We start from the raw sequence: 111,083 nt of genomic DNA, 5'->3' as shown, positions 1-111,083 counted from the left end.
AACGTCATGTATCTGCAGCATGGAGCCAACAGTCAGCCAGCCTATCTGTGCATTCATGGACCCCTCTATAGTCGTAAAAATGGGTTTATCCCCACATATATACTTCATGGTTACTTCCATGACTCAGTTACCTTACCCCCTACAGTTGGACAACCCAGTGTGTCTGACAATGAAAACTTAGACTACCTCTCCCGCGAATGATTACAGCGATAATATTGATATGTTATTTGTGTTATCCGGTCTTTCACTATAATCACAATATTGGTATACTGCTCCTAATACATGTAACTTTTATTCACCTTTTAAGCTGGTTAACTCGGACAAAATATGACAGCCTAGGTATACGTTTTTTAACCAATGAAACTGCATAATTACTATTAAAGCCGAATCTTGCAAGTGTCTTTGAACGCAGCAATAGCCTTCAGCTGTCTGGGAACTGAGCAGCTGTCACACTTTGGTGTGTTCGCTCAGCAAACGACACGTACTCTTATTTTAGGAGGTAAGAACTGCTGTCTTTTTAAAGTTTTATAAGCTCTAACACATATCTGCTGCTTGTCCTGGTTAACGTTATCCACAGGCTGAATGACATATTCAGCATAAGGTTAGCCGGCTAGCTAACTAGAGAGCCAGAGTGAGCTGAGGTTAGCATGTAGGCTAACCCACGTTACAGCTGATAGTCACCTGCAGCTCGGCTCCAGCCAAAAGCTGGATTTCAGTGCAGGGGAAAACAAACTCATGTGGCCTCGATGACAGTGAGCCAGATGTGCTGTGGTAACTTGAGCATAACAAGAGGACTTGTCCGAACAGCAAACGAAGAGGTGGAGAGGATTTGAAATCTCAGTTAAACAGTAACGTTAGCTAACTGTTAACTTGCTAATTCGTCTGCATATTCTCATCGTCCCTACATCTGAATAATTATATAAATGAAATTACTCTAATAACCTCATTACATTTTATTCCTCAACCACTTAAGAACCAATAAAACTAGTTTTTAAAGCAGCTAGCCAACATATGGTGTTGACACAAGTTAACATACTGAAGGCTAGCAGGCTAACCAGATTTTTCATTAACAAACCAACGCTAGTTAACACTGAATACATCGCTGACTAACCGCATACTATTTATAGGAGTTGCTAGCAAAGCAAGGCTGGATAAACAACAGGGCAAAGTGGGTAACTGCCCCAATTCCCTACACCTTTAGGGGCCTTGAAAGTCTCACGGTCACCCTCTCAATCGGTGTAGTAAACTGGGAATGTGCACCACTAAAGCTTATAAACTGTTAAGAGCCTTAAGGTGGGTGCTGCGTTATTAGCTAACATTAGGTCCTTGTATAAAATTGTAGGGGCCCATAGCTAATTTTTACCCTGGGGCAAGTAGTATGCATGCATTCTCAGGGGACCTCATTGTAGTTATGGACCTCTACCTGCATCCACCTAAACCTTTTGTCAAGGAAGGATCTTGTTGAAAGGGCCTTTCATGGAGTACGTGCTGGAAAGGAGAAACCAGTTCTTCAGATCATATAGTAAAAATCCAATGGATGAGGGCATGACAGAACTTGTTCCCCTCCCTGATTCCACTCTCTCACAAATGCCAATTGCAAATAAATCTGTAGCACAACCTGCCAAGCCGGTCCTGTTCCAAGAAACTGGTTTGTTATCTTTTCCTAATTAAAACCTGGAACTGTGTTTTTGTTTTGTTTTTTACAGCGGCCCATGTGTCAGATTTAAGGTGGCTGCAGGTTTTACTCAGCATAGTTATCCAGTTAACTCTGTAAACTTGCTTCCTGGAATGAACTTCTGTACAGTCACTAAGCTAAGCATTTCTAATGTTGTTTAGTTTCCCCTGTCCTGAATGTTTTCCATGAAATTAATTACTCAAGGTTTCATGGCCCTATGGCAACTGTATTTCAGTTCAGATTAAATTGGAGCTTTGTCTTGTTTACTTTGCCTGACCCTGGCAGTTGTTGGTTCTTTGCTTGCTTTTTACAGTGTGTTTTTATCCACTAAACTTTTAGCTGCCTATAAAAAAAAAGGCTTTCACAGTAAACATGGTATTATGCAACCCTTCTCTGTGGCCACTAAAATAACTATTAATGGGATGTTACTTAACTGACTTGTTTATGGTTAAGTATGTCCACAACACTGATGTGTATCAGTAAACATTAAGTCCTTGCTTCCTCCCCTTTAGGCTTTGGCAGAATGGCACGCGGGCATCAGAAGATTCAGTCTCAGCAGAAAAACGCCAAGAAACAGGCAGAGATAAAGAAGGCCAAGGGTCATGATCAGAAGACGGCAGCCAAGGCAGCGCTTGTGTTCACCTGCCTTGTGTGCAAGGTGAGTATGAAATCTTAATTCTGACAACCCAGAAGCCAAAACCTCACTCAGAATGAGTTATTTTCCATTTTAACTCGTTTATTCTGCTGCCTTTTGGCCCCTTCTTTAGATTTGCATAAAATCCTTTGATCACTGAGAAGTCAACCAAACAAGGCTTGTGCCATTTCCCTAAATTATAACGTAATGTTTGCTGGATGTATCGTTCCTTCCTGCAGTCCCAGATGCCCGACCCAAAAACCTTCAAGCAGCACTTCGAGAGCAAGCACCCGAAATCCCCTCTGCCCCCTGAGTTAGAAGGAGTGGAGGCATAAACGGTCACCCTGGATACCAAACCAAGTTCTTCAAGGCCCTGCCCCAGTTCTGCACTTGTCTCAGTCTGACAGCAATGGACCATTTATTGTAACCAACATGAAGCAGTTATCTTCATTTAGGCTTTAACAGACCAGGTTGCCTTTGATGCAATGCTTCCTCCCATCCAGTCCTGTTTTCGCTTGTGTTTAAATACACATGGGGCTAAACCCAAATGCCGGTTACGATCCAGGAACAATCCAAGTGGTGAATGAAGATTTCTCCCTTCATTCAACAGACTCCTCAGTGCCCCGAGGTGTTGTGCACATAGGAATATTTCTCGCCGCTAGCTCTTATACCTCTTTATCTGAAGCTTTGGTGGCTTGATTGTCTGATTAAACCTTTATAGTCAACATGCCACATGAGGTAAACACATACAGTGTCCTTAAACAAAGCACAGATTTGGCTTGGGTGGGATGATTCTGATTTTAAGTTTGCTGCAATCAAGGCAATGACAAATGTGACCTCATCTATTTTATTATTGCTTTGAGTATTGAATCAAAAGGAGGCTGTGACATTTTTTCCTCACATCAGCGCTGTCTGCCACGTTCTACTGCAATCTTTAATCTAGCTAATCATAATTTCATGTTCGGTCACAAAAATGTGAAGTTTTGCTAGCCATTTCCAAATCGCTGAACAAAATGACATTTGATAAAATTTTACGGGAGCTTGTCGGTAACATTTGTACGCTTGGAAAATGAATGTATGCTCCAATGATGTATTGTAGCATTTTATTAAATTTAACTTTGTTGTATATCTGCTTTTTTTTTTTTTTTTCAAATGTTTCTTTTCATAAACCAACACATTTACTGGGATAGTGTTTTGTAGGATGCATGACGAAACAGACAAATTATACGTAGATACTGTGTCTTTCAGTAGATATTATTTGAAAGAATCCTCCCTATCTGGCCTGAAGGGAGTTTTCTCAGGCCTGTCAGTTACAGATGCTGTATGTGCACCCTTTGTTTTGTTTTTCTGGCTTGGGGGACTGAAATCTAGATTTCAAGGTTTTGTTGGCCCGTCTACTTTTACTGACAGTTCAATATTTACTGTCCAAATTGACTGCAGCTCTTCTCACATAGTGTCAGTGTTTTTTCACATTATGTAAATGTGAATTCTTCATAGGACATCATCTGTCACTTGTAAATGTGCAGCAATTAATGGATGATGATGATGATGATGACGATGATGATGACGATGAATATCTGTGTGCACAGTCTTGCATTGTGCCACTCGGGATCCTTAATATCTGGCTGAAATTGAGACAGGAAGACTCACAGAAAGTAATTGACAGCTGATTTGGACGTCATCCCAGGAGGCCATGTTAATAATCTGTGACATTTTTATATGAATAAATGATCCTTCACTGGAACACCATATTAATCATACCAACTATCAGTTCATAATGTATATTTGCTGCACTTGGAGGTTTTAACACCCGGTGTCAGCTGGTCTTTTTTTAGGAAAACATTCTCTGATGTACACGAAATGATGCATTATACATTAGCAGCAATTTGACATTCTGGGTGCTTGTTCTTTTAGGTTTTTCTCAGGGTTAATAGCTAAACACAGAAGTTAATATTAGGTTGTAGTTAACTGTTCTGAACAGAACTACTTCATCAACAAGAAAATCTTATACCAAAGATCAATCAAACAAAATCAAAGCATTTTGCAGATAACTATTTCATGGTGTGTATGGAAAATATGCATACAATGTAATGTAATAAATTGAAAGGGTTACACATGGAAAATAGGACTTTGACGTTAATAACCAGAATACCAGGGCCAAATCTGACATGGATATTCAAATTGTAATGAAACAAATATATCACTGGTTCAATGTAGAACCTGAACTGCATCAGCCAAACTGCTGACAACAGGAAATGACTCAAACGGCAGCAATGTGTGTGTCTAATTAACAAAAACTGTGAATCCTGTCTGAACCCATAAGTCACTCAACTAGCTGAAAATTGTGTCTTAGGCTCTTTTTCATCACAAAAAACACCCATTTCCTGTGGTCCCTTTTCTCCAGCTGTGACAGATGCATTAGTTCAGCTCAGACTCAGTGACTGAAAAGATGTGTTGTGTTGCCATACACACAAGAAAAAACCACAGCATTGCATTTCCTGGTGTTAGAAGCTTGCCTTGTATTCACAGAGTCTCTAAAGAAGGTCACAAAATGAATATTTGTCATAACAGGAGCCTGAGGAAAAAAACTCCCTTTATCCTGAGTATTGAGTAGAACAAAAAATAAAGCCAGTGCCATGCTGCCTGTTTTCTTTCAATGGTTTGGGCGGCCCAACAAGATGAGTCATAGCCCACATTGTTCCCCTGTCTCCTCGCACACAGTCCACCTCCTTCCTTCCCATCTGTAAACTTGTGAATGAAAAAACACAACACATGTTCATTCATACAAAAACACACACACACACACACACACACACATCTGCTAGATCTCCTTTGTGTGTTATGGCCTGTCTGGTTTCAAGTGCAGGACTGACAGGAAGAAAAGAGGAGCACTTGCACAAAATGAATTAGTTGTCATAATTAGGTTAAGGAATTAATTAGATTCCCGCCGGCTATAGATCATCTATTTCCGGGTACATATCTCAGTTTAAAGAGATGAACACATCTGCAAACCAGAGACTGCTCTTACTGTACTGGCGATATAGAAACACTGTAGTTTTTGGCTTTATGTGCCAGTGTCTTAAAACATCTAAGGTTAATTTAGACCAGATTATGAACAATTGTTTATATGCATTTTTTCTTTTCAGGAAAACAACTCAGGGTTCTGAACCACACTGGTCAGTGGCCACCATGGCAACAGTACTGCTATATTATTATAATTTCTGTCTGGGCCCAAAACTAGCTTGTGTTTCAAGGTCAGTATAGAAGTCCTGTGCAATCTGCTGACCTGCTTCAGAACAACTCAAAACGCTGTTGAAAACCTGATTATTGAGTACATTTCTACAGCATGTTATTGCTTGAATAGCTAATCATACATCTAGTTATGCTTAAATCTTGTAATTTTATTGATGCTGTTTTTGAGGTAGACACTAGGTGGAGCTTCCAGGGCCTATGTTATTTTATTTCAATAGGAGAACTTTTTTGGGGAACATCACTTTCATTCATGTATATGTCTCCTTCTACCACAACTGTACATTGTAATAAATGTGTCAGAAAGAAGGTTGGATTTGGAAACTTGTTTTTTTTATTATTTCTATTCAGTAATGAGAAACATTTTTTATTTAGCCATCATCACAGTTTATAGTTCACCAGAGAGGGTGTCCGCCTGATGACCCCAGAGACTTGCCTGCACTCTTACACTCACACATACTTCACACTTCATATTATATTATATTCATTTCCCCTTTTTTAGCTTTTGTAAGATAGGTCAAGGGACATGATTCATGTGTGATACAAGAGGGAATAATAAGTGGCTATTTGTGAGACTAGTGGGACTAGATAAACAGGGATGGTGGCTGGACTACTAATGGGGCCATGGCATTCTGATGAAACTGCCTATCAGGCTGGTGGGGCGAGCCATTGTACCTTAGCCTAAACAAATACTATGTAGATTTACTGCAAAGCCTTGTTGAGCAGCCGAGTATCATCTCTTTACCTGGGCACAGGCAGGTAGGATTCAAAGACAGTTTTAAGATATGTAAGTTCAGGGTCATTATCAATCAAATGATATCTCCCTATGTTTAATTTGGATGTCAATAGACATGCATATTACTGTGTGTGGGAGTCACAATGGACATTTTTTAATTTCCTAATTTTTCACTCGTGATGATAGGGAAGCTGAAAGCTGAAAATAATGAAATATCTAAGCCTGGTCCAAAGGCATAACCCTCCTAGAGACACAGTTTCCATAACAACCGACAGCTACTAGCATTTAGGACACATGTACGGTAGATAAAATGGGGGCTTATTTCCGGGTTAGATTCTAGCCTTAATATTTTTTAATAAAGGACTTCTTTCAGGATTCTTTTTGAAACGCTGAAACAGGATACAGTTTTATGCCCCTATTTTAAGATACATCGGTATCTACTACTATATTAAGCAGTAAAATTTGAACTCCTCGTCATAACGAATATAGAATTCATCAACTACGTCTCCCATGAGTCTTGTTGGACAAAAGCTCATGTGATATGTATTTATTTTATTTTTTTTACTTACATACAACTGTAAAACTTTGTAGATTTACAGTTAGAGGATTTCAGAAGCGGAGAATAAAAAGGGGCATTGAACCAAAGTGAGACGGACACAAATTGTTTACTTAATTTAGAATAAAGCAACATTAAGTTTCTTGTAATGTATGCAACGGAAACTCTTGGAAAATTTCACTTACTGAGTTTAAAAATTTTGCCTTTAAATGTGGTTGCCCTAGCAACTCGAGTCTGACGTCATCCGTCCCGGTGAGACCCTGCTAGTGTGTCTTTGATTGGAGGGAAACCCCGTGGACGAGCGGGAGAGATCATCAGCTGTGCGGCCGGGAATCAGGAACAACATCGTCTAACGACACTCACAGGTTAGTTCACATTTATTTACTACTGATGATCGGTGGTATTTTCGACGGAAAATCGTTAGATTTGCTCCGTTTGCTTTGGGGACTGTTTTAATCCTGCACGAATCGTTGCTACTGGGACTGTAAGAGGAAACCAGTGATGCGCCGCTGCTCAGTCATTGTTCGGCGCTTACTGACTGGGAAGCGTTACTGCTCTTTAACCCATCTCTTTCTTTCACTCGCTGCGTTTAGAGAGCAGCTTTCGGCTGGCCCAAATTAGCTATTGTAAATGAAGTGACCTCAAATGAATGTTTAATTATCGCAAAACCAACAGCTCTGGCTTGTTTTCCGGGAAGCGAAAAAGGGCGTTCACTTTGGACTGAACTAAGCTAGACGTTAGGCTCCTTTCATTCCAGTTGAACTGAGTCGGAGACACCATTATTGGGTCTTATCTGTCCACCCGCTGCGTTATTAAGCATTTTTCACATTAAACACTTAAAAAATCCAAATCATATAGGAAGGGTATTTTTTTGCGCCTTTTTTGCTTGCCGTGCACAGTCGGAGCTCGGTGGGCAGGTGTGTGTGAAACTGGGTGGCCGACATTCCTCAGAAGGGTGCAGGTGTCTGCGTGCTGGCAAATCTGACTCACTGATCGTGTGATTTTTGACATGCTGGTCTAAAAGGTTTGTTGCTTCTGCGTTTGTACAAGGCAGCTGGTAAGCAATAATTAGCAAATGAGCTTATTGTTGTTTATGCACTACAACAGTCCTGCAGTTATCCTGAGATGAAGCGAGGAAGTAGCCTACTTCTGGAAAAAATAGCTAGTGAATTGGGTGTAATCAGGGCTCTGATCAGAACAGGACCAATAATGACCATAGGTTACTGTATACACTCGTGCCCTGCATCTAACCTCCATTTGAAGCCAATAGTTACTTTTTAATTATGTATCCTACAGCCGAAATGATTAGTCGATTTAACTGAGTGATCTACTGATAGAAAATGAATGTGAAACTATTTTGATGAGCGATTAATCACTTGTCATTTGTCATCAACAAAAATACTAAACGGTGACTTGTTTCAGCTTCAATAAATGTGAGGATTTGCTGTACTTATGAGACAATTTTCAAACAAAAATGCCAGGCATTTACAGTTTCCATCTGATTTAATTTGAGGATTTCCTGCTATTCTGTGTCATACATAATAGTTAACTGAATATTTTAGATTGTTGGTCGGAAAAAAGCATTTGAAGACTACAGTTTGGGCTCTGGGAAATTGCGATGTCTGTTTTTCAGTATTTCACAGAATGTTATATCACACTTTACATTTCATGGCCCAAACAATTTTTCTAAAAAAAATCTAAAGATTAATGAAATGGATATTGATAAGTGGCTTTTGTAAATAAAGCAACCAGAAATAATAGGATTAATAATGAAAAGGATTATTTGCTGCAACCTAGGGAAAAAAAGAATACTACGATTGAGATGTTTCACGATTAGTGGGAATGATCATTTTTGCATCACAATTTTCACTGAAAAAACTATTAATCATGATGATGTGACACTTCTTGGGGTCTGTACAAAACAAACATGTTTTCTTGCATCTGGAGAACAAGATTTGTAGGCCAGGACATCTCTGCAGCACTGCAGTACTTCATTATAAGGCCGTTTTGTCACACATTTGACCTTTTATCTCAAAATTGCAGCTTCTGCAATTTGGATATTTCGATTTTGATAATATTTCGATTAATTATGCTGTCCTACTGCAACCCTAATGGAACTTTTCAATATCGTGGCCCTACTACAACCACACTTTGTTGCAAGTGTGTAATTTATCATGCTATTTTGCACATTTCTATCTTAAAAAGAATCGATCTGGAGAAAGGCTATCTGAAGTAAAACCTCTGTACACGTGTAACCACTTTCTCTCGTTGTATTTCTAATGACTTGGATGCCAAGTGAATTTAGTCACCAGTATAAATCAAGTCTGTGCCAGATAAGCCAAAGCTGGTTGAAATCTAAAAACCACTTGAAAAAAGCTGGTATGCACACACCCAAGACACACTTAGTAACCTAACCCCAGGCATTGTGAGAGACTAATAGGTTTATAGCAGAACATAATGTGATACTGACCACTGTACCAAATGTTTGTGACATGGACTTTTTGTCCATGTAATATTCTCCAACTATATTAGAGAGTACTCAGTCTTTATGCCCTGTTAACTGCTGTTCAAATGTACATTTACATGCATACCAGAAACCAGGTTTCTCTGAGAAATCAGGTTCTGCAGGAAGGACAACACGTTCACATGCACTGTAGTCCTCCTTCATTCAAGTTAAAACATCAAATCCCCTCCCCCTTCCCCGTCATGTTGCTCCTCTTTTTCTCCCCTTGTTCCTGCCCTCCCCCAACGCTCCTGTCTTCCTAATCCGTCTCCTGTCCCCTTTTGTTTTGTCCTTCCTGACTCCATCTCCACTATCCTTCCTTCCTCAGCCCACACAGGAGCCATGCCAGACAGGGAGGAGCAGGTACAGAAAGCCAAACTGGCCGAGCAGGCTGAGCGCTATGATGACATGGCCTCAGCCATGAAGGCTGTTACAGAGGAGGGCTCGGAGCTCAGCAACGAGGAGCGTAACCTGCTCTCTGTTGCCTACAAGAATGTGGTGGGGGCTAGGAGGTCCTCTTGGAGGGTGGTGTCCAGCATGGAGCAGAAGTCTGATGACAGTGGGAAGACAGAGCAGGCCAAGGAGTACAGAATAAAGATCGAGAAGGAGCTGAATGACATCTGCAATGAAGTACTGGTAAGTAGCAGAGACAGTGGAGAGGGGCAAAAGGGATGGATAGGTGGAAGAGAGTGAAGAGAGTAAATGCTTGAATCAATATTGATGGATGGGAAGACAATGAGAGGTGCAACAAAGTAAAGATTCAGGTGGTATAGAGGGAGATGGCTGTTTTCTAGTGAGCATTAGAACTTCAATAATCTTCAGCTGAGGGAGGGACAGAAGGTGAGAAGCAAGTATTCAAAGGAAGCACTCCACTTAGTTATTAAAATGTCAAAAGTTGCAATGTGGAAATCAACAGTGAAAACTATAGCTACAGGGACAGCTATATATATAGCTATATAGTGGAACTAAGAAGTGATTCCAGTTTGAAACCATATATATATTTTTTTTTTTCTCTACGCCATGTGGCACAGAAGAAAAATACTCAGCCACCAGTGCTTCTGGCCTGACCATGTATCAAGAGAGCTAGAATTGTTGCGGACAATTTAACCCAGCAACCAATCGCTACACTGCAACAAAAATCCTCTGTGGCCCATAAAACATTTTCCCTATAGATTGCCATTATAAAAGTCTGTAAAACACTTAACAGAACACCCCAAACTGCAAATAAGGTCAGTTATTAATAGGGTTGAGAGCTATCCCTTAGTGTCTCTGCTATATATTCGGGGCAGGCTATGTAGCAAATCAGGGCTGGATTCTCTCGTGGTCTTGCGAATACAGCTGCCTCGCAAGGTAACGTGATTTGGACGGCAGGACTGCTTACCACGTTCTCACATGACATGAGAGTGACTATTGGTGGCGGTGATGCACCTTTAAGCTGGTTTGCCAACCGCCGCAGAAGCAGAGAGTGACAAGAAAACATGGAGCGGGGGCATCCCAAACAACCCAAGATGAGGGAGAAGAACTTGTTACTGAAAGGGGTGCGACTTCTGTCATGTGGACATGGTAAAGCCATGTGGCATGCGTTGTAACCATTTCTTAATTGAATTTACACAACAATTACTGTATCGTGATATATACTGTTACTGTGATTATACAATTACATATACCATGATAGAAGAATTTGGCCATATATCGCCCACCCCTAGTTATCACTCCTCGCATCATGAAATTTTCATACCATGAAGGTTTTATATGCTAAACCTTCCCAGAGCTTGTGCCTGACATTATCCCAATGTAAAGTCTTTGGGACGCGCAGGACCAAGAAGGCAGAGGCAGGGAGAATGAAATTAAATGAGCACCATCTTGGAGTCTGGTACCCAGTTGTGGGGTACACACAGAACAGTGTTCTTCAATGGAAAGCCAGTGAGTGTGCTAAGGGAATGATAGGGATCTAAGTGGGGACAGTGTAAACCTTAAGCTAACAGGGATCTAACAGAGACCAGGACTGTAGTGCATGGGTTTCTGGACATCTCAAATTTGGGGAGAAAAATGTGGGAAGAATTCATCTCTGTTCTGAGCATGTAACAGCTTGTCTAGCTTAATATTGCTTTGCTTGAGTCACAGTTCATCTCTGTGTATGTCCAATATATGTGCCATTGTACCCTCAGTAACCAGGAAAATAAGTATCGTGTTTGAAATCATCCTACCATGACTGGTGATGCTTTAAGCCAATGAAGGGGCCCCTGGCCCAAAAGATGTTTGAATATCATACAGATGGATACAGCCTGTATTCGCACATTCACTGCCACTCCAAGACACAAACCTGTAAATGTAAACTCCTAAGTGAGTTTCTGCATTTAAAAAAAAAAACAAAACAAAAAAGATTTCTTATCCCTTTCAAACATGCTCCACTATCAACCTCTCACACCCGTTGGGCTCATTCACTCCCAGAACTTCAGAGACCTCTTACACATTTTGAACAGGAGGCTGTGTATTTTGCAAAGTTGTATCAGAGTATATGGTGATACATATTTTTTTATTTCCAGAGAGGCTTTGTTTAATGTTAAATATAATATTGTACCTGATGGACAAGAGTGGGACTCTTATTTATGATATCTTTTTTTCTGACTTGAAATCACACAAGCATACACTAGGGGTGTCACGATTCTCCAAATCCACGATTCGATTTGACTTTCGATTTTAACGTCACAATTCGATACAATTTTCGATTTGAAATTTGTTTTTTCAGCACTGACGGCTATGCCATTGTTAAACTTTTTCATCTTCAAATTCTTCTTTAAAAAGATAACCTACAGGGCATCAAATGTGAAATAAAAATAAAACTGATATGCGTGTTTATTATTAAATGTAATAACAAACACTAACAAAACAAGAGTCACTAGATGGCAGAAGGGTACTTGACGACAACGGCTTGAGTTTTCTCACCTGCAAAAAGACACCAGGATTAGAATTTCTAATCCCTATTGTCCCCGATTTTAGAATCAAAATTGTGACACCCCTAGGATACACCCTCTGTCAGTCACAAGACAAAACAAAGCAAAATGGTTCTGCTGCTCTGCACGCTATAGTCTGTATGTTGTCATCTTTCTTTCTTTAGTTTTATTTATACAGTGTTATTTCAAAATCTTTACCTCAACAAATCAATAGATATGAGGTGAAAATAGCATGAAGAAAGACCTAGAAAACGACTGACAATGATGTTAAAGGAATGCAGGAAATGAGCAGCCTGCAACAGTGAGAATGGGGCTGTCCTTCAAAGCAGATATGCTGACTATTTGGTCACAAGGTTCAGGTTGCACACTTAAACGTACCTCTCCAAATACTTGTGCCAATGTTTTGTTCTCTCATGAACTGACTTGTAACTGCTAGTGCAGTTGTGTCTTGAGTTCCACACATTTCAACACTGACGTTGCACACTTTGACTTGCAGGACCTGCTTGACAAACATCTGATCCCCAATGCCAAGCCTGCTGACAGCAAAGTCTTCTACCTGAAGATGAAGGGAGACTACTACCGCTACCTGGCTGAGGTGGCCACTGAAGAGAACAAGAATGGTAAGTAAAGCAGACCTCTGTGTGTTCTGTAACAGTTGCAGTCATTTTGAAGGGTTTTTTTTCTTGTCATACATTGCTAATAGCCTCTCCATCCATCTCTCGTGCAATCACTGCTATTAGGAAATCAGACGGCACAAGGAGATTATCATGCTCAGGGTCCCTGAGCAGTATGCAAGACACACCAAACATAAAAAAATAAAATAAAAAAAATTCAAATGCTGCCACCTACTGCTAAAAACACACACTGCTGTGTGATCCAGCCCTTTGTTTCTATGGCAATAGTCACACATCTGTTGGAGGATGGGACGAATGTGTGCTGATTAATGGTCCTTCAAAATCCTCTGATGACCAGGATTACTTCATGTGTTGTTTGTGGCCATAATACTGACACCCTCCCCGTCCTTGACCTACAACTGTCAGCTGAAATGCAGGCGAATGCTTACTGCTGGGTTGTCATGGCAACCAGGGTGTTGGCTGCTACTGGTGGCTGGGAGGCATTTCTAGAGTTTCTTTGATTGCTGTGGAAACCCGAACTGCCTAAGTGATGTTTATTTTCATTTTTTTCCCCTCAATTTCAGATTGTGTTGTCAGTCAAACAATGTCTTTCAGCAGTATATTTGCAATCCTGTTTTTCTTGTAAAAATGACAAACATTAATGGGTTTTTAGCTTCTCAGTTGGGAGGATTCGGTGCTTTTGCTTGTCTCATGTGACAGTAAACTGTTGGTTGGAAAAAAACAAACAATTTAATGACATCACCTTGGGGTTGAGGGAAATTGTGACGGGCATTTTCTTTTCCGACATTTGACCAAATGATTAATTGAGAAAATAATCAGCAGATTAACTGTTAGTCAAAATAATGATTAACTGCAGCCCTACTAGACAGTTTGGCGCACAAGCAGGGCTTGGATGTCATGTTTATAGGAGTTCAACTGTATGCAGGCTGTTAAATTTCTGTTTTTATATCCTCAGTATGTATGAATATTGGCACGGATGGTTGTGATTATCAGAAAGAAGTCTGAGAAGCAGTAACATGCACAGTGGTGTGTACACCAATCCAGGGCAGTTACAAAGTAATGTGAACAAACCTCAAGTCTTGTTTTCCCATTTGAAATATCTGCTTCCTGATTGGTCTGTCTTCCTATGTGTAGCCATCATCACTAGCTCACAGGAAGCCTACCAGAAGGCCTTGGATATCAGTAACCAAGAAATGCAGCCTACACATCCCATCCGCCTAGGCCTCGCTCTTAACTTCTCTGTCTTCTACTACGAGATTGTCAACTCACCTGAGAAAGCCTGCAAACTGGCCAAGGAGGTAAGAACCGCCGTCTTCTCACTGGTGTTGTATTCCTGTTTCTCTTTGATTCCATTTCCATTTGTTTTGTCTCCATTTCTGTTTTCTAAAAGATGAATTGTCTTGAATCTGGTGAAAAGTATAATATGAGGTTAACATGGGTCTGCTGGTCTGCAGAAAAAGAGAGGTTGAAAGTGGAGGTGTTCACTCAGGTTTTTATGACTGAGACTCCTTCTGCTCCAGTCACTGTACCCATCCAGTCAGGGACTGGATACAAGATGAATGCTATAGGCCTTTTTTCACAGCAGACATTTTGACTTGTCATAGTAGGAAAAATACAGGTGTTACTAACAACATTAATAATTGCTCTGTTCTATTCAAGTGCCCAAATAATGTTTGGACTTTGAATTTTATTGGAATTGACCTGGATACCATTGGAAATTGCCTTGGACTTAAAGGAGTAGTTCAACATTCTGTGAAATATGTTTGCTGTCTTGCCCAGAGTTAAATGAGCACATTGATACCACTCTCATTTCTGTACGGTAACTATGCGGCTGTACAGGTACTGGTAGGTGGATTTTGGTACCTTTTGGACAGAGCCAGGCTAGATGTTTCCCCCATACATACATAGAGACAGGCAGACATATGAGCGGTATCAATCATTTGGTTTAATTCTGGGCAAGAAAGCTATTTAGCGTATTTCCCAAAATGTCAGACTATTGCATTAATCGCACAAGGACACAGCATGCTGTAGATTTGTCTTTTTAATTGGAGTTCTTCACACTTTCATGATACTTTTTTTTTTTTTTTAATGAAAACCACTGTGCTCCAACATAGTTTAAATTCTTTTGGCAGTGTCTTTATGATGCTGTTCTTTCTCCTTCTGTTTCAACTTAAGACCCAACTCTTGTATAAGCACCTTTTATTGGCAAGTTCACAGATCCTAACATGACTTTTTAATTAACATTACTGTTTTAATAAAAGCAGGTGTACTAAAAAAAGTAAACCAATTAAGTATACTGTATATTCATACACACACACACACTAAGGGTTGTAGCAGCAGTTGCAAGGTTATCTCCAAAGAATCGAACTATGAGCCTGTGTCATTGTAACCATTAAAAGAACCTCTGTGTTTCAACTGCATATTTCTGTTCTGACAAAAAATACTTGATAAATATAATATGTTTTCTGCCACATTTGACTATTTCTGGTATACTGTTATTGTTATGGTCTTGTAACTTTCACCGTTAAAATTGTACAGACCAGCACAAATGTACCCTTTTTATCTTGAACCCTGTTAATAGCTGCTTGCTGTTGTTTTATTCCAAGCATTTTGCCCTGCTGGTATTTACTTAAAGCCAAGTCTCCTGTTGGTGAATTTACAATAGCTTTTGTAAACCCGGACACTGGTTTTAGAAGCATTGATGGCTGTCTGTCTCCTCCAGGCCTTTGATGAAGCCATTGCCATGCTGGATTCCCTCAACAGTGACTCCTACAAAGACAGCACCTTGATCATGCAGCTGCTCCGTGACAATCTGACTGTGAGTGTCTCGTCCTTATCTCCCTGCATGTCAGCGGTGTCTTACACTGTCACTTTCCGCCGTCCCTTCTCTCTATACTGGTTTTGTTTCACATTACTCGTCAAACTGGACTACATATTTGAGATTCTTAGTGTGCACTAATCCCAATATCCCATGCTTTATTGCAGCTGTGGATGTCAGACTCCCAGGGTGAGGGAGAGGAGACGGAGCAGGCAGCTGAGAAGAACTGAACTGAACTTCAGAAAAAAGAAAAATCAAAAACACACATTTTTTACCTCTCACCAGCCTAAGTTGTGTGTGTGTGGTTGTGTTTGCACATACATGCACAGATATGTATGTTTACACTCCACTCACAATGTGTAAAGTACAGTATGTGTGTGCAGATACATTGAACTGTGTGTGTGTTAATTGTATGAGCACCTCCACAGAGAAAAGAATGGAATAGATCTTTTTTTTTTTTTGAACATTACTCATTGTGTGAACCAGTGGATGTTTATTTTTTTATTTAGTTTTTTCGTCCATGGTTTAGTCCAGATGAAATCCCTCCTTTAGATCCAAATCAGCCCCATTCTCTTTAACCTTATTCACTGTAGCAAACTGCTGCTGTTGCAGGAAAACACAAAGAACCTCTAACTGTAATTTTGATAATTTGTATGTTTTTACTTGAACTCAACATTTACAATCTTTGGAAAACTTGGGTTGACAAAACTCCTTTTGAAGCACATAAACTGTAAAAAATAAAATGGTCACAGCGGTCTGAATTCACTAAATATTAGGACTTATCTGACAATAGCAGTGATCATACAGATGGCAGAATTGACCTTGGTAAAGATCTTTTACCATATTGCCTGTATCCATCCCGCCCTGTCAGTGTCCAGTGTAGCAGGTAGTGTTTTTAATGGATGGTACATGTGTCATGGCTCAGTGAGTTGTACGTGCATTCGGGCGTAGGAAAGGTTTTCTGTATGAACGGCCACTTGCGAAAACTGTAGTTAAACGTTAGTTGATAGTTTTGTTGAGAGGATTACATTCCATTTTACTGACATCTTTTCACTCTCAGTGAAATGTGTAGACAATAATTTCCTGCACTTTTCCATAACACATGACAAGGTATAGACAGCCTAAGATAAAGTCAACAACAAAATGGCTTGATACTGTAACTTTTGATATTTTATCTTTTCAGCAGTGCAGAGGATACTTTTGCCATGTGCTTTTTATGTGGCTTTCTACTCTTTTCTATTCAGGTGTTTTTGTATTTTCTTTTTGTGTATTTTATTTCCTTTGACTCTTGATTTGACTGCTGGAATGTGGTTCTCAGTAGTATGGTGTGAGGGTTAGCCGTGCTTTGAAACTGGCCATTTTTGCTTAGTATTTAGCTTGAACCAGGTGGTTTACAGTAACATTTACCTTCCTTGAAAGAACATTGTGAAAAGACAAAACTAAAACAATGCTAAATATAAACTGATTATTAAAGTAACTTGGTAGAAAGCTACGTTATGACAAATTAGTAGTTACAAAGTAGTGCCAGTTTCTTCTAATTACAGTATCTTGGTTTTAAAAAGATGGGATGCAGGATTCAGAATTTCCAAGTTACACTCTGAGTACATTATTTGGTTATGTGCTTTCATGTAAGTGGAATTAAAACATTAAAATCAAGTGTGCTGTACAAATTGTGTTTGTTTGCTCTCTGTACATGCGCAATGACATTTTTTCCCCCCCCAATATATTGATGCATATGAGAAGCTGTGGGTAGTTCATCAGTTCAGTCTGCCACTATTCACCATGCCAGCTGGGAGTCATGTCAGCTGCTCACACTGAGACTTCCTCACACTGATCTGTGAATGTACCCATGTTAAAGCTAAGAAATGAGGACCGTCATATTTAGGTGAACAGCCTTCAGTGAACACTACAGTGGCTGGTTTACGGCTACAATTTTGTATAATCTGTAATATCTATCTGCAGAGGGCAGTGTTGTCAGTGAAAAGCATGCTTCCATCTAAAACCAAACCAGAGCTCTGCAACCCCTTTCAAGGTGCCATACTTCTAAGTTTAAAGGGACAGTTCACCACTAAATCAAAAATACACATTTTTCCTCTTACCTGTAGCGCTGTTCATCCATCTAGATTATTTTGGTGTGAGCTACTGAGTTTTGGAGATATCAGCTGTAGAGATGTCTGGCCTTTTTGAATATAATGGGACTATATGCAACTCGGCTTGTGGTGTTCAAGCGCCTAACTATTTTCTTAGTCGATAGTTCCTACACAAAACTGCTAACAACAAGGTCTGTGGATTATCTTAAATAACCGGGTCGTGATTTCTGGAAAGAGACATTGCTGTTGAGTTTTTCAAATGTTTTTTTGGCACTTTGAGCACCACGACGAGTGGCATATAGTCCCATTATATTCAAAAAAGGCAGACATTACACCAAAACAATCTAGATGGAAAAATGTGTGTTTTTGATTTTGTGGTGAACTGTCCCTTTAATAAAAAATCTTTATTTTCTTTACCTCCCTTGGTTCTGGTAAATTAAGTCAGTTGAAGATGCAAAATTTAAACTCAGAAGCATGGCACCTTTAAAGATGCTGCAGAGCTCTGGTTTAGTTTTAGATGGAAGCATGCTTTTCAGTGACAACACTGCTCTCTGCAGATGGTGATGGCTGTAGAGCCATGTTGTGATGCATGTAGATGTAGCGGTAATTTGCTCATTTCAAGCTTGACTGACCAAACTCTTTAATCTATCTTTACACAAACCTAGAAATGATTTGGCGAACCCTACTGAGACAAAATCCGATAAAAACCAACTCACATGAGAGATGACATGGTGCCAAGTCTCTTGATTTGATTTTTAAATAAACGTCAAACTCTATTCCTCTTCACAACCACACAGATCATAAGGGCACTGCTGTAAACATATTTAGAAGCAACAGTAAGCCTATCACATTATACAATAGTAAGGGGTCAGACTTCAATCAGTAGGCCCAAAGTGACATTTGTGAGCAATTTAGCTTTGATCAATGGCCTTTAAAGACGAAAACAAATCTTGTGGGGTGACTAATGTGGCTCTGTCTTTCATTCTCACTCTGATAGCAGCTGATAAGGCTCCACACCTCTGTAAAAATGGTAAATTTAAAGTGTAAGGTTTTAGGATGTGATGCAATAAAGCACATTGCATTTGCTGAATGACCAAACACGGCAAAGGCATAACCACTCCGTGACATTCGCAGTACTGTAGGCTATTCAGCAGTCGGGATGGTTGTGTAACTACGGGCATTTCTCCCAGGCCGACTGTAGATCCTAACCACTGCAATCCAGGAGGAATTCAAGCCGTCTCCATACAGCACCACTAAACAACTGAATATTGTGGTCAATACAATAAAGTAAAATTCAGCGTTTAACAATACGTTTTTGCATGATTTCATCATCATGCGTACAGTTGTGGTCAACGCCCCTTTGTTGACTTTTTTTCAACTATACTCGAAGATGATTGGTTCAATTCGATGACGCGCCCACTAGTATATATATGACAACTTCCCAATTATTTCCTCCCCCTCAAACCCGGCTGTTAGTGCTGTGTGAGTGCGTGTGTGCTCTGAGCTCGCTCGGCACACATTCTATAAAAAAATAAAAATACTAAAAAAAATTCAAAACCTAAAAAACCAAAAAATCATTTTTTTTTCTTTTTGTAACAAGTCGGTGAAGCTGGAGTAGACATTCGAGGACTGGACGGTAACGTATTATAAGAAAGGGCTGCCTAACGTTAAATTGAACGATAACGTACATTTTTCAGTCGACGTGTTACTGGTTCAGAAGCGAGGCCAAGTAACGTCAGATTTGCTTTTATTGTTGTGTGTCAATTTGAATGAGTTTTAAATCCAGTCGACATTGTGCCATTTTAATATATTCATCTTAGAAATTTTACTCCAAAACACAGCAACTGACAAGTCAACGGTTGCTAACGTTTACCATCAGCATTCTGCCCCGAACTGACGTGAAGCTAGTGACCGTAACCAAGCATTCGTAACGTTACTGTCGCCGAAAACTTTTTGCGTTAGGAAAATCAAGCTTCGTCCGAGTACTAGCTAGCCTCCACAGCCAACGAAAATGAACCCCAGTGCTCCCAGTTACCCCATGGCCTCCCTGTACGTCGGGGATCTGCATCAAGATGTGACTGAGGCCATGCTGTACGAGAAATTCAGCCCAGCCGGAGCTATCCTGTCGATCCGGGTCTGTAGGGACATGATCACCCGGCGTTCCCTTGGATACGCTTATGTCAACTTCCAACAGCCAGCGGACGGTAGGTAATTTATAAAAAATACCGACTAAAATGTGTAAAAAAATGTCAGTTTTAAAATGACAGTCGCTGACAAGTGAAAGCTTGCCTCTTCCCCACTACACGTGACTGCGGCCGACATATTGTCGGTAGGGTCTCCTCATTTGAACCTACCAGCAGTGGCGTAGCAGAAAAGCACCACGTCGGCCCTGCCCTGCCCACCCCAGTAATGTAACAGTGGACTGCTAGCTACTGCTGAATACTCAATGCCTTTTTTATCTCTGTTCTGTCAGGACAACACCCCAACTGTTCAGCCTAAAGTGCTGACACAACAGTTTCATTCAATCTAGCCAGAATGCCTGCCAACTCGTTTTGTTGTGATATGAACATTCATCTTTATCTGTGAAGAAAATAGTATGTCAGTTCTTAAAAATGTTAGAATATGTCCGCCCTCCATGGATAAGAGCACAGGTCTGCATCTGCCTTGTGGTGTTCTTGGGTGTGTTTCTGTGTTTTAACTGAGATGTATTCTGGTGAGGCTTTTGCACTAGTAGCCTCTTAATCTTCCAAGTATTAGGGGTGGGGCCATATAGATAAAATCCACTATCATGGTGTATGTGTTTTATATGCTGGTAATGTTATCAGTATATAATGCAATATGTTACATTTTCTCAAACTCTATTAAACTGTTAACTAGACAGTGATGTCCTTTTTTTGTTAATCCAGCAAATGAAAATCCTGACAAATATAGGTACGCCATCACATTGATGCAAAAATCTTCTAAATTCATTAATACCATAAAGCAATGGTGGCTTAATAAGAAACGAGTTGTCAATAAATTCATTAGTCGAGTGACAAAAAGTTAATTGATTAACTATTCTCACTTTTTGAGGACTGACAGCTGCTTCCAGTCACCTAATTACCTTCAGTCATATCATCAGGTCAAGCATATTGAAACACTGCAGCTTTGTCAAATTCAGTGCTCCCTCCTTAGTAGGTTGCACTGGCCAAAATGGCTGCAACAGTGACTCTGTAGTTCATGGGCCCCGCATTTCTTCTTCATGGATTATGGGGATAAATATGTACTACAGACAAAAACATTAAATAAACAACAAAGGGACATTTTGCACACCTTTAGGACTAACAGTAATATCACCGTGACAGCATGGACTGCAGACCATCTTTTTATTTAAAAATGGCCTGGGAAGAAACTTGAAGATCCAGTTTTCTGACTTTAATGGGTTTCCCAACAGCCCTTAAGCACTAGAAACTCCACCTTTTAACATATGCTGTCATATCCAGCACTTGAAAATTTAGATATTCTAAATAACCTGACCCCTGTTACTGTGTTCCCTACCCTCAGCTGAGCGTGCACTGGACACCATGAACTTTGATGTGATTAAGGGGCGACCTGTGCGCATCATGTGGTCGCAGCGTGATCCGTCACTGAGAAAAAGTGGCGTGGGAAACATCTTCATCAAGAATCTTGACAAGTCCATCGACAACAAGGCTCTATATGACACCTTCTCTGCTTTTGGCAACATCCTGTCATGCAAGGTAAAAGACTAGTGGCCGACTCCCCTTTGTTTTATCTAACCTGAAATATGTGGATGATCAACCGTCATCGTTGTGGATTAGCGTTGTGAGTGCAGGCATAGTTTGCATGTGTGTGCTTTGTAAATGTCCTAGAGTTGTTTGCACTATAGAGAATTAACAGAGATCAATCACCCAGCAGATATGATACATGAATCGTCACAAGATGAAATAAATAATGGATGGAGATTAGTTCTGTTTCCCTGTGCCCTTAAACCAAAAAGTGAATTTATGTCCATTAATATGAGAAATATCAACCGTACGTTGTTTCCCAGAGCAGCTCTGCAGCAAACTATATTCATGGGCAGCAATGGACAGAAATGGGTGATAGGGTTTTAACAGTCACTGACTTTTAACAGTCAGTTGAAGAAATTCTGAACTTGGATAATGCAAGGAACGTCACAATAGAAAGTCAGTTTAAGAGAGGAGACTAATATTTCAGGCGTGATCCAACAGACAGTTCTGGTTTAATATACTCTTACTGCATGTGTGTGTGTGTGGCTTAAAAGCAGCATGTCTTCTTTCTCTAAGGTGGTTTGTGACGAGAATGGCTCTAAAGGCTACGGCTTTGTGCATTTTGAGACTCAGGAGGCAGCCGAACGAGCCATTGAGAAAATGAATGGCATGCTGCTCAATGACCGAAAAGTGTAAGTGAATGTTTTAACTAGTTTTAAACTGTTTTGGTGCATACTAATGTGTGAAATGGGGAAAAGACTCTTTGTTTAATATTGCACCTGGTCTGATTGCAGTTTGAAGGTTGCACAATGATGCTTGAGCACTTTCAGCAGTTTCAGTCAATGTTTCTTTGCAAAGATGACTGAATAGATTATAGGTAGACTGCCATATTATGTGCATAACTTATTTGTTCGGAGTTCTACAGTGTAATAATACTTAGCGTAAGTGTGATGTTGCTGAGGTCGCTCATACAGTTATATACATGTTTTGTTTTATTATTCCTATAATTAATGCAGTTAATGTGAATTCAAATTGTTAAATTTCGATTTGAACGCAGATTCGTGGGTCGCTTCAAATCTCGCAAAGAGCGCGAGGCTGAACTGGGTGCCCGAGCTAAGGAGTTCACAAATGTCTATGTTAAAAACTTTGGTGAAGACATGGATGATGAGAAGCTGAGGGAACTCTTCAATAAATACGGTCAGTCAGGGTGTCCATATTTCAAATAGCTCTTTTAAATTACTTGGTCTGCTCCTGTACATACATATACAGTGTTTTGATCCCCTGCAGTAAAATATTATGGGGCAAAATATTGTTAAGGTTATCTCTCTGTTGCCTAGGAAACGCCATGAGTATCCGCGTCATGACCGATGACAGCGGAAAGTCTCGAGGCTTCGGGTTTGTCAGCTTTGAGAGGCACGAGGACGCCCAGAAGTTAAGTTTTGTTTGTTTGTTGTTTTGCTTTTTTACCAAAAATTCTGGTGACCATCTGGAAATGTCCGCCATTTTCTTGCCCCTGAGTTGACTCAGTTTTCTTGTTTTCTACAGGCAGTGGATGAGATGAATGGGAAGGAGTTGAACGGCAAGCTCATCTACGTTGGCCGTGCCCAGAAGAAGGTGGAGCGACAAACGGAGCTCAAGCGTAAATTTGAGCAAATGAAACAAGACCGCATGACTCGCTACCAGGTCCATTTCCTCTTGTAGTGCAAATTAAATTTCTTGTGCCATAATGCGTCATAGTTTGACATAGTTCATTACCTTCACAGTCATACCGTCTGGTCAAGCATATTGAAACACTGCAGCTTTGTCAAATTCAGTGCTCCCTCCTTAGTAGCTTGCACTGGCCAAAATGGCTGCAACAGTGACTCTGTAGTTCATGGGCCCCGCATTTCTACATCTTGGATTCTGGGGATAAATATGTACTACAGACAAAAACATTAAATTAACAACAAAAGGACATATTTCGGTCCATTGGCATTGGATTATTCCTGCTTAAATATGTAGTGTTTTTGTAAGAAAACACAAAAGTTAACACTACTTTTGTCTTATTTTAAGGGTGTCAACTTGTACGTGAAGAACCTTGATGATGGAATTGACGATGAACGTCTGCGCAAGGAGTTCTCACCATTCGGCACCATAACCAGTGCCAAGGTAGGACCTCAGTGGTTTTATCTTATCTTCTGTAATTAGTAGATGGCTGTGAAACTGCTTTCATTTACCAGTACTAATAATACTCTATTGGTGTCCAGATTCTTTCATTAGTTTCATTTGATTCTCTTGCTCTCAGGTCATGATGGAGGGTGGGCGTAGCAAAGGCTTCGGCTTTGTTTGCTTCTCATCCCCAGAGGAGGCCACCAAAGCGGTGACAGAAATGAATGGACGCATTGTAGCCACCAAGCCTTTGTATGTGGCCCTGGCCCAGCGGAAAGAGGAGCGTCAAGCCCACCTGACCAACCAGTATATGCAGCGCATGGCCAGTGTACGTGCAGTGCCGAACCCAGTCATCAATCCCTACCAGCCAGCCCCGCCCTCTGGCTACTTCATGGCTGCCATACCTCAGGCCCAGAACCGTGCTGCTTACTACCCAGCTGCTGGGCAGATGGCCCAGCTCCGCCCAAGCCCACGGTGGGCCACCCAAGGTGTTCGGCCACAACGTGAGTATCTCTCCCCTTTTTAAGCTGTCCTTTTAATTATTGTGTATGTTTACTGTCACTTTAAAAACACATTAAGACAGTCAAACAAAAACTGTTGTTTGTACCTATAGTTGAGGCCACTATGTTTTTGTGTGTTCATAGACTTCCAGAACATGCCGGGTGCCATGCGTCCGTCAGCACCGCGTCCTCAGACCTTCGGTGCCATGCGGCCTGCCTCCCAGGTGCCCCGCATGATGTCCACCCAACGTGTCGGTCAGTCACCTATACTCATTCAACAGTCTGTCTAACTGCACAGCAAATACAGTTCAGCTGTATGGCTGCTACTTGTCTTTGTGTTGATGTTTCTGTCCCCCTGTTGGCTTCTCTTACAGCTGCTCAGACCATGGGCCCCCGACCAGCCAACCCCGCTGCTGGAGCAGCCACACCTGTGCGTGGAGTCCCTCAGTACAAGTATGCCACAGGAGTCCGCAATCCCCAGCAACACATGACTGCTCAGCCACAAGTCACAATGCAGCAGGTAGGAATCTACATGTTTTGGGTTTTTTTTTTTAAGACCAGACCTACTGACCTGTTCTGCCCTCTGCATGAGAAAGTTCAAGTTGGATGTGTATTAAAAATGTTCTGTCTGACTTAATTCCCTGCGTCCCTCTCCTCAGCCTGCTGTTCACGTTCAGGGACAGGAGCCTCTGACTGCCTCCATGCTGGCCGCTGCTCCACCGCAGGAACAGAAGCAGATGCTGGGTAAGTGTCAGTAACAACTCTTCATGACCACATACCATGTTAGCTTGACATAACATTTGTCCACTGCCTCTCACTGGATCCAGGAAGTACAATACCATTTCAACTTTGTTTCTGTTAGAAGATTTTTTTTTGTTCCCCCTTCATACAGTCAGAATGTGCCACTTCTGTCCCCAGCTATGAAAACCACACTCCCACTATATCTTGTGTGCTGTATACTGTATATAAGACAGGTATTTACATGGTATTGTCTCAGTAACTGGCTTATGGCAAGTGTTAATAATATCCTATTTTAGAGCCTCTGGATCTGTCTCTCCTCTAGGTGAGCGTCTGTTTCCACTGATCCAGAACATGCACCCAAGCCTGGCAGGAAAGATCACTGGCATGCTGCTGGAGATTGACAACTCAGAGCTGCTCCACATGCTGGAGTCCCCAGAGTCTCTCCGCTCAAAGGTCAGTATATTGACAACTTCCCTTTGGTTGTTTCTCTGAAGAGTTCACCAGGACTTAATATTAAAAGGACAGGGAAGTGCAGAGAACTACTTGAGTTTGGGTGGAAGTATGCACCTTCGCTAGTTAGAAGTCATTCTTTGAGACACAGCAAAGGTGGATCTTGTGGGTGCTTTGAGATGATCCCACCATGATGTCGTGGAGTTGCTAACATTAAACAATTTTCTTTCCAGGTGGATGAGGCGGTGGCTGTGCTTCAGGCCCACCAGGCCAAGGAGGCCGCCCAGAAGACTGTGACAAATACAGCTGGTGTCCCAAGTGTCTGAATCCAAGGTACAGCTAGTTTTCCAGAGCTCCTTTAACAAGGAGAGGACAGTATACTCATTTAAAAGCCTCATTATTCCAACTGTAACTTCATAGCTACAATATAGTCTCAGGTTTACCATAAGGCTGGTGTTTTTTCAAAGCAGAAGTGCTTTTTTTGGTTGATTGTGTGAAATCAAAGTAGAATGTGAATTTGAATATTACTTGCAAATTGTGTGGGAATGGGAGTAAAAAATTCACATCACTGATTGTGTTTTTGTTTCGTGTTTACAGGAGTGCGGGACCTTGGGGCTAGCTTCACCGATGGAGAAAAGAATTAAACAGTGAAAAAGTTGAAAATACACAAAACAAAGTAAAAAGAAGTCAAATAATATATTAAAAATACCAATGGAAACAAGTCTCCAGTCAGGCCTGTAATGAACAGTAACACCAGGCCTTTGCGGAGTTAAAGAAAGAAAATACATAAAAAAAGAGAAAAAGTAAAATAGAAAATGATAATTTTATGAGGGGTTTTAGAGAATTGTGACAAAATGAGATTGAAAGCATTCCGTTCTGCCATTTTATCCCTTTTAAATGTTTGAATGTTTGGGCAGTAGAAGCCTGTTATTGTGAAATTTCCCTTGACCTTTGCTTGCTTGAATAAAACTAATAAAATAATCGGTGTGTCTCTGTTGGCTGTTAGTGGGACAGATAGGTCAGTCAGAATAAGCCTGTTTCCATCACTTGTGGTAAGCGTTCCCAAATGTTTATTCCTGTTGGCCAAATCAATAACTCCAATGGTAAAGTGGTCAAAAATAAGCACCCATCATACACACACAAAATGAAACTGACACTGAAGTTGTGTTTCAAGTTTAATTGTGTTTTGGGACAGAGATGATCATGTCAATGTTAACAATCACTGAAACACATCTTAAGCTGTTCAGCCATCAAATGCAAGTATCTCCGTTAACTCAGGACAGAGAAGATGGTGAGGAGGCACATTTGCATGTTTTGGAAGGACAATTGGTTTAGTTGCCAACGGCCCTGGCCTGCTCCGTCAGCTTCTGGAAGATGGCCTCCACCTGCTTCTGGAAGTTATCCACCATGGGCTGGATCTGAGCCTGCACGTTGGCAGCCAGGGGCTTGATGTGCTCCTCGACGTTGGTGGCAACAGTCTTCAGCTGCTCCTGGATCTGAGCGGCCAGGGGCTCCAGCTGGGTTTTCTTGTCCTCCATGAAGGTCCTGTGAGGGTAGAACATCATGAACCACCATGTAAACAAATCAGAAATACACCTGTTTGACCTGCATATTGCACTGCAGTCTCTATTAGTATCACCTGGGCTTCTGTTGAACTAGTCAAATTTTAATTTCTTAAGCTTAAGTCAGTGATAAGTGGGTACAAGGGGTTCTGTGAGATACATTTCAGTGTTTCCTTTACTAATTCATATTTACTTAACATGTACTTCTTAACTTAACCCTCACTCTCAGAAAAAAACCCAATTCAGTGCTGAATAATGCGATATTTGAATTGTTTTCCGTGTGGTGATTTTTATTTCGATGTGGTAAAGTCAGAAAACCTGCCTTACATTATTGCAAGCATTCAAGTATTTACTATTTTTCAAAGTAAAAGTAGCAATACCATAAAAAATACTGCATTCCAAGTAAAAGCAACAAAATAGACTTAAAGTATCAAAACTAAAAGTATAATGCGAAAAAGGGTCCCTGTGACTATTATACTATTATATATATTAGATTATTATTACTCTTGCATTATTGTGTAAGTTACTGTTGTAACCGGTCCACGTGGAGCAAACTTTAACTACTTCACATACTGCTTAGTAGTTCAATATATAATAATGAATCATTCTTTATAAAGTGATCATATGTTTTGTGTGTAAAATCTTAGGTAAGTGCTTTCCCTCTGACAGCAGAGGTATAAAATAGCATAAAATGGAAATTCTCAAGTAAAGTACCTCAAATTTATACTTAAGTACAATACTTGAGTAAATGTACTTAGTTACATTTCACCACTGCATTTACCTACATTGACTTTAATTAAAAGAGTGTGTACAGGCTTTTCTGTGCCTGCCTGAGAGGTACAGCAGAAGTTATAACTTATAGGTTGACATTTAAACAATGGACAAGGTCCAGTGTGGTCAGCAGCAAGTAGATATTAATCATCCTGAACATGAGTCATGACTAAACCATGACTTTATGTGTGGAGGTTCGAGGTGTCGAGGGTTCTCTGTACTCACTGAGCCTGGTTTGCCAGGTCCTGGTTCTGGATCATCTCAGTCAGGTCCAGAGTCATTTTGTTCTTCATCTCCTCAAAGTACTGACCGAGCCTTTCGAGATCGGCAACATCTTGTGCAAAGCTTCCTGTGGGTTTCCAAAGACAATAAATAAATAAATAAAAAGTTAATAAGTTATTCACAACTATGTGATAAACAAAACACTTAAAGTGAGCGTGTGAAGGTCATACCTTGTGCCAGAGCAAGCACGACGACGGCTGCAATGAGGGAGAATTTCATGGCTGCTGAGTGGAGATGACCTGCAAAACAAACATTATTTAATTATTCTGTATGTTAATATGCTGTATGTTCCTCTCCTCATTTTTGCTCTATTGCAATGTAATCACACCTGTGCTGACTGACAGCACCATCCTTTTTTTTGCCATTATGCTTCAGTTCATCTTTCATTTTTGGGTCAACAGAGCAGTGTATTTAAACTTCCCTGACAATTTTAATGTTTAAAACCAAAAGCCCTGGATCGAGCCATGAAGATGTTTCCTAAAGATGTTTTTCAGAAGTTGAATGATAGGAAGGCCTCCCGTTGCTCAAAGTTGTTCTAGGAATCCCAGCCTGGCTTTTTGTCACAAGGTTATAAAATAAATAATTTTTTAGTCACTGCATGTTTGTCTAAACCCTGCGCATGAACTTGTAAACTTTATCTGGCTTATCAGAGACTTCATGTCAACAGCTCCAGAAAAAGCTAGTAAGTGAACCTTGAGTTTGAAATAATTTGTCACAGATAGTGTTCCCAAGGTCAGGAATGAACCTCTGTGTTCAAACATAGATGATGTTTTTTTTCGTAGCTTTGATTCAAGAGCAGAAAAACTAACATGGGTTTTTTTTTATTATCAATACATCTGTTGTGAATTGTTTGCGTGATATCCTGAGAAAAAGCAAATGTGCCAAAACACATTGTTGTATTTTTTTTATAATGTACTGGCCCATATTTATAGGGCTATATATAATATATATAAGGCTTGTTGTTTTTTTACCCTCCACTTAAGTGCCTGGAATTGGATTTATTTTATACCACACCCCACATGTGGGTGAGGGCATTCCTCCTTAAAAATAAAAACAGATTTTATTTGTATTTTTTTATATTTCAGCTGGTTTTGTGTTAATTATACAGGATATCGCTATGCTGCTTTAAATTCAGTGAACACCTCAGAGCTTATATTTTCTTTGGGTCCTTTATTTGTTCTTTTAAATTTTCCTTAAGATTGAGGGGGATTAAAAAAACTAATTGGAATTGAAAATTGAAAAAATTGGAATTGAAAAGAAATTGGCTTGTCAAAGGTAATCAAATGCAGCGGTATGGCTCACATGTAATCCATTACTAGTGTCACAGTTCACACACCAGTTGTAAGTTTAGAGTGCTACATTACCAAAACATGGAAAAGGCCTTCAGCATGCTTCAGAATATGGTTTGCAGTAATGTAAAGTGGACAAGACTACAGGTCTACTGCAGATGTCTTAAAAGTAACACGTGAACAAAGTTTTACATGATAAATACCCTTGTTTTGAAGTTAAATGTGATTTTTGTGTCCTTGTGCCTTTTCTCTGTCACGCTTTCTACATTTGTTACATTTGTTGCTTTTGAGCTTTGTGTGTTTTCCCTTAAGAACCTCTGTTGGAGATGGTGAAAACAAAACTAAGAAAATTAAACAACTATCCAAAGAACTACAAATAAAGACATTCAATTCTATTAATAAGATAAAAAAAAATAGATTGAAAGGGGGTATGCCATAACTTTATGTGAAAGTATAACACTGAAAACTAAAAAAAGAAATATGATTCACAAACATCAACACCTTTAGCAAATCCCTCACATAGCTGCTTATTTACACGTGTTTTCCTTTATAATGCGTTCAAATTCAACCCTCCCTTTGCCATTATTTAACATCATTTCCCTCATTAAATCTCGATAAAAGGGTACATTTTACATTTTTAAAAAGTTACATTTCAGCTTTAAATTTGGTAACAGTTATATACAAATAACAATAGCTTTACATTCAAGAAGAATTTGTAATTGTCTCAGTGTACAAAAAGCAGAAAATGAGATGAACGGAGTTAGACTCACCTGTACTGCAGGAGAATCTGGACCGGATGGTGCCGTCCTGTCGGAGTCTCGCACTTCTTATAGTCCAGCATGGTGATGCAGCCCTGTCCTGATGTGAATCTGATTGGACAAGATAAAGAAACCAAACATTATTGCCGTGCTGACCCTTGCTGCTCACTCTGCCACCTGGGCAAACTAAACCAAAGTCCAACAGTCCCTCTGCTGACTGTCCAACATGAGAGTGTGCATCTTATCATATTGATTAAATAAAACAATTTTTATTGATAACAGCATCACCATAATGACATGGTATGACACCATCTGTATATAATGTCCATAGTACCACTTGTAAAATATCTTCATAATATTGCTCTATCCTGCATTTATGCACATACTTTATATCCTGCATTTGCTTATTGAACTTCTGCCTAGACCTAAACTGCATTTCGTTGCCTTGTACTTGTACATGTGTAATGACAATAAAGTTGAATCTAATCTAATCTAATGACAGCGAGGCCATGTTCGGGAGAACTTTATATATTGCAACACCAGCGTCAGAACAGAGTGACAGAATGTCTTATTTTATTTTATGTTTCATTGTAAGATTGTATTTGTAAATTACTTTGTTTAAAAAAAATTGTGTAACTTTTGTTTACAAAAGTGCTCTATAAATAAAGTTTGCTATCATTATTATTAGAGAATCAAATTTATGTAGGTGTTGTTGGGCTCGTGTTTTCAGTCATTTACCTTATAAATGAGTCATGTAGTCATGAATGATCAGGTGCTCTGTGATTGATTGATTGATGTGATGTGTGCTGTTTTGATTCCAAGTTGTGTGTATTTGTATAAAGGTCCATTTAGATGTTGCAAACTAGGCTACAAATGCCGTGGTATGTGGCAGAGGTCCATGCTATGTACCTGTCCCAATGAAAATAAATGTAAAATAAAAGAAATAAACGTATGTGTGTAAGTTTTATGTTATAGTAATCTATTACTAATCTGGGGTCATCATAAGACATTAACAGCATTAAAACAAAACAACAAAAAATCAATATATTCTCAGAAAAGCATTCTTTCTTGTTAGCCATGCTAGCGGCGTGGCTCTAGAGATGGCAAAGTCTGTTCGTCTGTCGGCCCACTACTCACAGACTGAAATATCACAACTGTTGAATGGATTGGCACAACATTTCCGTACAAACATTCATGGTTCCTAATTTTTCATCTATCGCTACCAGCAGGTTGACATTTGTAGTTTTTCAACAACTATTGGATGGATTGCAATGAAATTGTGTACACACATTTAAGTCCCCCTCAGGATGAATTGTAATCACTTTGGGCATGACTCCCATGACTTTTCATCCAGCGCCATCAGCAGGACAACATTTCAGTTTGTCCAGGCCTACCTGCAAAACTAATAGCATTCATGTCAGCTTCAGCTGTACTTTGTATTTTGTGTTAATCAGCAAATGTTAGCATGCTAATATGCTAAACTAAGATGGTGAACATGGTAAACATTATACCTGCTGAACATTAGCATATTAGCATTGTCATTGTGAGCATGTTAGCATGCTGACATTAGCGTTTAGCTAAAAGCACTGCTGTGCCTAAGTACAGCCTCACAGAGGTGCTAGCATAGCTGTGGACCCTTAGCCTTGTTTTCTACTTACTTACTTACTCACTATGTATATATTGAACTTTAATTTAATTGTAAAGATTTATGTCTCCCTAAACAGGCAAGTATTGGATAAAAGAGTTCGGCCCCCTGTAGGCCTATAGAGAAAATACAAAAACCTTTTCTTTTGACTTTTAAGATTTGTTGTCTTAATTTAAAAGACAGATAGGTCTACAGAAATTACAGGACTGAAACCAAACAAAATGTATTATTTATATCTATTTTCTAAAGACAAAACAAGAGTTTTTTAAACAATATGGTATTTAGAAATATCTCAGTCAGCTGTCCTTTGGGGAGAAGCCTTGTTTGACACTCATTCATGTGGATGTAAACCTTCTACCTTTGGTTTACATCCAGCAGGGTGTAATTGCTACCAGTCTATCTTTATGGTTGTTGTAAAGTAATTAATTCTCAACCCCACTCCACCCCCAGTCAATAATAAACAATTCAGGACGGGGGGAAATGGTCTTACAGGGAAAATACGTGCGCAGTACACATAAACAGCACAAGTTGTTTAATAAAACTTGAACAGCAATCCTATGAGTCTCTATTCATCAAGTGGGAAAGCACTGGAGTTTTAAAAGTCAGATTTTGACTATAAAGCTTAGATCAAAACCAGATGTGGGAATTTTTTCAACCAGCGATTATTCTCTCTGTCCAGAGTCTGTTCACCACTGGCCTGGACTCTCCTGGTGGAAACAGCTTTGGTTGTTTCTGTCTCTACAATCCATCCTCTTAAAAAAAAAAAAAAAGCTTCAGACATGGAACCATCTTTGCTGTGGTATGTAAGGCATGCAGCGTTGACATAGACCTGAACACAGGAAGAGGTGGTAAGAATAGTTTGGTAGTACAAAATGAGAAAACATAAATACTATCAGCAAAAAGTACTTAGTAGTATCAAAGAAAATAGTACTCATTATACAGAATTGCCCCTTTGAGAGTGTTATAATGTTAAGTAGCATATTAATGTTTTGGCTGGTTGAGGTAGAGCTAATTGAAACTACTTTAAATAGTGTTGGTCATTTAATTTGTATCATATTTCATTAAATGATGAAATGCTTTTAATCTGTAAAGTAACTACAGTTATCATTCACCAACCCTGTCTCCTAGAAATTGCATTTATACACACACACGTAGTGGAATAAAAAGTACAATGAAAATGTAGTGGAGTAGAACAGTGGTGGAAGAAGTACTCGCATCCTTAACTAAAGTAAAAGTACCAATACCTTGATGTAAAAAAGTCCTATATTCAAACTCCTAATTAAGTAAAAGCACAGACGTATTATCAGTAAAATGTACTTAAAGTATCAAAAGTAAAAGTTGTTCTGCAGAAAAATGGCCCTTGTGACTGATATATTATTATATATGACATTATTAGATTGTTACTGATGCAACAATGTGTAAGCAGCATGTTACTGTTGTAGCTGCTCAAGGTGGAGCTCGTTTAACTTACATGGTCACAAGATAAATCTGAGGGGTCATGAGATGATTAATCAGGTAGGAAATCTTTATTCATTTTTGGACTTTTCTCTAATCTTTGCTTATTTGTAAAATATTGGCTAATTTGACTTCTTCTGGCTTCAGTTATCTAACTGAAACCAGGTGAGAAGTTTAGAGGGGAAATGTCTTCTTGGTGAACAACTCACAGACATCTGAAATGTGACGGGAGGCCCCAACAACGTGTTGTATTTTATTAGCCTATCAAGTGTGTTTTTATGTAAAATCTTAATCTGAAAAGTAACTAGTAGCTACAGCTGCCAGGTAAATGTAGTGGAGTAAAAAGTACAATATTCAAATGTAGTGAAGCATAAGTGTAAAGTAGCATAAAATGGAAAATATTCAAGTAAAGAACCTCATAATTGTACTTAAGTAAATGTACTCGGTTACTTTCCACCCCTGGGGTTTGCCAAAGTCAAACATTTGACAGGTCAGCTTGATGTGATGAACAAAACATGTTGAGGATGGCTGTTAGTTATAATAATTCAGAGGATCCCTTTGCTTTGGCTTTCTTCAAAGCCTCCTGCATTAAAGTTGTATCCATCATGGCGCTTGGCCTTGCTACAACCAGACCCTGCTGAGCAGCAAACACACAGCAGCTTATACAAACGAAGCCTTAGAAAACGACTGGAGAACAACACTAATGTCCAAATGTCACTGAGCTGCATAGCTGAGGTTATGAACTGATTGAATGAAATGAGAGCACGCCCTCCAGTGAGCCAAACACTCATTACAGCTGTGATATATGAGTTGGTTGATTTTCCTTTCTGTTGTGTGTACTCTAAAGTAAACAACGCTAACAGGCCACATCTCAAGTGGCATTTTTTTCTTAGCTGCTGTGAGACTTTCACCGTCACTCAGTCTACCCGAATTTGTTAAAAATGTGTTTTTGCAGATTCAGCTTGAAAAAAAAAAAAAGATGTATTCATATGCTCCCTAGTTCCTCCTCCGAAGTCCTGTGGCCTCAGACCAGACCACAGAAAGTATGAAAAGTTACACAAGTTCCAGCAAGTCATTAAAAAAACATTTAGGAAGCACAAGAGGAGGTCCCATTTCCTCTTCAAGTCTTTGTTCTGCACAAAGTTGGTGGTCCACTAACTCAAACTTGCATTACAGAGATCTGTTTCACTGTTTCAAAGAAGCATCATCATTTATTTTCGCCCTCTTATCGAGTAAACTGAGTTACTCCGCTTCCAAGTTTTAATCACATGCTCCAGGCTGCAGAGCTGGAGCTGTAAACCCGCACAGGAGGCTCAGATTTCTTGTCTTGCTATTTCTCTGACTTTCCACTGTTGCCTTCAGGTGCTGAGAAAATATCGGAAATATCACAAAAACATGTTCGAACAAACTCCACACTATAAAGTATCTTTTTTTCTTTTTACATTTAAATGTTTGTTCTTTAAAGGATAATATAATAAGAAAACTACAACAGATTTGAAATGCTTCTGGCACAGTTTGCAATTGACTCAAATATTAAAAGCCTGGTTTTACAACATATTAGCAGTACAAACAAGCATCTATCAGAAATCTCTGGTGAGTAGCTGCAAGATGTGCTATTCTGCTATGTACTGCAATTTGCTTGTTTATCAGTTTTAGTGGCACTACATCTTCCATCACTATCTGGTGACTTTCTAATATTCTGTCATCCTGCATAAAACATTAATGTAATGTAATTCAATTCAACAAAACAACACTAATTATGGCCTCAGCAATTACCATAGAGCAGGCTTTTCTGGCCTAAAGTTAAAAAAACAGAACATTACAAAATTAATTGCAATTGCAAACTGGATTGTATTAGACACTAAAGGTGTACCTAATAAAATAGTAAATCAGTGTCAAGGTCAAAGTCAAAGTTAAGGTCACTATTGTCGCTTGTAAATCAAATTAAGTTTATTTACATATAGTAACTCAAAATCACAAATTTGCCTCAAAGGGCTTTACAGCATATGATATAATCTATCCTTAGACACTCAATTCGGATTAGGAAAAACACACACACACACACACACACACACACACACACACACACACACACACACACAACCTTTAATGGGAAAGAAAAAGGATGAAACCTCAGGAAGAACAACAGAGGAGGGATCGCTCTTCCAGGATGAACAGACATGCAATAGATATCCCATAAACAGACAGAAATAACAATAGTGAAAACAGTAATATGAAGAAACAGAATGAGATTAAGAGAAATCTGTGTTGGAGTAAATGAAAAGCTGCATTAAAAACAGACGTGTCACAATAAAGACCTGAACTATAATAATCGAGCACATTGTTCACAAAAACATAGTCATTGTTACGACAACAAAACATTGTGCATCAAATAAATGACAAAACAAAAAACAAAAAGAACATACAAACACACATCACTTTTCATGCCTACAACAAAGTACACAACTGATAACACATCCACTATGTAGGATGCAGTACATGGTAAATAATGGGCTAAAACCACGGACATCCATGGTTAAACGCGCAAAAATACTGGTGTGATGGTCCTTTAGCTCAGAAGCTGTAGAATACGAGGGGTCATTGAAGGCATCATTTGACTGACAATCCCATAGCCTAATCCAGAGCGTGAGGATGCATAGCAGCAGTGATATGTGTCGGAAGAACATCGGCTAAGTACTTCTTTCTGCTGTGATTGACAAAAGCCCGCAGGCACTTTGTTCATTCACCCCCCAGAGACCATTTTAGAAGCAGAAACCTTCGGGTTGATCGGTTTAAATTTCCTCCAGACCGGGACTTCGCAGACGTTACGTTGGGACAATGGAATCTAATGTTATCCCGGACAGTATCCGCCCTCAGAGGCTACAGCCAGGGATTGGATTCGGTTCAGGACCCACCGGGACCCTCCGCTCCTCTCTCCGGCCCGGGGTTACGGTCCCCATCGCGCCGCTGTTGCCCTCCCCGGCCTCTCTGGCCGCTTCTTGCGGGCCTCCTCCGCCGCCGCCTCCGCTGCAGCTCCACAGCCTTTACGGCGGCATCGGAGCGGGGCTGGGGCCGGGGGCTACCGGCCACTGTAACCCGGGGAACCCGGCGGTGCTGAAGGAGGCGGTGGAGGCTGTGGTCCGCAGTTTCGCCAAACACACACAAGGTTATGGCAGAGGTAACGTCCAGCGGTGATAAAGCTCTGTTTAATGTGGAGATGATGGCGTCAATCTGTGTCATATTGTTCTGGTTATACTTGGGGAGTTGTGAAGAGCAGAAAGCCACTTTTAGCTGCGCCATTTGTTTGGAAGTGGATTAGCAACGGAAAAAACATGAGCTTCATTCCTGTGATATCCATGTTTGGCCACACAGTGTCAAATATACGGACTTTATATTGTTTTACTGTGTACTATGCTCATTTTCACCTGATGCAAAATCACCATAATGTTTCTGTCTGGAATTAAAAGTTTTCCTTTGATATTTACATAGCTATAGTAACCCTGGTTTAAAACACTTCATTATAGGATTAAGCACCACAGCTCTTCGGGGATTATATTTACGAACAATACGATATTATACCTATAAATTAGCCACATTAAATTCATCCTGTTTTACATTGGACACCGGTACAAAACTGTTGAAAAATATAAGAATAAATTAACAAATGAAAGACTGGGGCTTTACACGTTGTCAGTAGCAAAGCTGAAGGTTATCCACTTTTTTATTAAGCAAAATAAAGTTTTAAATTTTGTGTATCATCCAGATTATACGTTTTAGTAAGTACCACCAGATGCATTTTATTTTTCACAACTATGTTATTATTATTAATATAAAACAGCATGAATTACTGATGTTCTAAAAATATGATGTATTTGTGCTCATGTTGATGGTCATAGTTTACTCACTTTTTCATCTTTTTATTTATCGTTGTACAGCACACTATGCTTAAAACTTAGACTAAAAAGCTGCTATAATGTTGGCAGTTGGAGTTAATACAAATGTTCCCGTTTGGTGCTAATAGGATTTATTTCCAAAAGATTGTCCCTCCATGCTCTGACTAACAGCCTTTTCCCTCCTCGATCCCATTTAGGCTACTTAACACTGCTAACATTGGCAGCACCATAAAGACTGTTTTATCAGGGCTACATTTTTGTCTTAATGTTGCTCCAATTTTGTGATTTACTCTTGGAAAGAAAGGGGTGTTAGGTAAATTATCAATTTTCTTTACAGAAAAACGTGTCTATTTTAGCATTTGGCAATAATTATTTCCCCTACATTATATTGTAATTTGGGTTTTCTTAATTTTTCCTGTGGTATAGTTATAATTATGCCATTATTAGGGAATTAAAAGGCTTAAATTTGCAATAAAAATTATTAAGATACAGTCAAGTAATTCTGTCAGTGATAATTTATTTAATAATCTTTCTATTTTTACTTTTCCCTGTGATACATTTGTCAGATATGTGCTGATATATATTTTGTAATATTTTAAACAGAGTACAGATATTATTATGCATTCTTATATATTTGTTGTGAAAGTAATATCAGAGCAACTTTCACATCTGTTGAAAGTACTTAAACTGCTGTTTAGTAGCACATAAGTTATTACATTATAATTGGCTAACACCAAGAGCACAGTTTATAGTGAGCATTTTACACACAGTAAGACGTTTGCAGTTTAGGGGTTTATATATCTGATGTCAGAATATATCTCGGCTTGTTTACATGTTTACAGAGGCCTCAGTAGCCGCAAAGCTGCAGCCCTAAAACGTACTGATCAGGCTCCAGACTCAGTACGAGAGCGAGAAGCAGGCTGCCCGTGTTCGTATCAAACAGTGAGAGCTCAGCAGGAAAGAGCTGAGAGGTAATAGAAGTTAAAGAGCCCTGGATAATGTTGGCTGCATCCAAACCAAAATCATCATTTCTGACTCAGTCGCAAATTTTACTGCTTTTCTATGTTGTTTCCTTTTGGAGGGCAGGAGTGTAACTTTCTCACATGGGCTCATAAAGTGTAGAGTTGCGGGTGTGTTTCTTTAAGCAGCTCCTCTGAGGTGATGCTGTATTTCCTCTAAGGAGCCACCTAAATATGTTCAGGAAAACCCTTTGGCATCCTTGAGATGACCTTCCCCTCCACCCTTTCCATCTGTTTAGAGCGGATGTTGCAGAGCCAGTAACTAATGGCACTAAATGCAAACTAATAGCATTTAGATTTCTAGAAACCAGAAAATATTTATGTGAGTAGGGTTGATAATAATAAGTGTTGATATACCACAATGTAACAGCTCTTCTTTTATCTCTGTGCCCTCCAGTAAACGTGGTGGAAGCTTTACAGGAGTTTTGGCAGATGAAGCTGACCAGAGGGGCCGACCTGCGGAACGGAGCTCTAGTTGTTTATGAAATGGTCCCATCCAACAGCCCTCCGTATGTCTGCTATGTTAGTCTTCCCGGAGGCAGCTGCTTCGGAAGTTTCCAGGTGGAGTTTTTTTATTTAAAAAAAAAAAAGTGTTAATTGGACATCAATGAACGTGCTGTGTTTTGGAGAAACCCTTCATACTGTACGATTAATAGAAGAAAAATGGCATGTTACAAGCTTACAAAATGCCAACATGCCTGCAACCACAACATACCAAATATGGATGCAAACTCAACACAGAAAACTAATATGTGTGCACACTGTTGCTAACTTTACTCCATATGAACGCTGTCTTTAGCTTTTTGACTGTATATCTGTATTCCTGATTGTATCTGACTGCTAATGCATGTTCCTTTCACTGTTTGACAGTTCTGTCCCACCAAGGCAGAGGCAAGACGCAGCGCTGCCAAGATTGCCCTGATGAACTCTGTTTTCAATGAACATCCCTCTCGTCGCATCACAGACGATTTCATTGAGAAGAGCGTCAGTGAGGCCCTGGCCTCCTTCAATGTAGGTTTATGTATAATGAATTACAGAAGGTTGTGTGCCAAAGTCCTTGGGAAGCAAAGTCACAGTATTTCTGCAGTATATCACCACACTGAATATAACTGTAAAAGGACATGTTATGTAGGAGGTTCAGAATGTTATGTAGACTATCATGGGCATCCGATCAGAATGCATAGAATAAAGCCAGGAAACTTCAGTCCTCTGAACAAAGGTTTATTTTCTCCATAAACTCAAATAAATCGCATTCAGGAGCTTAAAGGGAGGACCAACACACATGGGATGTTGAAACATAAAGAGCAAACAAGGTTAAACTAAACTAAACCCAATATAACTCAAATTAGTTGCACATGTCAATCTTAAGGTAATAAGGACAAACAAAAGTCTTAGTTAAACTAACATCCATCCACTCATGCGAAAGTGAAAGAGTGCGTGAAAGGGAGTGCAGTCTTTAAATAGCGAGTGATCAGGTGAACTCAATCAGGTGAATTAGGGGTGAAAACAAGAGCCAATTAGTGATGAGGAAAGGGGAGAAAAGGAAGTGAGGTAGGTGAAGAAAGGAAGACCAAAAAAAAGAATATAGGGATCTTTTCTACAGGACACATGTTAGATACATATGCAAGTACTGTATTTTACTTAAAATGTATGTATATGTAATGCAGTTGGCAACATTAACATTGCAGCGGCGGATGGCCACCCACCATTGAGTCTGGTTCTGTCCGAGGTTTCTGCCTCTTAAAGGAAGTTTTTTCTTGCCACTGTCGCCAAGTACTTGCTCATGGTGGAATTTGTTGGGTCTCTGTAAATATTATTATAAAGAGTACGGTCTAGACCTGCTCTGTAGGAAAAGTGCAATGAGATAACTTTTGCTATGAATTGGCGCTATATAAATATAATTGAATTGAACTGAACATGCACATGGATATTTGCAGTATAGTAGTTGTTTTGCCTCCTAAAATCTCACACTTTTTCTAAGGTGGCTTCTATATAAAATTGATTGTAAACCACTCCACTAAATCTCTGGAGAAACTTTAGGACATTCTTCAAGGAGACATATGTCAGATAACATTATTTCAGCCAACTCTCCCACTACCAAAAAATGTTTCATACTGTGTACAGCACATATTTTATTTACCCAAAAATCTGGTATTTGTCAAACTGTTGTTTGGGCCAACACAGCACACTGACATTAACTAGCTGTCGTTGTTTACAGGGAAACAGAGAAGAGGCTGACAATCCCAACACAGGAATTGGGGCATTTCGCTTCATGCTTGAGTCCAACAAAGGAAAATCCATGCTGGAGTTTCAGGTGCATAAACATCATGTCTGTGTTGTGTTAAATAGCATTTTCTGCTACTCAGACGCACCAGAATAGTGTATAAATAGCAGTGGCAAGGTTTAAGCCCAGTACCCAGTTGCATAAACTACCTTAAGTTTCAAACTTAAGTTTGTTGTTCTCCTCAAAGAATATGGTCAATTTAACCCATAACAAATATGCACAAGCAGAAGATGTGGCAATAAGTAACTGACAAAATCAATGTGAGAAATCTTGCTGTGAAACGAACCGTAGATGAAGAAATCTGAAAATATTACTGTGACGGGAGATAGCCAAACCCCGACAGGAGTCGACAACAGCTGGTGAGTTTCAATAAAACAATATAGCTAACGTTAATACATGAGACAGAGTTATGTTAACGTTTGGCTAGCTAGAAAGTTGCAAGTGCAGATGTTAACGTTACAATGTTGTCAATATTTATAACAGCTGTTAACGCTGCCGTTGCAGGAGGACGGCCACCACCTAAAGACCTGTCTGAATCTTCCAAATTGGCGAAAAAACTGAATGAAAAAAACGGAATGAATGAACTCAAATCTATACTCTCTAACAAGTTGCGCATTGCTCATAGTGTCCAGCGGGTATTTCCTCCTCCTCTTCAATGACCATAAATTCAGCCTTTGTCTTTTAAGAGACTAGTATGGGTCCTTTAAAATTTTCTGAGGAAAATGGTTACTAAGGACCTTCTAGCAATGCGTAAGGACAAACATTTAGAGATCAAAGGATTTTCCCTTATGGCATCCTAAGGAAATCCTTATGGTTTATGCAACAAATTTTTTTCTAAGGCATCCTTAGAAGAAAATTTAAGGGCAACCTTAGCGTTACCTTAAGTGGTTTTATGCGACCGGGCACAGGTGTTTTGCATGTGTTGAGCTTGAACATGTATACATACAATGTAGATAGAAAGATAGAGACTATATAAATGTTTTTAAAGAGAATTCTAGTTGTGCCTCAAGCATACTAGTGTCAGCCCTTGGCAAATATTCCAACATTTCTTGTGGATGCCATCCACCTCCAGCATTCACTAGTTTGAACCCACATGTGACCTGCTTGTCTTTTACTAATAGCATGGAGCTTGAAGCTAGAACATATTAACCCTATATCTAATTGGAAATAAGAAATCTGAAGGAAGGATGCATGCTTTGCAAAACTGAACTGCTCTGAAGTGCGTTTGATCCCTTATTGCTGCTGGCTTGGCTGTGTTTGTGTTTCAGGAGCTGATGACTGTATTCCAGCTGCTGCACTGGAACGGGAGTCTCAAAGCAATGAGAGAACGACAGTGTTCCCGACAGGTACTGCCATTCATCTCACAGAGGGGGTTCAATTATCCAAGCACAGTAGTAGTTTTCATCACTTTTTCCATCAAGTTTCCTAAACAAAGTGTCAAATCCCTTCCCTACATGGCATGACTGGTCCAGACATTTTTTCTTCTCACCAGGAGTGGGAGCATTGCTAGAGAGCAGGAAAATAAGATCCTATGTTCTAACACAGGCTACCTAAATGATGGGTTTTAAAAATAATCTCTAGCTGCATTACAGTTTATCCTCTTGGTTGTACAGCTGACATGTTACTTTCCCGATACCAACTCTGATACCTCAACCCAGGGTATCTGCCGATACTGAATACTGATCCAACCCCAGTGCTCTCTTTTGTTTTTAACCACATAAAAATTCAGTGAGATCAGTGTTATGTCAGGTAACATGAGGCCAACAACTGCTGTGGTGCTAAAAACTTGGCAGCCCACTGCGACTAAATGAATGTAACTGATAGCGGAAACACTGAAATTTTGAATGACACTTGACGAAGAAACTGTATTTAATGTGGATCGATTGTTTCTGGTGGTGTGTCCCTAATTCAAATTGGAAATACGATGCTTTCTATCCTTTACCTGAGAATTTTGCCAGCCATGACCAAAGATTTACTGAAGTCTTACTAGATCTTGAGTTGGCAAGACCACTTAGCTTTCCCTTTTTGATACTACTGAACTTATTTTATTGCAGGAAGTGCTGGCTCACTATTCCCACCGGGCTCTGGATGATGACATGCGCACTCAGATGGCTGCCGACTGGGTGAACCGAGAACAGAGTGTGGCGGCCACTATTGCGCAGGAGGTGGCGTCGACAGAGCGAGAACTGGAGGACGCCAGGCTGGCGGGCAGAGAACTACGTTTTTACAAAGAGAAGAAAGACATCCTGATGTTAGCTGTGGGCCAACTCAGTGCAGCCAACACTGCCACCCTGCCCTCGCACTAAACCTACTTCCCATTGTGGAAACATGCCTTCACGCTCCGTAGGATTCCTGGTAACAGTATTGATCACTTCATAGATATAAAGGTGATATCGTATGAACTTTTAGGTTTTGTATCTTGTGTTTTGTTAAGAGGACCAGGTAATCAGGCCTTTGACTTACAGTATGCACATCCGTCCATAAAACAAACACTTTCCGCTATAGCCGTTACCTCTTTGTGCCTAGTGATTACAGGATAACAGTGCTTTTAAAAAAACTACCTGTAAAGTTGCTTGGCATACCAGCTGACTGAGTTTTACATATTGTTTTCATTTTTTCACATCGTATTTACTCGAAGTAGACCTACAGAAACAAAGCCTGCCTTTCATCAGTGAATGTACGGGACATAAGTTAATATGACCCATCCAACCAAACACATTTGATCAAGGTATGGAAGTTTGTTTCTTTCATGTTTTGGATGTGTTTACTTGCATCTAGTATTTTGGACTTTGGACTATTTTGGTGGTAAAATATATGGGTCTTAAAACCTTGACGGCAAGTACCCTGTGTCCATTAATAATCAGAATATTTCTAAAATATCACCACAAAAACAGCAAGGGGATAAAGATCCCACCTAACCTTTCCATAATGGGTACACAACCTTGTTCTGCCTGTTGTAATGGAAATATAGTGTAAGTATGTGGAAATCCTCAAATATTACCAGAATTTAAATAAGCATTGAAACATACTTATTGGCTCATGTAATAATTTGTGGGTACTTTGCAAAAATGTCAGCAGGTGACTGATTGCTCTGACAGCAGCTCAGGTTTTTGAAAAAATCAGATAGTGAACCATCACTATGTTTTATTTTTTCTTTGTGAAGGCTTTTGACAATTATTTTAGTGTTCATTGTATGCTTGGTGACCATGACACTAGCTGAATGTATATTTTCAGTGTGCTATCAACTAAAGGATCTGCAAAGCGATGCTGTTTAACATTTAGACTATTGAGTTACTCTCGCGATACAGATTGTGTTTGTCATGTGCTTCATCTAGAGGAGTTGTTGCTCGGTTGACTAAAATGTAGGTCGGGATCACAGCAGAAACAACGAATAGCTGCACGGTGGTGATTGGAGGTCAAATGTGAAGGCCAAAAAATGAGTTGAGAGATATTTTGATAAAATGATTCATCATGTTTGAATCATTGTAGTCAATACAAAACAGTACCAGCACTTGTGGTTTATGTTTTTTGACATACTGGAAGCAAAATTTGTTTGTTAGCAGTGCTAGTGTATGTCCATGGGCTAAAAACAATGTATGTAACTCGCACTTATCACCTTTCAAATACTTTTATGTTGAAGGACCTGATTTCATTTATACTGTAAATGTGATATCTTTATTTTTCTCTTTCTATCTAAAATGTATTGAATACATTATAAGGATGAAGGCATTTCAGTGAGTAGCCTTTTAAAGACCCCATGTAATAGAAGTGAGAATTTAATTGATAATGTGTGGCTCTGATTGGAGGGAAATGTGGGCAGTGAGTTATGCGAGTTAAACAGCAGGAGGGCCCGCCTTGCTGCTGAATGCTGGATTGTCAACAGCAGAAACTAATTACACTAAATTTGAGGAGACGGCAAATAGAAAACAAAGAAGCAGAGTATGAATAAAGCCAGAACCAATTTTATTATTTTATTGCTGTATCTCTTCCCTGGGATCATTGTGCCTTTATGAAATTGGTAACATGCATGTAAAAAACTCAAAAGTTTCATTTCATTTAATGAGGTCTTTAAAGGACGTTCTACTCTGCTTTACAACGTTTTTTTGTCATTTCATGTAAAGTTAAAATTATAGATTACATGCTGTTACATTACTGCTACAGTACCTTAGGTAGGAGTAGTTCGACATTTTGGGAAATTCGCTTATTCGCTTTCTGGTGGAGAGTTGGCTGAGAAGATCGATGCCACTCTCATATCTGTGCATTAAATATAAGGCTACAGCCAGCAGCCAGTTAGCTTAGCTTAGCATAAAGACAGGAAAGAGCTATACTAGCTCTGTCCAACAGCAATAAAATCCGCCTACCAGCACCCCTAAAGCTCACTAGTTGACATGCTAATTCTCATTTGTTTAATCTGTACAAGAAACAAAGTCTAAAGACGACGATTCGCCTATTCACAGGGGGTTGTGCGCCGGACTATCTATAACTTGGTTGAGGCCAGTAACTTCCTGGAGTCTCCGCTGGTTGCCTGGCAACTGTTCAGAGCCAACAAAATATTTGCTGCTCGTGGTAGTTTAATATTTACAGTACAGACGTGAAAGAAAGTGGTATCAATCTTTATGTTTGACTCTCCAACAAAGTGAATATAGGTATTTCCCAAAATTTCTAACTATTCCTTAAATATGTTACACGACAATAGATTTTGAAGGATTTATTAAATCTTACTACCTTTGGTATACATTTATAATCATTATATATTGTTTGTTTGGTACTCAGCTTGCAAGATATGTGTGCAGCACAAGTAGGAAAATGTAATAGTAAAAGTAATTTTGTCTTCTTGGAAAACACCCTGCAGCTCTCTTCAGTGAACTGATACAATGAAAACTTTGACCTCACAATTCTGCAGCTTGAATCCAACCCTGTTAATCTCACATTTCCCTTTTTACTTTGGTTTACCCATACTCACAGAATCTCATCTGCAGATATGTTTTCTGAATTTATCAGTGAATGTATCGTCCCATGAAGTCCAACCTAAAAACGTACTGTACTACCAGTGCACTCATGCTAAAGCTGAAATGTAACAAGTATTTAAATGTGCTGGTTACAGGGATGAGGCTAGAGATCTTGAATTGTGTGTTTTTGCATTTGTCTTCTAATTTAGATGCTTATTATGTGTGTGATTTTTGACCACAAGCCATTTATCTCAGCGCTCTCCTCTTGCAAATGCCTTTGACTTTTCTTTGTGATCATTATCAATGAAGGCTTTTTCAAACACTTTTTTTTTGCTATCCATTTTATAAAAAACTTGGGCTTTTTTTGGCTTTGATGCATGATGTGTTGATTATGTTTTGTTTTTATATTTTTCATATTCGATACAGTATTGTTTTATAAAAGTGTTTCTCAAGGCCATTATTGTATGTATTTTCTATGAGCATTTTGTATTCCATGTTTATACTTTTAGTAGATTTATATGATGTAATAAATTGGCTCATACAGATGTTTATTCATTTGTCGTTTCACTTATTTCGCTGCTTAGTACAAGGGTGAACAACTGATCCTACATAACTAGGACCAAGTAAATAGATAAGTTGTAATGGTTGTAATGGTATAAGCGTAATTTACACTAATGAAAAAGTAGCGTTTTGCAAACATTTTAGGATAAAGTTTACACACTGTATGTAGCATACACAAGGATGTGTGCTCCAAATCACATTTGGACTAGAGCTTTGTTTTGATGGAGGTAACTTGAAATAGTTAGAAATGCTACAAAAAAACAATTAATAGGATCTTTGCAGTTGTTTCAGGAAATACACGATAATATTATGACTGCACATGAATTCCTGGTTTCTTTTTAAAGTTTTTTTTTAACAGGGACAATACAGATAAACACTGTTACACAGAAAGAAGTAATGCAACTGATGTAATGAATTCAGTATGGGGCATCCAGCTGAAGCTGATTTGCAGCCCCTGTTCCTGGTTGGGTTTTGAATTCAGGTTCAAACTAATAAATGGATGCAACAGATTCAGGATAAAACAACTGAACAGATAAAACAGGGTCCCTTGTGAACTTGTCTCCATATGCGTAGCAGCCTTTGTTGTGGATATCCAGTTGAAACATAGGTAGATCATTTTTGTTTTCAATTCAAAATAACAAAGAATCTTTGGTTTGATTTAAGATTTAATCTCTCACCTCTGAAGGGCTACCACACGTTACTCACTCCTTTAACCAATAGCCTAATTATTATATTACAACCAAGCCAACCCTTCAAATGTGTTGTCACTTTCTTTATTCTACAAGGTAAATTATGTGGAAACAAAATGAAAACAACTACAGTAAGAATGAGCTAATTTCTCAAATAGCTTACTGATATACAAATACGAAAGTAAAAGATTCTTAAAACTATTACTAAAACATTTGGAGGGATAATTTTATTTTATTTTATTTTACTTTATTACTTCCGCCTTCGGCACACAGGCAGGAAGAGGCGGGGCCTCAGTCAGAGACGCTCGCCCTGCGTTGTTCATTCAACATGGCAGCGGGACCAATTTCAGAAAGAAACCAAGGTAACTGCATCATTATATCATCTGTTTTAGCCTTTTGTTTCAGTCATTTATGAATCTAATGTGGGTTACACTTCAAACTGCTCACTTTGTTTTTGTGAGCGCCGCTGATCGCTGGCTTAGCTAATAGTTTGTGGTAAACAACCGGTCGATCACATGGAAGTGTTCAGTTGTTAGCTTGCCGCTAATTTAGCCATTCAATTAAGTTCCATTTACTCTAATTTATTTTATTTGCTTTCTGCATAGTAACCTCCGTGTAGCGTTGATTGTTTATTTAATTGAAGTGTGGCGCCTGTTGTTAGCATATTAGACCCAGAGGTACACCCTGTTAGCTAAAAAAACAAAACCAAAAAAAAAAAAAACCCCGTCTTGTTAGCTAAAGTTAGCCTAGCAAGCTAACATAGAGTCTGTGGCAGATCATGTTGACTAAACAAATGATCACACTTTGTTTCTGATAGTACTAATATTTCTGGTTTTGCTTCAGGTGCATTTGCACAGTATTTGATAAGCTAGGGATGGGAAATGTGATTTGTACATGTATTACGGTTATAATGGCTGAACAGATAGGTTAGGTGACACATTATTGTTCAGTAAAGTAAGAATTGTCACAAAGTCAAAAAGCTTTATTATTTGGCTCTAATACAGCCTTTTAGAAAAGCCACACCATTTAGGTACATATTACGTACAAAATATTACGGCCACAAATTTTGTATAATTGTTTTGATATTTTATAAAATTGGTGTCATATTCTCTAGCTGTAATCTCAATGGGTTGTTTAACTATCTTTTCCAAAGAACTGTATTGCCACAAGCTTTCATTCAACAGTTGTTCTTACAGTCGCAATCAGTTAGTTTGTAGCAAAGGGATCATATTGCAGAGCTTTTATGTGCAACCTTTAATCTAAGCCACTGGAATGAAGCTTTAATATTATTTTGAGAAAATTGTTGGGAAGTTCAGGTCGTATAACATCTGAACTGGTTATAATAAGGTGGAATAGAAAAAAATGAATGGAAATGCATCTTGAAGCAAGAGAAGAAAATCAACATTGCCAATTGAGATTAGTTTTATTCTGTGTGTGTGTACACAAAGGCTGCAACTAGCTAATCAACTTATTTTCAGTTAATGAATAGCACTTCATGATTTAATCACTAAAATGTAAAAAAAAAAAACAGACTTCAAAGAGAATTTAGAGTATTCCATTATAAATTATGTAAAACAAAGAAAAACAAGCAACTTGTAACATTTGGTATTTTTACATGAGAAATTTTCAGCAGTCAGACATTAAGCAGCTCCATTGCCTTGTATTGTGACTGAACCCAAAACCATGTTAATATTTGGACGTCTAAGATATTTTCCACATCAAGTTTATTTTTAATTCTTATTAATTTTTTCAGACGCCACTGTGTATGTCGGCGGCTTGGATGAGAAAGTGTCAGAGCCATTGCTATGGGAGCTTTTCCTGCAGGCTGGTCCTGTGGTCAACACACACATGCCCAAAGACAGGGTCACTGGCCAACATCAAGGTGAGTAACGGCTAATGTTCTCTCAAACTGTGATTGCCAAGGTAGCAACATGTCAGTCAAGGGAGAAAAAACACCCAAACATTCTTTTGTATCCCTAAAGAATCTCTTTTGCAGATAAATAGCAATCTTGGAGCTAACATTTTCTACTCCTCAGGTTATGGCTTTGTGGAGTTCCTTAGTGAAGAGGATGCTGACTATGCCATCAAAATCATGAATATGATAAAGCTCTATGGAAAACCAATTCGAGTTAATAAGGCCTCTGCGCACAATAAAAACCTGGATGTGGGTGCTAACATCTTCATTGGTAATCTGGACCCAGAGATTGATGAGAAGCTGCTCTACGACACATTTAGTGCCTTTGGCGTGATCTTACAGACGCCAAAGATCATGCGAGACCCAGACACCGGCAACTCCAAGGGTTATGCTTTCATCAATTTTGCAAGCTTCGACGCATCAGATGCCGCCATTGAGGCCATGAACGGCCAGTACCTCTGTAACAGGCCCATCACAGTGTCCTACGCCTTCAAGAAGGATTCCAAAGGAGAACGACATGGCTCGGCTGCAGAGCGACTCCTGGCTGCACAAAATCCTCTCTCCCAGGCAGACAGGCCACATCAGCTGTTTGCGGACGCTCCGCCACCACAGAGTGCTCCGCCACCGGTCCTAACTGCAATGGGAAGTGGAATGCCCATGCCAGGTATGACTGAAATACTATGGTAACACAGGGTAGATGTTAAAACATATAGGATGTTCTGTGGCTCCCCTCTTATCAGTTGTGCATTATTCAACCACTGTTGCAGGGTATTGCAGAACATTTTCAACCACTGTTCTTGAAACAGCGTGGCTAATCCACTCGTTATTTCAGCTTACAAGTCCACTTGCTGTCACAGTGACGGATGACAAACACAACTTGTTTAGAATCAGCTTTGCCGTTTTGTTGCATCTAGTATAATAAAGATAATTTTCGTTACCCTTTTTGAACTATAATAACGATTGCTCGTTCTTTGCTTAGGCTGCTAACGTTAGCATTGATAATTTGCTATCATCTGTGCTCTTTGAGATGAGTCTGACCTCTGCTCTCTGACCTTTATGTGCACAAACACACAACACTTTCATTATGATCACAGTCAATTGACTGTATAAAATGTGGATCTGAACCCATACGGGTCCTGGGTCAGTCTCGGTTCCTAGGGTTCAGGTGGACCTGTGAAAACCTCTGTTACACATCTACAATTTTGTTTTTTATATCTTTTCTTGAGTTTTTGTTTCTTAAAGCTGTAACCAACAGTGTTGGTGTGTTTATCTGGTAATACCCTGTCATATTCCATATACAGCAGCTGCTTCTGATTAATAGTTATAGATTGAGTAGTTGGATGTGGTGAGTGCCATGAAAGTATATAATATAGGTTTCATTACCAGCAACGAGATGTAGTAGAATCCTGTAGGTAGCAAATTCAAGTGTGCTGCTCTGACTGGTGCATCTTTTATCAGTAAGTGATAATGGAATTGATTTGATCTTGGGTGATCTCTGTAACTAAAAGTGAACATGACAGCTGACAAATGCGCCTCTTTTTTATGAGATACTAATGAAATAAAAAAAATTTAACAGGAAGCCTGACTTTGTGTACTAGTAGAATATGAAATGATAACTTGTAAATACAACTTGTTTCTGTGCAGGCATGCCACCTCCTGGTTTCCCTCCTGTTCCTCCTCCTGGATCGATGCCTCCATCAATGCCCCCTTCAATGTCCATGCCTCCAAATGCAGGGGGACCAGGCCCACAGGGGGGCGGTGGCGGGCCTCCACCCGGACCACCACCCTTCCCCCCTGCCAACATGCATCCAGGTAATAGTTTGTTAAACATAAAAATGTTTCTGCAGTGGCTGCAAGTGGGAAGTTATGCAAAACAGGGCTCGACAGTAATTGTTGCCAGGTTGCCACAGGCAGCCATTTTGAGAAAGTGGCAATCAATTCTTGGCCTTTGGTTGCCATGAGTGGCAACTAGGGATGAGAATCGAGAACTGGTTCCTGTTCAGAATCGGTTCTAAATTGTCCAATCCGTCCGAATCGTATGCCTCAGATCTGATCAATTCCCTTTATCTCTGCCGGCATGCTGGCCGCGTTTCTCTCTTCTCCTCTGTCTGCTCACTGTGTTTCACCGAGGGCGGGGCTGAGCACACAGACGGAGCGGAGACAGGTGAAGTAGACATTACTCAAGTTGATGGCAACTCGTTACGTTACTTAACGCTAAAATTCAACTGTGGTGTTCTGTCGGGAGATGCAGTGACTTAAACCAACGGAAAGTAAGAAAAAGTATAAATAATATGTAATTTGTTAAGCTATAAGTAAAGGAAAAGTCTGCTAACCGCTAGGCTAATTTATGCAGTGTAAAATGCCATTGGCCTAAGCTAATAATGCTTTATTTTGTTTATGAACCTTGACAGTAATTCCCCCCCCCCCAAACCAGTCAACCTAGGGGAGGGAAACACTGTACTCTATTTTCAGAATCAGTTGCATTGACGCTGAAAACCAGTGTAGGTCTACTTCTTTTCCACACAGAAAATGAATCAGGAAGCAATAAATCGATAAAGAATTGGACCGATAAGCAGAACTGATAATGACATTGGTATCAATAAAATCTATCAGTTCCCCTCCCTAGTGGCAACAGCTTTTTAACGTATTTTGTATACCAGCATTCGCAACACTTCTTTACTTTACTGATACTTTACAGATTCAAAATCTGTAAAGTATCAGATTAAACTACAAATAATTTTGTTCAGTTACTGTAATAAAGTTTTTAAACATTCTTTTATGTCACATCTATTTTTCGTGTAACTGCATAGTATCTTAATTGCTCAAAATATAAGGTGACTACAAATGGCATGCATATTTTCAGTTTTGGCAACCAAAAGCTGATGCCTGGTTGTCAGCCTGGCAACCACTTTTAAAAGTTAGTGTTAAGCCCTGCAAAAATATACTGACAAAGTTTAATATAATATATGCAGTGTGTCCTCAAATTTCTGTAATGGATGTTAATGGATGTCTTCAAAAACTAAAGGAAAGGAATAATTTCTAAGAGTCTCAGATACCTGGATTCAGACACTTTCCTCATTACTACACAGTTGTTATCAAACAGGCAGAAATGTGCATATTCGTAGTCAGATTTTAAAAAAAGGTCTACACCGTCACCTTCAGTACATTTGAAATCAGAAATAGCCAAGCATTTGTGTTCATGTCAACAACTTCCATAAATGGCTGTTGTGATACAATGTATTCTGTTAAACAGGTATGCCTCAGATGCCCATGCCCCCTCCTGCTCCTCCTGGCATGGTGCCTCCACCTCCTGCTCCCCCAGGATCAAATCAAGCACGGGCACCACCACCTCCTGGCATGCCCCCACCGCCTATGGGCATGCCACCCAGAGCGCCGTATGGACCTCCCATGGGTAAGCACTGTGGCATCTCCTCAAATCTTTATTGTCACATAAGTCTCTTTAGCTTACAAATACTACCGCTGTCATCTGAAGGAAAAGCAATATTGTCTGTAAAAGAACAACTGAAGTGATGATAACCTTACTTTTACATATCTGTGTTATGCAGCAAAATAGATTTAATAATTTGTAGTTTTGGCACAGACCCACGTTGATATGACTACCACGACAAATTAGCTACTTTGGGCAGGCCTGCTATTGGTAAACCAAATTGTGTTGCTGGGTTGTCTGTGTTTTTGTTTTGTTTTTAAATTTTACATTGTAATGCTGAGATTCATCAGACATCCAATGCACCATTTGACATGCCTTAAAATAGATGTCATACAGTCTGACAGATTGTGACCAAGACTTTATTAGAGCCATCTCGCACAGTGTGACATGCAATAAAGATTGTTGTTATCGTTGAGTGTATAGGCGCCTCATCTGTAGTTGGTTCGCTGGAAAGACATACCATATGCATCCAATATTGGTTGAGGGCATGGAGTAAAATTATTGTATACAACATGTGTTTAAAATGTTGTAGTGTAGTTTGGAAAAAAATGTGATTATAGTTCATAATAGTGAGGAGAAACGTTTACGGAAAAAATGAGTGAAAGTGGTTTCCTAGATTGGATGGTAAAAAGCTGGAATATATAATAGATAACTATTGAGACTGATGGTTTTGGACTTGATTAACATTTCATGAATGCATTTTTTTTGTCCCAAGAGGCTTTTTTTGTTGTTGTTGTTGTTGTACAGAGACTCCAAACTGGCCATTATTCACCATAATGCTTAACCCCTGCATGAGTCTTGTTTAGAAGCTGAAATACTGTTTACTGTGGTTACCTTTGGCTGTGGTGAGAACATATAATCAAAGATTTTAACACATTATGACCCTCTTTCTCTCAGGTCCACATGTGCCTCCAGGTATGAGAGGGCCTCCTCCTCCCATGCCTCCACCTGGCTACGGTGCTGGCCTTCCTCCTCGTCCTCCTTTTGGCTTCCAGAGAGGACCTCCAATGCCTCCAAGGCCCCCCGGTGTCCCACCTCGCGTTCCTATGAGAGCACCAATGCCACCGTAATCCATCTCAGACTGCAGAAACGGCCTCTCATGTTGCTTTTTAAAAACCTCTTAAGATCTACTCGAGTTGTTATAGTGAGAATAATTTAACCACCTGTTTGTATTTTTTTTTTTGTGGTCACTGTACAGATGAAGACCTTTGACAAATAAAATTTTTAGTACAAGTTTTGGACTGTTTTTTTTTCTTCTCACCCACAAATATGACTTAATGATCAGTTTTAGTTTAGTTTAGAAAAAGGGTCAAGTTTCCCCACTTGTGGATTGAAGTGTAATGAATTGCTTTACTTTGTGTGCTCAACAACATGATTCAGCTGCAATTTTAGCAGAGACGAGGGCTTGTTAAGGTCAATCCCAAGACAACACATACCAGTGATGTGAAAAATGTGAAAATTCAAAGGTTTCGTTCTCAATGTGCGCGATAAATCTCTCCCTTTTTCAAGGCAGACATTTTTACAGCAAGAAAAGTAAAGGTGTGATTAACATTGATAATAGCTGCATTTTATTTAGGTGCCCTGTTTCCCTGGCTGCTGGCTCACTGGATTATTGGGACACTTTAGTGATATGGAGCCATCAGTAATGTTGTTGGCTCCACCTGTGGTTTAACTGCAGTATTATACTACAAGTCAAAATGTCTGCTGTTGGAAAAAGGCCAGTACATTTAGATATTTGTTGCAGGGAATGTTCAAGGGGTCACCAGAAGTGTTAGTATTCAGTCTGTGAAGACAATGACTATTTATGCAAAATTAAATGGCCATATGGGCAGTAGTTGTTACAATGTGAGTTTTATTTATCGTTACAGTAATAGTAATCACTGAAATAAACTTTTCTGAACCATTCTGCATAATGAGTACTTTTCATATCTTTATAATAATAAACCTACTTAAGTAACATTATTGCAGAACTGTTACTTAAGAATATTTTTACACTGCGTACTACTGTTACTACTATCTCCTTCGCTGGCTATCAGGAGGAGACTGGGACCATGGGCAAAAATGAAATGAAGTGGTACAAAAGATTTTTCTAAACTCAGGATATCCTGATTTCCTCCCTCATGATTCAACAAAACCTGTAGTTTATTAGGACTGGGTATAACCAGCTGTTTGCCCACACAGTCTACAAAAGAGGGTGTTATCATAAGCTGAAATCACTGGGGAAGTTTCAGATACCTTAATTTTATAGCTTCCACCTAATCTCCTTGAGCTGGGGCTTTTAAAGACTGATATTTACACAAAAGTCCTTCTCCTGTACATGGCACTACTACACAGCCCTATGTAAACAGAAACCACTAAAATTATATTTCTGTTGTCCATAGAGACAGTTTATTTGAATAGTCTGCGTTTCTTCATAGCAGGTCTTGATGCAGTCGCAGGGATCAAGAACATGGCAAGTGGTTGGCATGGCAACAGGAGTCAGGTGTGCTCGCACGTGTGCGTTGTCTGATATTCATGTGTACAGACAATCATCTATTTGTAAAAAGGCAAATGGGTGAAAGTAAGGTGTTTGTTAGCATGTGTGCGAGGAAATACATAGGCTATATAGTGTGCCTTTTATGTGAAGTCAGTGTTTTCTTAACATTGTGTGCACAGACCTATCATTAGCTCAATTGCATTTGGATCGGGCGGGGGCACATTGCACGCGCTAAAAGGCGCACGAGCCTGTGCAAAGCTGGAGGAAATGGGCGCAGATTGTGTGCAGATATGCGCCAAACCCCTCCAGATATGAAGGCGTTAATGCGCTCGTGAGGGTTTGCATGGGGGGAGGGGACCCCTGCACATCACTGAGTGTGTGTGGATGGCGTGGGCTTCTCTCCTCCAAACCGCACAGCATCATCACTCCGTTAACGGCAACAGCCTCGTACGCATCATCATCCTCCTCCTCCTCACCCTCCTCATCACCATCTCTCGGCTGAAGAGGGACCACATCGCAGGAATAAAGGTTAGCGTGAATATAACGTGAATAATATGAACTGTTAGCGGCTCTTATAGCGGTATATATATATATATATATATATATATATATATATATATATATATATATGTATGTATATATAAGACGATGGGCGTGTTCTACAACCGTTTGCTTCAAACAGCAATTAATATCGATTTTGTGAATCGAGACACGGGGCCTATCTATAATCTAATTCAAGTCGTGACAAGCTGCTGGCAGTGTGATTCCTAAGAATGAGCACAGATGTCAGGATGCAGGCGAGCAGACAATCAGCTGCAATTTGTGACAAATTTATATTGTAATCCGTCTGTATTTGTGGGCTGTGTAAATTGGCCTGTTAACGACAAGGCCTTTTTTTTTCTTCTTAACATCATTGAAGACGATTATGACTGGACTGGAGGCTTACATTTGCACATATTTAATCAGACTCTTGAATTCACAATTTTGCTGCTTCTGAAAAATAACAATCCTGTAAGACACCGAAACACCACACCACAAATATTATAACTGGAAACAGGCCTGTAAGAGCATAATATTAGGCCTGCAGGAAGATTTTTGTGATTTCTGTGTCTGTCGTTAATGTTATCTTAAGGTGTCCAGATTATTTATCACGACACCTCAGGACTGATAGAAATCTCCCAGTTGCTTTAATAAGCTTATGTGCATGTGATGTGATGGCTATTTGCCCTGCTTGGTCTTGCAAGGAAGTGGATGCTAATAGATTTTTAAACGGGGGAGGAAAAAAACAAAATAAAAATAAAAGGGTTGCTCAAACTAGGGAGCAATAATAACCATCCTCCTCATCCTCAGACCTGCCTGCTCTCTTCCACTGAAGGGGCTGTGTGTTGCAGGCTGCATGGGGCTGCAGAGATGCTGTCAAATTGACAACAGGGACGAAATGAGAAAAGTGGGCTTAAAGCCTTTGTTTGAGTCTGAGACTAGTGTTTGCCTTTACACTTCAGTTTCTTTTTGTGAAAACGACTGAACACTGGGAATTAAAGGAGTGCATCTGTAGTTTACCTGTTCATAAAAGATTCAGTAGTGTGTATAGTACAGTATGACTTGATGGGAATATGCAAGTTACTTGACATCAGATAGGTTGTGTTTTAGCACAATAAGCTTCAGTCTACATATTTTAAGTCTGTAGAAAATCTTAATGGTATGTTGCATTGTTTTCTTTTATCCCAAATTTGGTTTAATTATTTACAGATTGAACTTAACTCCTTAATGTTATTAGTAACACGTGCTTTTCCTGCAGTGACAATTAAAAATTTCTGCTGTGAAAAAGGCCTATCAGACCTCTGCTCAGGTTGATGTTGGCTGGAGTTACGTGTGCTGGAATTATGAACAAATTAACCAAACATCCAAAATGAATAAGAGTCATGAAGATGTAAGTTGTCCCGGCCTAACAGGTGCAACAAAATAGGCCTTTTTTTCACAGCAGACACTTTGACTTGTCATGGTAGGAAAAGCACAGGTGTTACTAATAACATAAACAATGGCTTTAAGTGTCCCAGTAAACCATGACACCTGAAAACACTTGTGCAGGTAAATCATGTCTTGTTGTTTCCTCTCCATATGCCCATATTATTTTACACAGGCTTGTGTGCTCATGTTTGCAAGGGATAGTGATTACAGGCCTGTAAGTGCTTGAGTCCAACATATTGTTAGGTTAGTGTCCTACAGTTTAGCCTGGCTGACCTGTGGGGTTCCTTTGATCGGTGCCAGTAAATCTGCTCGTCATGCTGACAGTGAAGGATCTGTGGCCTTATGAATGAAGATGATGTCTGGATTAAATTCAACATAAACGAATCAAACATGTGTATTGTGCATTGATCAGGATACAGATGCGGGCATATGTATACTGTATATCTTAGATGAAACTATGAATGTAAAACCATTATATACAATAACCTGTTAAAAACCTAAATTTGTGCATTTTCCACTTTAGAAAGTGATTTTAAACATACATACTATTATAATGTACTCCTTTGCAGCAACTAGCAGTGATTTTGCTGAATAGGTTGTAACTGCACCACTAAAAACACATACTCAGGGCTGTAGCTATCGCTGAGGAAATGGTGCTCATGTACTCAGTATTTGTTAATGCTAATTTGGGGATTTTAACAACCTAAAAAGCAGTTTTGTCATTCTGTAATTGCACATGGTGGGTTTTAAAGGCGTATTATGTTTATAATTGACCAAAAATATTCAAACAAATAAAAATATAATAAAGGGATTTAATGTTTCTCCATTCGAATTTTATCGTGGGAGTGTGGAGAAGGCTTTGAAGTAGCATGTAGACCATCATGTAGGGAGATACAATGCACAGAAAATATTAGTGAACCGTTAAATGAATGAAGAAAACGAGAAACAAATTTAATACCAGAAAATTCCACAGGTTTCTTTTTATGGCAAGTCAAAAGATTCTGACCCCTGACCTCGGTATTTCTAAAATCCTGTCTCTGGCCCTGTATATACTGTATACCTGGCAGACATTTAAAGCTCCGTCAGCCCGTTATTACCTGTCAGACCTTGTTTCTGAAACAGGGGTCAAAGTGAGCGTGGTGGTGATGACTCTCATTCTGTGTCTGTTGTTTCACTGCACCACAAAATCAAAGTGACATGTTGTTTTATTGCACGGCAACCTGAGGCACACAGTGTCTTAATACAAAAGCATATGGATGTGGGTACCGTCAGTGAACTACACGAGTCAGTGCCTTATCAATGTTCTTTTTTCAAAAGGAGATATGATACTGCAGCGGACAGGTAAAATGGACATCAATTTCTTCTTTTTCTCAATTTCAAGCCTCATTTGTTTTAGCTCACAGCTCCTCTAAATAAGCAGTTATTCACTTTTTGAATTAAGGAAAATTCAAGTCTTTATTTAATTAATCCATGAAGTATACTTTATTGGTTTTCTTCAATATTGTTAATGTATTATTGTCAAACCTGACATTTAATTGTTCAAACTAATAAAAAAAACTCCCATTTTGGTGCTGGATTTTGTTGGCAGTCTTTAAAAGAAATAATGAAGAGGTGTTAATATGTGGGATGTTATGGGATGATGACAGACACCCTGAAGGCCTTACAGTGATGTTCTCTCCAAACTAGTATCTGATCCTTTGGAGCATTATCTCAGTCACATTACATTAGAGTCATGTTCACGTACTGTAGCTCTTCACCATGAACTTGAACTGAGGCATTCAGGACATTTCCGCACCAACAAGTATCCATTAAAAACCACTCTCACTGTTCAAGGGCTTGATGCCTCACCCTGTTATTATTGCTCAGACCCATCTATGACTCATCAGTGAACACATACGTCTATACGTATAGATACGTCTTTGTTATATATACGTATATTATCATACGTATATCTAGACGTTCCATATCTTTGTAGTCGTTTTGCATCTCTCTGTTGTCATTTTGTGTCTCTTTAGTTGTTTTGTCTCTTTGTAATCATTTAGTGTCTCTTTGTAGTCGTTTTGTATCTCTTTGTAGTTGTTTTGCAATTCTCTTTTGTCATTTTGTGTCTCTTTGTAGTTGTTTTGTGTCAATTTGTAGTCATTTTGCCACTCTTTGTAGTAATTTTTTGTCTCTTTCTAGTCATTTCACAACTCTTTGTAGTCATTTCGTAACTCTTTGTAGTCGTTTTGCATCTCTTTGTAACCATTTAGTGTATACCTGTAGTCATTTTATGTCTCTTTGTAGTTGTTTGCGTCTCTTTGTAGTCACTTTGCACCTCTTTGTAGTCATTTTATGGTTGTTTTGCATCTCTTTGTAGTCGCTTAGCATCTCTTCATTTTGTGTCATTTTGTGACCTGTCAATAATCTATCCATTGTAATGGGTCTCCAGAAATGTGATTGATAACAAAGTGCCTTTCCATGAAACCTACCACCACATGCCTGAATGATTAAGAAAAAACAGGTTGGCTAATTTATATTTCCATTTACTCCTTAGACATAAGAAGAGCCTGTTGTCAGTCAAGTGAACCAGGAGTCGACTCTTCAAATCTGTGAGGTGTATCCTGAACAAACTGAAGCCCCAGCGCGTTCAGGTGGCCTCTCCACTAAATCTTTGACCACATTTGCATCTTCTGAACCTCTTTAAAATGGAGGAAGGCTACCAAAACCGGACTGCCTTTATAAAAGGTGCCAAAGACATTGCCAAAGAAGTCAAGCGGCAAGCATCTAAAAAGGTCGGCCGTTCAGTGGATCGGGTGGGCGACGAGTTCAGCAAGCGCTCCTACAGCCGTTTCGAAGAGGATGATGATGATGATGACTACCCCATGCAGGGAAGCCAGGATGGAGGCTACTACCGTGGAGATAGCCAGGCGGCCAATGACGATGAGGGCGGCCACAGTGACTCCACAGAGGGTCACGATGAGGATGATGAGATCTACGAGGGCGAGTACCAAGGAATTCCCAGAGCTGAGTCAGGCAAGGGCAGTCTGGCTGGAGGCCCGGGCTCGGTGAGGGCCGGCGCTCAGCAGTTCAGAGATATCGGAGTGTCCGAGGCAGAGAGGAGGAAGGATCAGGAAGAGCTGGCTCAACAGTACGAGACCATTTTACAAGAATGTGGTCACGGGAAGTTCCAGTGGACCCTATACTTTGTGCTGGGACTGGCTCTCATGGCAGATGGTGTGGAGATCTTCGTGGTCGGGTTTGTCCTGCCTAGCGCTGAGAAGGATATGTGCCTGTCTGAACCTAACAAAAGCATGCTAGGTAAGACTCTTTTACAGGTGACTGTGTCTCCTCCTTTTGTTGTACAGGTTCTGGTTTGGCTGTGTCACGATGCATTTATGGATAAGGCTGTTTATAGTCCATATTTTTGTTACTGTCAACAAATCTCTAAAACCAACAATGAACTCATCCTATTAACAAATATTGGCTGTGTATCCCAAGCCTGAGATAGCTTATTTCTCTGAGCTATAGAGCTTCATTGTTGTCCAAAAACATCATTAAAAACATATCAATGAGCCACACCGTTGCATTGGGTGACATGCACCTTCGTTACCATGAACATGGGCACTTTGAGTCAAGCCTACATACATTGTCCTGCTGCTGAAAATACTTACTAGAGCACCAAATGTGTATTAATCCGTGGCTGAAAATAGTCCCCAACAAATACCCTTTTTTCTCCTGTTTGAGTAATGTTCGCTAAAAACTAGAGTGCCCAGCTGTTTAAGGAAATTACTTACTATATATTTGTGATCTGTTTTTAAAGGTTAATGTCTTCAGTAGAGAATGGGCTTGGGGCTGAGAGACGGGCTAATTTATTGGTTTTGGCGTTTTCATGGGATTTGTTGACAATAAGAAAAATAAAGAATACTGCCTGATCTTGTAAAAAGAGGAGAGGCTTATTACTCTTCATATTTAAACTGTTGTCTGTCTGTCTTGAGAGGCCAGCTGTCAGCAAAGTAAGCATGAACCTGCAAAGCCCATAATCTAACAGTAGGAGTATAGCAGAAATAAAGAAGACGGGACAGATAATAAACAGATAAATAAAAAGTTCTGCAGTAAAAATATTTATAAAACAATTAACCAAATCATTTGTTTTAACACACACTGACATTTCATATTCACATTTGTAATAGTTTAATTTCCTCTGCTCTCTCCACAGGTCTGATTGTATATTTTGGGATGATGGTTGGGGCTTTCCTCTGGGGGGCTCTGGCTGACCGAATAGGCCGTCGGCAGTCTCTTCTAATCTCTCTCTCCATCAATAGTATCTTCTCCTTCTTCTCTTCCTTCGTACAGGGCTACAGCACCTTTCTGTTTTGCCGACTCCTCTCAGGTGTTGGGTAAATTGAAAAATACTGTATATATATATTTTAAAATCTGGGCCACTTATTCTGATTTGTCAGTCGCTTCACTGTAACGCTGGATATGTTTTAGTGTACAGGGAGTGAGAGTTGCAGTCCGATACAAAATAGTTTTCAAAATAGAAAATTAGCTCCACCTCAACCAACAATAAAATCCTGCTTTCACATTAATGCATGAGTAATAATAATCTAATGATATAATATATAACACTATAACAGTCACAGGGTACATTTTTTCGAGTACATTTTCCCGATTATACTTACATGCTTTTACTTAAATAACATTTTCAATGCAGGACTTTACTTGTAACAGAGTATTTTACTTAAAGGATTGCGTAAAGGATCTGAAGACTTCCTCCACCACTGTTGATTTCTGATCTTTACAGGATTGGGGGATCAATTCCCATCGTGTTTTCCTACTATTCTGAATTTCTGGCCCAAGAGAAGCGTGGTGAGCACCTCAGTTGGCTTTGCATGTTCTGGATGATTGGGGGAATATACGCATCTGCCATGGCCTGGGCTATAATCCCACATTATGGTGAGTACAGTAACCTATCCTTGAATTTATGAGGTTATGGTTAGCTACCTCTGCACTGCCCAAGCTAGCTGATGGTCCTCATTTTGATTTACACTTAATGCAACATTTTGGGGAATACACTTATTTGCTTTTTTGCTGAAAGTCAGATGAGAAGATCGATACCACTCTCATGTCTGTCCATCAAATATAAGGCTATAGCCAGTTAGCTTATATTAGCATAAAGACTGGAAACAGCTAGCCTGGTTTTGTTCAAAGGTAACAAAATCTGCCTACCGGATAAAGGTAAAGCTCATTTGTTTGGACTACTATTCTTTGGCTCTGAGCCCAGCCAAGAAAGAGTCCAGCACATAACCTTGCAAAATGGTGAATTGTTGTTTTTACACTTTTTGTTCATATTAAACAAACAAGATATAACGTGTTAATTAGTGAGCTTTAGAGGTAGTGATAGGCGGATTTTGTTGCCTTTGGACAGTGCCAGTCTAGCTGTTTCAAGTCTTTATGCTACGCTAACCGGCTACTGACTGTAGCTTTATATTCAACAGACAAACCTGAGAGTGGTATCACTCTTCTCATCTAACTCTCTGCCAGAAAGCGAATAAAATGTCCAACTGTTCCTTTAGATTTGGATATTTTTGCATCAAGCAAAGTGTTAACACACAATCTTGCAGGGTGAGCTGGTTGGTGAAACCACGCAGCTTTAAGCTTGTATGGTAGCAAGCATCTTTCCAGAGACACACTGCACTGTGGCTGACCTCTGACTTCCCTGGAGGGAGGAAAAATAAGAACATGGTTCATAGTGTGTCACATCAAATTAAATATATTCCAGACTGTGCTTTACAAAGATTTATTGTCTGACCTTATCTGCTATTGACTTGACTCACATTTGTATTGCAAAGTGAAAATGTAAGGTGTGAGCTAATTTCTTTGTGTTTTTTTTTTTTGTCTTCCCAGGATGGAGTTTCCAGATGGGCTCGGCATATCAGTTCCATAGCTGGCGTGTGTTTGTGTTAGTGTGCGCATTTCCTTCTGTTGCAGCCATCGCTGCCCTCAGTGCCATGCCAGAGAGCCCACGCTTCTACTTAGAGGTTAGCAGATGTGCTTATTGACAGTGTCTGATAGTATTAGCTGGTTTTACTTATATATGAGTTATTACTAACATTATACCCAAAGTCAAATGTGAAATGTCTCGAGTAAAGATCTTTTTTTTTTCTTAATGTTTAAATTAATGCAGATAAATACATACAAAAAGCATAGAAAGGTTATACACAGTGTGACGTTTATTTTTCCCCCCAAACAGAATGGCAAACATGACGAAGGCTGGATGATTCTCAAGCAAGTTCACGACACCAACATGCGAGCAAAGGGACACCCAGAGAGGGTGTTTTCTGTGAGTATCTCTGAGAAAACGTTGTTATATTAAATCATGTTGTTTTGATCAGCTCACAACCAATACTTCCATTAAAGTCATTGAACATCTTCACAGTAGGCAATCCAAATGTAGTTTTTTAAATTAGGTTTTTGGGTATTTTATGCCTTTTATTAAATAGCCGACAGCAGAGAGCTGACAGGTAAGGAGGGCTAGTGTAAGCTGCACAGTAATTCAAACTTAGTCTCCAAGCAACACAGCTGGAACCATTTTCTTCTGGGATCACAGCTGTATGACTTTTCCAACATCCATTGTATTCTAACAGGTACATAAACAAGACATTAACTGTTATTTGATGCAATGAAAACATGATGAATTAGATTTTGACTATCTAAACAAATAGTCATGTGCGTAGAAACAGTTTCCCTTTTGCTTTGAAATCATTACCCTTCTTATAGATACATTTCAGTGTGTCGCCATAAAAACTGTTAAAATCTTGAATAAAAACAACTGCATGTGGTTAAAAGTACAACACGTGGCATTTTCCAAAAGCTATATTTTAATCAAACAAGTCGTGAAAGCATGTCAAACAAGTTGTGGCATTAAATATTGCTAATGCATTCTGATTTTAGGGAAAAATTGCCATTGATATTTCAAATAGTTACATCCTTTACCTCTCACTGTTATCTGCCTGACATTCTTCCATGGTGGCGCAGGAGGATGAGGTTTCAGGAAGCCTTTTCAGAAATGCCACTTGTAGTACTTGTAGTCATGCCTTGTGTCTCTTTCATCCAAGGTCACCACAATTAAGACGGTGAAACAGATGGATGAGTTGGTGGACACTGGCACTGATACTCCAGTCTGGAAGCGCTACAAGCTGAAGATTATGAGCCTCTCCCAACAGGTGGATGACGTTGAAAGGGAAAAAACATACAGTGTATATCATTTCTTTAAAGTGGGGTTTTGTTTGAACAGCTAGGAGATTTGTTGTTGTGCAGGCAGTTCTGAACCAAAACTGTAACCAAGTTTTAAAAGCATGAAATAAAACACCCCTGAGATGATATCTGAGGTCACTGCTCCTTTTAAAAACACAGTCTTACAGTTATTGTACCAGAGTATGAGGCTGAGGCCTTTTACAGCTTGGGGCGTGCCTGTAAAAGGCCTTAGTGGAGCTGGCATCCTAGGAAACAAACAGTGTGTAGGTGGCAGCAAGTCCAAGAGCAGCTAAGAGGTTTGAAATGCCATCTTTTTCCTTATTAACTTTTTTGTCTTCTTGACATACGTCAGATTTTATGAGTGAATTAAAAGGAAAATCAACAAATTATTACAGGTTTTTTCAGTGATATCCACATGCAGACTTTCTCCGCTGCTTTTTGTCTCCTAAAATTGAATTTGGTGAAACAAACAAATAATGTGCATTTCCTCTGGTATTTTTTGTGTCCCTGACTAAATCCTTAACATAGATTCTATGTTTGTATTTGACTTTCTTGTGTTTAAACTTGTGTTGTCATTGTGTTGCACATTGTTGCAGCACCACTGCTCCAGGCAGAAACTTCACCAGCTTTTGTGCCTGATTTTAATTTGCATTCAGCCTATGCTCTGCTACACGCCTACACCCTCCATTTTCTTCTGAATCTGCTACTGCACCACCTGCTTAATGCCTACTGAAAAGTCTCCACTCTTAAAGTTGTAGTTTCATGTGGAAGCCTATTCATAAAGTTAATTCTAGCTCTACAAGTTGCATGTTACTGCTCAGAAATGTAAAGTGAAATATCACAACATCATCAGATTAAAGTTAAAGCATGTGCAATGTGTGTCAAAATAAAAAATAACATAATCAGACGAATTAACCGAGAAGAATCTTAGTTTAAATCTGGTCTCCTGAGCTTTCTTTATCAAAAGTTGCGTGTTTTCTTGTTCACATGTTGCAGATGCGGAATAACATTCTTGCCTGCTTCAGCCCAGAATATAAACGGACGACTTTCATGCTCATGGCTGTTTGGTTTACCATGTCTTTCAGGTAAACTAAAGACTCATAAAACCTTTGCTATGTGGTGAACCATGTTCACTTTTGAGGCTTATTTCATCTGTCCATGACTCTAAAAACTTTGCAGCTATTACGGACTGACGGTGTGGTTCCCAGACATGATCAAGTACATCCAGAAGCAGGAATATGAATCACGCACAAAGACCTTCACCAAGGAACGAGTGGAGCATATCACTTTTAACTTCACCCTGGAGAACCAAGTGCATCGCCAAGGACACTACTTCAATGACAAGTAAGTGATTTGTGAGCTGCAGTTTTTGTTCCTGGACAATTAGAGTAGTTAAACTGAGGTGGATTAGTCATTGGTATAATCAGATGTACATTTGAATGCTACAAAATCCAATACAAAACAATACAATACAAAACTAAAACCTGTGACCTGTTCACCAGGTTCCTCAACCTGAAGATGAAATCCATGGTGTTTGAAGACTCTGTGTTTGAGGAGTGCTACTTTGAGGACATCACTTCCACACACACCGTCTTCAGAAACTGCACCTTCATTGCAAGTTTGTTCTATAACACAGGTAAATATGAACGGAAATTCACAAGGGAATTATAATTAGGTTTTCAACTAGTGATTAATTTAAGTACTGATTCATCTTTAAAAGTGTTTTTTTTTTTTAATCATTTAGTCCATAAAATGTCAAAAAAGAAAAAGAAGAAGAAGAGCTCAAGGTGAAGTCTTCAAATCGCTTGTTTTGTTCAAAACCCAAAGATATTCAATTTAAACCTGCATTAATACATTTTATGGCCACTGAGGGGAAGAACAACAAGCGGAAGACACGACAATTACTTATTATCACCTTAAAAAGTTGTTATGGTGAATGTGTTAACAAACAGTTGGCTATTTACACATCCAGCAGTCATGGAGCAACACGATCATTCATTTGGAGTCGTGTCTCTGGCCACCCATCAAATGTTAGTCTAACATTCACTCTCCTTTTAGCTCTGTTTTGGTCTCCAAATGAGAGGGACTGCCTGCTACATGTGGAAACAGCGCTGATGAGAGCAGAGTCTGAGCCAAAACAGTAAAGTTGCGGGCCATGAAACCAAAGCAATGTGTTAAAAGACACTAAAATGCTCTGCAGAGCTGAGGGGAAAAGCAGAGTCTGGTGATAATTGTAATGTGAGCGTCTCCTTTCACATTACATATAGTCATTTGATCCATTGTTAGAATAAAATATTAGTATTGGTTAGTGCAGCATTAGTGATAGAAAACAGTGAAAAACAGCAAATGTGTTTGCACAGTTTGTAATGATCACTATACTTTTATCACACAGCTGCTCAGCAAAAACATGCATCAATTGAGATTAAATGTGAATTTTCAATAGTTTTATTGCATTCTAAAGTGAAAATACAGAAAAGATAAAACACAGTAGTTCAGCAGGACTGCAACCATAGAAACGTTCTGTTGCTAGTATCCACGGGTTACGCTGCTGCAGAACGTAGCAACATAAACAAATCCAGACCAGACCTCTTTTTGACAGCAGCTTGATGGGATTAGTTGTGAAACAGAGCTTCATGATTAAGAAAAAACAGATGTAAGAATGTGTTAACTGGATAATCAGAACCAAAGCTCCTCTTAGACGTGACTTGACACAAGATGAACTCGTGTATGTTAAGATGACGTCATGTATGTCATGTCCTCAACATATCATGTCATATTACAGCACTTGGCTGCCATTGAACTAATTTATGGCAGAGAGCTCTGTCCTACAGTTTTATTTGATCTTACTTGTCTTAATGTTTTTCTCTCTTCTTCAACGTGCCTGTGTTTTGTATGTTTGCTGTTGTTTTTTAGATGTTTTTGTCCTTGAATATCAGCTTCTATAGCAAATATGACCTACAACTTATTTTATAGTATCTGTAGCTCATTTATATGGGAATGCTTTGTATATAAATGTGCAACTGTGCACAAAAATGCACAAAAAAGATCATTTATCTTTTAAGATAAAGTCCCAAGTGGCAGCTGTAGTCCATGGTGGGTTTTTGGTGTATGGTTTTGATTTCTGCTTGTGCTTTCATCAATCAACATGTCAGATTCTGCCTGAGAAAATAGAGAAGCTGTTTAAGACTTAAATCTCAATATCTTCACTTCCACAGCAGCAGTATCTTCTCATCCCTGAAGCCAACAATACAGTCTTTTATGTTTATGTCATTTGTGCATCTGAAATGTTATGATCGTTCAGCACTTTTATGCCTGACTGCCTTTAATAAAACTGTTAGTTATTGGTATGGAAGCAATTTCAGCAGTGTCATCAGAAAACCTGATCATGTAGTTTGTGCAGCTGCAGGCAGCAAAGTATAAACAGAGAATAAAGTAACAGGCCTTGTAACCTCAAAGAAAACTGGTTTTGAGAGATAATATGACCTCTTCTAAACTTTTTTTCCCTGTTATTCATTTAAAAAAATTCATAGTGGTGGATGCTGTTTTTATGTTTAGTTTCTACCTGAAAGGAATTTAGATTAAAAGCAGCCGCTGACAGAGGATTGGTTGTGTGGTGGCACATATCCCGGTTTCTGTTGCTGAGAGATCATTCATTCCCCTCTTTCAATGTTTTAGGAAAACTAATCATTTATGTTAAGTGCATACGTAGGTTTGGTTTCAGAAGACAATGAAGTCAGATGTTCTTCAACTAAAGGATAAAAAGGAAATGTTTATGCTTTCCATAATATTACAACCAAAAAATTATAAATGCTATGTAAATCTTTGTGTTTTTAATGCTCTAACCCTACTTAAAGTCATGTTAAGTTTCACTGACCTGATATGGTAAATTATCTGTTGTATCTGTACTACAATCTTTGCTATAAAGAGCACTGTCCTTTACTGCCGTATCTTGATTGATATTCACTTCCAGCATCTTTTAGGAGAAGATTAAATGTAAATAAAAACTTAAATTACATTATTTAATTACTGAAAGTCCATTTTTCAGCCATGAGGAGTGTCTCCAATCCTCCCCTCAGGCTGCATACAACCCTAACAACCTCCTGTAAATAAGCCTGTGTTGCCTGAGAGGCGAAAACCAGGGCAAAAAAATACAAATATTTAAATGGACTTTATGGTTATACAATTGCCTAACTTTCTTGTATTTATCCCTGTCTTTGTTTCTTTTGTTTCTGTTTTTTTTGTTGTCATTTTGTTTTGTGTTTTTGCTTTTTTGTCAGTTGTTATTATTGCTGTTAATGTCGTAGTAATGATTACTGAACCCAAAATGCAGACCACAACAGAGCACAGCTGGTTATTATAGCAACAGATTTATTTAGATGTTGAACTTGATATCTGTGCAGAAGTCCGACGTAGTTCACCATCGCGTTTCATTGTCGCTTCCGGAGACTCGACAGGCCCGGGTCGGGTCAGTTTGGCCGTTGGTGTGAGGATGTAAGCCAGAGGAGAGACTGATGGTGGCTCCCAGTGCCCGGCAGAAAGTCTTCCAGACTTGAGAGATGAACTGGGGCCCCCCGTTAGAGACTATGTCCAGCGGGATGCCATGGAGGCGGAATACGTATTGCACTAGGAGATCAGCAGTTTCTCGAGCCGAGGGAAGTTTGGGTAGCGCAATGAAGTGGACTACCTTGGAGAAACGGTCTATGATGGTAAGAATGGTGGTGTTACCTTGTGACGGTGGCAACCCCGTAACGAAATCTAATGCTATATGGGACCACGGAGGGCTGGGGATGGGGAGTGGTCGGAGCAAGCCAGCTGGAGGCTGGTAAGAGGTCTTACCCCGAGCGCAAATGCTACAAGCGGCCACGAAGGCTCGGGTGTCTGCCTCCATGGTGGTCCACCAAAAATGTCTTTTGAGCAAGGACAGAGTGCGGGTCATACAGGGATGGCAGGCGAAGCGAGAGTTGTGCACCCACTGGAGCACCTGGGAACGAGCTGAGTTAGGAACAAACAGGCGATTAGGAGGCCCGTTACCGGGGTCTGGCTGGTCACGTTGGGCCGCCGTGACCACAGCCTCAATCTCCCAGGTAACTGCGGCCACAATGCAGGTGGATGGAAGGACCGTCTCGGGTTCGGGGTTGCTGTCCATGGTATGATGCAGACGGGAGAGGGCGTCTGGTTTGGTGTTTTTGGATCCAGGACGGTAAGTGAGCGTGATCTTGAACCGGCCGAAGAACAGGGCCCAACGTGCTTGGCGGGAGTTCAGTCTCTTGGCCATTTGAATGTATTCCAAATTTTTATGGTCAGTCCACACGATGAATGGCAGCTCCGATCCCTCCAACCAGTGTCGCCATTCTTCTAAGGCAAGCTTGACTGCCAGGAGTTCTCTGTTTCCGACATCGTAGTTCCGTTCGGGAAAAGAAGGCACATGGGTGGAGTCTCTGATCGAAGGAGGAGCGTTGGGAGAGTACTGCTCCAACCCCTACGTCCGAGGCATCCACCTCCACCACAAATTGACGTGAGGGATCGGGTTGGACGAGGATGGGAGCCGAGGTAAAGAGGGTCTTGAGTCAGGCTAAGGCTGCGCCAGCTTCAGTACTCCAGGTGAAGGGGATCTTGGTCGATGTGAGTCTCATGAGCGGAGCTGCCACCCGGCTGTAATCACGGATGAACCTCCGGTAAAAGTTGGCAAACCCCAGGAACTGCTGCAGTTGCTTATGAGTGGTGGGTGTAGGCCAGTCCACCACCGCTTGAGTTTTGGCTGGATCTGTCCTCATCTTTCCCCTCTTCAGGATGTAACCTAGGAAGCTCATTGAGCTGACATGAAACTCACACTTTTCAGCCTTCACAAACAGTCTGTTCTCCAGAAGCCTCTGAAGGACTTGACGGATATGACGTACGTGACTGGTTTGGTCTCGGGAGAAGATGAGGATGTCGTCCAAATAAACAAACACGAAGTGGTTTTAGTCTCTTAAGATGTCATTTACGAGTGCCTGAAACACAGCTGGGGCATTAGTTAGCACAAAGGGCATCACCAGGTACTCGAAACACCCCAAGGGTGTGTTGAAAGCTGTTTTCCACTCATCCCTCTCCCTTATCCGAACCAGATGGTAGGCGTTCCGGAGGTCGAGCTTAGTAAAGACCGTAGCACTGTGAAGGGGTTCAAAGGCAGAGTTTATCAGTGGTAAGGGGTATTTATTTTTAATGGTGATCTGGTTGAGCCCTCTGTAGTCGATGCACGGCCAGAGTGTCTTGTCCTTTTTCGTAACGAAGAAGAAGCCCGCCCCCACAGGCGAGGAGGACGCCCGAATGAGCCCAGTGCGCAACGAGTCACGAATGCAATTCTCCATGGCCTCTCTCTCGGGACGAGACAGGTTGTACAGCTGGGAAGACGGGAGAGGGGCTCCGGGAAGGAGGTCTATGGCGCAATCATATGGACAATGTGGCAGTAAAGACAGGGCTTGATCCTTACTGAATACCTCGCTATGGTCATGATATTCCTCTGGAATAAGGGAAAGATCCGAGGGCTCCAGGCTGAGCGAGGGAGTACTGACCTCTGGAGGTGACCGAGCGGATTGCAGGCAGGTAGAGAGACAGAATGGGCTCCATCCCATGATCCTTCCCTTGGCCCAGTCAATGTGTGGATTGTGGCGGTGGAGCCAGGGGAAGCCCAGGACCAGGGGTGTGTTGGGGGACGAGATGAGCTGGATCTCTTCACGGTGATTTCTGGAAAGCACTAAGAAAACAGGGACGGTACAGTGGGTAATTTGAGCTAGGAACTTGCCATCCAGCACCTCCGCGTTGCGTGGAGCCTCCAGGGTCTCCATGAAGAAATCAGCCTGTCGAGCCAACTTGGTGTCCAGGAAGTTACACTCTGCTCTGGAGTCGATGAGTGCTAGCAAGGGGAGCGACGTCCGTTGGCTATAGAGGGTGGCCGGGATATGTAGTCGTGGCGGAATCTGGTTACGGGGGTGATCGGGGCTCACCACTGCAACTGGTGAGCCTAATCTTTTGGCCTTGAGGGACACGTACCAGGAAGTGGCCCTTGTTACCGCAGTACAGACACTCCCCCGCTGCGTGTCTCCGGAGACGCTCAGCTGGCGACAGATGAGTACGGCCTAGTTGCATGGGTTCCTCCACAGCAGTGTGTGGGGTCTGCGGATCTGGAGCTCTGACCGGACTGGGTGGCCCCCTTCTGGGCGCGCCGGAACTCGGGTGGTGTGAGGGACGGAGGAGAGGACGGGTGGAGTGTTCCTGGTGCTGCTTGCGTATGCGATTGTCCATACGAATGCATAATGAGACTAACGCGTCCAGGCCCTTGGGTTCCTCCCGGGCTGCCAGCTCATCCTTCATGGTTTCCCCCAGCCCTTTCACAAACGCACTGATTAGTGCTTCCTCGTTCCACCCTGAATCTGCCGCCAGGGTGCAAAATTCTACCGAATAATCTGCCACACTGCGATCACCCTGTCTGATCCGCAATAGCCGTCTCCCTGCGTTCCCACCGGCATCTGGATGGTCAAACACCCTCCTCATCCTTTCCAAAAACTCCTCCGCGGAGAATGATGAAAGGGGGTGGCTAGCATGTGTGGCTTCTGCCCAGGCTAATGCGCTCCCTCTTAACAATCCCACAATGTAATTTACCTTCGACTGATCCGACGCAAAGGTAACCGGGCGCTGACAGAAGACCAGGGAACATTGTAGCAGGAAACCTTGACATCTGGTGACATCTCCGGTGAAGGGATCCGGGTTGTGGTCGAGGCGTAGGATTCCCAGGGAGGTGGTGGTGTCGCCAGCAGGCTAGCAGGGGGCAAGATAGCTGGGGTAGCCGGCGCAGATGGCGCTGTAGTAGCAAGCTGAGTGGTGAGTCTAGATACCTCGTGGGTTAGCTGCGTGATCTGGGTGACCATGGCCTGGTTGCTGTCGGAGAGGGCCCGTAGGATCTGCTCGTGTTGGCCCAGAAGAATCCCCTGGCTGGTTAATGCCTGATGGAACGGGACTACTTCTGGGTTGGCGTCTGCGGGGTCCATGTAGGCCAGATCGTTCTGTCGTAGTAATGATTACTAATATTACTACAAAAATGCAGACCACAACAGAGCAGAGCTGGGTATTATAGCAACAGATTTATTTAGATGTTGAACTTGATATCTGTGCAGAAGTCCGACGTAGTTCACCGTCGCCTTTCACTGTTGCTTCCGGGCACTCGACAGGCCCGGGTCGAGGAAGGAGAGGCGACGTGCTGGAGGGAGACTGAATACAGACAGGTTCTGGTCTGGCAGGCGTGGTGGATCTGGGCTGAGCTGTCCAGGCTGTGGATCCGATTGGCGCCAGGCTCTGGGGGTGAGGTCGGCAGGTCAGGTGTGGCAGCTAGCTTGTGTAGCGTGACGCTGGGTGCAGAGATCAATTTGGCAGAGGTCCAAGGACAGACTGTGGCTGAGATCACCGGCGGAGAGTAAATGAGTACGGAGACGATCTGGCGCTGGTAGTGTGGGAGAGCCTGGTAGATATGCAGTGGAGACTGATGAATGATTGATGACAGGTGTGCCGGTGATCAGCAGCAGGCAGGGGATCAGGAAGCCAGACCAGAACACACACACACACACACACACACACACACACACACGCACACGCACACGCACACACACACACACACACACCATACACAGGAACAAAGGGGACAGCCAGGAAACACAAGGTGGGGAAAACATATTGGAGCACACAGGGATCAGAGGGGACCTAGAGGCTGACTATAACAGTTAATGCTTACTCACTTTATTGTATGGAGAAAATGATAAATAAAGTGTTTAAAAAAACCTTCCTTAAATATATATGAATTTCTGAATTTTTTCTGATTCAATATTACAGAGCAATAACCCTTTTTTTCTTTCTCTGTCATGAGATTTGTTCAAATACAGGTTTGTCAACTGTAAACTGGTCAACAGCACGTTTCTCCACAACAAGGAGGGCTGCATGCTGGACTTCAGCGACGACTTCAACAATGCCTACATGATATACTTTGTTAACTTCCTTGGCACATTGGCAGTGTTGCCTGGCAACATCGTGTCAGCTCTATTAATGGACAAAATTGGGCGTTTAAGGATGTTGGGTAGGTAACTCTAATCAATGCAGACAATTCACTTATGGCCATAGAGGCTGTTTAACTTAATGTTATTCTCATTCCTCTCTCCAGCCGGATCCAGTGTCATATCTTGTGTCAGCTGTTTCTTCCTGATGTTCGGCAACAGTGAGTCAGGGATGATCGCCCTCTTGTGCCTGTTTGGCGGCATCAGCATCGCCTCGTGGAACGCCCTGGATGTGATAACGGTGGAGCTCTACCCCTCGGATAAAAGGTACCGTGAGATGTACCAACTCATGACTGTTTTTTAATTATTTATCTAATTTTCTGTTGAGTTGTGAAATTTGTTTTCCTGACAAATTATATTGTTTTTTAAAAAAATTTATTTCTATTTATTTTATTTTATTTTCTTTTTTTTACAATATTTGTATTTATATTTTATTTAATTATATTTCTTTTTTCCTTTTTTATGAGGAGTGGAGGATCTTACTTCAGGTGTACAGGTGCAATTGTTTCTGTTGATTGGTGATCACATGATGTGTCCTTTAAAAAGAAAGCTTACTGCTGTCATACATGCTCTGATGAAAGCTTTAGGCTGAAACACGTCAGATTTGTTAGTCTATTGATTACAAATTAATTTACCTAAAGGATCAACACATGAAGTGATTCTTTTGTCGTAGTGCTGCCTTTTTTCTTTTTGAGGCAAAGCAATCAGCTGAATTTCAGTGCAGGAGAAGTGCACCCGTTTCCTTTCACAAATATATATATATTGGGTGGCAATAGCTCAAGAGCTAACCGCTCTAAGGCCACCAGGATCTCACTTTAAGGACCTCTGGCAGCTTTAATGAAGTAATGTAAAAGCAATTCTAATGGAATGATAGAAAAAAGATAAAGAGCAGTATTCAGTGCTTAGAAACATTGTGCCCAGTCTAATTTGTCTGTTAAATATAAAGCTGCAGCCGGGGCAAACAGCTAGCCTGGCTCTGTTCAAAGGTAAAACAGTCTGTCTACTAATAAACACGTTAGTCCTCATTTGTTTATTACTCTGTAAAGCACTTTGAATTGCCCCAGCGTATGAAATGTGCTATACAAATAAAGCTGCCTTGCCTTGCATTAATCCATACAAAACCAGAGTGTAAAATAGAGCTAAACCTTAATTAGTGAGCCTTAGAGGTGCTTGTAGGCAGGTTTTGTTACCTTTGGACAGAGCCTGGCTAGCTGTTTCCAGTCTTTATGCTAAGCTAAGCTAACTGGCCGCTGGCTCCAGCTACATATTTAACTGACAGACATGAAAGTGGTATCAATCTTCTTATCTAACTCTTCTCTTCACAAAAGTGAATAACTGTATTTGATCAAAGTGTTGCTCCTTTAAAGTCCTTTCAAGTTTGGTTTGTAAACTTAATTTTGGTCTATTAATCACAACTTACATTATTAAACATTTACTATAGGTAATAATATGGAATATACCTTAGCATATATATTTTATATCTTATTCTGTATGATTTACCCAATTTTCATTTTTCAAAACATGTTACAGTGTAATATTCATGACCAACTGTTCCTTATGTTAAGCAAAGATATGTCTGGTAATGTTTGGTACAAACTTAAGTTACGACCATACTGTCTCATAAAAAATGTGCTTTAATGTAGAACCTTATGTGAAGAAGAAATTTACCATAAGTCAAAGATCTCTGTGTGCACCGTTATGTTCAGTTATGTTTAATTATAATTAATCAAAAGTACAAAAAACTATTTTTTAAATCTTTTTTACATTTCGACTCATCTGTACTACAAATTACAACAGAGAAGGTGAAGGTGTAAAAGAAAACTAAGCATGTTCAAATACAGTAATCTGGCACACTGAATGCAGATCAGCTTAAAGTAGGGAATTAATGATCAGTATTGTCAAAAATCCTCTACTTTGTATCAGATGCTAAACTCCTCACTGTGATCGTGTTTGCCCCTCTTTTCTTGTGTTCAGGACCACAGCGTTTGGCTTCCTGAATGCCCTCTGTAAGCTGGCGGCCGTCCTGGGCATCAGCATCTTCCAGTCATTTGTTGGCATCACCAAGGCCGTACCCATCTTATTTGCTGCTGGCGCACTCGCTGCAGGTAGCTTCCTTGCAACAAAGTTGCCTGAAACACGAGGCCAAGTGTTGCAGTAAAACAAATGACCAGCAGTGGGCAGCAGAGCACCGCTGGAGTGTGTGTTTGACAACTAGAGCCCGAACATCCCTGAGAGCTTCAGCGCTGCCCGTCACACACACCAACAGAACAGACTGCCATCCCCATTGTAAGCCCAGAATCCTCTGAAATATGGATTGCATCATTCAAAGTCTATACAGAGCCACAGTGATTAAGAGAAGAGCACACAGATGTAGAAATAGATACCTGTGTCATGATAACGCCAACAGATCTTTTCAAAAGTGTAATATGCACAGGGTGACGCAGTACAAACTGTGGTGTGCAGGAAGGATAAAATGTTAATTTCTGGGAGTTTTCTCTCACTGGCCCACAGATCTACAATATCAAAACACAATTGAGAAGACAGGGATGACAAATGATGAGATGAGACTTAAAAAAAGCCATTTATGGGTGAACGTGACAAGATTTAGTCTATGTATGCAGTGCTTTTCTTTTTCGTCTGTCCTTGGCCTCAGTGACTGGCTTTCTAGTGCTGCTTTTTAATTTGCTGTGATGTTACTGGTACAATTCACTTCACATTTCCATTCAGACTGACGTTTGTGTTTGATGAAAAGTTTAGCTTTGAAAATATCTTATAAAGAATTTCTGGGTCAATATATTTTCTCTAAAAACGCCCATGACCCTTGACCACTGTCTACTACTGAAGCCAGACCTGCTGAGAGCTTATTTTCTACCAAATAATATTAAAACATTCCAGTGAGGCTTGATTTATTCAGAAACAGTGAATATATTTTTTCCTTGTCCCTGCATAAATCCAGTCTACTCCTCCATTCACAGCCTCAAAGCACAGACAGGTGAAGATGCATTTCATAGGATTCTCTGTTGTAAATGGGAATAGTTTGATCCAGCTCCTCAGTGTTCAGTGTTAAACTAATGCTTTTCCCTCCCTGTTGTTGAACCATACAGCTGTGCAGTGTGATGATGTTCATGTCTGCAACACAGGAACGTCTGCAGGACGGATTTTGGTCAAGTGCTAAATGTGAGAGCAGATACTATAGTGTAAAATTTGCCTAAATTTGTTGTGTGCGTGGGATTGCATGTGTGTCTTTGTTATGTGAGATGAGAAAAAGTGTCTGATTTCAACTCCATCATTTCATTCAAATCAGTGCAGCCATGTAGACCCTATTTTACTAATGCAACAGCAGAATGTACAGAACAGCGGTCGCACACTTTTAGAAAAATTCTGTCAGATATAACTCATGCAGTAGCTCAGGTGTGGTGAAATGTTTAGACCACGTTTACAGCTGGTATTATGTTTTAGCACCACTCGACCAAGTTATTGTACATGCAGGATAGTTTTCTGATTTAAAAAAATCTAGTTCAGCTTCGTCCCATATGCATAGCTGCATTAATTAGCCTTAATATGAAAACAGGTCACAAAACACATCATTTGATTGAGTGTGAAAGTTCATTCTTGACCTTGGAAACAGTAGTTTGACAAAAAAAGCTAGCTTTTTGCAGTTTGCTGAGTGTTCATAGAGAATGAAGCTCTGGGAAAAAAAGCTACTAAGTTGACCTCGACTTAACATTTCTTTTGTCAAAGTCAGTTGGTTGTTTTGTCTTTTTCCATTTGGGCTCAAAACATACAATCAATGCAGTATCCTTTCGTAAAATTGTGTTAATGTTTTTTTAAAAGTCATGATATGACTTCATTATACTCATAAGCACAAATTAAATGGGAAGAAGAAGGGAAAAAAGTCCTATTGATCAGGCAGTGCAGCACAAAGGGAAAACAGAGATTACAAATCACTTGTCTAATTTCATTTTAAGGGCTCCTGTTCTGTCATTCCTTTACGGCATCCATATGGGCCAGAAAAAGTGACAAGTTATCACTCACTGTGTTCCTGTATGATACCGTTTAACCATCTGTAAGGATGAAATAAGTACAGAAAGAAACTGCCCATTGTGACTTTGATCTAAATTGGAAACAATCACTCTAAAGGAAAGTTAATTGAGCAGCCTACCATTCTTTATACATATCACTACTTCGAAATAATTTCTTCAAAGGTGTACATCAATATGTGTGCTGACAATCAGTGAGTGAGTGCATGGGTGCTGCTGCTGCCCAGTAGAGTATGCTGTTTGACCTAAAGACGTCCTCTGGATTTTGTGTGTGTGTGTGTGTGTTCAGGATGTTAGAGGCTTTGGCATTGTCTGTGGCTGAGCCTCTCCCCCCAGAGTAGACTGATAACGTAACACACACTTCAGAAGGATAACGGAGTGTGTGTGTGTGTGAGAGAGAGAAAGAGACTTTAAAAGAATAATTCAACATTTTAATAAGTACGCTTATTCACTTTATTGCCTAGAGTCAGATGAGAAGATTGATACCACTATTACCACCACTGGCTGTAGCTTCATATTTAGCGTACAGGCATGAGAGTGGTATCAATCTTCGCATTTAACTCTTAACAGAAAAGCGAATAAGAGTATTTCCCGAAATGTCGAACTATTACTTTAATGCTGTCAAACCTAGATTACATTCTGTGACAAATGTGTCCTGTCTTGTTCATGCTAGAGAGACTGTTTGTGTGTGTGCATAAGCTGACTCTAAATCGTCTGTCACATATTTTTCTACTTTTTTCTGTTGCGGTGTTTTCATCCCTGCGATGAATACAGCTCAGTTAGGGACCACGGAAATATATTTACACTATGAGGAGAAAAAAAACCCACAACCTAATGCAATATATGCAGTGTAGAATTTAATGTTTTGTTCTTCATAATGGACTCGGGTGCTCTTTTGCTGATACAATTCAGTGTTTAAAACAAATCCCATCAAAGATGGCCAGTCTCAGAGATCTGTGTAGAAATACGGAAAAGGATCACATCTTAAATTCACAAAGACCACTTCACCCCCTTATCCTTCTGTATTCAACCGATCGTGACGCATGTTTGTATTGTATTGTCTGACTTCTTGGACGTCCTGTATGCCAGTTGTTTTTGTCTAAAGCAAGAACTAGTGTTTTCATTGTTGTATGATGACATAGATTTGTTGCTTGCAGTGACTGTTCTTAATCAAAGTGGGGTTAAAATTTGTGAAACTTGAGTATGTGTTCTGAAAGTAAGTTAGTGGTGGCTGTGCTCCTTGTTTACCTTGAACCCAGGTAACTCTTTTTTATATATATGCCTGAATTTCTGAGGAGAATGCTTGTAATCATGCAATTAATCTTGTCACAGAGGTACAAGATATGGCCGGAAAAGGGCAATACACTTATGCGAATGGAGCCGAAAATGTGCATAAGTTATGCGCAAAAAGTACAATTTGAAATAAACTTGTTTGTCCAGGTGAGTCTGTTTAAAAGGGGGAAGTGGAAGCAATAAAGTGGAAGCTTTCCCCAAATCTGAGGAAACAGGAAGTCAATGTTAAATCCAAAAGGACTGCAGTTTATCAACTCATCAAAAGAGCCCCCTCTGTCAAATTGAAGCTCCTGTCCAAAATGTAAAAGTTTACTATTAATGTTACTGTGTGTAGAATTTTCATTCTATATAGATATATAAATTATCAAAAGGGTCACTGGTTTGAGTTTTATCTATGATGACAGCAGTGATATGGGATGTGGTCAAAATAAAGCGAACACCAGTCTGAAGACTTCCCTTAATGATGGTGGTCTGATAAAAGGATGGAGGACTTTTTATGGCATGGTTTCTGTCTTCTCAACTCTTAAGAGTACACAGATCAGTCCTGAATGAATTCTGAAAAAAGGACCGACTCATGCCAGAAAACGACTCCTTCATCTGCAAGAATCCTTTGCTGTAGTTTGGACAGAAGGAATTTATGTTTACATTTACTTTGGTTTGACTGACCTGTTTATTAAATGATAAAAGTTTTACTCTAAATGTGAGTTCAATTCAAAAAATCAGTGTACTGTGTGTAGAAACTGTAGATGTTTGTACGTGCAAGTTTGGAATTTGTGGAACAAAAGATCAAGGAAAACAGTTCCAAAAAAAGTTCAATATGACTCAAATCTATTGTGTGTTGTCTTTGTGTTTTGTAAATGAAGACTGAAAATCTTGGTAAAATCAGTATTTACTACTTCTGGATATTGAGAACGTTTTAGTGATGCTGAAAAGGTGCTGTATTTATTTTATGTGAGAGTTGTTGCTGGGATTTGCACTTCTGTGCCATTTATCCAGTTCTATGAAGAAAATGATAAATCATAATGGAAATAAAACATGAAGAAAGAAAACCAATGTCATGGTTTGCATTACACAGCATGAAGTCAATTTATATTCAACTCAGTTTTTCTTCAAACTTTAAATGTTAATGTCAGTAGGAGGTTGCACTTTACAACAATATCTTCACCACATCAACCCACTGACCGCCTACTAGCTGTTGTTGCCTTACTCTGATATGTGCTGGTAGGGATTCAGTATCTTGGTCAAAGAAATTTCAGCAGTTCTGTCCAAAGGTGTGAAGCTTAAATTGGAGAGTAAACTTACTGGTTTGATTGCCATGCCAACTGTGCATCTTTGTAATACTATTTCTGCAGCTTAATCTGTAGTTATCTAGTGCAGTGGTTCCCAACCTGGGGGTTGGATCACCAGAAGGGGTCACAGGACAAACTATAAAAAGGTCAGAAGATTATTGTGGTAGGAAATAAACAAAATTATGCCACAATTGTTTTGTACTTTTTCCCCTAATCCTTGCTTTTGTCTCACTGTATAGTTTAAAAGGGTAGGTTCAACTTTTTCAAGTTAGTCTTAAAACAATACTCAGATGTCCATTGAAAAAGGTTTTGTTTGCTGTATTCAGTCCTCATGTTCATACTGGCAGTTAAAAGATCACTCTTAACATGTTTATAAGGGATATGATGCTTCAACCATCTGAGCTATCTACCAAAGTCAGTCTTCTTTAATTAGCAAATTCCCTCTGTCACTTTCCCTACAATGCAGCTTGGCCAGGAAACACAGAAGGAATTTTGTGCTAAAAAGGACTAATTTTGGGAGATATGCACTTGATTCACCCAACTCAGATTGCCATCACTTCTACTGGAAGCACATTGAGGAAGGATCTAATCAGGACCAATAATGAACATGAGGAATGATTATCCTTGTCAGTAATACAGTATAGTTAAAGTTGCCTTTGCAAACACTATTCTAAAAACAAAAACAACCACTCATCATCCAACCTGTGATGAAGCTTCAAGTAGACCTTGCTTTGAATTAAGGGGGGGGGCGGGTCACAAACAGAAAAAGGTTGGGAACCACTAATCTAGTGTAGTTTCTTCAACAGATCCAACTCGTCTATGCCAGTATAGTTTGAGTGTGTGTGAGAATGTGTAGGCTGTGAAGGCTACCTCCTTGTTAATTTTATGTGGGCTTCAAATGTGTTACTCGTAAGTGAGAACCCACCCAAAATAGCTAGTGAACATAGTCTGCAGAGAAAACGTATTCTTTCCTTTGAACTGATCTACGTTCTTACAGAAAAAGTGAACCAGCAACAGGCTGGCCTGCTTTACTTATTCCAGTCAACATGCTAAATGACTTGAATATTTGTCTTTACATATGTACAAGTCAAGTCACACATGGGCAGCTGGAGATGACAGTAGTTTCCTCTTGGGGAGGAGGTCCCTGAGGAATGTCGCTCATCACAAGGTTCAAGAAGGTTGAGAACCATGATTTAGCAGTCATTTGGTTGGAGCAGGAAGGCTTTTGTGCAGAAAGTCTGCCTATTAATACATTCATTAATTCTAGAATTAATATTTCCACCTCTTAAAGTTATAACAAAACTAAGACATCCACAAGGATCAAACCATTTATTTAAAATTATGTTCCAACTGTTGAGAAATGTACATCCAAAATTGGGCCATCTGCTGATCACATGATGGGGAAACAAGCATAGAGAGCGATGCCACACTGGTTTTGTCTGTTCCGAGCCATCTTGATGTAGCCTTCATCGCCGTAGTTTACACCCCAACTACAGTTGAATATTTAAGATCATAAAATCCACCAATAAATTAAATCAAGGAAACATGGAAATTGAAGACAATTATTCCTCTAATTCAAAATTCACACTGAACAACATTAACACTTCTCAGACTAACCTGTTTTTGACCAGCCAGTAGTCGTGTCCCGTCTCTGTGCCATAGCCCACAGCCAGCACGCCATGGTTCACTTTGTGGGTGCATGTGTGGTCCCTGTACACACCTGTGGGGCCACAAAAAACAAAACAAACCAAAACAAAAAACAAAAACAAAACAAACAGGTGTAGAAAGCAAAACTGAGCTAGAGTTGAAACCAGACATTTACATAGATCCAAAAAAGGTTAACAACTCACTTCCTTAAATCCAGCTAAGATTAAACTTGTGCATTATTTTAAGAGGTATAAATTTCTCACCATGACGGTAGAAGACAAACTTGGGCCTTGAGGCATCAATTGCTACAGAGATCGGGCCGACATTAGCTAGCGCTACCTTCAATGCAGATTCATCCCCCTTTGGCAAGAAGGTATAGTCCAAGCAGTTAGCAGACCGATATTGTGGTTTATACTTGCATTGGCCACGCTGAAAAGAAAGTCATGTACAGGGGTTACTGATGTTTTGTCAGGAGTTAATCATCAACGTTTAACCACAGTAGACTTGGAATTGTAACAAGCAATGGACCATTGTCTTCGAAGCTCACCATGCCAACGTAGGGGTAGGATGCATCAGAATCTATGCCTTGGTTTTTAATGACGTATTGGAAAGCGTTTGTCATGAAGCCACCGTTGCACCCGCGGTTGCCATATTTTACCGAACAATCCACCAGGTTCTGAGCACTGAGGGATATCAGGACACCTGTGGACTTCTTGAGTTGCCCTTCCAGAGCTCCAACTGCACTGAAGGCCCAACAAGAGCCACAAGAACCCTAGAAGATAGACAAGTTGCATATAAATTAAATGTAGACTGGATCTTCTTAAACTACAGCTGCAAAGACTAGTCCTAATGTTAATGTGTACTGAAACTTGGGGGTTTGACCTTCTGTGACTGCACCTGCATTTTGACCTCAGTTACCAGGCCTTCATCCCTCCAGTCCAGTGATTGCGGTATAGAGCTGTTGACCTTGATAAAGTTTGAAGGACCCCTCTCCAAGTCAGATGGCACGATGGTGCCCATCAGCATGCCAGTGATCTCGTCAGATGTCTGAATGAAAAACATTACCAAGTCAGTTCTCTTGGCATTCTACATCAATGTGTCATTGTATGGGTAGGACAAAAGTTTGGTTTTCAGTCACTTAAGACAACTTGTAAACCCCAAACACTGGGAGGGAGAGGGTTGGGGGTATCTTTAACCTACTCACCAGGTCCCCCAGGTGGTTCATTGCCAGCTCATAGGTGTGTAAACCTAGGGAGACTTCCAGGTTATGGACATTAATCATTTTCAAGTTTTCTTCCCATATCCGCCTGCGACTTAACTCCTCAGTCTGGAAACAGTCAGTTGATTAACCCATCACACTTAACAGATACCAAGAGGTGAACACTTAGAATATGATATATAGGTATACTGCATGTAAAAGGAGAAAAAGGATTTCTTCAAAAAAAGGTATTGCACTTATAAAGAATTCAAGTAATAAGGAAGTGATAGACAACTTAAATCAATCAGAGTTCATGCCTAAACCAAAGTCAGTTTGGGTTTACTGGCTAATAATTACATTAAACTAAATGCACAAAAACTTAACACATTCATATACTGTCAAGCCATTAAAAACAAACTAAAACAGTGGTTAAAAGTGACTAGGTTGACTTGATTAAAGACCTTAATTTTACCTGGTGAGAATAGACTTTGTTATGCATCTTCTTCCATAGCTCCCAGTGTCGATCCAATTCTGAATTGATAACGGCCACTGCAAATCCCCACACAATGGTGAAAAGCAGGCTCCGAAACATCGCTGGATCTAGGAAAAGAAGAACTTGTCATCTGCACATTGAAAACAAATGTGTCCTACATCAGACTAAAGGTCTGGCTTATGCTGTGTTTGGACAGCTGTAGCAGCTCTCATTAAAACACCACCAGCTGATATTAATTAACATTTAGAAGCAGTGGAAATAAACCTGATTCGGACCCTCACATTATTAGAGTATGTTAAATATATTTGTACATGCATGAAAATCAGTGAAGGCATATTGTGAGTGATCTTCACTTGATGACAGAGATGCTAAAATATGACTTAGCTGAACAGATCACCAGAGGAAATCCAGACTGAATGTGAAAGTCTTTATCATCATGCTCACTGCACATCTGCAAATCATTAAACCTGCATTTTTTTGCCACTTGGGGGCAGCAGAAACAAGTTGTGAACATAACCTTTTAAATATATATGGCAAACAGTTGCATATGGAGCAACATTAGCATTCATTTGGAGTTGTGTTTCTGACCACCTGATAAACGCAAGTCCACTCTTTTAGGCAAATATCTGGCTTTTAAGCTGCTAAATGCTCCACTGTGTTCCCCAGCTAGTTGCTAAATTTGTCTGTTGTTTGGTGCTGGGCAGGTAGTATACAGTGAGTTTTTAAAGCCTTTTCACTGAAAACAGCCGCCTGCTGCTACTGTGAGAGTGATGACTGTGAACCAAAATAGTAAAGTTGGAGGTTTAACTTTAATGGTGGGGCAATTGACCAGACCTACATTTACAAAACTAGTTAGTCCTCATCTTAAGTCTTTTCTCTTGCAAAACTGAAAAATACTGTTTGAAAATACTTTGACATTTAATGCGTAAATGTCACCCTAAACTCTCCAAATAAGCTTAATTACCATGTAACTGAGGTCTGAGGAAGAATAACAATGAAAAGAAGATACATAAAAGGCACAGTCTGATGGTGACAAATCATTTCCTGAACTCAGTGAACCTTTCTATCCAGTTTTGTACACATGGGCGTATTAGACTGAAAAACCTCACTATAGACCACCAAGACCAAAAGGAATCCACTTTTGATTAATTTATTATTCTCACCTATCATTTAGATAACTTCATAAAACACCTCTATTGCAATAATAACTATTCCTACTAACAATATTTCATTCCCATGTCACCCTTAACAGGCAGCTGAGATATTTCATTCCATTTCTTCCATTATCAAAGAGTTTGATTAAATGTGCATTTAAACACACCAAAAGCTAAGTCAACATTTAAATATAAATTTTTACAACAAATATATAATACAGAGGCGAACCTATATATTTAAAAAGTACAAAGCAGTCTTTTTATCCAGATTGAATAATCAGCCTATTGATGTAAATGAAACTCAGACATTTATATTTATATGTCTTTATTAAAACAAAATCAGTGAGAAATGCTACCAAAGCAGATACAGTACTTCTGCAAAATTAACTTTTTGTACACTTTTTTTGGCAGTATTTGACTTTCAGGACAGCATCTGCAGTTTTGTTATCAAAGATTAAAACATGTAGTCTGATATTAAATAGATAAATGAGATAACCTAAAATTCTACCAAGATAATTCAGGTGACAGGTCACATTTTCACAGCGTAGGGTAGACTGCAAAGCTGGCAATGCCGCAGAGATTGTTTTTGTTTCTGGCAAGTCGAATGAAGCCTTCCTCTCCCCACGCAGTTCCCCAACTGGAATCACAAAGACCCTCACATTTTAAAATTGGTCACACATTACATGTGGTGGTAACACATTTTAAGTCCTGTAAAACTTGTAGCCAGAAGAGACAAATTCACCTGTTTTTCACAAGCCAGAAGTCTTGTCCTCCGTCTGTGCCATAGCCCACAACCAGGACAGCGTGATTTATGAACTTTGGGTTGCAGTTGGGTACGTTGTATAAACCTGAAAGACACAAGGTTAAGAATAGTGGTTGAGAAAATGCATGCAAAATAGAATCTCTTCTGAATCCCCTGACAGTGGCATTCATTATTAATCATTGTGTGGTTATTTAAATTATGATTTTGGGAATGGGAACCATTTCATCACATGATTTAGGCTCTACTATCTAGTAAACTAATTTAACTGAGCTGATGCTGTAAAGTCACTCCTGTTCTCATTTTGTTTATCACTTCTGACAGCTTCCAGTCTGTTCTGTAAAACACAATGAACTCCTTACAAAACTGAAAAGAAAATCACATTTGATGTAAGTGCCACACAAAGCTGCCCTTACACCCCTCTAAAGATCTAATCCAATTTTAAAAGTGCAATCAAGAATTTGTTTAATGGTGGTAACTATGCACACATTCATTTTAAAAGCAGAAGTCTGGTAGGCCTTGTGAAAATCTTTATTCATCTTAACAAAAAGCAGCAAGTTTTGTACACAAGGAATAACTATAAATATCACAAATGCGAGCCTTTAGCACCCTCACAATAGTTTAACTTTAAATCTGTTTAGATTTTAGAAAATGTTCATCATTCAGATGGAGAGTTGTGATAATAAAATCTTGTTGTGATATGTCAAGCAGGGTAGCAGGGGAAATAAGGGATTTGGACCCAAAAGCAGACGAGGAAGCAGAGCAGGTGCAGTTCAATGATTTAATAAGAACACAAAAGGCTTATATCGATTTCAAAGAGTCCAACAGAGGTAAAACAATTCAGACAGGGAGCAGGCAAAATCCAAGATCATGCAAGGTCCAAGAGAAACTGAAGATAAGTTCAAATGAATACACAGGAAACCAAGGTCAGGACGCTTAATGAAAGACAAAAACCACACAGGGTAAGGGATCAAAAGCTTGACACAAAGGTACAACAACAATCTAATAAAGAGACGAGGGAAGCACGCAGACTAAATCCACTCAGGTGAAGGGAGACAACGAGACACAGGTGAGACTAATCAGGGCGGAGCAAACAATCAAAACTGGCGGGAAAAGCAAACAAAGACAGGAAGCAAAACTAACAGGCACATGAGGGAAGGAGAGTCTTTTAAAATAAAGCAGGAAATAACATACATAAACCCGCAAACCATGACAAAATTCAGTCAAAACTCTAGTTTTGCGAACAGTTCCAGTGCTGGAGTGGCAATATTTCAACCATGTTTAACTGCAGAGTGGAGCCTTTAATACAAGATCACTTTATGGAAGTTGTATAAAAGAGAAATACTGAAGCAAATGGAAGTCATACTACAAGCGTGGCATTTTTCTAACTAGCAGTCATACTTTATACAAATCTGAATATTTCAAAAGTTAGATAAAGTAAGATGAATGGAACAATGTCGCATATAAAGTATAAAATATAACATACTGTACATGTCATGTTATCTATTAAATTTACAGGTGTGACTCAAACCAAAACCAGGGTTCACAGCTACAGCATTAACCCATCACTCATCAGCTGACCTCTCTTTGTATTAAATCTTCACATTCAGAAGCCTCCTGCCTCACCTCCTCTGTAGAGATGAAAAGACTGCAGCATGGCGTTTACGGCCACAGCGACCGGTCCCACTGATGCCACTACAGCCAGCAGAGTCTTCTCATCTCCTCGTGGGAGGATGTGGAAATCAGAGCAGTAGCCAGCCTTTCCCTTGACAGAATACCGACATTTATTGTTCTACAAATAGAAACGAGATTTTCAACATATTTTATGTATGACTATTTAATCAAACTGGTAAATATTACGCATGTTTTATGTGTTTTTTGTCTTAAAACACATTTTATTTATCATTTAAGTTATGTATCTTGATTTGTTATAGAAAGAAAACAACAAACTTATTGTTTATAAGTAAGAAGGAAATGAGGAAATAAGAATGAAGGAAGGAACGAAGGAAAGCAGGAATGAAGTGAGTACAAAGTAAAGAAATAAGTAAGTAAAGAAGGAAGCACGGTAGTTAAGAAGGAAATCAGGAAGTAAAGAAGGAAGTAAGGATGACCTGGTGTTCGTAGGGGTAAAAGCTCTCTGAGTCAACGCCTCCATTGCGGATGATGTAGCTGTAGGATTTAGAGATGTATCCTCCTCTGCAGCCGTGATTTCCATCGATGGTGCTGCAGTCCACCAGGTTCTGTGGGCTCAGGGGAACAAGGAAACCTGTTCGTTTCTTCATCTGGCCCTCAAGAGCTCCCAAAGAGCTGAAGGCCCAGCAGGACCCACATAACCCCTTAAAAAAGAGAAATTACGTTTATTGCCACTGATTATCTAGATAGCTCTCAATTCCTCAGTTTAAAATAGCTGATGTCAAATCATTGCTTACCTGGTTTTGGACTGGGCTGACCAGGCCTTTCTTCCTCCAGTCTACACTCTGAGGTGTCAATAAGCCACTCACTTCCTTAAAAGTGCCATTTCTGTAATGAATAGGCTCCTCCAGCTTCAGGCCGTTCAGCTTCTCATTGATTTCCTCAGCTGTCTGATAGAAAAGAGGGCTGGTAAATATATGAAATGCACATGAAGTAAATATTACAATGTCAGAGCTTAGTGATGACCTCTTCACAGCAGCGCTCTTATGAACTTTTGACATTGCAATATTGTGTATTTACAGCAGTTTAAGTACACACTGAAATACATGTCAGCCTTTCAGTGCGCTACAAATTCATCTCACCTTCTTCTCAAAGGTTTTTGCACTGAAACAGCACTACACTACTAAATGAGCTCATGATCATAAGCGATGCTGGTTCCTCCATCCTCCCAGTCCCCCACCAACTATTTCTAAATAGCACCATAGCTATTTAGAAATAGTTTTAGTCTCAAATCTTTGGAAGAAGTTTTTATTTTTGCACACAGTGTCCCTCAGCCTCAGCGACACCAGCAACCAATCATAAAATTAACCACAAGTTCTTCTAATTCTTGTCAAGTTTAAACTTCTGCCTTTAGGAGAAAGAGCACAATACATTTTATTTTATTGTATTTATTATGGCATCTCACCAGGTCCAGCACTTCTTACCCTTTTCACCTTTGCTGTACAATGCCGCTGTCCTCCTCTGTCACCTTAGTTTTATAGATCATAACACCTCAGTAAAATCTTTTTTCTAACAAGTGATGAACACTTGAGCTGTCCTCCCATTTATCTCCAAGGCAACTATAATACACTGTTCTTTGGGATCTCTGATAGGAGTCCAAAAGCTTAAGTGTGTCCTGAACATTTCTGCCAGGGTCCTGCAGAGAGTCAACACGTCACACCCATCAAGGCTCCACTACTCAGGCTTCCTGTCGTCTTCATCATCAAAATGAAAAACCCTTACAATATCTTCCATTGCAGCCTCATAAATGCCCTTCCTCTCTAGCTTATTTACATTTTGACTCCAAACCTTCAGATGCCATGTTTTTGCATTGCATTTTCTTTCATTTTGCTGTACTTGCATTCTGCTTTTTTTAACATAATATTTTATTTGCATATATTGCATTTCAGTCCACAATATATATATATACACTATAAAATTTTAATGTTAAAATCGATCATTTTCAGCAGAATAATCATTTAAATGTTTTTTTGTGCTTTAAAAGTTTAGTTTTCTTTAAATACTAGAACTGCATTTGTCACAATTGCACACAACGAGACTGATATGGAAAAAACTGGCTTGCATTATATATCAGTTAGCATGTACACATACCTTTATGTAACTTTATTAGCATTCCCAGATGTATTGTACTTCATGATAGTCCTGATTGTCCAGATTGGCCAAGCCACACTGGATTAAATTAATCAGATTGTATAAAGGAAGATTAGAGCTGCTCTATAGGTTAGGGTTTAAATTAAGCCACAGAGGGTGCAGGTTTACATGCAGATTAACAGTGTTGGTCAGTGACATCCGTTTTGCACCAGCAGAGGTCAGTGAGAGGAGCCGTTAGATGACATAAGGAGGACTCGTGGTCAGTGTTAAAATGTTTGTGATGCAGTTTGTATCCACCAGAGGTCTCTCGGATACATTTCTGTCCTAAATAGTCGCATGGTCAATGTCCACTCTAGTGCTGTCATTTGTAGGACAGCCTTGTTTGACAGTCAATCCCGTGATCTTGAATACTTGGATGATTGTTTTTCTTCTGTCATGATACAGAGAGGTCTTTCTTTGTCGGCACAAGGCTACTTTAGTGAGTTATGAGTCATGGGAAGTCAGCTGCTTAATTCAGCATCCAGCCGACAAACTTGAGGTTCTATAATATAAAACTCTGATTAAAATGTACAAACAATCATCCGATTTACTATAGTCATGTAATTAGCAGAAGATTTATAGAGCAAAATTAAGACATCCACTGTCCGTTATCCTTCATCCACTTTCTTGCTCATGGATGATGCAGGTCATAGTTGATGTTACAAAGAGGTGAGAAAAAAACAAAAAAACTAAAAGTATGATTGTAAAAAATATAAGTTCCAGTCTGTCAGATGTTAAGGTGTCACCAAATCTGTGCAGTGAGGTTCAACTTGCAGCTCAAAAAATAATAAATAAAACAGAGTGAAGTTACAAATAACAGATGCGAGGACTGCGAAGATTAGCTTGGTGGCAGCAGAGGTGGCTAGTGTCTAGTGACCAGAAGAACTGCTAACTAGGCTACCACGTATTCCTTGTTTTCTTTCTGACTGACTTAGCTGCCCTGGTTTGAGGTTGGGTCTTGTAAAGTTGCCACTGGTTTTAAACTTAAAAGTTCACACCCGCTGCGACCCACAGGCGAGCAGAAGTTTTTCTGTAAACTGTTTTTCTCATTAAAACCTCCATGGGTATTTGAATATGCCGTGCACATATTTTTGGTAATCAGTGGAATTCCTGTGTTGGATTACTGTTTTTGTTTGGACAACCAGTTTTCTGAGCAGGTGACTGAAAACACAAACTGTAGCTTTGGAGCGGATTCCTACCATGTCAGCCAGATGATTGAGTCCCATTGTGAAGCTGTGTTTTCCTGCTGAGGCCTCCTGGTTGTGTCTCAACACCAACTGCATGTTCTTCTCCCACACTGCCCTCCTGAAAACGATCTCAGTCTGAAACAGAAACACTGACTGAAAGATCGAATAATATATGTGTGTGTATGTGTGCATATGATGATAAAGAGAGAAAGAAATGAAGATTTTCATAATCCTACCTGATTATTATAAACCTTGCTATGTTTGATTATCCACTCTTCCCACAATTTATTTAAGGCAGACGAAGAGTGGCCGAGGACCAGAAAGGCCAAAAGCAACACGGCACGCAAAATCTGCATCCTGCAAAGGAAAAAAACCCAAAGCTAGCCACATTATATGAGCAGATACGACCCTTATGTAAGTCGTACTGCAAATGAAACAATTAGTCGACTAAACACTGAGGACAAGACCACACAAGCAATGGTTGTAAACCAAGTGTATAAAAATCTGCACCAACCAGTAAGAGGATTATTAAAACTCAAATGAAACACTGAACACAATAAACTTTTTGCAAATTCACAATACATATAGAATAAATGTTTTTTGACACTATTGTGGAATGTAAATGCCCCATAGCATCAGTCCTCGTAAGGACAAGCTGACCAGCTTCCTTGTGAAATCTTTCTGCAGTAGAAAATAACCTACACATTAGCCAACACTGGAGACTGTTAATGTGCACAGTGATCGCCTAGTCTAGTCTAAAACCACAACATGATATGCATTTAAGGTTAAACACAGTCACACAGCCAGCAATTGTATTTGTGTTTAACCTTAAATGCTCTCTATAGTTGTGTACCGGTACACAACTATAGAGAGCAAGGTGCAGCCTGTAAAACTTGGATGTGAAAGTTAGATAAGAATTTAAAAAGTATCAGGCTGTTTTCTAGCATTGCAGGCTTTTTAGAGACTTGTTCACCTCAAAATGGGGAAGTTCAAACCTCTTTCACTGTAATCTCTGAGCTTCTTTCTCAGCAAATATTTTCTACCCTCTCATAGCTTATTTATCCACACACGATGTAACCATTAGCTTTGACAAGCATTTGATCTCGACTCAGAATATCAGCCAAACAGTCTAAATGCATTACTACAGATAAGAAGAAATAGTTTGCATTTACCTTATTGCAGAATAATCAGCAGGGTTATTTTGTTCCAGCAAGAAAGTACACCCGTTTTAACAGACCAGAGGACCTTCACACTTAAAAGAGGAAGTACAGTTTCCTCATACACACACTGTTGTTTTATGTGGTTTTTTTCACTCTGTTTTTCAGTGCATCTGCTCTCTGGCTTGTCATGTGAGTCTAATAGGCTAAAATACCCTTCTAGTACCAGAGGTGGAAGTGACAAAAGTTACATGATAGAAAATAAAACTGCTTGTGGATGAAAATACATGTGAAAAAAAAGGTTAGGGATAAATTGAGAAAATATTTGGCAAATCCATAGATGATTCGTGATAATAAAACTGTGATAAATTGATAGAAATGACACCATTTTAACCATCTATCCCCATTTGCTAGTTCAGTATTAATCACTTTAACACTGAATTATGTTTGACATTGACACATGGGCTTAGTTTGTTATCTGGCAAAAACAAGAAACCACATTTACTGCTAATGATGCTAATTTCTAAAAGTGTCAGACTGAGTTTGTGATGACAGCTGCAGTTAGTTTGAACTTTGTGAGAAAATGGCCTGGTTTTCTGTTGGCTAACATCTTTTGTAATATTTTATGGATCCTTGTAAATTCTTGCTCAAAGGTTCCTGTTTGTGTGAGAGGTTGTGGTGTGAAGTGTTAAGTGTAAAAAATTATTTCTTCTTCAGTTTTCTTTTCTTTAGTGTGAACCTCTTCCCCCACGCCGTATACTTACAGCTGTTTCTGTGTGTGCATGTTAGTATGTTAACACATACTGTAAAACAAACAAACATCAACAAAAAGACAAAATGCACTTTATTAATATCAGAAAAAGTTTATTTATTTATTTACATTATATTGTTTGTATACAAATTGCAGCAGTCCTATTATATGCAAGCTCTTGCTGTTGAGTGTACCATTGATGGAAAATATAAATTAATAATAATATTATAAAAATAATATATTGTATATATAAAATAAGTCATTTATAAAAATAATTATGAATAATCTAAATAATTAGATTAATTTGTTAAATATTAAGCTACAGCCAGCAGCTGGTTAGCTAGCTGTCTCCCCCTGTTTCCTGTCTTTATGCTAAGCTAACTGGCCGCTGGCTGCAGCTTCATGGTGTGGTATCAATCTTCTGATGTAAATCTCGGCAAGAGAGCAAATAAATGTATTTCCCAGAATGTTGAACTATTCCATTAAGATGCTGACCATGTAGCTATTGCAATGTCCCCTGTTTATATTTGACTGAGGACTTTTGTTGCAAATCATCCCCCAGCTCTCCCTCCCCCCTCTACTGTATATCTAATAAAGGCAAAAAATGTCCCAAAAATACTTAAAAAGAGAGAATTACCCAGAAACATCACAGCAGGGAGCAGCAATGACGCAACAGTGTGATGATAAAAAGACGGGAGGATATTATGCAATTAGGAGCTCTGATTTGGCCAAGGCTGTAATTGGCACTGATTTTCTCCTCCTGGTTGGACAGAGATCCGCTGATGAACGCAGGTTCCCTGAGGTACCAGATGGTAAGGTCCTGACTCAGCTCTTCTTCTGTGGTGATCATGCACGTTTTGTGTCAACACACCTCATAATGCTGCAGCTGAGCAGAGAGGAAGGCAATTCTTCTCAAACACCTGATTGTTTTTTTTAAAACTCTCATTGAATCTGGAATGAGTGTTTTGCTTTTTAAACAACAAGTTGTTTAAAAAATACAATTAACAAGGGGAACAGTGTGGGTGGAGTGAGCAGCTAAATCCCAAATGTATAAATGCATGAATGAATTATATTTATGAGGCCCTCAGTCAATTATTCAAGGCTTTTAGAGATGTGGGATGTGATGAGAGATCATTCAATCATAGAGGAGAGAATAAAACAAAGTCAAACCATTTTTCTTGTCAAACAGCAAATTTGAAATGTATCAGACAAGATGTTACTGCCCACATCTGCTAATTTTGAATTGAATCAGCTGATGTGTTCAAAAACAGTTATGTTTTGTAAGAAAAGGGGATCACGGCAAATGGGACCCCTGAATAACACGAGGATTCACACATTTACATGCATTGTAGTCTCATCATTCATCGATACCGATAAATACCGACAAATATCACGAATGCTGGACCTTGTGAGTGACATCAGTTGTAGTGAAATCTATGAAATCCCACCCTGCAGGTGTGGTTAAAATGACCTTGATACTTTGCTCTCTAACCAGCATCTTCTGTGACCCCAAACTAGGGTTTAACCTGTTGTGAGGTTTAAACAGATTTAAACCACAACAGGGTTTAGTTTTCATGTCAGACCTGCGGAAACATATTCACAGACTTAATTTACTTCCTCACTTAGTAGTTCCTTACAAAAACAAATAGGTCTCTTTAATCAATCGTACTAATACTACTGTAACCTTAGTGTACCTAGTACATCCTTAATTACTTAAGTTCACCTCACTGATTTATGATGTTTAATTTAGCTGTACAATTAAATTCAATTTGGGACTATGCATTCATATCCTGGACTGCACTGAAGTTGCGCTGATATTTTTATTCTCCTGTTTTATCTGACTGATTCAATTTTTGCTTTTTTTTTTAGCTTCAGTTTTGAGTTACGTTTTCAAAATCCCTTTAAGTGTCTATTTATATCGCCTTATGTTTCTTCTATGTATTGTTTCTTTTTATGTCTCATGTACAGCACTTTGAGTTTCCTTGTTGTTGTTGAAAAGGTGCCGTACAAATAAACTTTGCCTTGCCTCACACTGTGGTAGTTTATGTATTGTTAATTAGAGTAAGTCCACAATGTTATTTTGTGCTATTGCAGCCTTAGGTATTACTGTTATTGATTTTATTAGCTGTTATTTCATTATCACTTACAGCAATATTAATATTATTTTAATGTGTGACATTTAAGTCCCCTCGTGTCAGGATATTTTTATTTCCTACTTTTGTTTTACAGGGAACAAGCAGAGCTGAGAGTCTGATGTGAACATCAAAAGAGAGAAGTTGGGTGAGTTGCCATGATGGCATTCATTATCTTATTCAAAGATAAACTATGGCCTGTTTATTACCCACAGCCTAGAGTGACTGGAGAACATGTCACCATCAATAATTCAGGGATATACACTATTGCATGCTAAAAACCATCTATGTAGTCTCTTTGTCTCATGGCCACCTTTAAGATGTAGTTTTTTTATTTCACCTGTTCCCAATGCCACCCTTGATTCAGGAAAGTTTCATAAATTAGTCCCAGTAATTTAAAACGTGACAGAATTATGAAATGACATGTTAGGTCTTCAAGTAGTTATGATTGCAGTTTTTGCAGCATAATATTAATACTAAAAATCTATGACTATCTACAAATATCTTACAGGTTGGACAAACACTACCCTCCAGGACTTTACAAATGTGTCCTGGTCTTCATCAAACTGCTGAAGAGATATTCCTTTATTTCTAAGTGTCAGTGCTTCAATTCATTTCCATCTGGTGTTGCTCCTAAATCTCTGCATTTGGCTGACCTGTGCCTGCCTCCTGTCATCCAGTGCAGTGTGCTGGATGGAGTCCAGTAGCTAGTGCATATAATCCCCCAGCATGCACTGAGCACCCGCGCGTCCAGAGCCAGGTTGTTGTTGCCATGAGGACAGAGAAGCAACAGGGGGACCGAGCTGCAGCAACGCGCTTCCTCCGGAGGTTGAATATTTCAGAATGGGAGGATGAGGCTTTCCTGTAATGATTATGTCTGTCTATCTCTCTCACATTGTAGGTTTCATTTGGATGTATTTTTGAGCAACAGACAGTTTTGAGGTGGACCTGACAGACCAAAAGCGACGTACTCTGCTCTTTGAATTTTCTTTGCTTGTATCAACAGTTTAGGCCATTTCAGGAAAAAACAACCCACTTGCAAATGAACTGTTTTTTTAATACAAAATTGTGAAAATGGAGCTATCACAATGACAAGCCCTTCAGACTGACGAGACGGTGAGTTACAAGACTTGTTTTTCTCCCCCCACCCCCCACAAGATTACTGTAATTCTGAGTCTTTTACAATACCATTCATTGTATATGAGCTCTTGAAGCTGTCAGGCCACAGTAAATAACGGCAATTTCACCTGTACACTATTTTCACTCTCTAGCATGTGCGCTCCTAGAGGAGTCAGCCACCAGCATTCACTGCTCTGGGGAGCTGCTGTCATCACCAGCAGTCAGACTATACAGTATTCCCCAGCTCCATACCCATAACTGTGTCAAGATAGAATTACCTCCTTTAAAAATACGATCTTAAATACAGAAAAAGATTATTTCACCCTGATTCGTTCTAGTATGTTTGTTTGCTGAGATATTAGACTTTCTAGGTGGAGTTTTCTAGGTGACCACAAGTTTAAAAAATCCAATGATTTAAATGCAAAATCATTTAGGACCTGTTATAAATACAAGCATTAAATATGTCGATCAAATAAGTTGATCAAAAATGAATTAGTCTGCAAAGAAAAAAGTATACACTAAATTCACTTTTAAAATCACTTTTTTTTGCTTTGGTGAGCGTGCTTACTTTTGTATTTTACATTTAGAAACAGAGCTCTTTCTGCAAAACATGTCTCAAATATTAGAGAAATCTGTCCTACTGTAATCTTTCTCTCTCCGTCCCTCTTTTCACGCGCTCTGTAGAGATGGATCCTTCAACAACATGTGAGGAGAGCTGCCAGAACTGAGGGTGGCATCACACTTGATGGTGTTTTCTTTTTCTTTTTCTCAGCACTCTCTTGGCAATTTAAACGGCGTGTTTAAATCATTTTAAATCATTTTTACAGGCTTACAGTTGTTTTGCTTCCTCATATTCTTGTTTTCACATTTAAAGCTATGATGTCTGTTTACATGATCATATGACATGTCAATCTAAATTGTTGCATGAATTCTTTTTGGAGTTATAAGCCATTATGTGATTACTGATAACAATTTCCCAGTTACAGTTAATCGTCAAACAGTGTTATAAAACCGTACTGTTCACAATTTTTTTCTATTGCCGCCCCCTAGTGGTAAATTTAACAATGGTTCAAATAAAGTGAGAGCTTATGATGGTCAGTATGTGGCAACAATCCCCTTTTCTCATGTACATTTTTGTCACATATTCATAGTCCCATGTTTGAATTAAACCCATGACCCTTGCACAGCTACTGTGCTACTGTTTTGCTTTTAATGGGAGTGGAAATACATTTATTTTACAGTTTTATTCACTGCGGTTGTTCTGGATCTGAGCATCAAGAAATGGAACATTAAAATGTAATGTCATGTAAAATTTGAAGTTCTGACCTCGTTCTGCCTTTTGCTGCAGCCAAACATTGTTGTTGTGTGGTGTTTGGAAGAAAGAAGACAACATATAAAAACAAGCAGGATTAAGTGCAGCTACAACCCATAAAATAAAAGCTATAAAATCAAGAAAAAGCCAGAGAAGATAAATGAGCTTTCAGCAGCTTTTTAAAGATGTGTATTGATTTGGCTTGTCTGAGGCTGTTCCAGGATGGACGACACAGCAGCTGTTACCTCTGTCTCTTATCATCTTGGATTATTGCAGCACTGTAAACAACATAAATATAAACTGAAAATCGTTGACATTCACAGTTTGACAAAGATGATTCAGCATCACCATCTGACAACATTTGGCCACATCTTACTTTGCTTTCTTTCTTATTTTTTCTTCAGTATCTGTAAGTCAACGAAGACAGGACCCTCCATCAGCAGCTGTCTGGTTATGAAAATCTACTTCCTGTTATCCAAAGTGACATTTCCCCCATTTTTACTGATGTGGCGTTAGAAAATATCATCCCTCTCTCACTCGTTTCACAGCTGTCTCTCTCTCTCTTACATGCAGGCAGGCCACCAGATGTTTGAGGGGATTGCTGTCCACCAATGGCTGTGCTGGGGAGCTCTTTACCTGTTGGCAGCGGGGGTAGCATTAACATCTGAAACTCGTCGGCCGTGCCCACAGCCCTGCCGCTGCAACACCGTGCTGCTGGAAGTGAACTGCTCTGACAGCCAATTCACCACAGTGCCCGACAGTCTCCCACAAGACACCAAACTGCTAAACTTAACACATAATAAGATCAAGACTCTGGTGCATCAGCAGTTCAAGACTTTGACACGACTTTTACAGTTGGATTTGAGTGACAATATTATGGTAATAATTGAAGTGGAAGCCTTTCTCGGCTTGCAAAGTCTGACAACTCTGCGTCTTGCTCGCAACCACCTGAAGATTATTCCTGTAGGAGCATTTGCTGGTTTGCCAAAACTGAAGTTACTGGATGTAAGCGGCAATGAGATCCTTGTTTTGCTAGATTTTACTTTCCGTGGCTTGGCTGCCCTGCAGTTTATTAAAGCAGCGGATAATGACTTAGTTTTTATCTCTCATCAAGCTTTCACTGGCTTAACCAGTCTGCAAGAGCTGCACCTTGATGGCTGCAACCTCACAGCTGTGCCGACAGAGGCGCTCACACAGCTTGGTGGGCTGAGAAGTCTTTATTTTCACCGACTGGGCCTCACCACGCTGCCAAACTACTCTTTCCGTCATCTAGAGCATCTCAAGGAACTTGTCATTTCTCATTGTCCCTGGCTGGAGACCCTGTCAGGAAACAGTCTCTTCGGCCTAAATCTTACATCCCTCACCATCAGACACTGTAACCTCAGTGCTGTCCCATACATCCCGTTGCATCATCTTGTATATCTTGTATACCTTGACCTTTCTTTTAATCCAATCACCTACATTCATGGGAACCGGCTTGGAGACTTGCTCCGGCTCCAAGAGCTTCGTCTGGTGCAGGGATCATTGCTTCGCATCGAAATCGGAGCATTCAGGGGTTTAGCACATTTCAAATTGCTGAATGTATCTAGAAACCTTCTCACCACCCTTGAGGTGGGAGCTTTTCATTCAGTGGACACCCTAAAAACTCTGGGACTTGATAACAACCCAATAGCGTGTGACTGCCGTTTGCTGTGGGTGGTGCAAAGACGACTACATCTGGACTTTGGTGGAAATCCACCGACTTGCAGTACGTCAGTCCAATTGCAGGGCTGGAATTTTCTAGACTTTACTGAAGCTGAGCTCCCAGGCCTGCTCACATGTCGGCCGCCTCGCATTCTGAACCGCAAACCTCAAGAAGTGAGAGTAGATCAGGGACACACGGTGGTGTTTTATTGCAATGCAGAAGGTGACCCTCTGCCATCTGTCACCTGGCTAAACCCACAGCTAAAACCTCTATCACCCATTGGTAGAATACGGGCTCTCTCTAATGGCTCGCTGGAGGTTCGCTATGCTCAACCTCAAGATAGTGGCACTTATCTCTGTGTGGCATCCAACGCAGCAGGAAATGGCAGCCTGCCTGTCAGCCTTCATGTCCGAGCCTTTCCATCATCTTCTAAAAACCCCTTTCGTCTTAAAGGTTGGTTTGCCTTTCCCTCTGCCTCTCCAGGTGTGAATGGTAATCAGAAACTCCCATTTGATGTCAAGACGTTGCTGATAGCAGCAACCATTGGGTTTCTCTCATTTTTCGGCTCTGTGAGCGTATGCTTCATCTTTATGTTCTTCTGGAGTAAGAGTAAAGGGCAAATAAAGCACACAGCCACAATAGCATATGTGCCACGAAGCGCCATTTCAAGTAGTAACGGAGGGACAGGCAACTATATGGAAACAAGCAGATTCACCATGAAACTAATATGACTCAATAAGTAAATCAAATCAAATCAATTTTCACTTGGTATGACTTGGTACATTAAGAGCTTATGAACTGCAAAATGTAAAACTTTTCAAGTATTACATTTTGGATGTTAACTTGTGTCCAACAGAGGCTGGCTATTGATTAATTCATTTCAATGTGAGCATGTTAGCTAGAGCTTATGTTGTGCAAAAATGAAAAAGACAAGACATACAGTGAATTGTGCTGTTATCAGTCCTTCTGGACATTAAGAGGATTTTAAGTTACATTTTAGGAACATCTAACCAAGAGATAGACATCGTTGATTAGCTTTATTTTTCATGTCTGTCTCTCCACTATAACAAAACCTGAATGTAAAGCAACCAAAGTAAGCAATTTAATGAACATAATGCATGTAATATGTAGAGATGTAAATTATTCAGCTAATTGTTTGTTGCTTATATTGCCCTTGTTGATGTTTATATATAGAAACAATTTAAGAACTCAGTACAGAGAATGTACCAGAAATTAGTTTATAGGCTTGCCTGGTTGACTAATGGTTTATTTGTTTGTTTTGTTCATTTGGTGTCTAAAGAACAGATTCAATAATAGATTTATTCATTGAAATAATTATTATGGCTCTCCGATGGTAGCCATGAGACAACTAGAATATATAATAGGAATGTTAACCTCATATTAAGGCTAATGTACACAACACTTGCATCTATATAGCATATCATTCTACTTAATTTGATAATACATGTTTTGCTTGTATTCTAATATTATCACATTTACGCTGTACTCATTCTTTAATGAATGTGTGGAATGTATGTTTTTCCCTCCAGTAAAGCACTTCATACATTTGCTTTCTAAAAGAAGCATAAAATAAAATTATTGTGCTTTCAAAAATGTCATTTTGTATATTTGTGCTTATTCAGTGGTTTTTGGTCCAAAATGTAAATGAGAAACATCAGATGTGGTAAGCGTTGTGTTTGCTTTGTAAATATTTTCACTGTGCACATTTTTAAGATAATATAATATTTCACATCACCTCAGAAAGCCACATAACACTTAAAATACATACTACAGAGGCCAAGGAAGAGTCACATGGGTTGACAACAGCTGTAGGCTTAATCTGTCCATATGTGAACTACCATATATTGCCGAACTAATCAAGACAAATTTGAATGTAAACTTTGGGTAAATCTGTAGCATTGATCTAAGACCTCCACCAGCTGGCTGCGTTTGCTGTGACCACAAAATGGCAAGTGATATAGTTTTGTGGCTAGTGTCTGATAAACAGGTTAAATAAATGATTTATTTTAACACTAAATTAATAATAACTGTTACCACAAACTAAGATGTCTTTAAGTAAAAGCACAGGGTAATCGTATCACTTTGTATCTTTTTAAAATTAATTTCTGTTCAAACGAGCTGATGACCAAGACTTACTTATCATAATGTTCATCACAACTGCCACAAGGAGATTCATCCAATTTATGCTGTTGCCAGGCGATGCATCACCTCTCTGAGTGCCAGGCACCAACTCCACTGGTTTCCCTGACAACAGTATCAAACATTATGTGGCCGCCATTCTAAGTTTACCAGCTAAATGATTCAGAAGTTAAGATGTGAATGCGAATGAAATCACGCTAAATAAAGCTATATCAGGTCAAATTGTATACAGACATAAGAGCAGTTTAATTTTGAACACAGCACTGTACCGTAGCCCGGAAGTACATCAACTGCTCCGGATGTGTTGGTTAGCTACAAGAAGGCAGCGGCTAATCTTAGTGGTTACGTTAGCTGTGTAATTAGCATGTGTTACTACAGTTAGCTAATAAGGAACACCTTTTAGCATATTAGCGGGACTGTAAAGCGTATCCATAACTTTAATAAATATGTGTACAAACATATAATTGAATAAGCGCAGCGAGTAACGACGAGGTAAAAGAGCTCCCCCAAAACAACCTATCACTGTTAAGCAAGCTAGCACAACACTAGCTAGATAACTAACTAAACTGGACGTTAACGTTAGTTAACATTGTTTAGAAATTACAGCCATGACACTGGTAGTTGGTCGCGAACCCAGAAAGACTGCGGGTAATCGCATGTCAAAATTACTGGATGCTGAAGAAGAGGACGAATTCTACAAGACCACTTATGGAGGATTCAACGATGTGAGTAACCAAATTGAGAGTAAGCTAATAAATTAGCTCCCAGCTAGCTTGAGTTGGTCTCTTGAATAAGCTAGCGTTAGCTGGCCGAAATCTCAGGCTGATTTACGTTAATTAACTAGCGTTAAACGGTTTCATTATTGCCCAAAAGAGACACATTGTCAAATTGAATCATATTAGGCTGTAACTGACTATAATTGAGTACATAATAATTTGTATTTGTATTAATCATTCCTAAAAATGACAGACGTAACGTTAATCATTAACAATTGTCCATCACAAGTTATCAGAGGCTGCAAGAAATGGCATTAATACCTAAAGGTCTCCTTCACAACAAAAACATATTCCTGAGGGATTTGTTTTTAGGGGACCTTTTCGAGTGATTGTTTACTTAATTAGCACGACCAGTCCTAGTGTGACAGGCAGCCAAAAAGCCCAAAATATTGTGTGACGAATCATAGAAGTACCCAACAACAAAAAGTATTTAGCTGTAACTTTAAATTGGACCGATATTGGAAACAATACGTTCTCTGTAGATATAGCTGACCTTACAGGTCTATGGTTCATGCATTATTTAGGAGTAAATAGGTTATTTTAAATTAGGTAAAGTAGTTACTTTGTTTGAGAGGTGTCTCATATTTAATCTTCCCTCACTGATATAAATGGGGTGTGAAAAATAGTAAAACCACCCCAGTATAACAAAATACAATTCAATACAATTCAACAGCAGCACACATTACAGTGCTGCTGATGCAACCATAAGGTTGAATCGGCACTCTGTTGTATTATTTCTAGCTAGATGTACCTAATAGACTGGCAACTGAGTGTAAGTTCATGTACATTTTATAGTCTCTGCAGTGTTAGAAGATATGCCAATTTGACTGCAGGTAATGCCACAGATGATATATAAGAAGGTCATGTTCAACATGGGCTTTTCAGAAATTCCTCATTTTGTTGGACAAATACCCATTATTAGCTTGTATTTCTCAGATCTGTAAGAAAAATGCATGCAAGTTCAAAAATTCATATATTAACTGGACCTCCAATATGGAACGGACACACCAAAGGATGCTACAAAATGTGACTTCAGTTAAGGCCTGCAGCTGCTCTGGTCATCAAAACCACCTTGCCAATGTGATTCATCCGAAACAGTGACCATCCAAAATATCCTGGCCCAGTCTGTCTTAACAGCTAACAAATTTGTGAAGGTCGGATGAGAGTGCCAGCCTTTCCAGCGTCACACTCAAAGAGAGAAGAAAGGCTATAAAGGCGTCAAGCCATATTATGTGTCAGAACATTACACGCTATTATTTGATATTGCAGCCATTTTTAAGATACTGATTTGTATCCTCAATTTGCAGTCTAGCTAATTTTCTTCAAACAGCTGCTGGTTCAAGGGTCAACTTGTGTAAGGGGGTTTGGCAGCAGTGGCTCTGGCAGTTCTGACGTTAGTCTCAGCTGAGGTTGACAACAGTAGCTAGATCTCACCTAAATCACAAACAAATCCTGTGATGCCTCAGTCTCAATCTCTGCTGGCACCTTTTTAAAAAAAAAAAAAAAAAAAAAGAAAAAGAAACCGTGCATGTGCACATACTTAAATTTCAGGGATAGTCTGTCTTATAATGTCTGTCAAGTATTTTCAACTTGTGACCAGTGTTGGTCTTTGTCACCACAGTTTGTGTTTGCATATGTTGTCATGGTTTTTATGTCACAATTAAATACCTTTTACAGGTTTACTCTTATCTATGCACTTAGTATTTAAGAACAGATTATTTTTCTTCTATAGAGCTCTGTTAGTTGTCTAATGCTGCTTTGAAAGCTCATATCAAAATGCTGATTTCCAAGACTCTTTTGTGCTAATTGGCATTTAGCATAAAATGAATGTGATGTATGAATGTAAAATGAATTGTTTGTTTAATTTGATGAACTTCCGTCATAGTTTATGTTCTTGTACATAAGGTGTTGGTATTATTTTGTAAATACACTCCATGAGCCTTACTGCTGTGTCACCTTGAGATTTGCTTGGTGTCAACACAAACACATACAGAGAGCTGCCTCTCCAGGGTGTATTCTGAAGGTTGTTGCATTAACAGGTAATCTATTTCATTGTATTTCATAAATTGTTGGCTAAATTATGCCCTTTTGTTTCCTATCAGGAATCAGGAGATGATGAGTATCATGGAGAACATTCAGACACAGAGGATGAGGTGGACAGCGACTTCGACATCGACGAGGGCGACGAGCCAGACAGCGACCAAGAGGAGGATGCACCTCGGAGGAAAAGTCGGGTTGTCACTAAAGCTTATAAGGTAGCGACTACCATTTCAGGAGCTATCAGAGTTTGAAGCAAGTTTCTGCATTTAATTATCATCATCAGTCTACATTCATACCCGAGAGACCTTTTAAATGACAATGCAGCATGAACTGACGTGTTCATCTTGTGACGTACAAGTATTTTGGTGATAGATTCACAACATGAACACGGAAACTGTACATTTTTCCTCTCAAACCAAATTTACTGGCATTTGGCTGCCAGCTTGTTTTTATCCCTACATTATCCTGTGAAGTATTTTCCCGAGCATATATGCACTTTTTCAGCGCTGTTAACATTCATACAACTGCACACATGAACCCCATAAAGCTGCTTTTTCCTGTGGTTGCTCTGCAGCTCCATTGGGGCCATTGGTTGCCAAATGCCATCCTCTCAACAGTAGCTGAGGAAGCAGAAAGCATAATTGATTTAACTTTGCCACCACACTTATATCTGCAGCTGTGGAATTAGAATGTGTCACATGGTCACAAACAGGCATTTCTGACTTTCTTTCAGAAAAGTTTGCACTTAATTTGCTTGTTAATCATACATAGATTTGCTGTTAATAGGCTTTTTGTCTTTGTTTAATCCAAGGAACCTATAAAGGTGGCAAAACCCAAACCCAAAAGACCCTCTGAGGAACAGAAGAAGACTGAGAAAACTAAAGTGGAGCTCAAAAGGAGGATTCCACAAGAATTCCAAGATTTTTGCGAGAGTAAGATTGGTACAAACCTCCCACAAATGCCTACACACTGTTTTCAAATATCTCCCCATATATTATCAAAAAACACATCACTTGAATTGTTTAACACATAAACCATCACATCATAAGCACATGATGTTTACGTCACACCTGCATCAGACAATGTCCATGGAGGGTCAGTTTTTGAACATATGAATAATATTTCAACAGGATTCTTTATCTTTAGGGTTTTTGAGCTGTATGCCTTAATCATTCTTTAGCTCGGAAGTCTGTGCGACAGTCCACCAGTGAACATACCCGAAAGACCAATCTGCGCTTGCAAGAGCGTCAGGATGCCCCTCGGAGACGGAGAGGTGCTCACCGTGACCGGCCCTTAACCCAGGAAGAATTGCTGGCTGAGGCCAAAATAACTGCTGAGATCAACATTCGATCTTTAGGTAAGAATACGTTGGTCAAGTTACTCAAATGTAAAGAGAGATTTGGTTCTGAAATTGTCTTTCTTCAAAAGAAGGTTATGTCAAGTACTTATGTTTAAGCTTCAGTATATACAGTAGTATGTTACAGTGATGACTAACGCGATATGTCTGACTTCATCTGTGCGATTTTTGTATTTTACATTGCTCCTCTAAAATAAGCAACAGAACTATTTTGTAGGATTTTTGTTACAAAATATAGCAAAAGTCACACAAATATCATTGCACAGACAGAAAATAAATGACAATATAAATAAGTCTACTGAATACCAATTTAATAAGCCTAAGGATCTTTAAAAGTCAAAGTCCATAACCTTTTCATAATGGCTGTGTGAGTGTCAGCCCATCAAAATGTGTCATGACTATATGAGACACAAATGGTGTGTTTGGTGATGCTTACAGTATGAAAAGAGATGTAGTAGATTTTGTGTTGGAACAGCTGTCACTAGCTTTATACAGAATATATGTGAATCAATGTAGCCCATCTCTTTGGCAAAGAGATGCACAAAATCATAGTAAATAAATATTGTATAGTGATTAATTTTACTGGTTATTGTTGTAACTAAGTAATGAATATGAATTTACCAATATATTGTCTAAAGTTGTTTAACTTAATGACAATACACTTGAAATATGGATGCCCCTATTCATTTTGCTTTCTGTGTGTAGAGAACTATGAACGTTTGGAGGCGGACAAGAAGAAACAAGTCCACAAGAAGCGGCGTTTTGATGGACCAACCATCCGTTACCATTCAGTCCTGATGCCACTAGTCTCTCACTCTGTCCTAAAAGAAGAAAACGTGGATGTTGAAGGGTACGTATGATCTACGCAGATACAGACACCGCCAGACACATCTAGTGAGTCATAAGTGATGGTTGAGAGGCATTATTTCTGTATGAATCAGTCTATACATTGTTTTTTAGAAAAAACCTAAAGTATTTAATTCTTTTTAGACTATCATATACCAAAGCATTATATGATCCAGGGTAGGTATCGGTACTCTATACCTTTTTTAAGGTATTGACCGAAATAACCCAGTACCAAGTAGTATCAAAACGTTTTCAGTCAAACGATACCTGCATTCAATCCATTTTGAACCCAGACCTAGAGAAAAATGGCGGTATGGTTTTGCTCACAGCCAACCACTCCAAGTGTTTTTCGATTTAATGCGACGTCTGATTGACCCACTATCGCAGCTACAGCTAGTAGCTACATATCGTGGGCTGCCGCTGGGCTGCCCCTCCACTCACGCTGAGCACTTCTTCGCCTCGTTCTCTGGCGGACTGGACCAGTGTGTGGAGTGCTGGTGGAGTGTACCAGTGTGTGGCAACCCACCTTGGCGCCCGGCCTGTCCTCTCTGCATATCCCAGATACACTCCAGCAGCGAAGCCGGCTATGGAGGAGAAGTGACCGCGAGAGGAGTGGCAGGCCGGGCAGGAGGGACTGCGACAGCCGAAGAGATCAGTGTGTTTACCGGGGAAACTTCAGCTCACAAAGCGCTGTATCAGCAGCAGCTTTGGCTTTGTGGTTGTTTTTTTTGCGGTTGGTTTGTAAAACAGACACAACCAGTGCTTCACATAGCCTAATACAACCTCTATGCTTGACTCAAACTGTTAACTCAGTCCTTCAGAATTAACGTTTCCCATTACTCAACACTCTGACAAACAAGGCTGGTCTGTTGTGCTGGCTCTCTACACTTATCTCGTGCATTAAATCGAATTAAAGAAGACTTTCAAAATGTAAAAATCATTTGGATGGGGAGGAGTGGTGGCATTTTACGCAACTGAATGCTTCCGTTCACATGATGGGTATTGAATGAAGTACTCTATTATGAAATGTATCACTTTAAAGGTACTGGTTTTGGTACTGGTATTGTAATTTTTTTAAACGACACCCAGCCCTAATATGCTCTTAATTAGTAGTTATGCCATTTGGCAACAATTTTCCCATAACAAAAGTTAAGATAAAAAGAAACCTTGATGAGACAGGCAAATCTTACATAAACCAAGAGAATATAGTATTTTTGTTTTAAAAATAGTAATTTTGGTCATTTTCCCATTTTCCAAAGGTTGGATCAGGACGTCCCTCAGACTGCACCTCAAAATCCTACCACACCTTCCCAGCAGCCTGCCGGAGGCCTGTGCTCCCGTACTTACATAACATTCAGTGACGATGAAGCTTTCGGGCTGTCCTTTCCACGCAGTGCCCAGTCAAGTCCTCAGCTGCCCGTCCAGGAGGTTTGTCCTGTCACCCACAAGGCCGCACTGTACAGAGACCCAGTCACTGATATACCTTACGCTAACACACGAGCCTTCCGCATCATCCGAGAAGCGTACCGTAAATACGTGGCTGCTCATGGATTTCCAAACACTTCGGGAGGTGTGACGGGACTTGACTCCTCCGCAGCGAAGGGTGCCCGCCAGAAAATGGTTGTCAAGCAGAGTTCTGTGGGAACATAGATTTGTTTCGAAAAAGAATTTAGGAAATAGGTCTGTGTTTCTTTTTTTAAATGTATTAGTTCAGGTAGAATGACATGATTCACTGACATGAGGAAAAACCACAACCCACCGCCATGGGGTAAATACCTTTTCTTCAAACTACTGTCTACATTTAGTTATATCTACAACCATACAAAGTATCCATGGCAACAGAGATTTATTGTAAAAGTTACAGATTTAGCAGTCACTGACTAATATGTTACAGTTATAGGCAAACGCAAATATTTTCAGTACTACTGTTGACTGGATAACATAAAATTAAAAGAAGTAAAAGAACTTAGTAAAAAACAAACATTACCACAACCAAATCGGTTGGTGCATTCCCATAAACTAAAAGTCTTACTTGTGTTGTCTCTGTGTACAGAAATTCATTTTGTACTTTAATACCCTGATAAATCCAGGTCGAGTGGATGAAAAACTACAGATTGGCTTTGGAAGTGAAGTAGGTCTCCATCTGCACATCATTTCTTAAATTAATGCCTTTTTTTACTATCAAGATAATTTGTTTCTACAAATGTACATATTTCTCAATAAAAATAAATATTTAAAACTCGGAATAATAAATCATATCTGGTTTATATCACATTTCACAAACATCAAACAACAGCTACACTGAAAGTTACGGTACTGTGGAACTAAAAACATCAGCATCAGTCTGTCTTTTGAGGGTTTTGTTCATTTAATGTTAACAATTTATTGTTTTTAATCTGTTGTCATGATTTACAGCCTGTATCATCCCATCCTCATCACATTAAAATTAATTTCATCTGTAATGCCCTTCACAACTTCAAATTCTTTCTGACTCTACCCATACAGTGGGATTTTTATGTTATCAAAACTAGTTTACCCGAAAGGCAAATTTTATATTTATTTTTTAAAAATGTTGATTTCACATTCAGTCCAAACCCATTACTGAAATCGCATTAGACAGTTTGGGGAAAACTGGGCCCAGGAGTGTAATTTACTGCATGTATCTGGCAAGTCATTGTGACAGTTTTAATTGATCAAAGCATTTGAAGCTGTTTTTCTGCTAAATGTTAACAGAACAACAAGCTTTCAAATATGGAACACTTTTTATGGTTTGTTGTTGACAGTAAACCTCTGTTCCTTCTTTCTTAATGTTTAGTCTGATACTTTAGATTTTAATTTAGTTTTCCACTAACTGCTCACTGCCTCACTGTGTAGAGAACTGGTGAGACAAAAAGTCTGTGAAATACTAGTCACATAAATCACATTACAGTATCTAAATAAGCCAGACAGCCGATTTACAAGCATTTTGAATATGTTTGAGCTGGTCGTGAAGCTTTTATAAAAAGGTGTTATTTCTGTTCATTGTTAATAACGGAAAATTGTGTGAGCTCCGGTCTCGAATATCACAATGAATAATACAGCTATGTTGATCCCTCTAAGACCTTGAATGAGGTTTTCTGTATTTATTCTTTCAGGGCACAATAACAGAGCAACAGAGTCACCCTGAACACCACTGAGTGCTTGACTAGCGTGGCCACCTTTGACCCGAACAAGAATCACTTGCCTGCACAGCGTCCTGTAGCTACTAGCCATCTCGACCAGCCTCTGTTACATAAAAGCCCACTGGGGAACAAAAATAATGTAAAAAATAGTGTCACCCAGATTTCAGTGCCTAAAAACATCACGCTCCTGAAATACAATGATTACCTTTTACATTATTTCTTTTTTTAGCAAAAATATGAGTTTGTTTTTCAGCAGCAGTATGGCAGTTTTGACTTTCACACTTCAGCTGGGAACATGACCGGTGAGGGCGACGGCGTCATGGCTGAGTGGTGAAGCTGACCTTGAATTCCTTTGGAGTTTCAGGTACAAATCCTGCTGAGTCTGCCTTCATGTCAGTTTAGCCCCTCAGCAGATGGTTCAAGCAGAAATTTTACCTTTGCATGAAAGCTCTCACAATTCTGTTTTGACTTTGCTGCCAAAATGATCATTTTGCACTCAAGCGGATTTTCTCCTACTGTTCCTGTAATGTCCTGATGATGTTGAGCAGAGCATCTCGCTAAGCAGTCAACCACGTCTTTGTTCTGTGTCATAAGTAACCAGGCTGTAGCTGCAAAAAAACCCTCAAGCTTCATTTGAAGTTCTTTACCTGTTACCTGGATTTAGATGTGACAAGATTAGTTAATTAATCAATCTATTAGTAATTTTTCAAGCAAAAATAGAAGGAAAAAAACAGTTTCAGCTTCTAAAATATAAAGATTTGCTCCTTTTCTTTTTCTTTCATTGTAAACTGAATATCTTTGGTTTTTGGAACAAGGTATTTGAAGATGTCATTTTGGCATTTAGGAAAGTGTGACTGAAGCTTTTCGCTATTTTCTGACATTTTGTAGACCAGTCGATTAATCGAGAAAATAATCAGCAGATTAATCAATAATGAAAATAATTATTTGCAGCCTATGTATGATTTATGTCTTCCATGACCAAGGGCCAAAATAATCTTTCAAATTGCTTAAGCTTTATGTAAACAATAAGTGCTATTAACCAGGACACTGATCTACTAAAAAGAATAAGTTAATAATCCATTATACAACAGGCATTCACACAGATATGAACATTGATTTTAAGTTATGAAGGCCAAAATGTACCTCCAGTGGTGGGGCCAAAGTTCCTGTAACAAACCAGGCTGCTCAAATGATGAAAGATCAAATCTATTTCACTTTCCAGGCAATCAGATGGTCTCTGTCATGATACAAACAATGCTGGTGAAGTGAAGAGCAGAGGCGGCTTATATGCTGAGTTGACGGTGACAGACTGATTGTACTTTGTATTAATCACAACAGTCTGCCAAATTAATTAACATCGAACCACAGAAGAAGAAGAAGACCAGACAAAGAAAATCCCCTCAGGCTGATTTGACCAAACGCCACATATAGATTCCTTTTTTTTTTTTTGGTAGCGGAATGAACAAGTATTAGTTAGGCTAACAGCCTACTGTGCTGCTTTGGCAGTTAAACAAGCAGAAAACAAAATGAGTCCAGAATAGGATGAAAGGCCCATGGAAGGATGGTTAAAAAAAGGAGTGGTGGGTGTAGCACAGACACATTGTCTCATATAGTTTCACAGCCTTTTTATGGCTAAGATATAATTTAGCACACACTGTACGCACACTTTGTCCACAGTAACGCCCCAAGACTATCTTCACTTTATGAGGACACAGATTTCAAAGAACATGTTGCACAAAACCATGTATACAGGTTTTGTAGTTGTTATGGTGTCACTTTACATTCACACCAGCAACAGCAGGAACTAGATTGGGGGGGGCATTTATTTTATCATGCCTTTTCAATTCTGTCAACCTCAAATACTTGTTCTTTGAAAGCAACTGCTGCCCACACACTGTGCCACTTGCTTTGGCGAAGAAGAAAAAAACACAAATCCCTTTTGATGATGAATTCAGTGTCAGGCTAAGCCAACGTCTCTGGTGGATAGACGGATGTAACGTATGCAGTCGAAATATTGAGCCAATAGTGTTTAAGAAGCAGTGCATTTCTCATATCCTCTGCAACAACGGAATACTGAAAGCTTTGTCTCCCACATACTGCACAGGGCATATGGTACCAATTGAACAGTTTTCAGAATAGGAAGAGAGGGAACTGCATTATCACTCGTTCTAGTGTGGTAGTTGCCATGGAGACGAGTGTAGGTGGTGTACTGTGCTGTACTCCTTCCCTTGTCCTCTCCCCTCTTCTGTTGCCCACCCTCTCTGTTCTGTTATCTGCAACATCCGCGTAACTTTCATTCCTTCATATTTACTCAAATCCTTCTGCGCGGTTTGTATTCTGCCATTTTTTTTTTCATCGTTGAGCAATGTTTCAGTTTGAACCACACACTCGCATTAAATGCATAGCCTGTAATTTTAAAAAAGCAACAAACTGACAAGTTAAATTGGATTGAGAGCGTTTAAGGCTCTACTCTTTGTGGATTCAAAAGGTTTACATGAGTATTATTTGACATAGCTAGGCTAATTTAGCATTTTCTTTATAGTCTATCATTGACAGCCTTTTTGTTTAGATCCCTTAAATCCTGGATATTTCTTTATTCCATAAATTAGTTTCTTGCTGACCATCCAAGTTCTTGTGTATGCTTTGTCAATCTCTTCCTTTTGCAGACCAGCTATTCTTTCATCAGTTTCCATGGAGATGTGTGTGTTTCTGTGTGTGTGTGTGTGTATGTATGGTTGCGTGTGAGTGAGGGTTGAGAGCGAAAGAGTGGGGATGTGTCATTTCCCGTTTTGTTTTTTGTGTATTTTGGAAGACTGCATGCGCCGTCCAGTGTCCCAAGTCAGTCTTTGACATTCAGTAACATCACTGATGTTTGCATCTCCCCATTTCGTTTTATCAAGTCTTTCCTTGCTTCCTACACTTGTCTTTGCTGTTGTTCGGTGGAGCTGGGTTACACTTTCAATCCCAATAAAATGATCATAGTGAAACCTGAGCAAACTCCAATTTAT

The 111,083-nt window shown here is 39.7% G+C and overlaps 11 protein-coding genes, 1 long non-coding RNA gene and 2 other non-coding genes across 26 annotated transcripts; 10 read left to right on the top strand and 4 right to left on the bottom strand.

Moving 5' to 3' along the window:
• Positions 1–351: 351 nt before the first annotated feature.
• znf706 (zinc finger protein 706) lies at positions 352–3,435 on the top strand. Its single transcript, XM_044171230.1, has 3 exons — positions 352–499; positions 2,188–2,333; positions 2,549–3,435. The coding sequence occupies exons 2-3, from the start codon at positions 2,199–2,201 to the stop codon at positions 2,642–2,644; spliced, it is 231 nt and encodes a 76-aa protein (XP_044027165.1). The 5' UTR covers positions 352–499; positions 2,188–2,198; the 3' UTR covers positions 2,645–3,435.
• A 3,639-nt stretch (positions 3,436–7,074) lies between these two features.
• On the top strand, positions 7,075–17,430 carry LOC122864119 (14-3-3 protein zeta-like). Of its 3 annotated transcripts, none has more exons than XM_044171227.1 (6): positions 7,075–7,215; positions 9,682–9,989; positions 12,804–12,927; positions 14,077–14,240; positions 15,665–15,760; positions 15,928–17,430. In XM_044171227.1, exons 2-6 carry the CDS (start codon positions 9,696–9,698, stop codon positions 15,988–15,990), a joined length of 741 nt encoding a protein of 246 aa, XP_044027162.1. In that variant the 5' UTR covers positions 7,075–7,215; positions 9,682–9,695; the 3' UTR covers positions 15,991–17,430. The 3 variants fall into 3 exon arrangements, with proteins under 3 accessions (XP_044027162.1, XP_044027164.1, XP_044027163.1); XM_044171229.1 differs by having other exon boundaries at positions 7,208–7,874; XM_044171228.1 differs by lacking the exon at positions 7,075–7,215 and adding an exon at positions 7,605–7,907.
• Positions 17,431–19,293: 1,863 nt separating this feature from the next.
• LOC122864117 (polyadenylate-binding protein 1A-like) lies at positions 19,294–26,398 on the top strand. The gene is made up of 14 exons (XM_044171225.1): positions 19,294–20,054; positions 21,394–21,587; positions 22,155–22,270; positions 22,636–22,775; positions 22,916–23,010; positions 23,124–23,261; positions 23,631–23,726; positions 23,863–24,229; positions 24,371–24,481; positions 24,601–24,746; positions 24,886–24,970; positions 25,290–25,420; positions 25,651–25,750; positions 26,015–26,398. The coding sequence occupies exons 1-13, from the start codon at positions 19,862–19,864 to the stop codon at positions 25,741–25,743; spliced, it is 1,905 nt and encodes a 634-aa protein (XP_044027160.1). The 5' UTR covers positions 19,294–19,861; the 3' UTR covers positions 25,744–25,750; positions 26,015–26,398.
• LOC122865079 lies at positions 20,991–21,127 on the top strand. Its single transcript, XR_006375386.1, has one exon. It is a non-coding gene; the product is annotated as a small nucleolar RNA SNORA5 (small nucleolar RNA).
• On the top strand, positions 23,373–23,509 carry LOC122865080. The gene has a single exon (XR_006375387.1). It is a non-coding gene; the product is annotated as a small nucleolar RNA SNORA5 (small nucleolar RNA).
• Positions 26,399–26,579: 181 nt separating the features above from the next.
• LOC122864118 (type-4 ice-structuring protein LS-12-like) lies at positions 26,580–30,183 on the bottom strand. Its single transcript, XM_044171226.1, has 4 exons — positions 30,092–30,183; positions 28,203–28,271; positions 27,976–28,099; positions 26,580–26,962 (listed from the first exon to the last, which is right to left on the bottom strand). The coding sequence occupies exons 2-4, from the start codon at positions 28,249–28,251 to the stop codon at positions 26,749–26,751; spliced, it is 387 nt and encodes a 128-aa protein (XP_044027161.1). The 5' UTR covers positions 28,252–28,271; positions 30,092–30,183; the 3' UTR covers positions 26,580–26,748.
• Positions 30,184–35,348: 5,165 nt separating this feature from the next.
• Positions 35,349–45,875, top strand: lix1l (limb and CNS expressed 1 like). Its single transcript, XM_044171934.1, has 6 exons — positions 35,349–36,357; positions 38,489–38,652; positions 38,962–39,102; positions 40,310–40,405; positions 41,644–41,721; positions 42,430–45,875. Exons 1-6 carry the CDS (start codon positions 36,018–36,020, stop codon positions 42,679–42,681), a joined length of 1,071 nt encoding a protein of 356 aa, XP_044027869.1. The 5' UTR covers positions 35,349–36,017; the 3' UTR covers positions 42,682–45,875.
• A 930-nt stretch (positions 45,876–46,805) lies between these two features.
• Positions 46,806–53,170, top strand: sf3b4 (splicing factor 3b, subunit 4). Its single transcript, XM_044172855.1, has 6 exons — positions 46,806–46,936; positions 48,328–48,456; positions 48,611–49,153; positions 50,134–50,301; positions 51,743–51,901; positions 52,835–53,170. Exons 1-6 carry the CDS (start codon positions 46,903–46,905, stop codon positions 53,005–53,007), a joined length of 1,206 nt encoding a protein of 401 aa, XP_044028790.1. The 5' UTR covers positions 46,806–46,902; the 3' UTR covers positions 53,008–53,170.
• A 1,498-nt stretch (positions 53,171–54,668) lies between these two features.
• On the top strand, positions 54,669–79,079 carry LOC122864986 (synaptic vesicle glycoprotein 2A-like). Its single transcript, XM_044172849.1, has 13 exons — positions 54,669–54,941; positions 58,918–59,681; positions 60,580–60,760; positions 61,168–61,319; positions 62,271–62,404; positions 62,617–62,706; positions 63,482–63,589; positions 64,617–64,705; positions 64,800–64,964; positions 65,123–65,256; positions 72,514–72,720; positions 72,805–72,964; positions 74,672–79,079. The coding sequence occupies exons 2-13, from the start codon at positions 59,069–59,071 to the stop codon at positions 74,853–74,855; spliced, it is 2,217 nt and encodes a 738-aa protein (XP_044028784.1). The 5' UTR covers positions 54,669–54,941; positions 58,918–59,068; the 3' UTR covers positions 74,856–79,079.
• Positions 79,080–80,633: 1,554 nt separating this feature from the next.
• On the bottom strand, positions 80,634–82,848 carry LOC122864987 (cathepsin S-like). Of its 2 annotated transcripts, none has more exons than XM_044172850.1 (7): positions 82,637–82,848; positions 82,171–82,293; positions 81,849–82,013; positions 81,514–81,738; positions 81,230–81,395; positions 80,937–81,039; positions 80,634–80,809 (listed from the first exon to the last, which is right to left on the bottom strand). In XM_044172850.1, exons 1-7 carry the CDS (start codon positions 82,754–82,756, stop codon positions 80,710–80,712), a joined length of 1,002 nt encoding a protein of 333 aa, XP_044028785.1. In that variant the 5' UTR covers positions 82,757–82,848; the 3' UTR covers positions 80,634–80,709. The 2 variants fall into 2 exon arrangements, with proteins under 2 accessions (XP_044028785.1, XP_044028786.1); XM_044172851.1 differs by having other exon boundaries at positions 81,864–82,013; positions 82,637–82,847.
• Positions 82,849–84,119: 1,271 nt separating this feature from the next.
• On the bottom strand, positions 84,120–90,897 carry LOC122864988 (procathepsin L-like). Of its 2 annotated transcripts, none has more exons than XM_044172852.1 (8): positions 90,753–90,897; positions 89,817–89,937; positions 89,593–89,715; positions 87,001–87,153; positions 86,683–86,907; positions 86,198–86,363; positions 84,554–84,659; positions 84,120–84,448 (listed from the first exon to the last, which is right to left on the bottom strand). In XM_044172852.1, the coding sequence occupies exons 2-8, from the start codon at positions 89,934–89,936 to the stop codon at positions 84,349–84,351; spliced, it is 993 nt and encodes a 330-aa protein (XP_044028787.1). In that variant the 5' UTR covers position 89,937; positions 90,753–90,897; the 3' UTR covers positions 84,120–84,348. The 2 variants fall into 2 exon arrangements, with proteins under 2 accessions (XP_044028787.1, XP_044028788.1); XM_044172853.1 differs by having other exon boundaries at positions 86,198–86,336.
• A 3,192-nt stretch (positions 90,898–94,089) lies between these two features.
• LOC122864983 (leucine-rich repeat and immunoglobulin-like domain-containing nogo receptor-interacting protein 1) lies at positions 94,090–99,351 on the top strand. 7 transcript variants are annotated; one of them, XM_044172841.1, is made up of 4 exons: positions 94,090–94,736; positions 95,424–95,487; positions 96,456–96,531; positions 96,625–99,351. In XM_044172841.1, the coding sequence occupies exons 3-4, from the start codon at positions 96,505–96,507 to the stop codon at positions 98,464–98,466; spliced, it is 1,869 nt and encodes a 622-aa protein (XP_044028776.1). In that variant the 5' UTR covers positions 94,090–94,736; positions 95,424–95,487; positions 96,456–96,504; the 3' UTR covers positions 98,467–99,351. The 7 variants fall into 7 exon arrangements, with proteins under 7 accessions (XP_044028776.1, XP_044028777.1, XP_044028780.1 ...); XM_044172845.1 differs by having other exon boundaries at positions 94,094–94,736; positions 96,456–96,460; XM_044172844.1 differs by having other exon boundaries at positions 94,095–94,736; positions 96,456–96,501.
• On the bottom strand, positions 96,216–100,299 carry LOC122864985. Of its 2 annotated transcripts, XR_006375362.1 has the most exons (4): positions 100,165–100,299; positions 99,893–100,000; positions 96,428–96,687; positions 96,216–96,329 (listed from the first exon to the last, which is right to left on the bottom strand). It is a non-coding gene; the product is annotated as an uncharacterized LOC122864985 (long non-coding RNA). The 2 variants fall into 2 exon arrangements; XR_006375361.1 differs by lacking the exon at positions 100,165–100,299 and having other exon boundaries at positions 99,893–100,053.
• On the top strand, positions 100,198–107,376 carry vps72a (vacuolar protein sorting 72 homolog a). Of its 2 annotated transcripts, none has more exons than XM_044172848.1 (6): positions 100,198–100,620; positions 102,774–102,926; positions 103,523–103,643; positions 103,892–104,068; positions 104,774–104,918; positions 106,174–107,376. In XM_044172848.1, the coding sequence occupies exons 1-6, from the start codon at positions 100,504–100,506 to the stop codon at positions 106,562–106,564; spliced, it is 1,104 nt and encodes a 367-aa protein (XP_044028783.1). In that variant the 5' UTR covers positions 100,198–100,503; the 3' UTR covers positions 106,565–107,376. The 2 variants fall into 2 exon arrangements, with proteins under 2 accessions (XP_044028783.1, XP_044028781.1); XM_044172846.1 differs by having other exon boundaries at positions 100,217–100,620; positions 103,523–103,652.
• The last annotated feature ends 3,707 nt before the right edge of the window (positions 107,377–111,083 follow it).

This window comes from Siniperca chuatsi, linkage group LG17 (genome assembly GCF_020085105.1).
Source record: "Siniperca chuatsi isolate FFG_IHB_CAS linkage group LG17, ASM2008510v1, whole genome shotgun sequence".
NCBI lineage: Eukaryota > Metazoa > Chordata > Actinopteri > Centrarchiformes > Sinipercidae > Siniperca > Siniperca chuatsi.
Note: the sequence above shows the minus strand (reverse complement) of the source record. Positions and strands in the feature narration are given on the sequence as shown.

Excerpts from the sequence above, each read along its gene's own strand:
- vps72a (XM_044172846.1), top strand. The coding sequence starts at position 100,504 with ATGACACTGGTAGTTGGTCGCGAACCCAGAAAGACTGCGGGTAATCGC. Across the intron at positions 102,927-103,522 it reads TTGTCACTAAAGCTTATAAG|GAACCTATAAAGGTGGCAAA; the intron begins GTAGCGACTACC and ends GTTTAATCCAAG. Across the intron at positions 104,069-104,773 it reads GATCAACATTCGATCTTTAG|AGAACTATGAACGTTTGGAG; the intron begins GTAAGAATACGT and ends TTCTGTGTGTAG.
- sf3b4 (XM_044172855.1), top strand. The coding sequence starts at position 46,903 with ATGGCAGCGGGACCAATTTCAGAAAGAAACCAAG. Across the intron at positions 49,154-50,133 it reads AAGTGGAATGCCCATGCCAG|GCATGCCACCTCCTGGTTTC; the intron begins GTATGACTGAAA and ends GTTTCTGTGCAG. Across the intron at positions 51,902-52,834 it reads GCCGTATGGACCTCCCATGG|GTCCACATGTGCCTCCAGGT; the intron begins GTAAGCACTGTG and ends TCTTTCTCTCAG.
- lix1l (XM_044171934.1), top strand. The coding sequence starts at position 36,018 with ATGGAATCTAATGTTATCCCGGACAGTATCCGCCCTCAGAGGCTACAG. Across the intron at positions 36,358-38,488 it reads CACACAAGGTTATGGCAGAG|TAAACGTGGTGGAAGCTTTA; the intron begins GTAACGTCCAGC and ends TGTGCCCTCCAG. Across the intron at positions 41,722-42,429 it reads AACGACAGTGTTCCCGACAG|GAAGTGCTGGCTCACTATTC; the intron begins GTACTGCCATTC and ends ATTTTATTGCAG.
- LOC122864117 (XM_044171225.1), top strand. The coding sequence starts at position 19,862 with ATGAACCCCAGTGCTCCCAGTTACCCCATGGCCTCCCTGTACGTCGGG. Across the intron at positions 21,588-22,154 it reads GCAACATCCTGTCATGCAAG|GTGGTTTGTGACGAGAATGG; the intron begins GTAAAAGACTAG and ends TCTTTCTCTAAG. Across the intron at positions 25,421-25,650 it reads CAGAGTCTCTCCGCTCAAAG|GTGGATGAGGCGGTGGCTGT; the intron begins GTCAGTATATTG and ends TTTTCTTTCCAG.
- LOC122864987 (XM_044172850.1), bottom strand. The coding sequence starts at position 82,756 with ATGTTTCGGAGCCTGCTTTTCACCATTGTGTGGGGATTTGCAGTGGCC. Across the intron at positions 82,294-82,636 it reads ACAAAGTCTATTCTCACCAG|ACTGAGGAGTTAAGTCGCAG; the intron begins GTAAAATTAAGG and ends GACTGTTTCCAG. Across the intron at positions 81,040-81,229 it reads GTTTGTCTTCTACCGTCATG|GTGTGTACAGGGACCACACA; the intron begins GTGAGAAATTTA and ends GTGGCCCCACAG.
- LOC122864119 (XM_044171227.1), top strand. The coding sequence starts at position 9,696 with ATGCCAGACAGGGAGGAGCAGGTACAGAAAGCCAAACTGGCCGAGCAG. Across the intron at positions 9,990-12,803 it reads ACATCTGCAATGAAGTACTG|GACCTGCTTGACAAACATCT; the intron begins GTAAGTAGCAGA and ends TTTGACTTGCAG. Across the intron at positions 12,928-14,076 it reads CACTGAAGAGAACAAGAATG|CCATCATCACTAGCTCACAG; the intron begins GTAAGTAAAGCA and ends TCCTATGTGTAG.
- LOC122864988 (XM_044172852.1), bottom strand. The coding sequence starts at position 89,936 with ATGCAGATTTTGCGTGCCGTGTTGCTTTTGGCCTTTCTGGTCCTCGGC. Across the intron at positions 86,908-87,000 it reads TCAGCCCAGTCCAAAACCAG|GGGTTATGTGGGTCCTGCTG; the intron begins GTAAGCAATGAT and ends CTCTTTTTTAAG. Across the intron at positions 86,364-86,682 it reads TTTACCCCTACGAACACCAG|AACAATAAATGTCGGTATTC; the intron begins GTCATCCTTACT and ends TTCTATTTGTAG.
- LOC122864118 (XM_044171226.1), bottom strand. The coding sequence starts at position 28,251 with ATGAAATTCTCCCTCATTGCAGCCGTCGTCGTGCTTGCTCTGGCACAA. Across the intron at positions 28,100-28,202 it reads CGTGCTTGCTCTGGCACAAG|GAAGCTTTGCACAAGATGTT; the intron begins GTATGACCTTCA and ends GGAAACCCACAG. Across the intron at positions 26,963-27,975 it reads GACCTGGCAAACCAGGCTCA|GACCTTCATGGAGGACAAGA; the intron begins GTGAGTACAGAG and ends CTACCCTCACAG.
- LOC122864983 (XM_044172839.1), top strand. The coding sequence starts at position 96,274 with ATGGACGACACAGCAGCTGTTACCTCTGTCTCTTATCATCTTGGATTA. Across the intron at positions 96,532-96,624 it reads TCTACTTCCTGTTATCCAAA|GCAGGCCACCAGATGTTTGA; the intron begins GTGACATTTCCC and ends TCTTACATGCAG.
- LOC122864986 (XM_044172849.1), top strand. The coding sequence starts at position 59,069 with ATGGAGGAAGGCTACCAAAACCGGACTGCCTTTATAAAAGGTGCCAAA. Across the intron at positions 60,761-61,167 it reads CGACTCCTCTCAGGTGTTGG|GATTGGGGGATCAATTCCCA; the intron begins GTAAATTGAAAA and ends TGATCTTTACAG. Across the intron at positions 63,590-64,616 it reads TTATGAGCCTCTCCCAACAG|ATGCGGAATAACATTCTTGC; the intron begins GTGGATGACGTT and ends CACATGTTGCAG.
- znf706 (XM_044171230.1), top strand. The coding sequence starts at position 2,199 with ATGGCACGCGGGCATCAGAAGATTCAGTCTCAGCAGAAAAACGCCAAG. Across the intron at positions 2,334-2,548 it reads TCACCTGCCTTGTGTGCAAG|TCCCAGATGCCCGACCCAAA; the intron begins GTGAGTATGAAA and ends TCCTTCCTGCAG.